This window comes from Sciurus carolinensis, chromosome 3, assembly GCF_902686445.1.
Source record: "Sciurus carolinensis chromosome 3, mSciCar1.2, whole genome shotgun sequence".
Lineage (NCBI taxonomy): Eukaryota > Metazoa > Chordata > Mammalia > Rodentia > Sciuridae > Sciurus > Sciurus carolinensis.
Window position 1 is genome coordinate 31993254 of NC_062215.1, and position 142897 is coordinate 32136150.

The 142897-nt window shown below is 46.2% G+C and overlaps 1 protein-coding gene and 1 pseudogene across 1 annotated transcript; one reads left to right on the top strand and one right to left on the bottom strand.

Moving 5' to 3' along the window:
- Positions 1–38757: 38757 nt before the first annotated feature.
- LOC124979287 (RNA-binding protein Musashi homolog 2-like) lies at positions 38758–98720 on the top strand. The gene is made up of 6 exons (XM_047543797.1): positions 38758–38877; positions 39167–39207; positions 39538–39619; positions 40314–40398; positions 44293–44379; positions 98652–98720. The coding sequence occupies exons 1-6, from the start codon at positions 38816–38818 to the stop codon at positions 98718–98720; spliced, it is 426 nt and encodes a 141-aa protein (XP_047399753.1). The 5' UTR covers positions 38758–38815.
- A 36354-nt stretch (positions 98721–135074) lies between these two features.
- Positions 135075–136228, bottom strand: LOC124979000 (N-acetyllactosaminide beta-1,3-N-acetylglucosaminyltransferase 2-like; annotated as a pseudogene).
- Positions 136229–142897: the final 6669 nt, after the last annotated feature.

Genomic DNA, 142897 nt, shown 5'->3' on the forward strand with positions numbered 1-142897 from the left:
GCTTGCCGAGCCTGCTAGGTTCAAGCCCCAGCCCTGCAAAAAATAAATAAGAGATAATTTAGGTTAATTTTATTTTATTGTTTTGAAATATGTCTGTAGATGAATGAATAAATATGTAACTACATCTTAAAGAATAATAATGAGGTGAGACCCAAGGGACCACCAACCAGGTCAGACAGGAAAATGTGTGCCCCTTCTAGCTGTGTTCCCCTCTCCCCCAACTCCCCCCGCCCACCTCTGCAGCCCCCGTGTGAACGGACACTTGGCTGTCCCCAACAACACTACTCGGACCTTCCTTACCTTTCTCCTGATACATGGGCTGAAGAGCTTCACCAGAATTTCCTCCTGAGAGTGGAATTACTGGGTTGGAAGGTATGTGGACATTCAAGTTGACTTGATAATGAATCCTTTCCTAAGTTGTTCCACCTCCTTCATGGTTGTTATCCTCAGAATTAATTTCTTCCAGTTATAGTGATGTAATGAGATCTTGTTATGACTTTAATCCAAGATTGAGCCTCTTTTCAAAGGTGGATTGGTCATTCAGGTTTTTTCTTCTGTAAAGTGATCATTTAAGTCTTTCGCTCATTTAAATTTGGGTTTTGTTTTGTTTTGTTTTTTTGGTCTTTTTCTTATAAATTCATAGCAGTCATTTATACACCCATAAGATATATATAGAGAGACATATATCTATAAGTATATATATATATATATATATATATATATATATATATAGAGAGAGAGAGAGAGAGAGAGAGAGAGAGAGAGAGAGAGAGAGATCCTGGATATTTGCCCTTTAACAATGATATATGTTGGAAACATGTTCTCCCAATTTTAGCTTTTTAGTTCTCCTCATGGTGACTTTTGATTTCTTAATTATAACAAAGACTAATATAACAATCGTTTCATTTATGTTTGGTGCTTTCTTTGGTCCTATTTAAGAACACTTCCCTACCCCTAAAGACCTTTGTTATCTTCAAAGAGCTTTATGATTCTGCCTTTCACGGTAGTTGTTAATCCAACTGGAGTTGATGTCTGGTTTTGGTGTGAGGTAGGGGCAAAGTGTTATGAATGAGAGAGACCCAATTATCCCAGCACCTTATTCAAAGGTCCAATGTTTCCCTGCTATGCCTGGATCACAGCTCTGACATACATTAAATGTTCACATTGGTGTGAAGTTTCTTTTAGAAAGGAGTTTCTCTATTTTTTTTTTTCTAGTCTGTTTTTCTAACTCTGTGACACTATCGTGATCTCTTAACTAAAATAGCTTTATAATAATTGTTGCTATCTGATAGGGCAAGTCACCCAAACATGTTCTACTTTCTAAGTCATTTTATGCTTTCATATAGATTTATTTTATTTTAAAAATGTTTTATTAAGTTTATATACACATAAAAATGCACATACCTTAAAAGCAAAGTTCAATGAATGATTGATTGCAAAGTGAACAAATCTATAAAACTACCAACCTGGTCAAGAAGTAGTAACTGAATCCCATGAAACTACTGATACTGTTAAGACAAAAAAAAAAAAAAAAAAGGTTCAATATTGTTAAAGGCTTTAGCAATAATCTCCCACTATACTCAACTAGAAAACTTGATGAAATATATTGAACAACTCTTTTCATGCATTGAACTACCACAGGCCACATAGGACAGATCCCTGAGAGAAAAGAAATCCATGAGGTGAACCCCATGATGGCCCCAGCTTACACCCCACGGGCAGTTTCCAGCTGAAGTTCAAGGATGGGGAACACAGAGCCCAGCATTTTTACCAGATTTATGGAAGAGATATGTAGCTTGGGGAAACTGAGACACCCAGCATTTATAAGGCAAAGTACTGGAGAGGAGGAGGAGAAAGAGAGAGAATCAGAGGTTTTCAGAAATCTTCCCAAGGCAGGGCGAAGATTATCAACACTGAACAGGGTAGAGTTCCACAAGGCTGGGGAAAGCAGTAAGTCAAATAATTCTGGAAGTTCATACACAGCTGGAAATAGTTCATGTTTCTACCAGCCAGAGTGGAGATGCCCATGATACATTGTGATTAGATATATACAGCTATAGATATAGATGGATAGAGAGTAGACAGACAGACAGGTAGGTAGATAGATAGGGATTCTATTGATTTTATTTCTCTGGAGAGGCCCTACATACCTGGAGTTCTCAGAAACTCATTGTCTTAGAAGCAGGAATAAATCAACCTCACACTGAAGGCTGTTCAGGAGGCACCTTAACAAAAGGTAAAAGCAAGACTCAAAAGGATTCTACTAGAACAAAGGACCAAGGCAACAAACAGGAAACAGTAACAAATATGAGAGATACTAATGCAACTGTGTCAATGGTGGCATTAAATATCCATGGTCTAAATATGCCAATGAAAAGACAGCTATTATCAGAACGGATTTTTTTTAAAGACCCAAGTAAATGTTGTCTGTAAGAAACCTACTCTAAGTATAAACAACTTATCAATTAAAAGTAGAGGGATGGTAGGGACTGGGATTTAGCTCATTAGTAGAACATGTGTTTAGCATGCATGAGGCCTGGGTTTCATCCCCAATGACAAAAAAAAAAAAAAAAAAAAATGTGGGGGGTAGGATAGAAAATATACCATGCTAACTGTAATCAAAAGAAAGTGAGCTGGGCGCGGTGGCACACGTCTGTAATCCTAGTGGCTTGGGAGGCTGAGGCAGGAGGATCTCAAGTTCAAAGCCAGCCTCAGCAAAAGCGAGGCCCTAAGCAACTCAATGAGACCCTGTCTCTAAATAAAATATGAAAAGCGGTTGGGAATGTGGCTCAGTGGTTGAGTGCCCCTGAGTTCAATCCCCAGTACCTGCCCTGATACACACACACACAAAAGAAAGAAAGTAGGAGTAACTATATTGATTTCAGACAGAACAGCCTTCAGAGTGAGTAAAGTTACGGGGCAAAGAGTAACATTCTACAACAATAAAGGGGTCATAACTCTAAGAAGATGTGACAGTCCTAAAGGTGTATGTGTCTAAAAACAGAATGTCAAAATACAAAAGGCAAAAAGTGATAGGATTGAAAAACAACAAAAGCACATCTATTATGGTCAGAGACTTTAACACCCCTCTATCAGAAATACAAATCCAATAGGCGGAAAATTCAAAAAAGGAACTAAACGGCACCATCCATCAGCTGGATATAATTGACACCTATTGATTCCTTCATCCAACAACAGCAGGTTGCGCATTCTTCTCACACTCACTTGAAACATCCACCAAGAGATACTACATTTCAGTCCATAAGATAGACACACCTTAGCCAGACAGGTGGTCACATGCTTGAAATTCCAGCTACTCAAGAGGCTGAATCAGGAGGATCACAAATTTGAGGTCAACCCAAGGGAATGGGTTGGGAACATAGCTGGGGACATCGCTCAGTGGTAGAGCACTAGCCTAGCATGTGCTAGGTCATTGATTCAATCCCCAGTACCACAAACACACACGGCACATGCACATATTCACACACACACACACACACACACACACACACACAAATACACACAAGCACACACCTTAGCCATTTTAAAAGAACAGAACTCAGAACAGGTGTAGTAGCTCATACCTCTGATCCCAGAAACTTGAAAGACTGGGGCAGGAGCATCACAAGTTCAAGTCCACCCTTAGCAACTGAGTGAGACCCTCAGCAACTTAGCAAGACCCAGTATCAAAATAAAAATTAAAAAGACTGGAGATGTAGCTCAGTGGTAAAGAACCCCTAGGTTCAATCCTTAACACCAAAAAAATTAAAAGGAATAATAGAAAAGGATAGAAACCAGACAGCATCTGTCAGAACACAATGGAATTGAACTAGAAATAAATAACAGAGAGACAACTATTATTTGTATAGTTAATAACATGCCTCTAAATAATACATGGGTTAAAGACGAAATCTCAAGAGAAAATTTAAAATACTTTTGATTATATCAAATTGAAAATACAACTTATCAAAATATGTGGGATGCAGCAACAACAATGCTTAGAGGAAATTATAATTTTTCATGCCTATATTTGAGAAGAAGTGAGAACTAAATCAATAAGCTGAGCTTCCACTTTGGGAAGCTAGGAAAAAAAGAAGAGTAAATTAGATTCAAAGTAAGCAGAAGAAAAGAAATAGTACAAATTATAACAGAAGTCAATGCAATTAAAAACAGGAAACCAATAGAGAAAAAAAATCAATAAAACCAAAAGCAAGATAAATAAAATCAATCTAAAAAAAGGTAGAAGACATAAATTATTAACATCAGAAAAGAAAGAGGAGAATATCACTACAGATCCCATGGATCTTTACAAAATTGAAAAGAAATATTGTGAACAACTCAACATCTCCAAATCTGATAACCTAGATGAAATGGACCAGTCCCCTAAAACACAATCTGCCAAAACTCACACAGAAGAAATGGAAAATGTAAATAGGCCTATCCAGATTAAAACAAAACAAAACCCCAAAACTAAACTAACAAAACCACTCAAAATGGATCATAGATCTAGATGTAAAATGGTAAACTTCCTACAGGATAACACAGGAGAAAATTAAGATGACCTTGGGTATGGCAATGACTTATATAAAACACCAAGGGCACAATCCATGAAAGAATGAATAAGTTGGATAGCATTAAAGCCAAAAACTTCTGCTCTGCCAAAGGGAAATTCTAAGAGGTGGGTATGGTGGTGCATACCTGTAATCCCAACAATTCAGGAGGCTGAGGCTGGAGGATTTCAAGTTCCAGGCCAGTCTTAGCAAATTAGGAGACTGTCCTCAACTTATCAAGACCCTTAGCTTAGTAAGATCCTGTATCAAAATAAAAAATAAAGGACTAGGGATGTATCTCAGTGGTAAAGAACCCCTGGGTTCAATCCCCCATACCAAGTTGCAGCGGGGTAGAGGACCTGGGGGTGGGGGGAGGATGTCAAGAGAATGAAAAGACAAGCCACAGAATGTGAGAAAATATTTACAAAAGACACATCTGGTAAAGGGTTGTTATTAAAAATATATGAAACACTTTTAAAACTAAATGAAAGAAAATGAAAAACCCAGTTAAAAATGGGTCAACAACCTTAAGAGATACCTCTCGGAAGAAGATATATAGATGATAAGCAAGCACATGAAAAGATGTTCAACATCATATGTCATTAGGACATTGAAAATGAAAACAGCATTGAAATACCATGACACACTCATTGGAATGACCAAAATCCAAAACTTAAAACTGTTGACAAGGACATGGATCAGTAGGAACTCTTGTTCATTGCTGGTGGGAATAAAAAGTGGTACAACCTCTTTGGAGGATGGCTTGGCAGTTTCTTACAAAACTAAGCATACTCTTACCATGTAATCCAGCAATCACATGCCTTGGGTTGTACTCAAAGGAAATGAAAATGTATGTCCACACAAAAACCTGCACAAAAATGTTCACAGCAGTTCTGTTCATACTTGCTCAAACTTGGAAGCAACCAAGATGTCCTCTGGTAGGCTAATGGATCAGTAAACTGTGGCACATCTAGACCATGGAATATTACTCAACACTAAGAAGAAATGAGCTATCAAGCCATGAAATTTGAAATGCTTCTTATTAAGCAAAAGGAGCTGATCTGAAAGCCTACATATGATTCCAACTAATAAGATATTCTGGAAAAAGAGAAATTATGGAGATGATATTAAGATTAGTGGTTGCCAAAGGGACAGAGGGAAGGAGGGTAAATTGGCAGAGCACAGAGGACTTTCAGAACAGTTAAACCATTCTGTATGCCAGTACAGTTGTGTGTCCTGGTTATTATACATTAGTCCAAATCCACAGAATAAACACTAAGAATGAACCATGATGTAACCTATACATGCTAATGAGGGGCCAAATGATTGTAGCAAATATACCTCTTTATTATCGAATGTTGATATGGAGGTTGTGCATGTGTACAGGCAGAGAACTCTCTGTACTTTTTCCTCAGTTTTGCTGCAAAACTAAACATGATCTAAAAAAATACATTTTATTAATTAAAAATAGACCAATAAAAGTTATAGCAGATCAAAGCCTGCAGAATGAAAGATCAATAAACTTGAAGACAAGATAATGGAAAGATTCAAAATAAAGCATGCAGAGAAAAAAGATTGGAAAAAATATGAACAAATTATCAGAGAACAATGGAACAATATTAAAAAGCATAGCATACATGCAACTGAAGTCCCTGGAAGAGAAGACAAGTGGAGGAAAATATTTGAATAAATGATGAATAAATTTCTTTCCAAATTTGAAGAAAACTATAAATCCAGGGGTTCGATAAGGTCCACAAACTCCATACAGAATAAACAACCAAATCTTGGCACCATATACTAATCAGTGAAAGTAGCGATAAAGAGAAGAATCTTAAAAACAGCTGCTGGGGTGAGGGAAGATACTTTATATGCAGAGGAACTAAGATAAGAGGTCAGAAGACTTCTCTCCCGGAGCTATGCATGCCAGAAGTCAATGGAGCAACATCTATACATTAATGAAGAAAAAGACAACTGTCAACCTAAAATCCTATAACCAGCAGAAAAACCTTTCAAAACAGAATAAAAAGGCTTCCTTTAATGATATCCAAAGGAAGGCAACCCAAGCAAACCTGTATTACAAGAAATATTAAGAGGAATTCTTCAGGCAGAAGAAAATGATGCTACATGAAAATTAGGATCTGTGGAATGAAGAATGAAAAGTGACAGAAATGGCAAATACATAGAAATATATAACAGACTTTTTGCTTATAATTGATTGTTTAAAGCAAAAAAGAAAGAAAGGAAGGAAGGGAGGAAGGAAGGAAGGAAGGAAGGGAGGGAGGGAGGGAGGGAGGGAGGGAAAGAAAAAAAGAAATAATATGGGATCTATAGTCCTTGTAGAAGTAAACAGTATGACAAAAATAACACAGAATGAAAAGAGGGATATGAAAGTATCTTATACTAAATTCAAAGTGAATTAATATTAAAACACAGATTACACAGTGAAGAGGTATAACGAGAACTCCAGAAGAAACAACTAAAACTATCAGTTAATTAGCAGGTCTGGGTAAGAAGATGATAGTGAAGGTTAAAATGGAATCAGAAAAAATATTTAAACAATTCAAAAGCAGGTAGAAGAGCATCAAAAGGACAAAAAAAAAGATGGACAAATAGCATGATGAGTATGATATAAGTCTATGTATTTAGATATTCTTTAATATTTACCAGTAACTTTTATAATTCTGTGTAGAAATAAGTTCCACATCCAATGGAGAGTTGTTCTTCATTTTTTTATGTGTTTGATGCAATTGTAAATTATATATATTTTTTTCTTTTTTGGGAACCGGGAGATTGAACTCAGGGGCACTCAAACCCTCAGTAACATCCCCAGACCTATGTTCTATTTTATTTAGAGACAAGTTCTCACTGAGTTGCTTAGCACCTCGCTTTTGCTGAGGCTGGCTTTGAACTTGCGATCCTCCTGCCTCAGCCTTCCAAGCCGCTGGGATTACAGATGTGTGCCACTGTGCCTGGCTTAAATTATATTTTTTTAAAATTCTGTTTTCTTTCTATTTTTTTTTCATACTGAGGATAGAACCCAGGGTTTTCCACATACTAGGCAAGTGCTCTACCACTGTGCCTTTTTTTTTTTTTTTTTTTTTTTCTGGTGCTAGGGATTGAACCCAGAGTCACTTTACCACTGAGCTACATCCCCAGTTCTTTTCATTTTTTAAAAAATATTTTTTATTAGTTGTTGAGGGACATTTATCTTATTCATTTATTTATATGCTGAGACTTGAACCCAGTGCCTCACACCTGCTAGGCAAGTGCTCTACCATGAGCCACAACCCCAGCCCCTTCATTTTTTATTTTGAAACAGAGTCTCACAGAGACTGACCTTCAATTTACAATCTTCCTGCCTCAGTCTCCCAACTCTCTGGGATTACAGGTATGCGCCACCATGCCTGACTAAAATTGAATTTCAATTTGTTCACAGATTATAGAAATTCACTTGTTCTTTGTAATATTTACTTTACCTATAACTTTGTTACATTGATGTTTTAAATTTCTAACGGTCTGCTCATATTTCTTTGGATTATCTACATATATAACCATATTATCTGCAAGTATTGATTGTTTCTTCCTTTATGATACTTATTTATCTCTTTTTCTTTCCTTTTTTTTGTATTGATTAGGACCACCAATATATGTATTTGGTAGTCAACTTTTGTTGGGTTTAGGAAATTTTTTTTCTGTTCCTTGTTTTCTAACATTTTTTTTTAATCAAGAATGGACATTGAGTTTTATCAAATCCTTTTTGTGTGTTATAGTTAATGACCATATGACTTTTCTCCTTTATTATTAAAGTGAAAAGTTTACATTGACTGATTTTCAAATAGTGAGCTAATTTTTCTTTACTCAAAATGTATTATCCTTTTCCTATATGGTAATTAAGAATGCTAACATTTTATTCACCATGTTTGAATCTGTGTTCTGAGGTGACATTTACCCAAAATTTTCATGTCTTATACTTTCAGGTTAATACTTGAGTCATAAAATGGGTTTAGAGGACCAGGTCTTTTTGTTCACTCTCTGAAATAGTTAGTAGATGATTATAATTGTTTATTCTTTGAATGTCTGGAACTTGCTGGTGATGCCAACAGAGGCTGGCATGTGATACATGGGAGAGTTTTAATTTACAAGTTCAGTTTTGTTCATGATTATAGAATTATTCAGGATCTCTATTTCAATATGATTTTCCTGAGAGAGTCTATTTCTTATGAAGTCTATTTCCAATTTAGTGACATGAAAAATTTCAATAGTTGGGTGCAGTGGTGCACACCTTAATCCCTGCCACTCAGGAGGCTGAGGCAGGAGGATTGCAAGTTTGAGGCCAGCCTGAGCAACTTAGTGAGACCCTATCTCAAAAAAAAATAAAATAAAATAAAAAAATAAAAGGCTGAGGATGTAGCTCAGTGGGATAGTGTTCAATTCCCAGTACAAAAAAAAAAAAAAAAAATTCAGCAGTACCCTTTTATTATTTTGTTTCGATATCTGTAACTGTTGTATTTGGTCAGTATTTCATTCTTTACTTCTTGGTCAGTCTCACCAGAGTTTTGTCATTTTTACTAGTCTTTTCAAAGGACCAGCATTTGACTTTGTTAATCTTCTCTAACTGTGTTTATTTCCTATTCCAGTAATTCCTACTCATATCTTAATTATTTCCTTTTCTAACTCTCTTTAGTTTATTTCGCCGATGTGTTTCTAAGTTCATAAAATGGATATTTAGCTCCCTAGTGTTTATTTTTTCTGTTTTTTTTCAGCACAGCATTTCAGTCACAGATTTTTCTAGCATTGTTTAACTCTACCCCAATCTATACACGTTGAAATATTTTTCAGATATTGATGGACCTTTACTTTATTCATTTATTTATATGCAGTGCTGAGAATTGAACCCCATGCCGCACACATGTGAGTCAAGGAATCTGCCACTGAGCCACAACCCCAGCCCCAGCATTTTTATTATAGCACCATTCTTAATATTTTATCATTTCTACTCTGTTTTCTTTGACTTCCTGGTTATTTAAATATGAATTTCTTACTTTCTAAGTTCATAGTGGTTTTCTATTCACTATTTGTTCTTGATTTCTAGTTTCATTTCATTGTTGTTAGAATATATTCTGTCTGATTTCAGCCCTTAAGAAATACAGTGAGGAGTCAGGCGCAGTGGCACATGCCTATAATCCCAGTAGCCCGGGAGGCTGAGGCAGGAGGATCATGAGTTCAAGGCCAGCCTCAGCAAAAGTGAGGCCCTAAGCAACTCAGCGAGATTCTGTCTCCAAATAAAACACCAAGTAGGGCTGAGGATGTGGCTCACCTGAGTTCAATCCCCCGTACCAAAAAATAAAAAAATAAAAAAATAAAAAATAAATGCATTGAGGACTGGAGATGTAGCTTGGCTAACAGGTGCAAGGCCCTGGGTTCTATCACCAGCACTGAAAAAAAAAAAAAGAAAGCATAGAGCTTTATGACCCTGTGTATAGTCAGATTTTGCAAACACTGAATAGGTGCTTGAAAAGAAGATGACTCTGCAGTTGCTGGGTAAGGTGCCCTAACTACATCTGGGGTGACAATGAAAACGGTGCACTCAGCTCTCCTGCGTCTGTCTCCGGTGGTCACCAACCAGTGCAACTCAGCTCTACCTGCTGGGATCCGCCATCATATTCCTGCTGGGATCCCCCTTCCCCTGGGCTGCTCCCGGCCAGTAACTGAGCTCATCAGGCATGCTAGCACAGGCCCATTCTTTAGGATGTGAGACTCCTTTGAACCAAAATAAAGTTCGAAGGGCCCTTCTGCCTGGCTATGCCAGCGTGGTACTGCGCTTAGACTGAAACTCTTGCTTTCCGATTCTCTGTGCCTATCCCACTCCTTTCAGATTGGCATTGTGGTAATAAGGCTCTCTCTGCCCACTCCTGCTTCCTCCAGAGGTAGTTTCCCCAATAAACCTCTGGTATGTCTAGTCCTATCTTGGCATGCTTCCTGAATTGACATAATATCCACTTAGGTCAATTGTATTAAAGGTATTGTTTAAATCTTCTAAGTCGTTACTGATGATTGTTTTCCCTGTCTATTCTGTTTGTTCTACCAGTTACCGGAAAAGGCTTGTTAAATGTCCCATTATGATTGCCGATTTTTTTTTTTCTCAGTGTCTTGATCCATTTTTGCAGCTATTAACAGAATACCCAGAGGCTGAATGTTTACAATTAACAGAAATTTATTGGTACAAGCTGGGTAAAGTGGCACGAGCCTGTAATCCCAGCAACTCTGGAGACGGAGGCAGGAGGATCCTAAGTGCAAAGCCAGCCTCAGCAATTTAGGAGGCCCTAAGCAAATCAGTGAGACCCTGTCCCAAAATAAATAAATAAATAAATAAATAGGTCTGGGCATGTGGTTCAGTGGTTAAATGCCCGTGGGTTCAATCCCTGGAGAAAGAAAGAAAGAAAAGAAAGAAAAGAAAGAAAGAAAGAAAGAAAGAAAGAAAGAAAAGAAAGAAAGAAAGAAAGAAAGAAAAGAAAGAAAGAAAGAAAGAAAGAAAGAAAGAAAGGAAGATAGAGAAAGAGAGAGAGAGGAGGGGGAAAGGAGGGAGAGAGAGAGAAAGAGAGAGAGGAGAGGGAAAGGGAGGGAGAGAGAAAAAGAAAAGAAAGAAAGAAAGAAAAAAAGAAAAAAAGAAAGAAAGAAAGAAAGAAAGAAAGAAAGAAAGAAAGAAAGAAAGAAAGAAAGAAAGGGAAGAGGGAGGAAGGAAGGGAGGAAGGAAGGAAGGAAGGAAGGAATGTATTGGCTTAACATTCTGAAGGTAGGAAAGTCCAAGATCCAGGGGCCAACATCTGGCAAGGGTTTCTTTCCTTGTTGCAACATCCCAGGGCAGAAAGTGGAAGGGCAAAAGAACACACACGAGAAGGAAAAAAAGCAAGAGAAACAGAAGGGGACCGAATTTGTCGGGAACCCTCCCCAACAGTAATAGCATCACTCCCTCATGAACTAATCACCTCTTAGAGGTCCCACCCCTCAACATGTTTGCATGGGGGCCAGCAAGGTGGCACACACCTGTAATGGCAACTGTTGGGAGGTTGAGACAGGAGGATTGAAAATTCAAGGCCAGCTTGGGCAATTGAGTAGAGACCCTTTCTCAAAATTGAAAAAGTTTTAAATGACTAGGGGTGCAGCTGAGGGGTAAAGTGCTTGCCTAATCAGAGCGAGGCCCTAGGTTTAATCCCCAGTAGTGAAAAAAAAAAAAAATTGCACGAACAAATCTTAAGTTTCCAACACATGGACTTCAGAGGACACATTCAGACTGTAGCACTTGGTAATCGTCAATTTTTTGTTGAATATATTTTGAAAGCTACTGAGTGTATAAGTTTATAATCAGCTGTCTTGGTGAATTAACATTTCAGAGTGACCCTCTATGTCTCCAGTATCGCTTCTTGTCTTAAGGCTAGTTTGCTTAATATTAGCATAACTAAACCCAGTACCTCATTTCTTAGTACATCTTTTTTCATCCCTCACTTTCAGACTCTATATGTTCTTGTTTTCAATGTGTTTCTTGCTGGCCAGGGTGGCGCATGCCTGTAATCCCAGCAACTCTGGAAGCTGAGGCAGGAGCGTTGCAAGATCAAGGTCAGCCTCAGCAATTTAGGGAGACCCTATCTCAAAATAAAAATAAAAAGGGCTGAAGTGTAGCTCAGTGAAAGAGAGCCCCTGGATTCAAACCCCAGTACTGCAAAATTAAAAATTTTTTAAAAAGATATATTTCTTGTGAGCAGTGCCCAATTGAATTTTTTTTAAATTTCATTCTCACCAGCTTTATATTTTAGCTAGAAGATTTAGTTGATTTATATTTGTCATGATCATTAATATTTCTGAGTTTATACCTTTTGTGTTTTTGTTTTAACTTTCCCATAAGTTCCATTCCATTTCTATATTTCTTCCCTTCTTTTAAGTTGATTTGTTGTTTTTCCCATTTCCATTCTTTTTCCTCCACTGGCTTAAGAACTGGTTCTATTCTATAAGTGATTTTTCTAGAAACAGCAGCAGCAAATAACTCACCAAAATAAAAGTAACTTAATAATTTTACCCTTCTTTTGAAAAATACAATAACCTTACAACTTTCATTTTTATCTTCGTTATGTGCATGCTGGAACTGTTGTGCATTTGAGTCTCTCATTTTTTTTTTAAATCTCACGAGTCTATTATTATAGTTGCTCTGTACACTCAATATTTCACCAATTTTTCACTTTTTGTGTGCTTTATTTCCTCTCTCTCTCTCTCTCTTCTCACATCTTCCATCTGGGCTAATTTTTCTTCTGCCCACATTGAAGGTTTATTAGTTCCAAATTCTCTCTTAATTTTTGTTTACTTGAAAATGGCTCCCACCTTAGTTATTAATATAGAATTAAAAATGACAATCATCTTCTCCGTGCATATTGAAGATATATTGTCTTTTGATTTTGGTTGTTGCTAAGGAGTAGTGAGTTGTCTGTCTTCTCTCTCTCACCATTCTTAAAATATTCTCTTTGTCTTTGGTGTTGTGCAATTTCATTGTGATAGAGATGGATCTCAATTTATCTTCACAGGCTATTATTTGAGTACCTTTGACCTCTGTATTCTTTTCTTCCTCTAAGTCTTTTGGTTCTTTTTCAAAATCGCTTAATTATGTTTTACAGTTTCTTTCTTTCTTGTATTTTCACAAATGGATTTTATTTTTATTAAACATTGGAAGCATGGTTACTTTATTATTATTATTTTTGCTGCAGGGTCTGCAGTCTTGCAGGTTTGCTCTGCTCTCTGCTTCTCCTTCCTAGCTCTGAAGTGCCTTAGTCCACTGTGTGGTTAGTTAATTTTTCTTTCTTGCACTGCCATTTAACTTTAGGCTGATCATTTTCCTTGATATATTATATGTGGGATATTTTGAGGTCTGGGATAAATTTGGCTTCCTATAAAGAGGATCCACTTGCTCCTGCCAGGTCCTGAAGGCATTGCTATTCCTGGGATCGCTACAGTCACATTCTCCATTTGGGGTATCCAAACCACCCAGGGGGTGACTTTTTTTTTTTTTTTTTTTTGCCATAAGCCACGTTATGGACAACTTGTGGTTTGAACATTTGATGATAATTTCTAGCACATATGTTTACACACACACACACACACACCTTATGCTCTTTAGTGCAAATTCAAGGGAGATTTTCCTTGAAATCTCCAGGCCAGTATGGGACATCCTTCTAGATTCATCCTCACACTGAGGACACAACCTTCAGAGGTAGTCCATCTTTGTGCTGGAAGGTCACTTATTGAGTCTCCCATTTGAGCAGACCTTGGGTTTGTCTCCACTTTTACAAGTGCCACGGTGCCAAGATTACCAAAGTTCCAGTTTGCCAGGTTCAGCAACTGCTCTTAAACCACAGGGCTCCATATGTGTCTGCACCATCCTAAGAATGCTTACCTCAACTGCTTATTTATGGAGGCTGTTAGAAATTTTTTCCCCCTGGTACTGGGGATTGGACTCAGGGGTACTTAAACACTGAGCCACATTACCTTGTTATATTTTGTTTAGAGACAGGGTCTCGTTGAATTGCTTAGGGCTTTGCTAAGTTGCCGAGGCTGACTTTGAACTCACGATCCTCCTACCTCAGCCTCCCGTGCGGCTGGGATTACAGGTGTGCGCCACCACATCCATTTTTTTTTTTTAATTGGGGCCGAAAATCAAACCCAGTGCCTCACACGTGCCAGGCAAGTGCTCCACCACTAAGCTACAGCCCTAGCCCCAAGAAATTATTCTTAATACAGAATTTTTAGTTACTGTCAATAAGTTTATTGATTTGCTTGCCATTTTACCAGAAATTGGAATTGGTTTTATAAAAAAACAACAACAACAAAAAAAAAAAACGCAGAGGCTGGGGTTGTGGCTCAGTGGTAGAGCGCTTACCTAGCATGTATGAGGTGCTGGGTTCAATTCTCAGCACCACATATAAATAAATAAAAATAAAATGTCTATTGACAACTAAAAATTATATAATAAAACCCTCATGTTTTATAATTCAACAGTCTTCATTTAAATAATACCAATACACAGTATCCCCTGAAAATCACTGGAGTTTTTGTAAATTAATTGCACCGTGTATTTTAAGAGTGCTTTTAACTTTTCAAATTGCTTTCACATGTATCTGTGGTTCTCCAGAGGCAGTTGGGACTGCACTTTAGGGTGTTTTAAAAATTCAAAGGAATTGTTTGGGTTGTCATTCCGGATGGGGCCATTATTGGCATCCAGTGGAGAGTCAGGGATGCTAGTCTCCCACATGCTAGGAAACCCCCACCCAAAGAATAGCTGTCCTGTCTCATATGACTTTTGAATGCCCCTTGGGACATTCAGAGACTGGATACCATGCCTTGTCATGTGACATAGCATAGGGGGCTGCTTTAATGCTTCACTACTTAGGATGGCCTAGTTTACTTGGGGGAATACTTTCTTCATTTTCTCCATTTTTGTTGTCTTTAATTCATCTTGATATATGATTCTTACTTCAGGTAAGATGATATCCCTTGTCTCCCCCCCTCCATTTTTCTTTCTTTCTTTCTTTCTTTCTTTCTTTCTTTCTTTCTTTCTTTCTTTCTTTCTTTCAGTACTGGAGAGGGGACCCAGGGGTGCTCTGCCACTGAGCCACACCCCCAGCCTTGATTTTTTAATTTTAAGACAGGATCTCACTAAGATACAGAGGCTGGCCTCAAGCTTGCGATCCTCCTGCCTCAGCCTCCCAAGTAGCTGATTACAGATGTGCACCATCTCACCTGCCCATTTCTTATCATATGTAACATATCCATGCAGAGTCCTGTTTGTTATCATTTGTCCTAACTAGTTTCATTGTGGTGAGCCCCTGTGTCTCTGTTCTTACACTCTGATACATTCTGTACACCTCATTATTGCCATTTCACTCATTACTTGTGTCTTCTGGTGGAATTTATGTCAGGGTATTCACAGATTAAAATCCAAATTTGTATATACATATTTATCCTTTATGTTTATACCTTGGGTGTCATTGTATTTTTTTTCCTCCAGGAATTATGTTTATATTATTCATGAATTTCATTTTAGTAGAGTGAAAGAGGCCATTATGAAATATTTGTTCAGAAATTAGGTCTCAGAGGTTTTGATAGATGCACAGACATATGTTTTGTTTTATCTTTAAAAACGATCAGATAGATGGGGTTTGTTTGTTTTTGTTTTGGACGCATAGCTGGGGGTCAAACCCAGGACCTCATGCATGCTAGACAGTCACTCTACCACTGAACCACACCTCCAGCACCAATATTTGTGGGTTTTTTGTTTTTATACAGTAGGAGACTGAGGCTAAGAAAGGTACAATGACTTTCCCAAGGTCACCCAGCTCTTTGTATAGGCTCCATCACTAAGTAACTTGACATACCTCCCTCACCACTGACTTCTCACACGTGTCCATTTAAGCCAGGTGTGGTAATGCTATAATCCCAGCTACTCCAAACGCTGAGGCGGGACGATCCAAAGTTCAAGTCCAGCCTGGGCAATTTAGTCAGAACCTGTCTCAAAATAAAATTTAAAAAAGGTCTGCAGGTTGGTTCATTGGTAAGGAGCCCGCCTAGCACATGTCAGGTCCTTCATTCCATACGCAGCACTGAGGGGGTGGGGGAGTGCTTTGCAGTATTGTTTACGTGAGAGAAGCATTAAAATCCACAGAAACATCCAGAAATAAGGAAATAGGTGCACAAATATGATACATTCCGCTATATAATATACTATTGTTTTAAGCTGGTCTCCTTAACAAGTCAAGGTTACACACTTAAAGAAAATGGGGGTGGGAGTGGTTCTGGGGGCTGGGGTAACATCCTGCTGTAGTCTCTAAGGGACGTAAGAGACACAGAAATGCAATGCAAGGCTCTCGATTGGATCTGGTTTGAGGAAATCACCTGTAAAGGAAACCTGGGCCGGGAGGGGTGGCGCACGCCTGCATTCCCAGCAACGGGAGACGGAGGCAGGAGGAATGAAAGTTCAAGGCCAGCTTGGGAAATTTAGCAAGAGCCTGCCTCAAGTAAAATATAAAAGGAGTCGGAAAGCCGGGGTGGGGGCGCACGCCTGTAATCCCAGTCACTTAGAAGACTGAGGCAGGAGGATAGCAAGTTCAAGGCCAGCTCGGGCAATTTAGCAAGACCCTCGATGAGTGAGCAAGTGCCTATCGCAAAATAAAAACATGAAAATACGACCGGGGATGTAGCTTAGTGGTACAGCAACCTTGGATTCAATCCCTAGTACCACAAAACAACAACAACCACAAATGATAGGTCAGATTTCATCTGGGCCCAGAGTTTGCCCACTCCTGGTCCACATGATGCTGTCCTGTGTCCAGACAGACACAAGCCAACACAGAGACCCGGTGGGGGGCAGGGGTTCCTGCTTCAGTGGGATCTTCTCCTTCATTGTTTTTGGTATCTTCCTCAGTTCTCTGATGTGTCCTGTTACTTTTATGTATTACTTTTATATGTGTGTATTTATTTTTACAACTCCTTTTATGTACTCTCTGGGGGAGGAATATTCCATTACGCATGGACACAGTCCAAAGTAAGAGGACACCAAGGGCTGGGGTTGTGGCTTCGTGGTAGAGTGCTTGCCTGGCACGTGTGAGGCCCTGGGTTCAATCCTCAGCACCGCATAAAAATAAATAAAATAAAAGATCCATTGACCACTAAACATATATACTAAAAAAAAGAGGACACCAAACTGTACTATGCACAGTCTCCTTCTCACCTGTGTTCCAAGCCACCTACATCCCTTCCCCACAGGCAAGGTGTTATCTCATTCTCCTTATTCTTCCAAGGACATGTTATCCTCACGCAGCCATGTCAGCAGGGCTACCATGATGCACGACTCCCAGGGACGCCATTTGTATGGAGCTCCTCAGATGCCATTGACATAGACTACAATGGGATTTTGCCCCTTGGAGTTGTTCAGTGACACATTCTGGCCAAAGATGTTTAGTGTGTATGCCTGAGAGACAGAGTGACTATACACTCTTGCAAATATAAGTAGGTACACGTGCATATGAGTGCACCCTTGCAAATAAAAGTGGATAGATATGTACATTTTTCTTACTGTCTCCTTTTTTAAACCAAGGATAGCATATTGTACACCTTGCTCTGCATTTTGCTTTTTTTTTTTTTTTTTTTCACTTAGTATCTTGATACTTTTCCCACCTCAGTTTGAACAGTGTCCTCCTCTTTGATGAGGTGATGGTGGTCTTGGTAAGGTAGTGTTTACTTGCTGAGTCCTTTGTGTGCGCCAGGCATTGTCCTAAGCCCTTGGCACATATCAGTTCCTACCAGGCTCACCCCGCCCCTCTGACACAGGCACGGGGAAGGTAGGGGACCGTGTGATGTCACAGCTAAACGCACACTCTCTGAGATTGCAAGACTCCCTCTAGCACTCGCAGGGTTATGTTTTGCACTGAAATCTTCTCTGCATTTGAGTTCTTCCTGCTGTAAGTATGAGATAAGAATCCAACATTGTTCTTTCTGGATGGCTCCTGTTATTCCCAGCGCCAGCTCCCAGATGACACTGTTCCCATGTACGCAGGTCTCTAGGGGTGTGGGCCTGCCTCTGGACTGTGCTTCTGTCTCATTGCTGTGACTGTGTCACCAGGTGCCAGGGCCACACTCTCTTAATTCTTTTTTTTTTTTTTTTCTCTTTTTTTTTTTCTCTTAATTCTTGAGTTTTTATTACCTATGTTAATGTCTGGAAGTGTTCAGTCTCTTCTTTCCTTTTTTAGAAATATCTTGGATATTCTTGGCCTGTTTATTTTTCCACATTAACTTGTTTTTATTGTGGCAAAATCCACATTGCAAAAACTATCACTTAAAAAAATATAGAGAGGGGCTGGGGAGATAGCTCAGTTGGTAAAGTGCTTGCCTTATAAGCACAGGGCCCTGGGTTCGATCCCCAGCACCACAAAAAAAAAAAAAAAAAAAAAAAGAAAGAAAAAAAATTATATAGAGATATATATATAGATATAGATATAGATATTTTGATCCTGGGGATCAAACCCAGAGGCACTTTACCACCGAGTGACATTCTGGATCCTTTTTTAATTTTTAATTTTGAATCAGAATCGAGAATCAAGTCTAGCCTTGAACTTGGGATCTTCCTGAGATGTGCCAATGCGTCTGGCAACGTACTATTTTAATATTCACTGGTATACCATGCAGTGATAGTAAGAAAATTCATATTATTGTACCACCATTACCACTATTTCCACACTTTTTTATTTTTAGGCTGTGCTGGGGATTGAACCCAGGGCCTTGTGCATGCGAGGCAAGCACTCTACCAACTGAGCTATCTCCCCAGCCTATTTCCACACTTTTAAATCTGTTTCCAAAAACATTTTTTTAAATCTCAAACTAAACCCCATACCCGTTAAACAGGGATTCCTGTCCCCTTCCACAAGTCTTGGTGACGTCCATTCCACTGTCTGTCCATATGAACTTGAATACTCTAGGTACCTAGGATTTATTAGGGGAATTGTCTCACGTGATGACCATGACAGGCCATCTGCAGGCTGAAGTGCACGTAGTGTGGCTCAGTCCAAGTCTGGAGGCCTCAAACCAGGGAAGTCAATGGTGAGACTCTCCGGCTGAGGCCCAAGCCTGAGAACTCAAGGGACAATGGGGATTCTAATGCAAGAGATGGAGTCCAAAGGTCGGATGGCCTGGAGTTCTGACGTCCAAAGGAGTAGAAAAAAGTCTATCCCAACTCTCTGCCTTCTGAGCTGTCCTGTCCTGGCCCCTTGGATGTGGACGGCGTCCATCCACACCGAAGGCGAGTCCTCCCACTCCATCCACTCTGACACACAGAGTGGATGCTCCTCCAGGTTTCTGGGGATTCCTTAAACCGATCAAGTTGACACCTCCAATTAACTACCACAAGGACCAAGCAAAAAAATTCTTCTACTTGCCGCTCCTCCACACCTACACTCACCAGGGATCATTAATTATTTTGCTCCATTGCCACATGCCCAAATCCTTTTCTGGACTTCTTTTCCATTTCTGTGGTTCCGCCTTGGCTCTGTCTGCCTAGTTTTACTCCCCTGTTGGTAAAGCTGTGCCATCGCTCTCCAGCTGCTCCATTAGAAAGCCACCTCACTTTTGCTCTCATCCATGACTCCAGCTACTGGCTTCAGGTATCTTTTCTGAGGGATTTTACTGGAACTTTTAGTAATAAATTGCTCTTCTTGCAACCACCTGTAGACTCTGCCCACTTTCAGACCAGCAGGGCTCTCTGGGGTCCCCAAGCCACCCTGGGGATACCTCCAGCACTGGCTCTCTGCTTTCCTTGTCCGTCACTTCAGGCTGCTGTCTCCCTGTCCCTTGTCACCTGGTCCCACCATCCTGTTTGATAGCCATCTTTGCTCTCCCCTGATCCACCTGCAGGGAACAGTCTTCAGCCTGGGGACAGGTGACACACCTCTCACCTCTCTACTGTACCAACCCCTGCAGCTAGCTCAGTGTTTCCCCAGAGTGAGTGCAGGCTGGAACCAAGGTAAGTCAAGATCATCTTAGGAGCAAGAAAAGCAACCAGATCCTCCCATGCTAGGCACAGGGCGATCCCAACTGCCCCTGGGTGTTCACTGTAGACCTCAGGGAACTGCTGATGTCTTGCGACATGGGGCACAGCCCGCTGTCCCCACAGGTCCAGCCTTGCGCGCTGATGCAGGGAAAATGGCTCCCGTGTGCCCCACTGTCCTGTCAGCTCTGGGAAGGCCCTGACAATGGGAAGGAATAGGTTGCAAATCAGACGGAATTCATGCCCTGCTCCCTGAGTGGCAGCTGGCTCTCCACCCTTCGGGTCACGACTCTCTTGCTCAAGAGTTCTCTGCAGCCTGTTCTTCCACGAACATGTTCATGTTTGTATATTTCACTGCATTTCCTGCTCATCCTACCTGGTTCTCTTTAGGTCTAAGTGTTTAATACTCACTTATTCAACAACTGTGTCTGCACACCTACTTTGGGTCATGCATGTGCAGGAACTAGACAGGCCAGGTCTGTGCCCATGTGGATGGGGCGGGAAGCTGGCAATTAGCAAGGAAACATAAATTAACACAATAATTTCAGAGAGTGAAAAGTGCTAGGAAGAAGAAAAAATAGGATAATGTGATAGGAAATGATGTGGGGTGAGCTGAGAATATGCTAGGTTTCTGTGTTGCCCTTCCCTTCCCCCTAGCCTTTATGGACAGTTGTTAAAAAGACAGGAAGAAACTTTCCTACGTCAAGGAGTCCACCTTGTAATTTAAATAATCACCTCTTTAGCATGTCCCTTTCCTCGGTTGATATTTTAATGTTGGGTTTTCTTAAAATAGAGCTGCCCTTTGGAAGAGGATTATAGAAATTTAGGATTCATTCATTCGACAAATACTTGTTGATCTCCTACCCCCCGGTACATTTGTTCCAGGTGCCAGAGGCTCAGCACCAACAGCACAGATGAGGCCTGCCTGTAATGGAGTTTCCAGATCATTCTCTAGTAATGGAATAAATAAAGATAACTTCAGATGGAGTTGAGCGCCAGGCAGGAAATAAAGGAGGAAATGAACTGGGAAGCAGTGGATGAAGAGGCAACTTCAGAGGGGTGGGTCAGAAAAGGACTTGAGAGGAGGTTGTAGTTAAACTAAGAGTTGGGGAAGGAAAAAGAGATGCCAATGCGGTGCCTAGAGGAAAGCTAGATAATCCAGGAAAAGGACTAAGCCTGACGCAGTGGTGCACACCTATAATCACAGCTACTTGGGAGGCTGAAGTACCTGAAGTAGGAGGTGAAAGTTCAAGGCCCCCTGGGCAATTTAGTAAGACCTTGTCTCAAAATCAAAACAACAACAATAACAACAACAAAACAAGTTAAAAAGTTACAAAGGGTTGAAGATGTAGCTTAGTCGTAGAGCCCCCTGGGTTCAATCCCCAGTACCAGGAAGAAAAAACAAAAAGTGAACATATAGGCAGAGACTGGAAGGAAGAAGGAAAGAGCTCATTTTTTTTTTTTTTTTTTTTTTTTTTTTTTTTTTTTTTTTGAGAAAGGAAAGGGGACAGCTTGGGTTTGGAAAAACAGACCAAGATCACATCATGCAGAATTTTTCAGGTCCCAGCAAAGGTGTTCCATGCAGCAGGAAATCACCAGAGGGATCTGATGTCTAAAGTCCTCTCTGACTGTGATGGAATTAGATATTCTGGGGAAATTGAGAAGGCAAATTAGAAAATTAGAAGAAAAGCCAGCCTACGGGATCGACCCCTCTTTGTGAAAAATTCAACCAATGAAAGAAGCCAACATTAAAAGATACATTGGACTGACATAGTTGGGGAAACTCAGGTCCAGAGATTGGACAGGACGGTGGCCCTTGGTGCAGATCCAGGAGTGAGGAGAGGGGTATTTGTCTGACTTCCCCATTTTGTGTCAGCTACCAGTTGGGTAAGGGGAGAGTTTCAACCATCTGCAAGTAATCCAAATGCCTTCACTAACCTGCCGGCCCACCCCCCACCCGCAGAAAAAGAAGAAAGAAAAGAAAAAAGGAAGCCACCCCAGAGCTTGTATGCCTGCCTTCGCCACAATCATTTCTCTGTATTACAGCTCTTGTCATCTTACATTATACATGAATAACTAATCAACCAAACACAAACCCACTGATGAAAAAACGCGCCTTGGATCTGGAATGTGAGCAGGGTAAAGAGTAATATTAATTCCACCGGTAAATAACAAAATGGGAGCAAACATGAGAGGTGTTGACAGGAATCGTGCTTGGGAAGACTTCTGGGAAAGGAACCCCACCCAGGAACCAAGGGGAACGGAGAGAAGAGGATGAGGCTGGCCGTATTTGGAGTACACGGGCATGATTCTTTTTAGTTCTGGCCCTTGTATGTGAACATCATCGTGGGTCAGACCAACTGGCCATTGAAGCCACCTTTTTGTCTGCCTCACTTGGCTGTCTGTCTTCCGCTATTCCCTAGTGGACATAGAGGGGTGAACCATAAGTCACCCACCTGTGTTGAGATGGGATTTGACACAATCTTTTACTTTTTGACTTTCCATAACATGTGACATCATGCTAGGTATGTAGAGGGTACCCATTAAATGCATCCTTCCACCAACTCCCTAAACGAAGGCCATCTTTTTCCTGAGAGAACTTTCTTGACCACTAAGGACGGATTCCTAATCTCCATATCCACAATCTAGAAATGTCCCAGCCTCCTCCTTCCTCCTCCTTGACATCTCGATGGCATCTGACACTATCGAGACCTTTTGGTTGTCTTTTGTGGCCCTGAGCTTTCCTGGCTCACAGCCTCTCTTCCCTGATGTCTGATGATTTCTTTTCTTTCTGCACTTGGCTGTACAAAGTCCACAGGGACTCAGTTTTTCTCTCCTGTCACTCTTTCCTTAGAAGAAATTAACTGCATCTCATTGCAAAGCAATGCATGTATCTATCATCATCTGTCACATTGTATACAAAGTACCTGCTTATGGGCTCGTCGGTCCTACTAGACCTCAGGCTTTTCAAAGACACGCAGGCTGTGTTCCTGTTTGTGACCCTTCGGCCTGGCATATGGCTGGGCCCTCCATAGATGCTCAGTACATACTGGCCCAACTGAGCAGACTCTATCCTTCCAACGATGCTTGGAAGCAGAGTGGGTAGTCTTATCCCTTGCTATGGAGAGGGGACCCCAAAGCTCAAAGAGGTTAAGTAAACACTGCAACATGATTCCTGGAACTGGCTCTGGAGATTCCGAGGCTTTAGTACAATAATCATTCCGATATTGCCAATTGTAAAAGGATTGTAAAACTCATGGCGATGCTGTCTAAATACCCACGTCCAATCCTTTTCATGCTCGTTCGAACAGGCTTGAATTTGCCAGTGTCTTTCTTAAAATATAGCCCGCAGGACAGAGCATAAAACTGCATGTGGCCTGACCCGCCGGCTTGCGCTGGGATTATTGCTTCCCTCCTTCCACACTCTGCTGTGCTATTAATAGAGCCTAAGATTGCATTAGGGTTCTCAACAGCCTCCTCTCGCTGTGGGTTCACATCAGGCTTGTGACCAGCGTCCCCCTCCCCCAGGTCTTCCTCACGATCGCCTTCTCTCAGGCCAAGGCCTCACCGTCACACACTCGGGCAGTTGATTTCTTTGAATGCTTATGATTTTCTGTGCCCCACACTACTAGATCTAAAACCAGGTCTTGCCCTCCTTCCTCCTGTGGCATTTGCTGAGTGGGTTCCCATGTCTTGGGCACCTGTTCAGAACCCAGAGGCACGGCCAGTCACTGTGGAGGGGGTCTCTAGCATCATCAGACCCACGGAAGTAAGAGGATGGTGATGAAATTAATTTTGTTTCATTTTAAATTATTTTCATGCTCCTTCCTATCCTCCCCCCACCTTAGACGATGGTGCTCCTTTGATCTTGTTCTCCTTCTGGGTGTTGCTCCCCACAGCCCCTCTTCCTCCCACCCTGGACACAGCCACACTTCTCTTTCTTATGCCCTCTCCAAGCAGTATTATTTTTAGAATGAATGTCTTGCTCAGCAATTTGCACTGGAGTCTATCCTTTGTCGTCCTAGTACTTCTTTTTTCTTTTTTTGTCCCCCGCTCTGTCCCTCCATGTGTGTTAATACTGTGTTTGGCTAAATAGATCTGATTTCAACCTATTTGAATTCCCTCTTCAGCGCTTTCTGCCTCTCCTTCCTTTCATTAGTTTTTTTCAGCCACTTGGAATTAGCTGATTGGTGATTACAGAAACTGCGCATGGGCTACGGTGGTGGGTCTTGGCATCAACTCCAGGAAACCTCTAGAGTTCTGAGCCTGTGGCCTCAGAATTTGGTAGCAGGGCCCTGAATCTGGAACTGGAGGAAGTGAAGCTAGACCCTGCTTCCCTGCTCTGCCTTTAGAGGGAACTCAAATGCAAGAAGGTGTTTCCTCTGCTCACCAGAAGAGGGCGCACACACCCATGGTCCTCCAAAGTGGGACTTGGTCACACACAAACAGATCTTCTGGGATTGGCCTCCTGAAGCCCCAAGCGTGTGATGGGATGACACTATAGTCATGCTACTTATTGCTACTTTGGCCACCCCTTACTTTGTAAATGGTAAAAAGCAAATGATTTTTTAAAAACAGGCCCAGTGTTGGCCCACAAGTACATGTCGTTTGTGGGTCTGTGAGCTAATTATGGGCAAACCACAAGGTGATGGGGCCCTGAGGTTGGCGGGGTGGAGGTGGAAATGACTACAGGAATGTTGGAAGGTCACAGCCATAACGTGTACAGAGTGTGAGGGGGGCCGAGCGTGGAGACCCTGTGTATTTCCAGCTGTGATATTTAGATTTCTGTTTGGCAAGGTAGGTCTCGGAGACGGGGTAAGTTCCTCTCGGTGGAGAGGTGTAAGGGAAGGTGACGGTGGCACCGTGTCAACCGTTACCAGCTGGAGTTAAAAGGCACAGCGATTTTCTTCTGAGGACCCAGCACCTTTCATCAAGACGAAGTTGGTGATTGATTAAAAAAAGAAGAAATGGAAGATTAAACTCGAGAGGCCACAGGAGAAAATAGTTTCCAGGTGGAGAGAACTGGGCAGAAGGGTGGGTCTTGAGCTGTTACTCTGTCGAGTGTTGGAGCCGCCCACCGTTCTCTTACCCTCCGGGGCAGTGCTGGGCCACGGCCAGGTTGAGGCGGTAAAGGGCTCCCTAACTGCCAAGCAGTGAGGATGTTTAATAAAATATTTACCTCCATATATAAGAATAATGATGACAGAATGGCAAACAGAAGTTAAACCGTTTTAAGGGACATGGGAGAGCAGCCCTGGGATATTTTAATGAGGAAGGCAACTTCCTGTTTAGTTCCTGAGGCTTGTCTCTTGCACCTACCAGCGCTGATACCATGAGAGTCATGGGGGAGGGGGCTCACCAGAGGGGCAGAGCAGGTCCCCCCCAGGAAGCCGCCCCTTGGAGGGGCAGAGCCAGTCTCGCTCCCAGCCCCCCTTTTGCAGCTCCTAAAGGTGGGAGCTTCCTGATCTCTGCCCTCCCTGCACCTAGGAGGGTCCTCTGTGGTCATTCACTGGGATGTTCCTTTGCAGGAGCCCCGCCCTTCCCTATTCAGCTGCCCTGGCGGGCCCCACGCGCCTAGGTTGGGTGGGATAATTTTGAGTTGTAGACAAGGAAACAGGAAGGCGGCGGGGGATGAAAGGGAGTGAAACTCTTCAGATTCCTAGCCATGCCCAATGGGAAAATGGAAAGGAAAAAAAGAAAAATGTTGGTTAAACACATTTTAGATTTGTTTCCCCCCCCACCCCCCCACCCCCGCCATTAGGGAAGATTTTGCATTTTCCTCCCTGGTTTGGAAAAGAAAGAAATACCAAACAACTTCTCTCGTTGAAACAAAATAGACCTTGGTGTCTCTAAATACTTCAAACAATGTTAGGAGAAAATACATGATGCCTGGAGATATTTATATGTTAGATCAGTAAAAGGTATTTGAAAAATATAGTTTCACTTTCCCTCGGCCTCACACCTTCCACCTTTTTTGTGTTTTTAGATTTTCCAGATATTTTATACCTCCAGTTATTACTTTATTAGAAAGATAACATCTTGGCTTTCCATATTACACAGAACCGGAGGAAGGACCAACTTAGGATCTCTATGCACACGCTTATATTCTATTTCTTGGACGAAAACAAATGAGCCCTGAATTTAAGAGCATGCTCAGAAGTCATAATTCTTGAGGAAAAGAGTTATTTATTTATTTAAGGGAAATACAAAGGGCCCATTACTTTTCGGCGCGGAATTTATACTTGGTGAAATTTTCATGAATAAAAACTCATCCCACTAAATATTTTCTAGTAAAAATATGGCTTGCTTTCCTGGTGCAGAGTCTTGGTGTGTCTGTTTTTAAAAGTAAGGCTTGGGAGGGATAAATGAACAGGCTCTTTAATAAGAGAGGCGCCCGGCGTGGCAGTGAAATGCAATACCGAAAAGTAAACAAAGAGCATTGTGTGAAAAAGAGCAAGTTGAAATTAATCTTGCTTTTCCAATTTGAAAACATGCTCATGGTTGTTAGTAACTGAGTCAAGACATTTAAATCATATATATACTTTTATATCTTGACAGTGACCTTTTCTAAGTATGCAGTGGGGATAAGAAGATGAGCAAAGCCAGGCTCCAGAAAGAGCATTTCAGCTAATTGAACATGAAATGTGTTGCAATCTGATAACATTAATAATACACGATCACTACTCTATATCTAATATGCAGTTCATTTAGTCTGAGTTAACTAAAGTGTTCTACAAATGTTAGCATGTGAATCCTCGTGCATTTAAAGGATCTGTGTATGAGTTACCTGGGCTGTGTAACAAAGTACCCCCAAACTTAAGTCATTTCAAACAAGTACATATTATCTCACACATATCGGAGAGTCAGGAATCAGAAATGGTTTAAGCTGGGAGGTTCTGGCTCAAGATCTGTCATGAAGTTATAGTCAAGACTTTGATGGGGAACTGGGGATATACCTTGGTAGTAGAACAAGTGTATAAGGCTCTGGGTTCAATTCCAGCACCAAACAACATCAACAAAAGACAATGGCAAGAGTAGCGATCAACTGAAGACTGAATCAGGGCTAGCAGAGCCACTTGTAAGGTGTCTAACTCAGAATTCCTGCAAGGTAGTTTGTTGACAGGAAACCTCAATTATTCTCCAGGTGGGCCTCTCTGTAGGGCTGCTTGAGCCTCCTCTTGACATGGCAACTGGCTTCTCCCAGATCAAGTGATTCAAGAGAAAAAGCAAGGAGGAAGCCACCTTGTCTCTTGTGACCCAGCCTCAGACCCACCCACCATCACTTCCTCCACATTCTGCTCATTAGAATACAATTTCTAAGTACAGCTGATACTGAAGGGGAAAGACACCCCCCCCCCATCTCTTGGAGAATTAAAGAATTTGTGGACGTATTTTAAAACCACCATGATCTTCTATGACAGATGGGGCAGTGGACACTGATAGTGGCTTACCTGCTCAAGGTTGCTGAGATGCTAGTAAGACCTTTTTATGGAATGTAGCAGACCTTTTTATGTCTCCTCTGCTCTGCTGTCCACATACAAAGTCAAACAGAAAACCTCACATTCCTGAAATCACTGCACACAAATTTAAGATCTGCCTCCTCTTGAAAATGTCCAAGATCTTTTCAAAACAGCAGGAAAGACCTTCTGTTTGGAAATGGATGAAAAGAACAGTGAATTGAGGGTAGGAGTTAGCTTTTTTTTCTTTTTTTAAAAAATTTTTCAGTGCTGCCATGGAATCCAGGGCCTCATGCATGCTAGGCAAGTGCTCTACCACTGAGCTACATACTCAGTCTTCAGCTGTCCTCTTAATCAGCTCCAAGATCCTGAGAAAAATGCATTCTATCACGTATGGTTTCCCCCTTAGTAAAACAAGATGAGTTAGCTGAAGGGTTTCCAAACTTGGTGGCCTTTACAATTCGCTGAGGAATTAAAGACTCTCCAGCCCTGCACTAAATCTGTAAGATGGCAATCTCCAGGAATCTGTATCATTAAAAAGTCCCTCAGGGGTCTGGTGGACTGTTTCATAGACTGTAGAAAGCACTGGACTAGATTTCTTTTTGGTTCGTTGTTGTGCTGGGGATTGAAACCAAGGCTTTGTGCATGCAAGGCAAGCACTCTACCAACTGAGCTATATTCCCCTGCAGCGGATTCTTTTGCTTCCAGTTCTGAATTATTTTCACTCTTCTCCCTGAGCATGAGCGTCTTCATGTATCATTGACTCTTCACCTTGAGGATTCACAGCAGGGAACTTTTAGGAAATGCGATGCCAGGAACCACCCCACATCCTGACAAAATAATTCACATTTGGGGGTGGAGCCCAAGTATTGTTATTATGTGGCTGTTTTCATCAGTGTTGTCCAACCTGGGTTGCACATTACAATCATTTGAAGAGCATTTAAAAAGCCCTCCATCCAGGCTGTTCCCCAGGCCAATTAAAGCAGAATAAGGAGTGAAAGCCAGCATTAGTATTTTTAAAAATTCCCCCAGGTGATTAGAAGGGACACCCAAGGCCAGGTGAGGTGGTGTACATGTGTAATCCCAGCAATTTGGGAGGCTGAAGCAGGAAGATTGCAAGTTTGAGGCCAGTTTGGTCACCTGAGTGAGACCTTATCTCAAAATAAAAAGTATTTTATTGTGAGCATGTAGCTCAGTGGTTGAGCAACCCTGGGTTCAATCCCCAGTCTTGCAATTAATTAATTAATTAAATTAAAATGTGCAGCTAAACTAGCCTGTGTTTGCCTCATTTGGGGACAACTGCAGTGCTAACTCACCCATGAGGGATAATCCAGAAGAAAAACCAAAATTTAGACGTAGTAATTTAAGGGGGGAAAAGTGTATTTATAAAGAAAGTTATTAATATTTTGAAATGGAAAAAAATATTTTAAAAGTAATGAAATGAATTCCATGTCCGGCAATATGGTAGACTAGTTATCTGGAAAATTCTCCTATGAATACCGGTCAAAATGCAATGAACACCCATTGAAGTGAACTCACCAGACAGTAGGAAAGGCTCACTCCAAGGTCATAAGGAAAGGGGAGATGACACAGGGGTGTGCAGGTAAGCTGAGGGGGAGCTGTTATGGGGCAGGTTCCGGGCCTCAGGTGCCTGAGAACTGAGCATCAAAACAGAAAGGAAACTACGCTTTGGACCCATTAAGTGTGAGGAGATGGAACTGAGAACCCCCAGGAAAGCTAGAACCTCGAAAGGCTGAATCATCAGAGAAATAATTAAAAAAAAAAAAAAAGAGATGCATCTCTCCAAAGGCATAAGAAGACAAGAAAATGTGCTTGTCAACCTGGGTTGAGGGTGGAAGAAAAAGGCTTCCCTGGGAATTGGGGACTTCCACTCAGTCACTGATGTGAGTCTGGAGCTAGAATTTATAATACCTGTATGGTCTAGGAATCTCAAAGCTGAGAATTAATAAAAAAGTACAGCCCCAAAGTCAAGCTCCGCAATATACACAGATACGATCTTCTACAAGCAAGGTGCAGCAGATACAAGAGTCCCAAGAGCCTCAGATAACAGAACTACCAGACAGACTATAAAATAAGTAAGTTCAAAATTATTAAAGACATACGGGAATTTGTGAAACCAGGAGAAAAATAACCGAATGCTATTTTAAAAGGTAGATTTGAAATAAAATTTCTAGAAATGACACACACAGTCATTGAAAGAAAAAATTCAGTGGTAAGTTAAATACAGTGTGATTAGATATCATGGAAGAAAGAACTGGGGATGGATCTGAGGCAACTGCCCAGGAAGTCCCAAGGAGATGCAAAGTGAAGGAAAATCTAAGAGACTGAGTATGCTAGATAGAAAGAGAAGATGTGGGGGCTGGGGATATAGATTGGTTGGTAGAGTGCTTGCCTAGCATGCACAAGCCTTGGGTTCAATCTCCAGCACCACCAAAAAAAAAAAAGAAAGAGAAGATGCATCATCTAATACCAGAAGAGGAGAGGAGACTTCATTTACATAATGGCTGAACATTTTCCAGACCTGATGGAAAATATGAATTCGAAGAATATGGATGTACAATGGTAAATAAAAACAAGTTCACATTGGAACACAGCATAGTAAAAATGGAGCAAACCAAAGACAAGGAGAAAAAATTTTAAACCAGTGAGAAAAGACAGATTACCTACAAAGGATTGACAGACTAATAGCAACTGTCTCAACAGTAAGTAGAAACAAGACGTGGTAAAATATGGTCCAAAAAAAAAAAAAAAATGCTGAAGTAAAGCAACTGTCAATCTAGAGTACTGCCCTAGAGAAATCATCGTTCAAGAATGAGAGTCAAAAATGACATTTTTATTTTAGTGTAAAGAGCATATCACTTACATAACTTTCTGGAAAGAACTACTAAAGGGTATGTTTCAAGTTTTTTAAAAGGGCTGGTACCTAGAAAGAGCATGTTAAAAGAAAAGGTGAACAAATTGGTAAATATGAATAATCTTTTTTATTTTATTTTATTTGGTACCAGGGATTGAACCCAGGGGTGCTTTGCCACTACATCCCAAGCCCTTTTTATTTTGAGACAGGGTCTCACTAAGTTTCTAAGTCTGGCCTCAAACTTGTGATCCTCCTACCTCAGCCTCCCATCTCTGGGAATACAGGTGTGCACCACTGTGTGCAGCTAAACATGGATAAATCTAAACAATAAATTGACCGTACAAAAAGTTACAGTAGGGATTAAATAGAGGCCTATAAACCAGGACGATCTAAAATAACCACCCATGGGCTGGGAATACAGCTTGGTGGTAGAGTACTTGCTTAGCATGTTCCAGGCCCTGGGTTCAATCTGCAGCAGAGAATTAGTTAATCAACTAATTAATTAACAAATTAAAATAACAAGCAACAATAGCATGTAAAGCGAGAGGTTGTAATTGAAGTTGAATCATTGTAAAGATTATTGTAGGGAATTTGATTTACTTTAGATCAATTGTACATGTTAAAAATTAAAATCACCAAAAGAGTAGAGATAAAATTTACAACTTCTAAATTAGTAAAAAAGGAAAGGGAAATGAAGACTTCTCAATCATTTCAACAGAAGAAAAGAACAATGGCAAACAGAAAGTTTAGGGAAAAAACGAAGTAATTAAAAGATGCAAAACAAGACTCAGAAATTCCAGAATGTCAGAAATCAGTAGATTGATAGCTCTCTCATACATTGTTAGTAGGAATATGTACTGGAATATCATTTGGGAAAACAGCTTCATGTCAGCTAGTAAAGGTATGTTACATTCACACACCTGTGACCCAGCAATCACTCCAAAGAGCAATTCTGGCCCACAGACACAACAAGATGAAAATGCTCATCACAGTAATATTTATAAAGCAAAAAACTGGAAACAAAGGGCCACTGAGAAGAGAAGGGACAAACTAAACTATGCCAGCATCACATAATGCAATCTACAACTATAAGAAACACTGAACTACAACCTGATGCAACAATCTAGATGATTATTAGAATTCTGTAGCAAGTAAAAACAATCAGCCTCAGAAAAAGGAAAACCAAAACATTATATTACTCAGTCATTGATATGTGTGTGATTCCCCCCACCATCAGAATTGGGGATCAAACCCAGGCGTGTTCTACCACTGAGCTATCTCCCAGCCCTTTTGTATTATTTTGAGATAGGATCTCACTAGGTTGCCCACACTGACCTTGAACTTTTGATCATCCTGCCCTGGACTCCCAAATTGCTGGGATTACAGGAGTGCACCACTGTGTCCAGTTCATAAAACCTTTTTTCAAAAAAAAAAAAAAATAGACTCAGGTTTGGTGGGTACTTCAGTTGGAGAAATGGGGTAGGGAAGAACACATAGGTAGATAGTCATCATTTCTTTTTTTAGTTCTCTGTTTGAATAGTAGGTTTACAGGTATTTATAATATCAACATATAAAATAAAAAGGTGCCACAAGCGTACCCAATGATAAATGTTTGTTATAAAAGAGGTGGTGTTGAGCTGGAGTTGTGGCTCAGTGGTACAGCACTTGCCTGGCATGGGTGAGGCCCTGGGTTCGATCCTCAGCACTGTATATAAATAAATAAATAAAATAAAGAGATTCATTGACAACTAAATATATATAAAAAATGGAGATGGTGACTAATATATTTTTGTGCTCCTGAGATCTATTTAAAAATATCATGGGGCTGGGGAGATAGCTCAGGTGGTGGAGTGCTTGCCTCTCAAGCACAAAGCCCTGGGTTCAATCCCCAGCACTGCAAAAAAAAAAAAAAAAAAACAAACCAGCAGTCACAATAAATGTAAATGAACTGGACATACCAGCTTAGAGAATAAATAATGCCTAAAGACCAGCTATATGCTGTTTACAAGAAACTTAACTAAAACACAAGGACGCCGAAAGAACATAAAAGGATGGAAAAAGATGTCAGGCAAGGCTGAGTAAAAGAGTAATTATGTTTATCACAAAGTAGACTGGAAAGGAGAGCCAGACATGGAGGTTAATGCCTGTAATCTCAGCCACTCTGGAGGTCGAAGCAGGAGACTTGTTCAAGGCCAGCCTTGGCAACTTACTGAGACTCTGTCTCAAAATAAAAAATAAAATGTACTGGGTTTGCTGGACATGGTGGCACACCTGTAATTCCAGTAGTTCTGGAAGCCAAGGCAGGAAGATCAAGAGTTCAAAGCCAGCCTCAGTAACTTAGAGAGATCCTGTCTCTAAATAAAATATATAAAGGTCTGGGTATGTGGCTCAGAGGTTAAGTGCCCCTGGGTCAATCCCTAGTAGTGAAGGGAAAGAAAAAAGCAAAGATAAAGATCAATTGTGTCAATATTAAAGGAATAATTCACAAGGAAAACAGTAAATCTAAACTTATATGCACCCAATAATATTATCTCAAAATTCACAAAGCAAAAAGAGGAAAAAAATAAGTTGAAAATGCAGTTATAGTGGAAGATTTTAACAGTTCTTTTTGATATGCCTGATAACATACTTTTAAAAACAAACAGTGAAATCTGAGAAAATTTTAGGAGAAACTGACAAACCTAGTCATATAAAAAAATTTAATGTATATCTATAAAAAGTGACAGATCCAGAATATTAATGACATAGAAATTCAGGAAAACGCAATTAATAAGCTTGATTTAATTAGATCCATATAGAATGTCACACTTAAAAATTAAGTCGGGGCTGGAGTCGTGGCTCAGTGGTAGAGCGTTTGTGTGCCTAGCATGCATGCGGCACTAGGTTTGATTCTCAGCACCACATACAAATAAATAAAATAAAGGTCCATTGACAACTAAAAAAATTTAAAAAAAATTAAGTCGTATGCATGCTTTTCAAAATCACAGGAAATATTTATAAAAATTGAATATGTGCCATAGGAAGTTTAAATAAATCACAAAGTATCTGCTTCATATAGACTACCTTCTCTGACTCAGATTCAGTTAAATTAGAAACAGTTCATAACAAAAGAACTTCAAGTACCTTTCATGTTTAAAAATTCTAATATATACCTATACTGAGCCATGGGTCAAAGAAAAAATCATATTGGAAATCTAAAGATTTTTAAAAACTAGATAATAAAAAGTCTATATATTTTGTGATAGGTAGTGTGAATGGTACCCAGAGTGAAATCTGTAGACTTAAATATTAAAATCAGAAAAGAGAAAATGAAAATTAATCACCTATGCCACCAATTCAAAAAATTTTAAAAAGAAGGCTGAGGCAAGAGGAGAGCAAGTTCAAGGCCAGCTTCAGCAACTTAGTGAGACTCTATCTCAAAATAAAAAATAAAAAGGACTGGGGATGTAGCCCAGTGGTAGGGTGCTCCTGGGTTCAATCCTCAGTACCAAAAAAAAAAAAAAGAAACCCAAACAAAACTCACACAACAACAAAACCAACAGAAAAAAACCTGAGGAGAGAAGGAGGAAAGGAATAATATCATATATATATATGGTATACATATTAATATTATGATATATTCTTATTCACATAGTAAGAATTTAAGATATGTAACATATAATAATACATATAAGTACAAAAATTAATGAACCAAGGAACCAAGGACTAGGAATGTGGCTCAGTGGTAGAGCACTTACCTGGCAAGTGTGAAGTTCTGGGTTCAATCCTCAGTACTGCCACCCACAAAAAAATTAACGAACCAGAAAAACAGTATTAGCAAAACTAAAATCTGATTCTTTGAAAACGCTAGTAGAAAGTGAAAAGAAAACACTAACAAAAGAAGTAGATCTCTGGCAAAATTAATCCAGATAAGGGAAGATACATATAAAATAATATTTGGAATTAATAAAATGGATATTATGGATAGATACAGCAGATCAAAAGATACTAAGAGAAAATCATGTATTGCATTCTGTCAGTACATTTGAAAACCTAGATGGTATGGATAAGTCCCTTGAAAAACACAGTGTGTAAAAATGGATTCAAAAAGAAAACAGAAAACTTGAGCAGATCTGTAACCATTAAGGAATGAAATCAGTAGTTAAAAATCAACCTAGGTCATGGCTCTTCCAGACCCATTTTTACTGGCAAGTTTAGGAATCATTCAAGGAACACATAATTCCAATCTTAAACATACTGTTCCAGAAAATGGAAAAAGAAGGAACATTAACCAGTTCATTTTGGGAGACCAGTATAACTAGAGAAAGGGAATATGGAAAGGGGAAATTGCAGCCAATTTGCTTCTGAACATGGATACAAATTAGATGTTGACTTTCATTCATTCATTCGTTCCTCCCTTCACTCATTCACTCACTTAGAAATGATTCCTTGTCAGTCATGTACCAGCAGCCACTGTTCTGGTACAAGGAGAGTAAAAATGGACAGGAGACTGTGGCTTGGTGGAGGAGATGGGCAATAAAGCAAATGATCACACAGGTACACAGAGGACGTTCTGGCAGGTTAATGGTGTACCTCCAAGGGCATGACTGGTCAAAGAGGTCTGGGAGGGCTTTCAGACACATAAGTGGACTAACAGAGGTTGTGAGACGACTGTTTCAAAGGCTGTTGCAGGGCCTCAGGTGGGGGGTTGGGGATGCAGTAGTGAGAAAGACAGATTTGAGAGAGATTTAGGAGGTGAAACCCATGGGCCCTCCTGATATGAGGGAGGGGTGTTGTTTTCAGAATGACTGGGGTCTGTTTTAGGGAACCCTAAAAGAGGTTCAGATCTAGGGGAAAACAGCACACAAGTGGTTTTTGACACATCAAGTTAAGGTTCAGTGGGGATGTGGAATAAGAAATTGACCAGAGCCTGAACTCTTTGGGAAGGTCATGGCTGGAGATTTTGAGTGACAGCTGCATGTAGGTGATATTTAAACCCATCCCACTGAGAAGTCACTCAGGAAGGGTGTGTAACTGGAGGTGAGAATAGGGGGGCAGAAAAGGAAGAGTCAGGACCAAGATAGATAAGGAAAGGCACCCGTGAGGGAAAACAGAACATGGGCATTAGGAGAGCTGGGGAAGACAGAGTTCAAGCAGGATACCCAACAGTATTGGGCATCCAATACTTTTTATTAGAATAAAATACTTTTTATTTTTTTTAGTGGTGCTGGGGATTAGAACCCAGGGCCTTATGCATGCAAGGCAAGCACTCTACCAACTAAGCTACATCCTCAGCCTAGCATTGAGGCTTTTAAGAGGAATGAGTTCTGACACTGTGCTAGTGGAATTTTCCCAATGCAGGGGCTACCTTGAGTGAGCTGGAGAAGAAATACATAATAATTATAAATAATGTGGTACAAAAGGGCAGCAGGAGGGTGTTCCTTGGGACAATGAAACTGTTCCATATTTTGACACTCCTGTTGGTTACCTGATTCTGCATTTGTCAAGTCTTGGAATTACAAAGCAATGTTACTGTAGCAGCTAGGGAGCCTGAGGCAGGAGTATCCTGAGTTCAAAGTCAGTCTCTACAACTTAGCGAGGCCCTCAGCAACTCAAGACCTGACTTCTAATAAAATACATAAAGGGGCTGGGGAATGTGGTTCATTGGTTATGTGCCCCTGGGTTCAATTCCCAGTACCAAAAAAAAAAAAAAAAAAAAAAAAAAAAAATCACTAAGAAAAAACAAGGTAGTGATGGAGACTTAAAATCTAGTCCTTTCTGGGTCACTTGACTTGGTCACTGTAGTGCAGGTCTCTCTCAGGGTTTTCCTACAGTTCACTAAGTATCAGCTTGTGTAGGTATACACCAGTAAGAACAGAACACATTTTCATCTTTAAAAAAAAATTTTTTTTAGATGTTGATGGACTTTTTATTTTATTCACTTATTTTTATGTGGTGCTGAGAATTGAACCCAGTGTCTCACACATGCTAGGCAAGCGCTCTACCACTGAGCCACAACCCCAGCCCCCCATTCTCACCTTGTAGAGGAGAAAATAAATAAATAGAGCCAAAGGGTACTGAACTGATGACAAGGCCCCTTCTTGGTAACTTGTAAGGGTAAGGATGGAGCCTGACAGGTTGACATCTCTGAGACCCTCCTATAAAATGAGGGGGTTGGATTAGGAAAGGCCTTTCTAGCTCAGATAGAGTATGGTGGTTGCAAAAATCCAAAATTCAATCCAATTAGCTCTGTTGTCCACATTTTGTTATTGGGAATAATAAAAAACAGTTATCATCAAAACTGGCTCTTCAACACATGAGACCCCAGATTATTTGAGAATCGGCTTGGAGCGATGGCTAATAGAGGGTTTGTGGTTTAAAGCCTTAAAGTGCCGTCTAAAATCGGATTAAGTAATGACTGGTTATGATCGTGACCTACACCGGTTTGCAAGGAAAAAGAGTTCTACAACTTTGTTCACGTCAAACACTTTGCCCCCAGCCCATCAATCCTGTCAAGGGGGAATTATCCCAGTTTAGAGGACAGGGAGATTGAGAGTCCGGTCACCCAAGGCTTTGGCTGGTGTTGAGATTTTCCAAATGTTCCACATTTTCAAGACCCACAGTAGATTTGGTACAGTTTTGGTGTTGAGTTGTATTCCATTGTCTCCTAATCCTAATGAAAATTAACAGAAGAGTGTTAATTGAACATCAATTCATACTTAACGTTAATCTGAATATTTGATGAACCGCAACTTTATGTTGCCCCTCATGCCATATTAACTTAGTTTATTGTAATAATATAAAACAATAAGTATAATTGTATCCTTATTGTTTTAAATACCCCATAAATTGAATCCAGCCTGAATTTGGCCAGCTTTAAATGGAATCTGCTGGAGAAATGTGCGATGCCTTTGGGAAGCTACAAACATCGTCTTTTTGAGGTTTTTCATTGCGCAAAGGGGGGAAACTAGCATTTATTAGGTACCTATTGTATGCCTGGCCTTGTGCCATAATGCTCCTGCGGTGGTAGTGGGGTGTGTGTGTGTGTGTGTCTGAAGCCTTCTGCTACCCCAACGACCTGCCCAGGTCATAAGGTCTTGGGCTATTTCAATTCCATGCACTTTACTATCTCAGCATATAAAGCCTGGGTAACTTGAGAAACAAAAAATATATATAACGAACGGGTTGGAGAGGAGTTTCCTGCAACGACCACCTTCCTAGCCGTCCTACAGAGGCTCCCAAACTACTTCTCACTATGTACAAACATTTGCTCTGAATCCCGATCATTTGACCTTGACCCCTATAAACCTATTTTATTATTATTTTTTAAAACGCTGTATGATTAACGCGGAAACTTATTTTCTTCGGCACTTTCTCGCCATTGGAATCGCGTCAGTTTCTCAAAGTTCCAAAATAACCTTTCCCGGGTACGGATTCGTACCTCTGCCGGGGAAGGGCGGGGAGCCGCACAAGACGTGCCGGTGTGGAGTGAGAGCCAGAGAACTTGCAGCGCGAAGGGAAAATAAAACTTGTGGCTGGTGTTTGTGCGGGAGGGTCTCCGCCATCCAGGAGTCCTCCGAATCTGGGGGGTCTCGGGAGCCTCCCGAGGAGCGCCAGGGTGTGGGCTTGCTCTCGACGTCCTTGACCTAAATTTTTGAGCGGTGGCTTGAAACTGGGCGCAGAGCAGGGCGGGCGGCTGCTGCCATCCCCAGGTCCCGGCGGCAGGCAGGGGACGGCGAACTTGAATGGAGAGGCCGAACTGAGGTGGGGGGGCGTCTTCTCCGCGGCCCGGGTGAGGAGCCGCGGCGAGCTCCCCGCGCCTCCCCCTCCCCGGCTCCTCCCGCCCCCCGCGGCCCATGTGATCCAGGGAAGTCGGGGTGCGCTCCCCCTCTTTGGGCGCCCGTCCGGCCCGAGGCGGGGCCCCCTCGGGCCGCGGGGTTGGCCCGCCGACCCCCAGGGTCCGGCAGCCGGGGGCCGAGCGAGCGCGCGCGGGCAGGCGGGGGCCGCACCGGGGTGCGTGACGTCACCGCATTGGTTACACGACGTTCTAGAACTCCGCCCCACGTGCGCCGGGGAGGAGGGGGAGGAGGAGGAGGAGATGGGGGTGGGGAGGAGGAGGGGGAGAGGTGGGGATGGGCCGGGGGGGCGGGGACGGGGGGTGTGCGAGGCGGCGGGGCTGAGCTAAGCCGAGCCCACGTGTGACGGCTCTCGCCGCTGCCCCGGCTCCGCCGCTCGCAGAGAGATTCGGAGGAGCCCGGGCGGGGGGGAGGAGGCGGGGGAGGAGGGAGCGGAGATCTCGGGGCTCGGAGCCGGCCGCCGCTCCGCTCCGATCGCTGTGGGGCTCGGTGTTTCGGGGGTGGGGGGGCGGGGGGGCTCCGATATGGAGGCAAATGGGAGCCAAGGCACCTCGGGCAGCGCCAACGACTCCCAGCACGACCCCGGGTAAGTTTCCAGCCGCTGCCCACCGCGCCGCCGCGGGCTCGCTCTCCTTGCCGCGGCGGGGACGGCGGTGCGCGGAGCCGGGCATCCGCGCGCCCCCCCGCCCTCCGGCGCCCCCCCCGTGGAAGTTACACACCTTTGGGTTGCGTTTCGCCGCCACCTTCTCCCCCACCCCACCTCCCGGCTCGCGCTCGCCCGCTCCCCCCCGCTTTCCTTTTAGCTTTTGTAAGTTACACGTCAAAATGGCCGATCTGACATCGGTGCTCACTTCTGTTATGTTTTCTCCCTCTAGTAAAATGTTTATCGGTGGACTGAGCTGGCAGACCTCACCAGGTAAGGGAGGGAGGGGGGGACGCCTGGGTCCCCCCCTTCTTGGCTTCTTTATTGCTCTTTGTTATCCCGGTGTAGGAGCCCCCCCCCCATTGGCTCCCCACTTCTCCTGTGCAAGGTTATTTTTTTAAATAGCAAATCCTTTCCGAGCCCTCTACACGACCTCTGTTGCCGAATTTTCCCCGCGTGTGCAAAAAATGCAAAAACAAAACAGAATAACAACAGAAAACTACTTTTGGTTTTTGTCCTTGATCAAAATTTGCATTGCTCTTTTTTTTTTTTTTTTCTCCACACCTTCTCTTCCCCCCCATCTCTCTCTTTCTCTCTCTACAGATAGCCTTAGAGACTATTTTAGCAAATTTGGAGAAATTAGAGAATGTATGGTCATGAGAGATCCCACTACGAAACGCTCCAGGTAAACCATTCCCTTCTGGATTTTGTTTTTATTTTAGAACAAAGTTTAAGTTTTATTTTTGGAGGTGTCTTCGGAAGTAGCTAAGCGGATTTAGAATGGGGCTCAGGCGCGTGGCTGGTCTGGAACGTCACTCCCCCCCCATAACCCCAAAGGTTATTGTTAATTAGGGCTGAACTCTGAATACAGAGATGCCCATCTCTTCGCTTGAAGTCATTTTCCCGTTGCTTCTTTTTCTCTTGTTTAAAATGACATTCAGCTTCATTCACTTTCCACATAGTTTTTTTTCCCCCCATGTATGCCTTCCTCACTATCCCAGCTCCCCAAACTCTGAAGTCCCCTGCTAGGAAGGTGGATGAATCTCTTCTGAGTGCCGGGCCTCCTTCGGAACACAACAAAGCCTTAAGAAAGGGAAGAGGAGAGGAAACTGAGGTGGCCAGGGTGGAGGCACCAGCCTTTTCCAAGTTACCTCCAGCCGCCCTGCCCCCCGTTCCACTTCCCCCATTAACCTTGATTTTTTTTTTTTTTTTTCTGGAGGTGGAGGGCTGTAGGCAGGAGAGGACTTAGGGGAGGGACGTGGGAATGGGGGTGTGTGGGGGCAACTTTTGCTCCCCTTCTGCATTAGGTCTTACTCCTTGTTGCTTTCAATGGTGTCACATTTTCTTGTTTGTTTTTCTCCCTCTTTGTCTCCTTTCAGAGGCTTCGGTTTCGTCACGTTCGCAGACCCAGCAAGTGTAGATAAAGTATTAGGTCAGCCCCACCATGAGTTAGATTCCAAGACGGTAGGTTGCTTTTTGTTGTTGTTGTTGTTGTTCGCCCCTTTTCAGGAACGATCTGGGCATTGACAGCCCTATTTAAAGGGACAGCGCCTTCTTTTGCTTCTGTGCTAGAAATGGGTACTTTTAAACAGATCTAGCGAGTTGGCTCAGAAGTTTGCTGCGCTGGCTGGGTTTGGGGTTTTCTTATAGAGCCGGTCCCATTGCAGCTTCACAGGCAAGGAGGAGGGGGTTGGAATCCCGGAGAGGCTATCCTCCCGGCCAGGGGACCATGCAGAGAAACTACCGGAGAGCAAAGGGAACTTTGTCAGCCAGCACTGCCCGAGTTACCAACTGTGGCTGTGGGAATGGCTTGTAGGAGGCACAGCCTGCTTCCCGGCTGAGGGGAGCAGGGGTGGCGGGGGAGGGGTGCTCATCCTAGGTCCAGGCAACAGGTTTCTCTTAGTGCACTTGGGATTTGGAATGCGGTTTGAGGAGAGAAGGAGCCGCTAGCAGAGCCAAGCTGGGCATCCAGTGTGGTGACTCCAGATGGCGTGAAACCATAGCCTGATAAGGCCTTGGGTTTCAAATGATTTTTTTCTTTCTTTTCTTTCTCGGATCCTTTCATTTGGGGGTGGGTACTTTTATAGCATTAGAAGTTTTTAAAATCTGGAGTGGAGAGAGGAAAAGTTGGGTAGGGTGAGGTCAGAGAGAAAGAGAATAAAGAATTGTCAGTCTATAATAATAAATTTAATGTTAGGGGAGGCTGGGGAGTTCACAGTGTTTTATTTAGCCCCTGTGTTGGCTTCCTGCCTCTCCTCCCTTCCCTGTATGTCTACTGTAATTTCTCCACGATTTTTTATGTATCTGCCTAAAGCAGAGGCCTCAAGGTGACGTTGGGATGTAGTGGTGGGCAGCATGGGGCTCCAGTTGTTTATGGTGGGTTCCAGGGATGGAGTAAGAGATGGGGGTTCTCCTTATGATGGTTCATCATGAACTTGGGCAAGTTATTTCCTGCCTCTGGACTCAGTTTCCTCTTCTGCAAAACAAACAGAATGAGGTGATCTTCCAGGTTCTTTTGGCTTTCACATTGGAAGCCAATGGAATGGAACATTGAATAGAAGAAAAGAAAAAAAAAACCTGACAACCTTTGATGCACCTTTATTGATTTTGCAAATTCACCTTCTTTCTCTGATCAAAGAGGTCAGGTGCTGCCCTTTCTCCCCAGGAAAAGACCTTATATACTTAGTAGCTTTATTAATTGTCTTGGAAGTAGTTTAGCTTATGGCTCAGACATTTTGTACTTTTAGAGAATTTAATAGAAGGAAAAATCATTTGTAGGGTGATAACGGATGTCTGAGGATTTTTTTTTTTCTCCTTGACTTCTTGACTAGATATTTCGAAAAACTAGTAAAATTAATGAGGAAAATCATTTTAAGGCAAATTCTTGAATTTCTTATCCACCCCCTCTCCCCACCTGGGTGGGAGCACTAGAATTTGGTTTCTGTGGTGGCTGGTGGGTCGGATCCTTCAGGGTCAAGGGTGTAGCGTCCAGTTTTCCCTCCCTAATTGTATGTAGACGTGTTGTGGTAGCTATTATTTAGTATAACCTAGCTTTTGACTTTGTTTCAACGTTCAGTGCAGGAGGCAGAAGGCGGTTGGTTTATTGACATGGAAACGAGGATCTTGTTTACTCTTACCTTAAAAGCTTTGTTTAGGTAACTGGCCATTCGCATCCAAAATAGTACCCTAGTGTTTCCTAGAGGACTGTAGATCCAGTAAGTAGAGTTGTACCTAACTAACTAATGTTTTAATTTTTGGTAGTTTTCTATTTTGTTCATCTTTAAAAACTAGTTGACAGGGATGTGCAAAAGGTTGGGATTTGCCATCTTGCCTTGACCCCCCTCCTCTCCTTTAGAGATCTCTGTGTGTAAACTTTGCACACTGATCTCGGTGCAATGGGCTGCTGTCACCACAGCCAGTATAGTTCCGAATTGGCTTTTGGTTTTGTAATTTTAGAGGGTTTTTTTTTTTTTTTTTTTTTTTACGTTGATCTCGTTTTTCCTTGTGCTGTTCCCTGCTCACCTCCTGACCGCTCCCTTGATGTGTGCCCTTCACCTTCTATCCCACCAACACGATGACTTCTCTTATAATTGTGTGCCGGTCAGCTAAAAAAAAAAAAAAAAAAAAAAACAGGAAAAAAGAAAAAAATCCTTTGGGAGAGTGTTTATGAACAGATGCGTCTGTCCTTGGTTTGGTCAACAGAATGGAAAATCCACACCTGTTGTATTTCTCTCGTAGATGAGCCCTAGTCAGTGCTGGACACACCTGTAGATACAGTAATGTTAATCTTTATGAAAGGGTAGTTTCTAGATCAGAGCTTTTTTTTTTTTTTTTTTTGTCTCTTTTAGTGTTTAAAAAGTAATCTCTCATTTCTCAGGTGATGCTTAAAGGTAGGAAACACGAAACAGACTTTTATTAGGTCTTTAAACTACCTTAATAAAAGCGATCAATCCTCGTGCGTCTCACTGCCTAGGGTCCTAGGGGATAAGTCAGGGAACAGAGAAGCTATCAACGGTAAGCTTTTCATTCCCTGCACTTTTTCCCAAAGCAGTATATTTTTCCCCCATGGCAGAACTGAAAACAAATTCAGATTTACTTTTTAGAAGGGAAGAATTTTAATGCAGAAACCAAAGCCTTTAAATAAATAACTTGCAGCAACGTTCATGCCCTGAGTTGGTTTTTACCCAAAGATTTTATGACATTTAGAATTTTGATGAAAACCAACAATGGAAAACAAGTTTTTTCTTCTTATCTGTCCCTAACTTTTTTCTCCTCACATTAGCCTGTTGGATTCAGATACTTCTGTGGGAATTGTTCCGAGTTGTAGAACTAGTCCCTGATTGAGAATCATGTGCTCTGCAGGCTTCTGATTTGAAGTGGAGAAGTTTTTACATTCAGGTTGAGGTGGGGGTGGGGATACCCTAATTCTCAGACTAGATTTTGAAAAAAATTTTTTTTAAATGGTACTGGGGATTGAACCCAGAGTTGCTTTATCACTGAGCCTCATCCCCAGCCCTTTTTATTTTTTATCTTGAGAAAGGGCATTAATAAGTTGCTGAGGCTGGCCTCATACTTGTGATCCTTCTGCCTCAACCTCCCAAGTTGGGGGGATCACAGGGGTGAACCACCACTAATTGCTACTTCTTTGATTCAGTCATTTTATTTTTTACTGTCCCCAGGTACCTTTCTTATTAAATTTGAACTCAGGTCACTCATAGATTTTTATCCTATGTGGTTTTAAAAATCCAGTTGGATTTAGTTCCTGCGCATCTTTTCCCTTTCTTTTTAAATTATTTTAAGAACCAAGTCCGGCTCCGAAGATTTGGACACCTGCTTTCTTTTGAGATATAACTACCAAACAGATGATCTTTTTGATCGATCCTGGGTCACTTGATTTTGCCAAAATTCAAGCAGAGCATTGTGTTGGATCTGATTGCCTGGTGCGAGAGGGTGCTTATGTTGAGTTTTCAGGTTATGATTTTTTTCAGTGATGACCTTGCTCCCGTCTTTTCTCCTAGACTCACGTTGCAAATTAGCTGTGGGTACCTTTTATTAGGCAGTGTGGATGGAAGAGAAGCCCTTGTCTAAATAAGTGTACCTGATTCCTGGTTTATGAAGAGCCTCACACACTGAGATGCATCATGAGACATTTCATAAAGGCCGACGCTGGTCCCATTTTGGAGGGATGGTGAAAGCTGAGCTCAGCATTGAAGGGACTTTTAAGTTGCCCAAGAAGTTAATAAATGCTAAGATATAAGCCTGAGAAATGAGCGATTAATAATTAGGTGATTGATCCTATTTTTTTTCCCTCCTCAGTATTTCACTGACTCCTACTTTTCCATTTTTTTTTCCCTCCAGATTGACCCCAAAGTTGCATTTCCTCGTCGAGCGCAACCCAAGGTAAGTAGGAGAACCAATGATAGGATTTTAGGAATTGAGATGGTTGTAAGGATTTCAAGTTCCAACGGAGTTTTGACCACGAGCTGTTGAAACCTGGTGTTCTCTGTGCCTTCAGGGTGTCAGCTTGGGCGGTGAGTCCAGACCAGCGGTTCAGTGAGACAACCCTACGGGTAGTGCGACTCTCAGTTTGCTGTCCCCAGGTGGATTCTGAGCATCCAGCTGGGGAGAGGGACAAGTCTGATCCTCAGTGGGAGGACTTGGCTCCGTCTGTTGCAATATTTGTGCAAGTGTTCTGTTTATTTTTTAAGCATTGCCGAGATCCTATTGGGAAAAATGGAACATTTCATTTTGTTGTGACTTCCTTTGGAGGGTACTCTTTTGAGTTGGAGTTTTTGGAGAGGAGTAAGGTGAATTTAGCTTGGAAAACAACTTCCTAGACCCCTAAAACCGGAAGTCTGAGAGTGGAAGCAGGGATGCTAGTGGTTTCAGGTCGTTTGGATAAATCAGGGCACACTTGAAACCAATAGTCCTGCTTATTTTGTGCAAGTGCTGATGCCTGTGCGGAGAAGTTCTGAAAATGTTGTAACCCTGGAGGAGTGCTACTATAAGACTTGCTCAGAGGATCGAGATAGGGCTGCGCTTTCTTAGAAGTGTGTAGTTAACATAGTTCTCCCTGAGCCTGCCAGGTGGCCACGAGAACACAGCTGCAGGAAGCCTACAGTGAGGTTGGAAAGGCTCAGTCAGGGTATGCGTGCTCAGTTGACACTTTTTAGGTATGCGTTTTTCTTCTAACCTGGGAAGAAATACTTTTCTGCATCTGTGGCCTTGACACTCTCAGGTGAAAGGGGAAGAGTTGAAGCTGCAGATTCTAAGACATAAAGGAAAAGGGTTATATGGCTCTTTGCAAATTCAGTTTATTTCTTTAAGCATAGTCCCCCGGAGAGGAACGTTCTCACTGTAAAGGGGAAAATGGTTTTGTACATTAGTACAGAAAAAGTTGGCCGCTGTGGATGATATGTTGAGAATTTCCACCTCTGGATCCTGCCCTCATGAGTGAGTGATTCTTTCTCTTCCTTTTTAAAGATGGAACCAGAATTCCTTAGGTAAATATACTGACATATTTTCTTAAGGCATTTTTCCCCCCAGTGCTTAAGTAGACACTAGGAATTGATGAGCAGAAGAGGTTAGGTTACTTTTGTATGTAGCACAGCCTTTGGGATCGTCTTAATGGTGGTAGTTGCTTTCCAAACTGTGTGATCCTTCACATTTAAGACTTCCCAGACTTAGCAGTATTTCCTGGGTTTGGAAGAACTGCTGTTTCTTCCATAAGTGTGAATCTTCAAATTTCCAGGTTAGTCATTTGATCACTCAGAACTTGGATCAGATTACCCTAGAGGGAAACTGGAAAAATCCCTGACTTGGTTAAACCATGGGTTTGACCTGTTTTCCCTTCCCCTTTGTCATTCCTACCTCTCCCCCCATTTTTTTTTTTTTAAACTAGGAAGGCAGTATTTCACTTTAATGTATTCTCTCATTTGGTTTTTTCAGTGATACATTCAACTTGAAAACTAGATACACTATTTCTCCAACTTGTCAAATCCTACATCTCCCAGGGGCTCCCTGGGCTGTTTATAGGTGACTGTCCAGTGTGCATTAATGTCAAACCAGTTGTGGGGAATGTGGAATTCTGGGGAATTAGTACTAATGACACATCACCTAACAGAGGGCTTCGCGCTCTGTTATCTCCATCGGAATACCAGCTCTCTGTTTCAGTTTCCTCATCTGTAAAATGGGAGTGGTGACAATAGCTCCTTCCTCATGCCAGGGCTTTGTAGCTCCTAATTACCATTATGATTGTCGGTTTAATCCTGAGGATGGTAATTGTTTGCAAGCTCCACAGCCTGGCTGCAGAGGCCGCTGTGCAACTCGTTAGCTGTGTGAACTTGGACAAATTTTCTAACTTCCCTGCACCTCAATTTCCCCTTCTGACGTGGTTTTTCTGCAGATTAAATAAAGGTAATGTTCTTCGTAGAAGGCCTGGTGCATTGGCAAGACCACGTGTAGCACCCAACATTTTTATTGTTATTTTTGTTAGCTCCTCACATCAGCCCTCGAGAGGTCAAGTAATAATAATGATACTAAGTGAACGTGCGTGCCAGGCACCGTTGTCGGCACTTGGTGTGTGTTCACCCATTTAGTCCCCACCACAGCTCTGTAGGGTGGGTAATAGTATCATCTCCAGTGTATAGATGAGGAAACTGAGGCACTGATGGCTTGAGAAGTGGTACAGGGGCTGGGGAGATAACTCAGTTGGTAGAGTGCTTGCCCTGCAAGCACAAGGCCCTGGGTTCAATCCCGAGCACCGCAAAAAAAAAAAAAAAAAAAAAAGAGAAGTGGTACAGGAGATTCATCAGGCAGCTATGCTCCAGAACTGGACCTTTGACCATGTGCTCTCCTGTGGGGGTATTGCTGGGCTTCATTGCCCTGTGGTGGAGGAGGAGACAGGCTCCATGAGGCCAGCTGGCTGCAGGAGCAGAGCCACAAGCCAGACGCTTCAGAGTGTGACGTTCTGTGGTGTGGGATTAGGCTGATTCTCCTCCTGCTGAGGTATCATCCTGCTTTGTGGCCCTGTCATGTACTCCTGCTCCATCTGACCACTCAGGACATCCCTTTAGACCCCTGTGGGTTTGCTTCACCCCAGTGAGGCACCCAGAGAACCTTCGAGATACTTGGTGGTGGGGATTCGGAGCTGGTGGGGAGAAAGGGCCTTCCCTGTCTGCTGCTGTTTTCTAACAGAATTTGGGTTTGGCCACCAGCGTTTCAGACTGAAGTTACTTTGGGGGACCACTGCTGGGCTGCCAGCAATAGAGAACTTTCAAAGAATCCTATTAATTGATTGTTTCTCTCCCTTCAATGTAACTTCTGCGAGTCTGTGTGAAAGGTCGCAGTGGCATGGTGAACTGAACCCCTCCGTGTGGACTGGCTGAGGCGCCAGTAGATGATAAGTCAGTTTGCATGTCAGTTAAAACTCATCTTTTGACTTTCAAGCTGTCCCAGAGAAATATTCCATGGAGGTGTTAAAACAAGGCTAGTGGAAAGAAACTGCAACTTAAGATGAAGGAAAATCTGTGGCAGCGGAGAACAGATTTTGTATTAGTACTGTTATAATATTCTTTAATGTATCATAAATAAAAATCTGTTTTGACCAGAATTTTAATGAGGGACTGAAGGAAGGGTTTGGAATCCTGCAGTTCAGTCGTCACCCCTTGCGACATAAATGTTCACATCTCAAGTGAGGTATAATGAGCTTTATTAACCAGTCCAGGGATAACTCCTCGGAGACCAGTGACCGTTAATTAGTGAAGTACATTTTGATCAGGAGAAGAAGAGGGTCCATTCAATATCTTTCTATTTTTCTGGATGATTATTTCATTTTGTAAAATATGTAAGAGTCTCCTCCTTCGTCTTTTTAAAAATTAAAATGATCATGCTACTCTAAAAAAGATGACTTAATTTGAAGCCGTTGGAGAAATGAGGATGATGGGGATCAATCATGCCATGTCCTTCCTTTGTCCCCTTTGGGCTGAAGTGTTGGAAGAGTTTCGCTGGAGCCTGTGGCTGCTTTTTCTTGTGCGGAGGAACCAAGAGACTCCTTAGCATCTATCGGCAGGAGCGGAGTCTGGGTTGTACTTGCCATCTGTTCTAATTATCCTTGTGTATAGAAACACATTCCCCACCCCTCCCAATTGCCATTCCCTTCAAGTTCTATTTTTGTTTTTTACATTTAAATTAAATTATTTTTTAAAAACTGATACATAAAAACATAAACATCGTGCATATTAACGGGGTGCCATGTGTCGTTTTGGTTCTTGTGTATCTTGAGCCTTCTTAAGGTTTTGGAGACCAGAACCTTAGCTGTTGATCCCGAGGGATGATTTCTTCAGCCTGTTTCCAGTTGCTTTCCATTGCAGCTGGGTGACTATGGGTGAGCCCCTTGAGCCCCTCCAAGTCTCAGTTTCTGCCTCAGTGAAAAAATCAGTACTCATCACATGGAGCTGTTTAGAAGATGAATACAAAATTCTTTGCTGGGAGCCATGTAGAAAGTTGCACCCAGCAAATGTCTGCTGATATTATCATTATAAAACCATTAATGTTTGTGATACTAGGGATTGAACCCAGGGGGTGCTCTGCCACTGAGCGACATCCCCAGACCTATTCATTTATTTATTAATTATTTTGAGATAGGGTCTTGCTAAAAATTGCTGAGGTTGGCCTCTGATTTACAATCTTCCTGCCTTAGCCTCCTGAGTAGCTGGGATGACAGGCCTGTCCCACTGTGGCCATCTTGTTAGAGAATTACTTTAATAGAACAACAACAACAACAACTTGACAATACTGGAATGACCTCAGAAAAATCTTAATTGGAGTGTAAGCTCCCTGGTGGCAGGGAGCTGCTGACAGTCAGTGCTCAAAAATTCAGTGAATGATTTGAGTCAAGCCTGCTCTTCTCCTAGGGGAGGCATCTGCCACCCAGTCTCGTTATATTGGTTGCTTCAGGTCCCCACCACAGTTAAGGTACGGAAGGGGTGAGCGAGAAGCCTGGTTTTCCTGTTCCTTGTCTTGTCCTCTGATATGGCTTCAGGGCCCTGGAAGGTTCTCTGAAGCACACATCCAGATGGGTGCTATGGCAGCAGGGGCGATTTCTCGCCTACCTCCCGTTCCGGGGAATGGTTTCTTGGCAGCTTCTCAAGGGCGAAGGGCGAGTTTCCTGCATCTGGCTTTCCCTTGCCGCGGCAGGTCGGGTCACTCTAACATCTTGCCATCTTGGGTGATCTGCAGCTGTCATTTCGGCAGCCACGGTTAACCGACCTGCCTGGTGGCTTTTCTCGTTCTTGCAAGGATGTGGTGGCGTGTCCGCGGCCCTTTTCCACACCAGCGAGGACCTCGGAGGATTAGTGGCTTAGCTTCCTGCTTGTCGAGAGCGCTGCTCCTTCCTGCGTTCCAAGTCGGTAGCAGGTGTCGGCTTGAGGAGGAGGGGCACCTTGTCCTACAAATGTCCTCTCCCAGGATTTTGCCTCTCCTCCCATGCTGGCGTTCCTTTGCTAAGGTCAGTCAGCAGAGATGACGAAGCTCCTGTGCTCCGTGTCAGGTGCTTTTAGACACACAGGTGAGCCTCCTTTTTCTCCTGGGAAAGCAGGAAGAGGCAGGCAGCCTCTGAGGCGCCAGCTGACCATCCTGTGTGCCCCTCTAGGCAGCTTGCTTTCTCATGTCCTATTTTGGATTTTTAAACCTGGACATTCTTTGCTGGAAAGCCCAGGGAACACACCAGGGGATACTGCTTCTCATCTCGTTCCTCTTCTTGGATTCTGTCTTATTTAGCAGGAGCTTGTGTAATGGTTCCCTCTGTCTGTGACCTCAGTTTGCGGGGATTTGGGAAGCCCTCAGTGCTTCCTGGTGCCCACCGAACACAGGCTAAATGTCTTAGCCTCGTGCTTAAGGACCGTCAAGATCTGTGTGAGGGACTCTCTTGCCTCCCACCGCCTTGAATCTACGGTGCTGTGTGGATCCGTCTCCTCACGCTCTTCCCTCGCCCTGGGGTACACAACAGATCCCTATTTGACAAAGCCCAGCTCAAACTGTCCCCACTCCGTCTTGGAAGCACAGTCCTGTGTCGCTTAAGGACGGGGCCACTTGCTGAGAAATGAGTCATTAGGTGATTTCGTCATGCGAACCTCAGAAAGTGTACTGCGCGTACACAAACAAAAATGGCCAGGATGTCACCAGGCATCCTAATCGAATGGGGACCACTGTTGTGTATGTGGTGCCACTGCTGACAAAAAGGTCACATGGTGCGTGACTGCGGTGCTGCTTCCTCTGGCTTTCCACAGCACTTCACCTTTTCTTTGGTTATGGCTCTTTGAACAACAGTAAGTTAGCAAAACTTACAAAGCACCTCTGTCTGTTAGGGGGTGTGCTAGGCATTTGCTCGCTATTCATTTTCCTAATACTTTTGAGCACTGACTCTCCGTGCCAGACCTGCATGAGGCTTTGGGGGTAGTGTGCAGAGGACAAAACCCCTGCCCTCATGGGGCTTTCCCTCTAGTGGGGCAGTAATCTCGGAGCAGACAGGTAAGTGTAGCGCATGCTGTCAGGTGTCAACCCCAGAGCCGATCAGCCACATGGTGGGGATGGGAGGGACCTAGCTCTTAATACTTTCTGTTGCCCCTTTGAGTAGTTCAGTAATTATTTACCACGTTCTTTCTCAGCACCAGGGTCTGTGTTAGGCACACTGTTCTGAGTTTTAGAGTATTTAGGCTCATGGATGATTGCCTCCACTGGACACAAATGTATCTTGCTAGTTCTTAGGTCCTATGTCTGCACTTGTGTACATTGTAGATTTTCCATTTAGACTGAAGGAATGCAGAATGGCAAAGGAGATGCAGTTGTTGAGCCCAAGGATGTTTGTTACAGATTGGGAGGAGGTGGGGTACTAGCTGAGCTTGGGCTAGCACTTAGAGGAAAGGAGATCTGAGTTTCCTGGAGGAGGTGGTCTTTGCCCCAGATGCTGAGCAGCAGGTAGCAAGCAAGAATGGCAGGAATGCAGTCCTTCCTTGCAGCAGGAACCAGCAGCCATCAGGCAGGGTGTGTGTGCTGCAGGGCCATCTGGGGTGAGGCTTGGGAATAGGTGGGCCAGGCAGAGCACATGGGTTTGTGCTGTTTGACAGGAGCTGGGAGCCTGTTGTACGTGTGCAGGCTCTTGAGGATCCTCGGTAGGATGCTCTGAGCACTTTTGGATCCTTAGAGAAGCTGGGGTCACTGATGCAGTTTCATGGAGAGCTTCCCCCCCTAGACTTGGGACTTAAGTGTAATTCAGACTTTTCCTCCCTGGCAAGATTCTTCTTTAGGAGTGATGCTCTTACCTGCCCTAATCTTTTGGGGGGATGGCAGCTTACAAAGAGCTCTGCTTTTTTGTTTCTGTCTTCTGTCTTCCTCTCTTCCTCACAGGAACCACTTGTAGATAGAATTCCAGTGTTCTCTTGTTTGTCCTTGTCTAAACTGTGATGGTAACCTCACCATGTACAACCAGTGAGATGCTGTTGATCAATACAGAGATCACAGATTCCTCGTATGACACTCATGTCCCGTTGTTCCAAGCAGCCTGACCCATGACTGCTTGGGGTAGCATATGCTTGGGGTCTCCTTTGCCTGGTGGCTGCTTGATGTGAGTTGCATGCATTTTTGGAATCAGAGCTTTTGTTTTCTGTGAGCGGTGAGTAGGTGTGTTCTTGGGGCCAAGCACCGTGGTACATTGGAGCAGCTGCTTAGGATGGGTGGTATATCTGGGGCAGGTGCCCCTCTCCATTCTCAGTACAACAAAATATCCCCCATTCTCCCTGTCTTTTGAGGTTAGGTAGCACCAAGCTTCCAACCCTTTGAAAGTTATAGGTTGGGTAACTGGCTGCTGTGCTGCTTTTAGCTCTACAACTTTGAAAAATCAAAAAGATAAGTCCTAATTCAAAATAGTATTACGCCTTTATATTCCCCCCCCCCCCCCCCCAGTACTGGAGATTCAACACAGTAGCACTTTTACCATTGAGCTATAGCCCTAGCCCTTAAAAAAATTGTTTTTTTTTTTTTAAATTGGAGACATGGTCTTGCCAAGTTGCCTGAACTTCCCTCAAACTCATGATCTTCTTGCCTCAGCCTCCCAAGTTGCTGGAATTACAGGTGTATGCTAGGGCATCAGCTGTGTATTCTTAATCTTCTTTAGTTTAATCTTTACAATGATCTCTTGTAGTTGTTGGTATGATCTCCACTTGACAGATGGGTAAACTGAGGCCTGGGAAGGCGAACAGCTTTCCTGGGACCTTAGAACTAGTAAAGGGTTGGCCTTTGGACCAAAGTCTGTCTGGATCCAGCCAGACAACTGGATCCCTCACAACTGAGTCCCACTGCATGCAACACAAGTAGGTAGAGTTTTGGTTCTTCTACTTTGCCTGACCAATGTGAAGTGCTCAGGCTGAGGAATAGAATTTGTTTTCTAGTTCAGCCAGGAAGCTTCAGGTTATTTTTCCATTGCCTGTTTTCTAAGAGCCTGTTTAGCATAGGGAAGTGGCACTTGCCCAGCCTAGAATATTGGACAGATCACTTACTGTCTTTGTGCTTCCATTTTTACCTGTTACCTAGGGGATCAGTAGCACCTACATGGTGGAATTGTTAGGGGGTGGAATGAGGCAGTGCCTCTGAGTGGCTGCACATTGGTGCAGTGTTAGCATTACTATCCCCCAGGATGCCCGTTACTGTCCCCCACGATGGCACAGCTCAGGTTATACCAGGACCTTACCTGGCAGCCCCTGGGTTGACCCCTTCCTTTCTTGATGGATGAAACGGCACTCTGAGATCGGGAGCATTCCGTGTCAGTGACTTGGCCTGCTCCTGGGGTCCTGGCTCTCGGGGCGAGGTAGCAGGCACCCTTTATCTCGGGCATGCTCCTCGGGCTTTAGGATTTCATTTCCTTTTCTGTATGGATGCCTGTGAGAGTAAAGTCCTGGGAAGCAGCTAGGGAAGAGCTGAGATCCTGCTGTGTGAGAGGTCTCCCTGAGAGCCTTCTCTCTCCCAGTCCTGGTCTTTATCTGCCTGGGGGTAGTTCCACCAATGAGTGATCTGAAAGCATCACATTCATTTATTTGTCACTGGCTGTGACAGGCAAGTTAATGCTAATGGATTCTTTTTTTAGCCTGTTGTCTGGGATGAGTTTCTCCCAAATGTCCTGAAATCTAAGGCATTAGGGGAATGTGTAACTTTTATGGCAGGGGAGGATTTAAAAGATAAATAGGGTTTTGTGCACAAGGGCCTTAAATTTAGGTTAGGGGCAAGAATGGCCAAGGGGCGGGTGCTGGGCAAGCACAGAGTCTTCTTTTTAAGAAATCCATTCAGAGCTCTAAATTGCTGTTTCTGTTTCAATTATGTGACAATTTCAAGGGTTTAGAAAAATCTAATAAAATGGTCTTGATGATGCATTCTGGGGAGGAGTGCTTCAGAAGATCCAGGAGAATAAATTCCTTGGGGGTCAAGAGATTCTCGTTCCTGCCACCTCGGGCCTTCTTTCCTCTGGGTTTTTACATTTTTATTGTTTTGAAGGGCAGGAAATGGTGTAGGAATGTATTCAGGGCTTCATCCATATCCTCCACTGAAATGAATTATTCTCTTTGGGCAATTGCGAATAGACGGGCCACTGCAATCTTTTTTTTTTTTTTTTTTCCTTTTCCCTTTTTTAAGCTGACATATTGTAAACGACTTTCAGAGTGTGATTTGTGTGAGTAGTGATGTTGAATAAAGCACCAAAGAGAAGCCACTGGAGGAGGGGGAGAATGAGAAGGGAGGCCCTGGAAGAGTTTTTTCTTTTCACCAATCAAAGCTTTTGATAGTTTCCCAGAGAACAGAAGTTTACAATGGAAGCCGGCTCTTGGGCTGCCCACGGGAACAGAGTGCAGAAAGACCTAGTATAGCAAAATGTGATGCTGAGTGACATTAATGAGGTGACCGCTCTGGTGGGAGGGAGGCAAGGAACCAGCCAGTCGTAGTTCCCATGACGCTTCCGGCAGCGTGTTCCCTCCCGCACGCCTGTGTGGGCGCCCGCGTGTGTTGGTGCAGGCACATGCTTTGTTCCCTGCATCTCCCAGTGAAAGTTTTCACGTCAGACCCTGATGGGTGTTGTGCGGTGTCCTCCACCTAGACTCCTGTGTGTGACGTGTATGTCCTCTATTTCCACCTGCTGGAGAGTCGAGTTTTATTAAACCGGGAGGCATTTTGCTGGAATCAGGGTGGGGGGCACGTGAGGCCAGCATCATTGTGGGAACACTCAGGCGAGAGTGTGAAAAGCCAATATTCTCGATTCTAAAATGGATTCCATGGAGAGAAGAAGAGAAACCTGTTGGTGTACAGCTTTTAAAAAAAAAAAAAAAATTTTTTTTTCCCCCCCAAATCCCCCAGAGGTTCTAGACTGATAGCACTTCATGGTGGTGGTATAAATGGATCATTGCTACAACGTCTTAAATATTTTAGCATCTTGGAGAGTATTCTGTGTTTCCATGTTCCTCTTGTGCAAGATTTTCTAGTTACTCAAGAACAGCTGCACCATTTCAAGTCACTTACCTGGCTAAGGAGGTGGGAAACCTGGGCATTGCTGGCTTCCTGAACAGGCCCTCGGGAGTTCTGGCTTTGATGACAGCCTGTTTTAGGAAGGCAGTGGTACTCCTCTGCCCTTCCCGCTCATGGGTTGGCCCAGCATTCTGCCCGGCAGTGGGCAAGTGACTGAAAACCTGCCGGGAGGTCTTAAGACACAGGCTAGCCGGGCCTAGCCGGGTGGAAGCTGCACGTGCTGATGCCACCCCTTATTGTAGCTCTCCATGTTGTTCCCTCTGGGATAGCTCTCGAATTTGTCATTCTCGTAGCTGGAGGCAAACACACGCGCACGAATGTTTCAGCTTACATGCACACTGCTCTGCGAAACCCAACCGGTAGGTTCCCTGTCTCATCCACCTGGGGAGAACAGATCCAATTAGGATGCTGGAACCCGGGAAGAAATGGGGATGTGAACTTCCACCAACTGCTGCATGTATATATGTTTCCTCTTCTGTTTTCAAAGCAGATAATTGGTTTTAGTAAGAACTTCTGACTTGATTAGGGGGCCCTTAGGAAATTAAAGTGTGTTTGAATTTCACAAGTATAATTTTAATTATACAAATTTTGCATTTTTCACTAGGGAGCCAGGTTCAGAACTTGTTTTCCTGTACTAATAGGGGTAGTAAAGCTGATTATGGCAGAGTGCCTTACTCAAATCGCTTTGAAAATAAAAATCCTTGGATCTGATCATTGTTTTCCCCTGCAGTACACGATGTTCAGGTTAACGTTCATACGCGTCCCATGTCCTTGTTAAAAATGCTTTTTCGTGGATCTTCACAACTGTGGAGCAGACCGACATGGCGGGGGTGGTGGTGGGGAACCTCATTATGAATTTTTCTGCTGCACTTGCTGAAAGAATTCAATTAAAGTTCTTGTGAGCACAAGTCCTGCCTGGGCAGCTTGGTTTGGCACACTGCCACTTAGCCTGTCGTGATCGCCTTTATCGCCACGTCATCCTGTTTGCCCAAAGCCTGAGTGTTCCCAGCATCGGCTCTGCCGCGGCCCCTCTCCCGTGTGACCCCAGTGGGCTAGAGGGCAAGGGACGGCAGAGAGTCGCCTGAGCCCTTCCCCATGCTGTAAAGAGATGGTGGAGTGAGGGTGTGCGGACCTCCTGGGCCTGCCAAGAGAAGGACTGATGGTGCTAATGGGAATGACCGTGTGTGCAGGGCCATCCCCACACAACCCCCGAGTGTCAGGGAAGGGCTTTGTGGGTTGCAGCTCAGGCATCCTCAGACATCTCCCCCTGTGCAGGGGCTTTAAAGAGCTGCCTAGAGACAACTCCTTGGGCCTTCTGGGCTTCGCCTGAGATGGACAAGAGAGACTGAAAGGAACAATTGTTCATGACAGAGATCCCGAAGCCAGCTCGGGAATGACTTCGTTTCAGACAGGTTGGGGCCTGAGAATATGGGAAAACAAAGCTCCGCACACAGGCCCCGGTGCCACCCCCGGCTCCTCACCCTGCATTTTAATGGTGGCCTCAGCAGTGTATGACTTTCTGTGGAGGTGGTATGGCTTGGTGAGACTCCTCAACAGGCTTCCTGGGGTGAGTCCTTGCTCTGCCACGTACCAGCTCTGTGGCCTCGGGCAGGTCATCTTAAGTGTTCGGTACCTTAGTTTTATCATCTGTGAAATGGGTAGAATGAGAGCGTCTCCTTCCCAGGTGAAAGTGCTTAGAATGGCATCTGCTATGCAGGACGCTCTGTCTGTGCATGGGTGGCCGACATGGCGAGTGCTGCAGTCTGTTGCCTCACCTGTTTTTTCCTTAGGTAATATTTAAGAAATACAGATGATTTTTATGCACTTGTGTGTGTTGTATGCCCATACAACCGCTCGGGCAGAATTGCAGTGCAGTTTGGATTCAGACAAGAGCGTCGCTGTGACAGATAAAGCAAGTGGTTTGTTTGTAGGGAGCCCAGGCTTTGGGCTCAGAGGGACTTAGTTTGGAACGTGGTACTGCCATTAACTGTGACTTCAGGAAGGTCTCTAAACCTCTCTCAACTTCCATTCTGCCCCTAAAAAAATGAGGATAATAGAGTTGGGTGGGTCAGGTGAGATAATATAAATAAGGTACGTAGTATATAGTTGACAGACAGTGTTCATTCCTTGCCCCCAAACCAGAAGAAAAATAATTAAAGCCATCTTGAAAATGGGAAAGACACAAAATGTTCTTGATGGTGATGAGAATATCTGAAGTGAGTTGGTAAGTCCTTGGAGGACTAAGTAGAGAAACAGACCATGGGAGGGTGCTAGTCATTTTTTTTCCTCCTCCAGTACTGGGGATTGAACCCAAGGGGCACTCTCCCACTGAGTTACATCCCCAGTCTTTTTTATTTTTTATTTTGAGACAGTGTCTTGATAAGTTGACCAGGTTGGCTTTGAGCTTGTGATTCTCCTGCCTCAGCCTCCCAAGTCACTGGGATTACGATCATGTGTTACTGCACTTAGTTGTGTTATTCTTATGTACACACAAAGGGACTGCCTCAGGAGGTTCATTTCACCAAATCTGTGCTTTCTGAGTAGGGAAATAATTTCATTTAGTCAGGAACTGTAGATGTGCACACAGCTTTTGAGGATGTTCTGGTTCCATTGACACTTGGTGGAAACTGGAAGCTCGGGGCTGGATGTGAGAGGTCAGGGATGCTGGGAAGGAAGGAGTAACTTCAAGAAAATGAAAGATTGTGGCTGTGAATGAGAACAGGTAAGAGGAAGGGAGGGAGAGAGTGGGGATGAGGGTCGGAGTTTCCTTTTAACAGAACCTGGGCTGGGGAGGTAGCTCAGCTGGTAGAGTGCTTGCCTCACAAGCACAAGGCCCTGAGTTCGATTCCCAGTACCACCAAAACAAAACAAAAACAACAACAAAAAAACCAGAACCTTCTGGTCCTGGGAGCTATGGAACTGTAGGCTTTGATCTGCAAACCCCTGCACCCCATTGTGTGAGTGGGAATAAGTTTGGCAGAGTTCTGGGGACTCACCACAGTGCCCAGCCATGGGTCCAGGAGATACTGACCCTCGGACCATGATGGGGATGGTCTCCCACACCCTTGGGTGACCTAGGACACCTTTAGGGTGTGGGTCCACGTCTCTGCTCTTTTTCTCATGAGGCCCCTCCACTTGATAGCCTCAGGTTGGAATTCTCCAGGTGTTTCTGGGAATGGGGGTCAAGATTAGAATTGCAGTGGCCCCCATGGCAGGGAGTGGGGCATGCCTGGGTGTTAGCGTGTGGAGGGTGGGAGGGGAAGGAGAGTAGGGGTGGTCAGGAGGAGGGAACTAGCAGCAGATTACATTGACTAATTATAGGGAAAAAGCCATATTTGCTGCTCCATTAAGTGGTCGCCAGGCTATGAAGCAGTTTATTGTAATTAATGCCGAAACAGGAAATAAGTGTTGGGCTTGGAGTGGAGGGTCTCCCGGAGCCCCTCCCTCTCTCTGGCTCTCTGTGTGCAGTGCTCCCTTGATTGTCCTTCGAGGGAGTCTTGCGGATGGGCTTCCTTTTGGGAAGTCTGTGGCCAGTTTTCTCCTGGTATATTTTGACGATCGAGGAAGCTCTCATGCCTGATCTCCTTCCCAGTCTTCTGTGGGGGCTTTTATGTTTTCTAAGGACGAAGGAGGCGAGACAAACCCATGCCATCATTGCTATTCTCGCCACAGCCATTTTAATTTCGGTGCATGGAAGTGGCAGGTTCCACGTCCAAGTCCGGGGAGTTCTGGGCCTCGTGGAGTTGTGATTGCTTTCCTTGATTTCTTGTTCAAATCAGCGGTGCTCTTAATTTTCCAGATGAAGTAAAAAGAAAATTGGAGACTCCCCTCCCGCCCTGTGTCTCTTCATCCAAGATTTTCTAACCATGACTCTGATTTGGAGGGTTAATATTAATTAGGAGCCGGGTTAGACCTCGGTTGCTTGATGAGGTAGCTTCAACTGTTGTGACAAATGTGGTTCCTTTTTTTGCATGTCCCTGCTTCTTTTGGTGAAAAGTTCAGGGTTTAGAAGCCAAAGGAATAATCATGCATGGAGAGGGGAGATGAGGGGCTTAAAAACAGATCCCCTGGGTCTGGAGAGAGGATCGAGGCCACAGAGCAGGGGCGGGGCTGGCTTCCGAGCCGCTGCCTACCCGGCTGGCCACTGCTGTGCTTTGCCTCAGTTTCCTTTGCTGTAAGTGGAGGTCATCTCTCTGGCTTCCTGAAAGAGCCATGACTCATTTCCGTAGTTTCCAAATTGGGTGGTGCTTGAATTTCTCTGAGGCAAGTCCCCTGTGAGTGCCAGGTAACAGGGAGGCGCCTCATTTTGTGCTGAGGCTCAAGGTCCTTGCTTCCAAGCCTTCCCAGTGCTGACTCGGTCTTTCAGGGGAGCGTGGCAGGAAGGACAAGGGCGGAGAGGGCCAGCGGGCCCCACTGCACAGTGAGGGGAAGGGAGACCGGGAGGGCAGGTCCCTGGCTCTCCTCAGGTGGGGGATCACTTTCCTGTGGCCTGTGGGATTGGAGTGATTTTCTTTTTTGGGGGGGTGGTTCGGGGCGGGAGCGGGAAGCCTCTGCTGACCATGGGTGACTGTTTCAGTCACGCAGGAGGGACTGACTCCTAGTTCCTAACTCCCTGCAGATTAGCTGAACGTGACCTCAGGCGAGCTGCCTTGCAGCTGATGCCTTGGTTTCCCCACCTAGAGACGGAGGAAGGATGAGGACAGGAAGTGGCAGGAAGCAGCTGTGCTTGGGGATTGGGGGAATAGGCTTAGGAGGCAGGCAGTCTTGGGGTTTCTTTTGGGCCTAAGAATTCTGTTGCTATGTGACCTTGGGAAGTTCGCCTAATTTTTGCCAATTTTCCCAATCTATAAAGTGGGATGATGTAATCTGGCATTTATGGTAGGTACAGGACTGTGGTAAGGTATCCACGGAACAGTGTCAGTGAAGTGCTTACCACAGTCCTGGGAGGTGGTTCACCTTAGACGTGGGCTGCTTTTGTTGTTGACAGCAACATAGTGATGTGACTGAAGTTCTGAGACTTAGCCAAGGCTTGAACTGGATGAGGCCATATCAAGAAAGCATCTGAGCCCTGCAGGCTGCCGTCTGATTTGGGCAGATCCTCCTATGGAGGCAGATTCGTGGTTAAGGAGGCAAGGCCTGCCTTCAACAGGGCCTGGAACTTTGCCGAGGGAGAGCGCTGGGCTGGGACTGGGGCTGCTGACGGGAGGATCTTTGTGTTTCTTCGCCTCTCTGCTCTGGTACGGGGAGGCTGGGGCTGGGCTGTCCGTGAGGCTGCCGTTGCCCTGGTACCACCTGGCTCCCAGGGGCAGGGGCAGAGGGTCTCCTTGCAGAAGATCTCCAGATCGCTGTGGGAGGAGGCAGAAGAGGAGGTCCAATCCCCACGTGACCTGGAGACCCGTGTTGGTTTCTGGAACCCACATCTGGTACTATCTGACGTTCGGAAGCCTTGCTTGACTGCGGCAGAGCTGATCAAAGGCCGTTTGCTGTTTCATAGTGTTCCTGAGTGTGCTTGGTGGACAGAGTTCTGCTTTTGCTTTTTTTTTTTTTTTTTTTTGGGTACTAGGGATTGAACCCAGGGGCACTTTACCACTCAACCACATCTCCAGCGCTTCTCATTTTTTCTTTTGAGACAGGGTCTCGCTAAATTGTTGAGGCTGGCTTCGAACTTGCGATCTTCATGCCTCAGCCTCTGCATCGCTGGAATTAAGGCGTGCACCACGTTTTTATTGCTTTCTCCCCAAGTCCTCCTCCTCCCTGTTGGTGAACTGGAAGTGAGGTGGCTACCAGTCGTCTGAACTGGGGCAGGGCCACACCCTTGGTGCCCCTTCCCCTGCAGGGCCGTGGACACCGGTGCCCGGGTGGGTAGAGGCTTGCCTCAGTTGAACTTAGCTTCTGGTTCAGGGACAGGCCTGAGTTAGTGTCCTAGGGGGGACAGACTCTGAGCACTCATTGTCATACTGTAATTGTCACTCCCTTGAAGGGACTGTAGAAAGTAGTGTGATGGAAAACTGTTGGGAGGGGAGGAAGGGCCATATGTAAATGAGTGCAGCGCAGGCCAGGCAGGTGGGCCCTCTGGATCCACAGCTTTGTATCTGAGAGGCCAAACAAACACAGGAAGAAAGTGTTTTGTAAAAAGTTGTGTCTGAGCCAGGCTTGGTGGTGCACGTCTGTAATCTCAGGGACTCAGGAGTCGGAAGCAGGAGGATCGCAAGTCTTAGCAATTTAGTGAGGCCGTGGTGCCCCTGGGTTCAATCCCCAGGACCAAAAAAGAAAAAAAAAAATGTGTCTGCACTGATCATGTGTCCACTTTTGTTTCCTTGTCAGTGTTCCCTGAATGATATAGTGTAACAACTATTTATGTAGCATCTACATTGTATTAGGTGTTATAAGTAATCTAAAAATGACTTAGAGTGTACAGGAGAATGTGTGTAGGTTCTTCCTAAGTACTGTACCATTTTGTATAAGGAATTGAACATCCTGGGGTTTTGATGTCTTGCTGGGTTCCTGGGACCAATCCCCCCTGAAGAATGAGGGGTGGCTGTATTGGACAAACATAAAGTTGCTTTGGGCACCCTTAAGCTCTGAAGGGACACAGAATTGACACTGACTTGACCTCTGGCTGCTCCCAGGCTAGCAGGGAGGCCGGTGTGTAAACCAGGAAGTACACCATGTGCAGAAGGGGGTGCAGGTGACCAGCAGAGTAGAGCAGATCCTGTGAGCTGCATCTCGAGAGGGGAGACAACAAAGTGTGGCAGGAGCAGGTAGGCAGTGTGGCTGTAGGGGAGCATGGCACATTTCCCTCATGGGCTGGACGGTGGCATATAAAGGAGGGTGGGGGGAAGATTGATTTGCTCATTATGAAGCAAATCTGCAGCTCCTGTCCTGAGCCAGGCCCAAACCTTGGGAATGGCCGTACAGCTGTGATAAGGACCCAGTCTCTGCCCTTTGGAGTTTGCATCTGGCAGAGGTGCATTCATTAAACAACTTACTGCACGATTTGTTCCTGAAGTACAATGGCCATAAATGCTACAAAGATATGTGGGTGTCTTTACAACAGGGAAGCCAAGTCTCCTGTAGGGGTCGGGAAGGCACGTGGAGAAATAATGTTGAAGTTGAGCTGAAAGGGTGCGTGCAAGAGTCATCTTGGGGAGGGACAGATCAGGGTGCATTCCGTGTGCTGCGGGAAGCCAGGGGTCTGGAATGCAGAGGGTGAGGGGGCGAGAGGTGAGCGGGAGACTGGAAGATGGACAGAGGCTGGGCTAGGGCTGGGGATCCCATTTAAGGGCTTAAGAGGGGGCAGGAAACGATCACTTTGGAGTATTAAAAGGATAACGTGCATGGAAAATGAAGTCATCTGAATGAGGGCAGATGGAAGATGGTGGTTGGCTGAGGATTGATCCAGGGAGCACTTAACCACTGAGCCACATCTGCAGCCCTTTTTTATATTTTATTTAGAGAAGGTCTCTCTGAGTTACTTAGGACCTCACTGAGTTGTTGAAGCTGGCTTTAAGCTCGCGATGCTCCTGCCTCAGCCTCCCCAGCCCCTGGGATTTTAGGCATGTGCCATTGTGCCCAGCCTGGCTGAATTCTTGAGGGTGGAGATGGAGACCAGTAGATGGATGTGAGATGCATTTGAGGGTTGGAGCTGGGGGCTGGTGGTTTGGTTAGCTGAGGAGTAAGAGACATTTGACTTGTTGTCTTTGTGGGTAGATTCCCCAACCCCCACCTCCAGGAGGCTCAGAGGGGTGGATGGAACCCCTCAGCTGGACACTTGCATAGTCTTAATGAGGTATCCCATCAGTAATCTTTTCAAGCACGTACCATATCCTTATCTATTTACAGATGACATACATGTACTTCTGTACTAAAACAGTATATGCTGAATAAATCAAACAATTAAAAATGAAATAGGAGAGGAGAAAAGTAAACATAAATAAATCCTTCTTTGGGCACCATAGCTTTGGACCTGGGAGAAACGTTTTAGGATGGAGGTGGTCAGAGGATCGGTGTCAGATCGGTGTTGGGGAAGGGGAATTCTGCAATCCAGGGGCCCTAGGGTCAGTTCTCCTGGGTCAGGCCCAAGGGAGGTCTGCACATGACCTGGTGGCCCTGTGTCCTGGCGAGTTGAGCCAGGGTGATACTGCAGTGTCATTTCCATCCCCCAGAGGGGTCTTGGCTGTACACCCCAGGTGTGTGAGGGCTCCTTGGAGCTTGACGTCCGCTAGTCTGTGTGTGCTTGTCCTCTGGGACTGTGTGGGCAGGCTCACTCCCTTATGGTCTGCTGGCTGCCTGTCCGGGGGCACCATACTTGTCCTTTGGTAAGCGAGGTCTTGATGTGAGGAATATATAGAATCTGCCCTTGGCACCTCTGTCATTGGCAATGCCTCTGTTGCCCAATTCTGAGCCCTTCTGGACCACTCTTCCCGGGGTTGACAATACTCTTCCCTTGGCAAACTCCAGACTGCCGCTGCTCTGAACAGGATGCAGAGTGAACTGTGTCCGCCTTTGCAACCCAGCTGCTGCTCCTGGTTTGCTCTCCAGCAGAGTGGTATTGCCACCCTCACTATGTCCCTGAGTTCTCAGAGGCCAGCTGCATCCCAGCCCACTCCATTGAGCTCTGCCTTTGAGCAGAACCTGAGTAAGGATCTGGCCTTCTGGAGAGTGCTTTACAAAGTCCTGTTTCCAGTGCACTCCACCCCCGTCTTCCCGCGAGTGAGTGGCGCTTGCTGGAGGCACGCAAGCCACTTTCACATGTGAGAGGCAAGGCGAGCCCATCAAGCCCATCGGAGGTGATGTCCTCGGCCAGGCATTGTGTGTGAAAAGCTCCTTCTGCAGTAAAGTAGTCACGTTGACCGGTGACTGGCAAATGCCACAGTCCCGCTCTGTAGGATATCTGGGAGAAAAGGCAGAGGGCCAAGCACAGACAAAAGGTTGCCCAGAAACTGGAGGTGCGGAAGCCTGAGTGAGATAAAACAACCTGGAAACACGTCTGCCATCTCTTTAAGTGGAGCGGGCTTGAAGTGGCTGACTGAGGATACCAACGCTTAAAACTTGGCTCTGCTTTTACTTCCCTTGAGAACGGAGCCAGGAGGCTAGGAGCTGTCATTCCTGGGTTCGCTTTCTGACCCTGTTGTTGTACCCTTGCCTTATGACCTTGGAGTTCTGTGTCCTTGCTTGGGGCCACGGGTTCAGTTCAAACATAAAGTGAGCAGTGTGCCGTAGCCATGTGGCAACACCCAGAAAGAGCTTTGAAGGGCCTCCAGAAGCAGCCTGGAGGGCCAGAGCTGAATTTTCCAAGAATTCTGGGATATCAGGGGTTCGGAAGTTTCTGTGTGTGGGTCTTACTGCTGCTTGTCCTCCGAGCCATCAGGGAGGGGGTTTAGTCCTTTACATAGAGTCGGGATGGGCCTGAAGAATTCCTGCCCCCAGATGCATAATAAATCTGATACTAAAATTAGTGCCCATCTCCCGAGCTGTAATTCTTGCTGAGACGATAAAGAAGTGCGTGTGGCTGGCTTGTCTCTTAGGATTGTAGGATGTTGCTTTATGTCAGATGAGTGTCCCTGTCTCAGAATTGATGTTTTTAATGACAGCCTCTCGCCCGTTTTCCTGCTTCCTCTTTCTCCTCTTCTGTTTCGTGGGGGCAGTAGTACATAGAGGGTGGATGCAGGGGAAATGTTTGAGCTTATCATTTGGGTGTGTGTAAGTCTCTGTCACCGCAGGTAGATGTTCCTTGAGAATTTTCCAGAATTGAGCTTTTTACTTGAGTGACAAGACATTACTCATGGCCTCTGAAGTCTTTTCTTTGTGCTAGGGGGTGGGGTGAGACTTTTTTTTCCCCCTCAGGGTACTGTGTCTATGGAAAGGACCCAAGGTTTGGGGCAATTGGGTGGCCAGCTAACAACTTTAATAATTAAGGAGGCCTCTGGTCCCTCAGCGCACGGCAGCCCTTCTGGTGGGGATGCTTCTGCTTTTAAAATAACATGTTCATCTTTAACTGCAAACGGATGTGACGGGAGTTGTATTTAATTTTAAATTGCCCATGTCCAGCAACCCTCTGTTACTCTTTAAACAATAAAATGTTTTTAATCTTCCTGCAGCTGTGTTCTCTGTGTGAGGGCTTGCCATTTTGGGGGGTTGGAATGGGCTTATGTGCCCCCGCCTTACTCCCCTTCTTTTCTCTTTCAAACTCTCCAGGACTTCTAGAAAGCACTGCTTGGCTAGAGGTGGAATCCCCTCCTGTAAACCCTCTGGAGTGGTTGGGAAGTTTATAAGCAGAGGCTGCACAGGGTCAGTCTGTAATGTCAGCCCCTGGGGCTGAAATGCTTCCTTTGTGGGCAGACCTCAGAAGTCTCTTCGTGTATCCCAGACCCTTTAAAGAGTCCATAACTTTTACTCCCCTCCTCCCCCTGCCCCCTACTTCAGGGGGGCTTGATTTGTCTGTTATAATCAGAAACAGATTTGGGGCTTCTGATCCATTATAGATGTGTTTGAGACAAATGCCAAGCCTGAAGCCTCTTAAAGAGCTTGTGAAAACACATTTAAATACAAAGGAAGGAAAGGGGGTGGGGGAGAGAAAGAGAAATCGCCTCTTCCCAATCCCCCAAGCCAGAAGCAGTTGGAAGCCCTTCTAGCCTGCAAGGGTTGGCAAGGGGAGAAAGGGGTCTCGCACTCATGGGAAGGGGAGGAACTGACCAGTAAGGGATGTCTAAAGGGCCAAGGACACAGTGCCCTTCCCGGAAGTGGTGTCTTGGGGTGGTGCCTCCCCAGAGTCCAGGGTCAGGCGTGTCCCGGCTCCCAGGGGAGGATGGCAGAATGGTGGCGATGTGTGGGGAGATCCACGTTGTGCCCAGCAGGACTGTGCTTCTCTTTGGGACACCCTGAGTTAGGAGCCATCGATTGCTTGGTATTTGTACACAATCTTTAAAGGGACCCAGTGCCAACAAAAACAGCTGGCTTCTGACAAATAGTGTGTCCGAGAACTAGGCTCAGTAGGGATGCCCATTACTCTGACTTTCTGAATCCACCCAGTCCAAAATTTATTTCCCTTTTTAATTCTGCAAAGGAGCCTGCTGAATTGAGCTGTATCCTGGTTTGGGTTCCTTTTCTTCCCTGTTGAATTTTCCCCTTCTTTAACCAAAGAGTCCTCTGAGTTGGCCTCTGAGTTGGCTGTGGGGGCCTCCACCCCGAGGTTGTCCTGCTGACTCTGGCTGAGGTTTCCAAGGTGGCCCTCTGCTCACCTGTCCTTGAGACTCTTGCCTGTGTTTGTCCCCACTCCCTCCTACGTTCGCAGTGCAGCTGCTGGCCCAGAATCCGTTCAAACTGATGTGTCTCTCACTCCAAACAAAAAATAAACCTGTGCGCCCTTTGTATGTGTTTTGGAGGTGTGTGTGTGTGTGTGTGTATTTTTTCTCTTGACAAGTTTGTTCCCTACAGCTGTGCAGTCACAGCCTGCTTTGAAATCTGGAAAATCTATATTTTAAGTGACTGGGGTAAGTAGGTGGAGATGAGGAGGTGTGGTTTAACTGTAAATCAAATATAAAACACTCTAACCCCAATTTTTAAATTTTTTTTGAAAAGCCTTTCACTGGAATATTGTAAGAGAGAGTTATTGAGAAGAAGAAAGTTTTCCTGTTTCTGTGACTGTAGGATTTTTTTTTTTTTTTGGTTGCCATGGAGATGAGAAGCTTGGGGTTTAATGATGTCATCATCTTACTCACAGGGAGGGTGGGGGAGGCCTGTTGCCCTTCTCTGAATTGACCTTAGTCCACTCTGTTGCTGGTGGAGAAGTTCAGTTTTTAACCAAAAGGTCTGCCCTGTGCCCTCCGTCAGCTAGAATTAAAACTGACTATTTTTGCCGTGGGAAGGCACGGCGGTGACAATTTATTGAGACTATGATTCCTTTTTGGATTCACTCATTCTTCAACCCCTCCCTCCCCTTTCTGGAAACTTGTAGGAGGAAAGGGGAAAAGTTCTCTGTGTATAGTCTGGCGTTAGTTCTTCAGAAGTTTCTTTTTAACTTAAACATTTCTTTTTTTTTTTTTTCCAGATAAGGATTCATCAGCATGGTTGCTAGCGCCCAGGGCAGTGGGTGCTCCTGGGGCTGGCCTGAGCTTGACTTTCAGGGTGAGATAGCACAGCCCAGTTTCAGAGTAGCCAGAGTATCCACCAGGGAGAGAGTTCAAGGTTACCCACTTTCCCCCCCTCTCCCGGGAAGAAAGTCTTCCTTTTTGTTTTCTTGTGCCGCCGTCTTTCAGCAGCTTAGCGCAAATAGATTAGCAGCCTGGCGAAAACCAAACCAACTGAACCGATGCAGAGGGAGTTCGCAGTGGGCACAGACAAGGTGCCCTTTAGGAGGCTGGTTTGCATTGTTACATTTTCACATTAAACCGCATTATCTCTGCTTCTCCTGGTACTCACAGAATGGGGCGGGCCAGGGAGGTGGCGGTGGGACTGTGGAGGGAGACCAGGGGAAAGCATGCGTCGCTGTGTGTCATTAGCAGCTTGTGAATAAAGTTTATGGGAGCTCCGGGCACCCGCTGTTGTGTCTGGGAAGCTTCTGTGTTTTTAGTAGCTGTTTTGAATTCTGTGGTCTAGAATTGGATGTTTAAAAGCAGTTACAGGAACATCTTCCCAAAGAGGTGTTCCTGTGAATTTCTGTGTCACTGGAACCCTGTTTTCCCAGCAAGCATTATTGTATTTTTAGAAATGTTTTGATTTCTCACTGCCCGTCCGTTAGCAAAAGCTCTTAGTACTTTCTGTCATGAAGTTCTGATTGCCTGAACAGGTGTTTAGATGGGTAAAGGGTTATATTTAAAAAAAAAAAAAAAAAAAAAATTCTGAAGGGTACCCCTTGTCGTGTGAATCGATACCTTTTGGTCCAGTGTGGATAAAGCTGGGGTGGGGACCTGATCTGTTTTATATCCTCGCCTCTCTGAGGAGGGCAGGGAAGGGCCATGCTGTTTAGATTAGCTGCCTGTCCCCTCTGGCTTGCACTTTGGTCCTCCCTCTCTCCTCCTCCCTTCCCCTCCCCTCTCTTTCATTTCTTCCTTTTAACTGTTGCCGAATTCCTCATCCCATTTCTGGAACGGTGAGAGAATAATTTCCTCTGTGCCAACAGAACTGGTATCTAGTTTCATGTGTGTTTTCGGTGTTAAGGAAGCCACTTACAAATGAATTTTTGAATTTTCAGACTTACGTACAAATTGCAAGTGTTTTTTGGGGGGGAATTCCGAAGGTGGTTTGTAACAAGGACTATATATCTCGTGTGTGTGTCTGTGTCTCTACACATACCTATATCTCTTAGCTTTACCCTCCCCTGGAAGCTGTGTGTCCTTGTGGTTTCTTGGGGGTGGCGGGGGCGGTCACTAATAAGAGCTGCTGGTCTGAATCAGTGTCTCTGAGAATGGTTGATTCACTAATTGCTCCTGAGTGAGTCCTGGTTTCCCCCTCCTGCTGAGAGCGCTTTTATTTTCCGCTCTTCTGCTAGGAATTGGACTGATTTCTGGAGTGTTTAAGAGGTAACCAATAAAAGAGTTTGGCATGCCACTGTTGCTAATTGTCCTCCTCGGAGGTGACCACGTCATTGGTATCCGGGCACCATAAAGAAGGGACCCCACCATGCCCATGACCTTTCCCGCCTAAAACTGAAGGGCCCAAGGTCACCGATCTGATGGAGAGCCCTGTGTGGGCCTCAGCTTAATTTGTTCCTTTCCTAAGGCAAAGTGACCTCCCAGTAAACCTGCCCCCCTCCTTTTAAAAATGTGAACGGGGAGAATGAGGAAAGGTGTGTTTTTCTGGTGGAGCGGGTGGCCTGGAGAGGGGCACCCGTAGTGCTCATTAAAATGCCCACGCAGGGCTGGGCTTGTTACAAAGCATGGCCCCGCAGATTAGAGGACAGGCCGGGCTTGGGGACCAAGTGGGGGCCGCAGGAGGGGCCCGCCTGCCCAGAAGGGGCTCCCGTTGCAGAGGTGTTTGAAGCAACGTTTCTCTTGGTGTTGGACATTTTAAAAAAGCATCCCTAAGTATGTTCAAGAAAGGGGAAAGAAAAAAATCCCCTCTTGCTCCTCATGCATGATCTCTGTAGCGCTCTGCGTGTAAGTGGTCTTGTAAATCTCCTTTCCTTCTCTGCCCTGCCTGCCCTTCCCTTTTCTTTCTTTTTTCACTAAACTTGCATCCGTCAGGAGCCCAGGAGTGCCTTGTTGCAGTGTTGGTGTGGAAATTCATGCAGCCAGAGAACAGGAAGCCCAGAACTGCTTCCTCAGTGAACACGCGGCCCAGCCGGGCTGCCCCGTGTGTCTTGGTGCGCTGCAGCTGCCTTTGGGAACCAGGTGATTTGTTAGCCTACTGGCCCTGGCCCAGGGTTGCTGGGGGCGTGGGAGAGCATGTATCAGGGCGCTTTGCAGATGACTGACAGCCAGGGTATGTGATCCTAACTCCGTCTCTCAGCCCCAGAGTCTGCTTATGGGACTGTGTTGGGGTTTGGGGCTCTGGTTTGCTTCTGGTGTCTAGTCAGGTTGGGAGCTGGGGCTGTTGCTCAAATAGGTGCTTCTCCACCTTTCTGCTCTTCACTGGGGCAGTGGGAAGCCCGTACCTGGCCTTGATTAAGCCTTTGCGAGAGCTGGGCCTGTTCCTAGCCTGCCCTGTGTGGCTGATGAGCGGTCAGGTGGGTCCTGCCTTGAGGGGAGGCAGGGTGCATGTCAGCAGGTTATGAATGGAGTCAGCGCTCCGCACTCTTACTTGGATGTGGCAGGTGCGGGTCAGAAACCGTGGACAGCTTGGTGGAATGTGCTGGACCATCTTCTCGAAGCGACCCTGCGGATGAGACAGGGTGGTCAGGTTTTTCTTTAGAGCTGAATGTGGGAATGCAGGCCAGGCTGCTGATAAAGAGAAACAACAGAAAGAGCCCTCGGTGAATTTCGGGCATCCTTCTTCTTTGTTCTCCCTTCCTGTCTATGATGTGATGTTTGGGAAAAGAGAGGTAGTGTAGTATGTTGGATAGAGCCTGTTCTTTGGAGTCAGTTCTGGGATTGAATCCTGACTGTGTGACCTAACCAAGTTACATAACCTCTCTGGGCCTTGTGTGTGTGTGTTGTATAAAACAAGGATAGCGACACTTGCTGAGTGGCTGTTGGACATGAAAGGACTTCCGTAGTGCATCTAGCACAATACCAGTAGGTGCTTAGTGCCGCTTGTTCACCCTGTCTGGATTTGCTGTGGTTGGCGCAGGGAGGAGGTTGTACCATTACCAGACCTTACATCAGAACTTTACTTCCACCCACAGTATGCCATTAGGCTTCTCGACCCTGAAAGGTTGGTGTACCCTCTTCTCTTTCTAGAATCCCTCCCCACCACCTGCATTTCCACTGAATTGAGGGCTGGCCTCTTAGAGCCCAGCTGCTCCTGGGGAGCTCTCCTTTTCTGGGGTTCCAAGTGAGAGCCTCATGCACCGGAGGTGGAGGGCTGTTGGTGCCAGTCAGTACAGACCCGTAGCTCTCTGCTGAGGAGGGATCTGGGTCCCCACTGTAGGCCACATTGTGTGGTTTCTGATTCTTGCTTGACTTAGTGGCGTGGTGGTGGTAATGCTGGTAGTAGAAGGAACAGAGGTGTTAATATTTAAGTGTTTTCAGCCAGGCACCTTGGTGCACACCTGTAATCCCAGGTATTCAAGAGGCTGAGGCAGGAGGATCTACAAGTTTGAGGCTAGCCGGGGCAACTTGGGGAGACCTTGTATCTAAGTAAATAATAAAAAGATCTGGGGATGTAGCTTGTGGTAGGGTGCCCCTGGGTTTAATCCCCAGGTCTGCAACAACAACAATAAAAAAATCTCTTTTGTTGTGTGCGGTAGCACATGTTTGTAATCCCAGGGACTCGGGAGGCTGAGGCCAAGGAGCCCAAGTTCAAGGCCAGCCTCAGCAATTTATTGAGGCCCTAACAACTTAGTGAGCCCTGTGTTCAAGCCCTAGTACCCACCCCCCAAAAAAAAAAAAATTAATTACTTTCAGTGCTCTAGTCCAGGATTTCTCAACCTTGGTGCGGTTGACACTTTGGCTCAGATGGTTCTGGGTGTGCTGTGGTGGGGTGGAGGTCAGGGTGCATTGGGCTGCATTGTTGCGGCACATAGTTAAGCAGCATCCTGGCCTTTACCCACTAGCTGCCATTAACAGTGTCCCCCCCAGTTGTGACTAGTGGTGTCTCCTTGGGGGCAGAATCAGCCCTGGTTGAGAATCATTGGCTCAGCCCCAGCAGTGGGTTCTGCTGGAGAAGGGGAAAGGTTTGTGTGTTTGGAGGTTCTGTTCTGCATGGATTGGCGCCGGGAACAATGAAACATTCATGGAATTCAGGAGCAGGAAGGTGCCTGGAAAAGTCGCCTGGTCCTGGTCCAGGCTCCCTTGGGCGACTAGCTGAATGCACTGGGTGTGACGTCGCTGGCCCTGACGGTCCTCTCTGTTGGTTAAGTGAAAGGGCAGGAAGAGGGACATTTCCACCTGGGCCACCATCTCCATGGAGCCTCACTGAGTGGGAACTTCTTCTCACGGAGCGACGGGGTGCTCAGGCGCCCGGGGCAGTCCCGCGTCTGGGCCTCCAGGAGTCTGGTTACAAGATCCCGAGTGTGATCGGCCTTCTCATCCTTGGCGCACACGGATTCGTCCCTCAGGGGAACTGGCTTTTCTGCATGCACTGAATGGACTTTTATTTGAAATGAGTTCATTTCGAAAAACCAAAAGTTGCACTTGCCCAGAGCCTGCCATCGACTTTCCCGGTCCTGCCCCTCAGTTGTCTGTCGGTCGCGCCTTGAAGGAGCAGCCTGGAGGGGTTGGTTGGCCAGGGCTTTTCCTAGGCCCTGATTAAAGGTGAATTATCCAGTGAAAGTTGAATGTTGCTGCCGTGCTTGTAAAAAAGTCAGTTGTGTGCCCTGAAATCCATCCCAGCTCCCGAGGCTGGGAGGAGGAGCACCGTGAAACACCCAGTGATGTAGCCTCATTCCCAGTGATTTGGCTGCACCGCCACAGGAATGCAGCCGGGCAGGCCGGCGTACCACGCTCTTGTTCTCTGGCTTTTTGTGAGTTAGCGAGCGAGAAGCTTCCGAGTGGGCTTGGTGGGAAGCTCAGAGGGAGGACTCGGGTGTACCAGCCGCTTGCAGCTTTAGATGTTGAACCTGGGGTAGCTGGACGGCCATAATGGATGAACGTGTGACCACGAAGTCCTGGTGATTGTGCCTCCCTTTTATTTAGGTAAAAGGCTTGTCCTGCTGGAGCAGGTGTGAGTAGTCTGGCTGGGGAAAGGCAGGAGAGGCTAGTGGTTGAGCACAGACACGGGAACCAGACTGCCCCGTGAGTTGCAAAGACGGGATGCAGGGGCCAGTTATTCAGTCCTTCTGTGCCTCAGTTTTCTGGTCTGTAAAACGGGGATGAGAGTAATGGTACCTGTTACGACTGGTGGTTGTGGGAAGTTAATGGGAGTTGTTAAGGGCTGAGCCTACAGGTTGGCAGGGGGCAAGGAAGTCCCTTTCAGTTACATCATCATCAGTATTATTGTAGTGCACGGTTAGCTTTGCTCCCAAGGTTTTAGGACCAGAGATTCTCAGACTTCACCATGCAGAAAATTCACGTGAGCTCTTCCCTGGATATGTCAGATGGGAGTCTTTGTGGCATGGTCTAGGAATATGTGCTTAACATCTCAGGTGGCACTGATACAGGGGGGTCTGCAGATGAGTTGGTGACTTTTTTCTGGTGCAGTGCTGGAGCCTCACACATGCTAGGCGAGTGCTCCACCACGGAGCTACATCCCGGCCCTTCTCCTTCATGGCAGCCTTTTCAGACTAAGAATGAGGCGTTCCTGTGTCAGGAGAGGGGTCTGTCCTTTTCCACATCCACTTATCTGGGAGACACTTCAGCCCGTTCTACGGGCCCATTGGGGCCTGGGTCACATGCTGGGTTTGGACTAGCTACAGACTGGCTCCTCACTACCCCCGGGTCAGGTCCTGGCTGCATCCTGTTGGGGTGCACACGGGGCCAGGGAAGAGCGGTCTCCTCTGGCCTGTAGAGTGTGCCTGCTTTCTGTCCAAGCCCCGTTCACCAGCTCTTGCTTTGCAGGCAGTATCCGTGGGCCTGTTTTACAGGTTGTGTTGTTTCAGTGGGTAACTGGTATGTGTGTGCATGTGTGCAAAAGAAAACATCACAATGTTTGGGGAGTGTTTTAGGAAAACAGCAAGGAGCAGATTGCCAAGATTCGCTTATATGTTTCTTTCTTTTCTTTTTCTTTTCCTTCTTTTTTCTGTGTACATGTGTGATCAGCATCGTGGAGTGTTGGGAAATCTGGCTTTGGATTTTCTTACCTGAACTGTTCTCCCTTACAGTGGAGAGGATACAATTCAGCACCAATAACACTGAGCAATAAATAACCCAGAGAAGATGAATAGCCTTGTGTGGTGGTAAATTAAAGTTGATTTATTGCACATAATATATACAGGTGCTCCTAATGTAATTAAGCAGCGAGGCTTTTAATGCTGCAGAATCTGAAAGAAGACCCAAGAAAATTGGGTCTTAATAAGGCTTATTGAAATAACAGCTAAACATGCTGCTTGGTACTATTAGGGGGTACTGAAAGATGGATCTGCTCCGCTGCGTCTTCCTATGTGTGGAATGACATACCTGCCCCCTTGTCAGTAGGGCCACACTTGAATTGTTTTCCCTGTGGGGGAACTGGATTGTGCTGAGCTGTGTGTGCACTCTGGCCTTGTCCCTCCTGTGACTGGCCGTCGGTTGAGTGGCTGGCGGTTGAACAGGTTCTTCCCCAGAGCAGGGTAAGGGAGTCCAGGAGCATGGCCCTCCTGCGCTGGCCTCATGAGCAGGCCAGTCTAACTCAGGCCCAGGTGAGAGACGATTTTAGGCCATTCTAACTCACAGGCCCAGGCGAGAGAGGATTCTCTAAGACTCATTGAGCCCCCAGCACAGGTGGGGGGCTGTACTGGAATTGGGGAGGTGGGAAGAAAACAAAAACCAAAGCAGCCTCCTTCTCAAGGGGGAAGCGGGTGAGGTGAGGCGGGTGTGTTGGTGTGCCGCCGTAAAGTGACAGAGAACAGAGGACAGCTGGAGAGATGCACAGAGGATGTGCTTCCCGGAGAATGAGGGAGAGCCCGCTGCACCCGAGGCTGGGAAGGCCCTGTGGAACTGGGCAGTGGGATGGCATCCTGGGGAAGGAGTTACCAAGACCAGGAGGCTGGACAGGAGGTGTGGGGCAAGAACAGGAGAAATTTTACATTTGAAACCCAACATAGGAAGACCTCCCTGGAAACCGTGGAGGCAGGTGAGCAAGGGCAGGACCACATTCATACATCAGAAAGAAAACTCTTTGTAGCATCATGGGTCTTGGAATCAGGGAGACCAGGGCCTGCACAGGAGTGGAAGCGCTAAGATCCCTGTGCGCCTCAGGCCTGGTAACTCCAGGGGTAGGCAGGGGACCGAGAGGGAGGGTCGATGAGTGCGGAGCCAGCGCTAGTGTAGCAACTCTTTTGGGCTGCTTGTTAGGAATGGAGTTGGGGGGGGGTCCTCCAGGACACGATCTCCAGCTGCTGGGGTGCCCGGCCATCTGTGGCTATAACCAGGTTCTCCAGGGATGCTGCAGCCTGTGGGCCTCTGGCTCTTGTGGAAAGGTGGCTCTGAGGTTCCCTTGGGAGCGAGTGGAGTATTCCACAAAGTGATAGGAGGGCGGGGGCTGGTTTGGGGCCAGTGTGGTGGAAGACCCTGTAGCCTTTGGTGAGTTCCCTTCAGGCCATAAGACTTGAGGAGCTGAAGGAAGTTCCAGCGTGTACATCAGCCCGCAAGAAATGGAACCTTCCTGTCCCCGCTGTATCCCCATTTTAAGAAAAACCCCTAGAGAGAACTCTGACATCTGGATCAAGAAGTCAAGGAAAGATAACTCCTCTCCTATCCAGAGGTTTCAGAGTAAGGTCTTCTCCAGCAGCCATCCCAGCAGGCGGGCAGGCTGCCTCCTGGCTTGGGGCTGTTGGGCGGAGGCCTGCCATGAGCTCCTGGGTGCCACGAGCCGTGGAGGCGTCCTTCCTTCTGTCACCACCTCCTCCTGAGGCTGGAGCAGCCCTCGGCTCTGCCGTGCCAGTACTTGATTATTTGCAGAATTAGAAAGGGCTTCAGTATCTGATCAGAATTTTTTCCCTGGACACATAGCACATCCTCTGAATATATAATCAGGGCTTTTATTATTATTATTTTTAAAGGAATATGGCCTGTTAGATGTAGTTACTTTTTCTGAGGCCTATCCAAAGAAACTGAAAAGGTTCCTGTGTCACCTTCAAGTGTGTTCGCCTCTGTGTTTATCTCTGTGGTCTCTTTCTCCTCTGGGGTGTGGGACTGGGAGAACGGGTGGCGGGGCCCCTGCAGATGACCCTAGGGGTGCCTTCTGGGGGTGAGCTTGTTTATTTTTGACAGATAGAATGACTTCTAGACAGGGGAGTATCCAGCTCTCACCAGCAACAAATCGAATATTCGCTTGACCTTTGGATTCCAGCAAGTGGGGAGAGATGCAGCCTCCTCCGGTCTTGCCTCGTTGTTTGCTCTGGCGCAGCACTTCAGTGGGTGCCCATGGAGCATCTGGCTCTGGGTTTTAAGTGCTGGCAGGTGCAGGGGCAGGCACCTCTCCGGGGCTGCGGCAGCTGAGTGAGTGAGAGGTGGCCCCGTCGGCGTGGTGTGATGGGGAGGGAAGGAGGGGGAGGCGCTTGTCCTTGGGCAGCTCTTCACTGTGTGCCCCCCGATCAGCTCTAGGGAGCTAGTTGCCGTGGGGAAGGCGAAGAAGTGAGTCCATCCGTCCAGAAGTGGATGGTAGTGCCCCAGGCCTCTGCCAGCTGCGGGACCCATCCTGGTTCCCCGCCTCTTGCACACCCTTCAAGACGAGTCGTCTCGCCTTTGAACCATCCTGCCACAGCCACAAGTCAGTTGATCCCTTCTTTGTGCTCCCAAAGGACTTGGCCACTCGGCCAACAAGGAGGCATTTGTTAGTTCTCTTCTTCATGCATTATTCATGCAGCTAGTGGTCATTAGCATGTAGTAGTGTGGTTTCTGGGTAGTTGGGTTGTGCTCATTCATTGAACAAACATTTGTTGCTCCCCTGCTCCGGGCGGGGTGAGGGCACAGCACTGAGTTACAGAGGTGAGGCCCGGGCCTCCCTTGCGTTTCAAGGTCCAGTCTGTCTGGGAAGGTGCAGAAGCAACAGGTGAAGGAGGCAGAAGGTGTGAAGGGCCACCAAGGGGAGTCAGTGCTGGAGAGAGCTGGGTTCTTCGTAGAGGAAGTGACATTGGACCCCGGCCTGCTGGGTTGGGAAAGAACTGGGCTGGGAGACCGGGAGAAGTGCTCATTTTCTAGACCAAAGAGTTCTTTCCGTGCTGTCCCGTGTCTTCCCGTCCCCCTACCCTACCCTGCTTGTCACTCAGGAGAATGAAGGCACCTTCTGCTCAGCACCTGGTGGCCCTGCCACCCTGCTGCCTGGGGGAGACTCAGAGTTGGCAGTGAAGGGAGGGAGAAGGGTGCCATTGAGGGGCAGGCGAGTCAGGACCCAGGGCGGGTCAGAGGTGGCCTGCTCACCTCCCAGCGTTTCCTCCAATAAGAACTCACTTTCTGGGTCTCTAGCAGAAAGTTGCTCAGCTCCAGGGAGTTTTTTTTCCTCTTTCTTTTACAAGTGGGGTAGGTTGAGAGGGGTCACCTAGAGACACAGGCGAAGGTGGTGCTCAGGTGGTGGCGTGTGCTCTTGCTGCGTCTCTCTGGCTTTTAAACTCCATTTTCCTTTGTTCTAGCCAGTGTTTTATTACTGATATGAATCGCTGAGGGGCTTGGAGGGAGAGAGGAAAAGGTTTCTGTATAAACAGCTGTCTTGCTGATTCAATCTACAAAGTGGATTTTATAGCTAAAGTATTTGTTCTTGCTTTAAAATGCCAAAACAGCACTGTCAATTCCTCGGCCAAGAGAAGGGTCTTTGAGAGCATGGGGGGCCTTCTTCTTCCATGGCAAACCTTTGTGGGGGAGAGGGGAGGAAGGAATTCCAAAGAACTTTCTTTGAACCAGTCGGTTCTAAAATAATCTCATGCTCTGGGGCGAAGAATTTTCTTTATAAGTCTAGCCTTAACCAGTTCACGCATCTTTCCTCTTGTTTGCTCTACCACGTGTTCTGGCTAAAAAATCGTAATCTTCCCTGGTCACCACAGCTGACTACCTGCTTAATGTTTGCAGATATTTCATTTTCTTTTTTTAATGCAAGATTTCATCATTGCGTGATCTGAGATCGTTGGTTGCCCTGAGATTATTAATAAATTGAGACGGTTAATGGTGTGTGACTCAGAACATATATTTAAAAACAAGTTGGAATAGAAATAGGTCTTTTGCAAAATTAATTTTTTTGTTAGGCTCCTCTCCTGAGCCTTTTTGTTTGAAGCCAGCTTGCTTTGTAGTGTTCATATATGCCTGATTGCAATTAACATAAATTACTTTTAAATACTAGTTAGTTGCTGTGGAAAGAGGCCAGGGTTGTGGCTACTTATGGAGGGTTAAGAGGTTTGGTCATCGTCTGGGTTTTTATCTCACTGTAGATCAAATTCTGTTCCCTTGGAGGCCACCGATCTGTCAAAGATTGCCTTCTTTGATGGCAAGGAGAAGAATTGAGTATCTTCCCTGAGCTCCAGGACATCTTACCAAGGAAGAATAAATAATCGTTAAATATTTGCTTATTTAAAAGCAAGTTATGTTCATTGCAATATGGTATCCTGGATGGGATCCTGGAATGGAAAAAGGACATCAGTGGAAAAATTAGTGAAATCCAAATAAAATCTGTAGTTTAGTTTAATAGCTTTGAGCCAATGTTAATTTCTTGGTTTGATCAATGGACTGGGGTCACGTGAGGTAGGAAGGTGAGGGGAAGCCGTGCGAAAGGTACCAAGGACTGTCCAAATGGCATTTCTTCTGTCGTCCCCAAATTATTTCTAAATTTAAAAATTCTTTTAAATTAAAAGGTATGTCTGAGATTTTTGTCTTGGCTTGGTTTAGATTGTAATCTAGTTTGTACACATTTGAAGTGATCAGCCTGTGGGGAAGATGCTTTGGAGACCAGGAGAGTAAGGCCTAGGGGCCTGGGGAGCTCATCCAGTGCCCACAAACACAGCAGACCTTCCCTGCCCACTCACCTTCTGAACACTGGTCGCAACCAATCTCCTAATTCCACTGGCACTCCTTGATGGAGATGGACAGCTGGCATCTTGTGATATCTTATGATATAATCTGATTTCCCTGTAAGGACTAGATAATTGGATCTCCCCCCACCCCCTCAGGATTGAACCCACTGAACTACACCTGGTCCTTCTTTTTTTTATTTTTCTTTTGAGACAAGGTCTCGCTAAGTTGTCTAGGGCTGGCCTTGAATCTTTGGTCCTCCTGTCTCAGCCTCTTGAGTAGCTGGTATTAGAGGTGTGCGCCACCACGCCTGGGCAGATAATTGAACTTTTAAATGCTGTCTCGCTTACTCCCAATCCATGTGTGTGAAGTTTTACACACATATAAGTTTTCCAGAGTAGAAGCTTCCCAAGAGTTGAATTTTGTCCTACTCTTTCTTTTATTTAAAGAATATTTCCCCACTCCATAAATAATACATGTTCATAATTAAAAAGTTAAACATTAGAGAATTTATAGCATTATAAGTAAAGGTTCCCTCAGGGCTACCACCTCCCTCCCACTACTGCTGTCGATGAATTAGAATATATTACTCCCTATTTTTTCTGTATATTTTATGATTTACAAATATGAGGTCCCATTATACATATCATTTTACAGTGCGCTTTTTTCAGTTAGCGAAATACCTTTGTCTGGCTGTGCTTACGGGGACTGGCGCTCTCTGCGTGTTCCCGCGTTGACCCGCGCAGTGCTGGGCGCATTGTCCATTTGCAGTAAGTATGTATGATCACTGTTTATATTATTACATTAGACCAGGCGACCTGTTTGAGAACACATCCGACTCAAGAGAGACGACTCTAGAAAATGCATGGGTGGTTTACCCGACAGCTTTGCCTTGCTGGGAGGGAAGGGGGCGTTTTTCTCTGCTGAATACCTGCGATTGGCTTCCTGGAACAGACGCAGCATTAGTATTTTGGGGATAGCGTCGTGACATGTGGTGAAGAGGGATTTGGGAGAGGGCCGGGTGGAAATGGAATCCCAGGTCAGTTCACGTGGGTGGAGGCAGGAATGGCAGCGCAGGGTTGATTGTTGGGGGTTGAAGATGATTTGAGGTCTTGTGGTGTCCCCAGGTGGGGCAGGAATGAGTTAAACCACATGGGTGGAGGGAAGGGGGTAGGGGCAGGGGCGAGGGGAGCAGTGTTAGTAGGGGCTAGACAACATTTGGCCCCCAGTAACATTTAGGCTTTCTGAAGTGGAAGAAGAAACACTCACACAGGACATGTTGCTGGGTAGAAGAATGAGTTTAGTAGAAAGGACTAGGAATTTGTGGGGTGAAGCCTTTTGAAGAATTTCTTTAGCAGGGACCTGTGTGAGCCCGTTTTCCATCACTATATAACCAGCTTCTAAAGAGAAGAGTGTTTCTTTGGCTCCCAGGGTGGAGATGGTGGCGAGGCAGCTCATCCTGGCGGGAGCACTTGGTGGACCGGAACTGCTCCTCTCATGACCAGGAAGTGAGAACCAGAAGGAGGAAGAGGCTGAGGTCCCATAGCTCCCCTTTAGGGCAGTAACCTAAAGACCTTCCTCGAGGCACCCTCTCCCAGTGCTGGGGACTATTGGCCTTTGGGGGACATCCCAAATCCACACTCTAGCAGAACCCAGGTCCACTGGGGACACTCCATGACAGAGGCTTCTCAAAGATGATTCTGAACACGTCCTTCAAAAGGATGTGCTTATGGGTGGGCACAGTGTCTGTTTCTCTGACTTGGTTGTTTTTAGGAAGCCACTGGAAGCCCCCATTTCTTCTGTGGGGGAGGTGTGGCCATGTGGGGTGCTCACATGTGGAGGCCTTCCTTATTAGGGAAAGTGCCCCAGAAGCATTATCTGTGTTGTCATAACCCCAGTTAGCAGTGTGGTGTGGATGCAGTTTGTAGACTACCTCCTTGGTGATATGAACAGATTTATTTCCCTTTTGGTTTGGCATTTCCTTGGTAGGAGTTTGACTTCACTCAAGGGATAAAGGTGGTGGTCGGAGAGCCCTTAACAAGTGGATTTCTTGAGAGGGAGTGAGAGGTCCCAGAGGAGGAAGATGGTCCTGAGAGGAGCAAAGTGTGGCTTGAGTTCAGTATTTCTTCCCCACCTAGAAAGCATTGCATTTGTACAATATTTGAAGTGAGGTATGAACAGCAATCAGGTGGACACCTACCTCTTTGCCACATGGCTTAGAAATAGAGTCCCAGTACCCTTTCCCTATGTTTAGATTTGCCTGCATCTCACCCTTATATAAGGAGACTTTCTCACTAGCTTGATGTTTGGGCATCCATTCATGTGGACACGCAACTTCTGGTGCATCAGTTTTCAGTGCTGTATAGTGTTCCTTGTATGACTGGGCCACTGGGTACCTTCTCTCCTTTTAATGGACTTTTGAGTTGTTGAGTTTAATTATTTTGGCTCACTCAAACAGAGCTGCTGTGTGCATATCCTTGTACATATCAGAATATACATGTAGGGGTGGAACGGCAGAGTTACAGGTGGACACAGCCTCAGGTCGACTGGACATGGTGTTCTGAAGATGCCCGTCTTGTAGTGGTGCTGCCTGAGTGGCTTGTCGTTGTCTTCATTGTTCAGTAATTGGTATTATCAGCCTTGTGTATTTTTGCCCATCTTGTGGTTTTAATTTGCATTTCCCTAATCACTAATGAGGTTGAGCATCATGCTTATTTTTTAGGAAAAGGAGTCCAGACACTAAAACACACATTGAATGACACAAAAATGACTGCTTTGGTAGGCCGCGTTCTCAGTGCTGTTTTCTTGCCTCAGGACAGAAACAGTTTTTTTTTTTTTTTCCTTATTGTGAGAATTTGGGAGCGTCTGTTACCTCGCATCACTTCTCCTGGGTTCTCTGTGTTCTGTTTTGAGAACCTTGTTGATGTTCCCGTTGACCCTTTATTTTATGAAAAGCCCCTGGATGACAGCAAACCGGCATCATCTTCTTTTGATGGGCGCATGTTGTTCCTTTTAATGTAAATAGACAAATCAGTTCAGGCAGGGTCCCCAGGGGTTTGGTGGCAGTGGATCCTAGCCCAGAGAGTGACTTTGGGGAGGCAGTGGGGACAGCCCCAGGCAAACATCAGTGCCCCAGGGTGGCTGGCTGGCTCTGTGACTGTGGGGGGGCGGAATTAGTACAGAGAGGAGGAAACAGGGACCCGGCTCCAGGGGGTGGCCAGGGGCCTGGGAAGAGTCGGACAGGTTCGCCGAGCCCTCGAGTCCCACTGAGTGTTCATGGGTCGGGTCTCAAATCTGAACAGGGACCCAGTGGCCGGTGAGGATCCTGCCAAGCTTGAAGCTCGGCGGGGAGGGCAGTCTGTTTTACTACATGTTCAGCTGAGTGCTTTCATGTGAGAACAGACCTTTGATGTGCTGGAAAATGAGAAGGAAAATCTGCTTTAACACCTGGGGAAGAGAAGCTGCCTATGGGGGAAAAAAAAAGGTTCTGTCACAACAGAGTGGAATCACACCACACTGGTCGGCTGTGCGGTGGTTGTAGTAGGGCCCCCCCCCCACGAGGACACTGCAGGACAGCCCCACACAGAAGCACGCTTGGAAACGCCGGCCAAGGGGAGACTGTCAGAGGTAGCGTTGTCCTTGGGTGAGGAATAGAGCCACCCTCCTACCTGTGCTCACGGACAAGGGCAAAGTATCCACCGCTGGTTTTGTTTGTGGGGTGGGATGGTGGATGTTTAAAAGGAATCCTTACATTATTTTGGTATAAGGAAGATTCTTTATGAATAAGCCTGGGCTTGTTAATAAGCCTGTTACTTTGTCAGACAACTCTGAAGGCCTGTCCACATGCTTCTTTACTGTCCCCCTAGGGTGCCGGGAACTTTGGTGAAGAAGACTCTGGTCCCTGCCCTCAGGAAGCTTGTGCTCTGTTGTGGGATACTAGTAGGCAAGCACCTGTAGAGTCACGGGGTCATGTGAGGTGGCACCTGGATAATGGCCTCAGGAAGTGGACAGGAGTATGGGCTCCCCTGGAGGCTCTCGGGAGTAACTGTGCATTGCTCACCACCTGTCAGGAGTCCTGAGCCGGTTTAGGTCAGGTCTCTTGGAGCGGATGGCGAAGCCCGTGACAGTCTCCTTAGGAGAATGGTCACATACACAGCGCTTAGACTCACACGAAACCCTCCCAAGGAGGGTTTTGCATGTGGTTTAAAAGGAGTCCATGCAACCCATCCTTGGGGATCCCAGCTGAGTGAAACAATGTGTACTGAGCACCTCCTGCATACCAGGAGCCTGGGGGATATAGCAGAAATAGGGCAAGCCGAGTCTTTGCCCTCAGGGAGCTTAGAGTCTTATGAGGACAGACACAGGAGGCAGAGGCTGGGGAGTGCTGTTAGGAGGTAGACCAGATGCTTGGGGAGAGAGTGGTCAGCAGCCTGGGCCTTTAGTAAAGTCTCTCAGGTGGGATTCCTGTGTAGGAATGTGGGGGGATGCAGAATCCCACAGTGGGAGCCCCAGCAGGGACCCTGTGTCTGTCTAGAGCTCAGACAAGGTGTGGGTGGGCTTGTCGGCCAAGGGCTCTTAAAAGGCAGGATTTCCCTGGGGTCTTGGCATTGAGGGTGAGGGTAAGAGAAGTGTTGTGTTCTGGGCCCTTTTCCCCTTAGCAAAACACGCTCACCTGGAGCCAGTTGTATGTTCTTTTTCCAAACAAACAGCTTTCAGGAAGAGGTAATAAATTAATCTTCTGGGAAAAGAGTCTGCCACAGCGCCAGTGAGGCCTCCAGCAGCCGGGTCAGAGATGTGGCTAATGCAGTCAGAACACAAGTAGATCGTGAGGCTTTATTGCTGACGAGGTTTTGGGCAGCCAACTGCTCGCCTTAGACACCGGCCCTGCTCGTTGTTGACGGGCTGTGCCCATCAGGAAGGGAAAAGAAGCCAGAGTGTTGAGTGGAGCCCTCAACTGTGGCTCTGGAGGGTGTGCTCCCATTTTACAGATGGGAATTTGACATGTCGGTTAAAAGTAACTTGCTTGAGGTCAGAGGTACCATTCCACAAGGCTAGGGTTGTGGATTCTGTTCCTTCTCGACCATTTAGTTGGCTCCTCCTCTTCTGGCTGTTCATAACAGGTAGTGTGGTCCATGGGGTAGTGTGAAAGGCCCTGTGTACGCCATCGCTTTTGACCGGAAAGTGTTTCAACCATTGTTCCGTCTGTGGCTAAAGGGGATGTGAGCCTGACCCCGTAGTGAGCTCTGGATACACTCATTCATTCCACAGGTATTTATTGGACACCTGCTACGTGCCCTGGGACATGTCTGGGAGCAAAAGTGACAAGGATCCCTGACCTGTGGACTTTCCTTCTTGCAGTCAATGCAGGGCAAAGAGAAGTCTGGCTCCTTCCTCTGCAGGGGTGCTGGGGGAGCAACACTGGCCCCTGGGTACACAGGATTAGGTCTGGTAGGAAGAGCCCATCTGGCTGCCTCTTGCCTCTTCCCTCTGCCTGTCCCTTACCACCCCTGGGCCTTCTGGGGCTCAGAGTTCACTGCTGCCTGTAGAGAAGAACCCTTCCCGCCTACTAATGAGAGGGGTGTGGGGAGAGGTAGAGAGAGATAGTTGAATTCCACTGAGACCTGCTGGTTAAAAAGAGCCATCTGCAATTTCACCAAGCACATGACCTTATGGTGACTGAGTAACAAAATGGAGCTCCATCTAGCTCTTTGTGTAGGTGAAGTGACCTTCGCAGATACCTCCACTCACCTCCAGTGGTGGATCCTGAAGTTCTGGCCTGGGTTCCACACCTATCTCGAAGGAAGCTGAGCTGGCAAGAGTCAAGGGTGATACTGTCATTTGTCCTAGGTGGATGCCGGGAAGGAGATCCTGCCCGCCTCTGCTCTTCCCAGGAACCGGGGCAGCCTCCTTTTGTGCTCATCACCCTTCAGGTGCTCTGCTGCTAGCGGGGATGTTCTGCAGTGTGTCTCACCTTACGAAAAGGTGATGTGAGAATACCAGATCGGACCAAAAGCAAATGGACAGGCCAAGCAGTTACTTGGTTCTCCAAAGGTTTCACCCAAACTCCTCTATCCAGGGAACCCCCCAGTGTGTTTCGATGAAGGCTTGGTCTCTGAACATAAATTTGTAGTTCCGAAGAACGCTTGGAGCTTCGGATGCCTGCTTACTTGCTTCCTCCTTGGGCCTTCCCAGACTTCTGTGTTTCCTAAGACTCCACACAGCCCCCTGTTAATTGTATGTGTCAGCCTGGCATGGCCTATGGTGCCCAGTTGTTGGGTGGAGCCCTAGTCTAGATGTCACTGTGAAGGCATTTGGAGATGGGGTTAACATTTGCCATCAGCTAGCTCTAAGTAAAGCAGATAACCCTCCATAATGTGGTGGACCTCATCCAGTCCGTCAGAGGTCTCCACAGAGCGAAGACAGAGGCTTCCCAAGGAAAGAACAGTTCGCCTCTGGACTGTGACATAGCAGCTTTGAGTTCAGGCTGCTGGCCTACCCTGCAGAAGGGGGACTCAAGGTTGCAACATTGTGGCTTACCTGGATATCTGGCCTGGGTCCTGCTCTAGGAATTTCAGACTTGTCGGCTCCCACAATCACAAGCCAATTCCTTAAAATCAGTCAGTCTGTCTCTGTCTCTCCTGTTGGTCTGGTTTCTCTGGAGAACCCTGGCTAATTCTCCCCTGTCATAGCAGATGCTTATTTGGTTGCCTGTCTCTCGCCGTTGGACCATAACCTGTTTGAGAGCAGGACAGTGTCTGTCTAGTTCCCTGCTGTATTCCGAGTGTCTTCCATGGAGCCAGACGCACAGAAGATGCTAGGTAAATGCGTGACAAATGAATGAAGGCATTATGTTCCCTGAGAGGCACTGGGATTTTGCTTCCTTGGGGTCAGGTCAACCTGAATGGAGTCCTGGCTCACTGTTGATAGGCTGTTGGATCACAGTTTCCTCATTTGTAACAGAGGAGAAATATCTGCCTTCCACCCGGTTGTAAGGACTAAATGAGCTGAGGTTCTGGCACGTAGTGAGTTGTGTGGTGTAAATAAAACATCAGGGAGGCTGCAGCTTGCGCATCCATAATCCGAAAATCCAAAACTCAGAATACTCCCCAAATCTGAAACTTTGTTGAGCGCTGACAGGACACTGCAGGTGAAAGCTTCCACCCCTGACCTCATGCGATGTGTCACAGTCAGATCTCAGGTGAAGTAAAAATATTACCTGGAATTGCCTGCAGGCTGGGCGTGTGAGGTGTATTTGAAGCATAAATGAAGTCTTTTGTGTCTTTAGACTTGGGCCTCCTCCCCCACATCCCTCATTTTGTGTGTGCAGTCTTCCCAAATTGTAAAAATAGGAAATCTGGAATGCTGGTAGCCCCAAGCATTTTGGATAAAGGATGCTTAACCTGTCCTGCCAGCCTCTACCCTTGCCGCCACCACCACCATTTGGCAGGATCATTTCAAGGACTAAGTGAGAACAAATAGAACACCATAGAGCATTGTACGTGCCAATTCCCTTCTCAGTACCAGGTTCTTTCATGTGTCTGTTTTTGTTAAATTTAATGTTAATTTAAATCTCGTGAAACAGCTTTCGTTGCCTCCTATCAGTGACGAGGAAACCAAGACCTAGAGCCCGTGGCTTACCCCAGATCCAACAGGCAGATCTCTGTTACGTGCCTCTGTGACCTCCAGGGCCAACTCCTCTTACCTCTGGCATGCGCTTTGGAGGCCTGCGTGACTGGCCCTGGGTTTCCTGGTCATTTCATCGCCGGCAGCTTTCCCTGGTGTGGGGAGCCGTGCGCTTACCTACAGCTCTGTGAGTGTCTGCTTGACTTCTCATTCATCCTCAAACTGAAAAGTGTGAATCTGGTTTTTTTCCAAGAGATTTTTTTAATAAGTTGGTTGTGGGGAGGTGGTAATGACCATTTCCATGGAAACAATACAAAAAATAATGCTTCAGTTCTTGGGGCTGCCCATGAGAGCTGGAAGGGAGTTCTCTTGAGGCCCAAGTCTCCCTCACCCTTCAGCTGCTGTGAAGTAGGAATTGGACTCCAGTTGGTTTCACCGGGTGGGTGGCAGGGTGGGTAATGGAGGGATGAAAGGCCATTTCCAATTAACTGCAGCTTTGTCAGATGTGGGAGAGGTTGGTCATTCCAATTTGGGGAGTTCTGTGGGTTTTCCTAAGGATGAGGCCTTGGGCTTCTTAGCAGGCTCTCCTTGTCTTCCTTGATGTGGCTGCGAGGATGCAGGCTGCTCCCCACTCTTTGAGCACCCCCATTGCCCACTTCAGCCCTGGGGAGGTTTTCTTTAAGACTGATTCATGAGGAGGGGACCCCACCCCCCAGTTCCCGCCTCCACATTGCCCTTTTTTCCTGGTGGGTTTTAGTGTTAATCATTGAAAGGGGAAACTTCAGCGATGACCGGCATTTGGATTGCTGTATTTTTCCGTGGTACCATTGGGAAACTGAAGTCTGGAACCGAGTTACTTGTCTCAGGTCACAGCTGTCCCCGGGCAGGTCTCCCAGGTGAGGGCTGCCTGTGTTTTTCATCACGGGAGTAGGGAGTACCGCCTCCTCAGCTATTAGCCTGTGAGATTCCGCCGGCTGGACTGCGTCGTCTTGGGAATATCAAGGCAGGTTTTAGGCAGACCGGAGGAAGGCTTTGAAAAGAAATGTTAATATTCTTTAATAAGTCAAAAGGCGCTGCACAGAGTCCCTTTGAACATAAGCAGTTCTATAGATCATCTGTTCTGGGCTTAATCATCATAGGAAATTTTAGCCTCGAGTTTGGGGCTAAGGAACTTTCAAGTGCTTCTGTCTTACCCACAAGCTGGAAGGACGTGTTCAGAGCCGCTCTTGTTACTTGGATCATGCCCCCTGGTGCCAGTTTTATTCTGAAATGGCTTTGGGCTTTCTGACAGCTCACATTCCCCCCTCTGCCACCAGTCAGCTTCCAAAATGGGCTTACAGAGGAAGTGACTTAAACCTGTCGCTTGTTATCTCTCCCTACCGCAGGACAAGTGTACATAACGAGGCGTGAGTGTCTGTAGGGGGATCTGTCCATGTTCTACCTGTTGGGTAGGCGTGTGGGGCTGGAAAAACAAATAGGCTTGGATTCTGTCTTCGTGACTTGATTGTTCTCGAGGGGAATTCCAGATGGTCACATGGCAGTTCCCCAAACAGTTGGGGAAGGAGGTGTGTGTGTCGGGGGAGCCCTGCTTGGGAGTGCCAATGAATGACAGCCAGAGCAGAGGAGAGAGGAGTCACGACTTGGTGGCAAAAGGCTTCTTGAGGCCAAACGAAGTGCTATTAGTAATCAGTAGATTGAGAAGCAGCGTGGGCCTGCTTCAGGATGTGGGCAGAACTGGGTGCTGTCCACTGGGCTTCTGCTTCCCCCCGATGATGATGGGGTGTGGGGTGGTGGGGTTGTTAGAAGGTTTGGGCTCTGGCAGGTGAAGACCTCGCTGACCTAGCAGCTGGTATAGGAGAGGGTGAACCAGGCCCCTCCCAGGGCTGTTTCCTTCCTTCCTTTCTGACCCCCAGGCCCGTCTGGACCTGCATCTGTTCTTACATCCTGGCTAGGAATCACAAGGAGATGCTCCTGGGGTGGGCCTGGGGGCACTTGGCGTGTTGTCGGCCTTGCTGGTTGGAGCAGGGCACCTGGGGATGTCAGCAGGCTCGAGAGCAGAGCTTGGTGAAGACTGGGTCTTTGAAGACAGTGTCAACTTGCATTTGTAGCAGAGGAAGGAACTTGTCTTTCCTTCCCAAGAGAAGGGGTCAGGGCGCTCTGTTCTTCACTAGGCCACAGTTTATCTACCAGGCAACGGGGATATTAACGAGTGCACCCCCTGCATCATCTCCACCCTACACGAAGCTCTGCAGTTGGAGGTTGGACAGGGACAGGTGGAGAGCCCCTGTAGTCTCTTGATGCTCCTGAAGACCCTTGGAGCCATTTAGACCTGAGTTCAAATCCATTTTGCCTCTTGCTCTCTGAGGCCCTGGGCAAGGAGCTTGTCCCTTCTCAACTACCCCCGCCCCGCCTTTTTCTCATCAGTATGTCAGGAAAGATGGAATATTTTGAGTGGAATGACTGCACTGTTGTGAGGATGCCCATGCGCTTCTGTGTAACACAGATCAGATTCCGGTAGCATCTAGAACAAGTAGATGCTCAAAATATGGTGGCTCTTGTTACTCTCATTGTTTTCTATAGAAATAGGGTTGCCGGCTGGTCTGCCCGAAGCCTGTGCTTGGGGACCTTGGACCCTCTGTGCAACTTCAGGATGTTCGCTACAGAAACCAAGTGTCAGGTCTTTTCAGCCGAGGGTAAAGGGGTCCTGGGTCTTTCTTGAACAGCTTGGGGACAGGTGCTTCTCTGCCAGAAGCAGGATTCCTGGAATTTGAAATTTCATTTGATAAAGGGTAACTGATGCAAGAATTCACAGCAGCTCTGCGTACAGAAGAGATTCATTGCCGTTCCAGAAGGTTCTTGAGGAGGTCTCTGAAAGGGACCCGGGATGCTGAGGGTTGTTGGTGCTGTGATGCCTTTTGCTCCAGGGAGGCGGGAAGCTGGGGGAGGGCAGGAAAGCTGTGGTGTCCCTGACCCCTGCCTCAGGAGACAGGCTCCTACTAGACTAGCAACCAGGCCCTGGGCCAGGGAGCGGGGGCTGCAGGAGAGGCTGGCCCTGCTCTCGGAGGGTCAGGAGAGCAGATGTCTCCCTAGAACCACACGGTTTTGAAGTTTCTTGGTGCCTCAAGGCAACTTTGAAGGGAGCAAAGAGCCTGAAACCCGCAGCCTGTGCGGGATTGTGTAGTCCCTGCCTGCCTTCTCCACTCCCTCCCTAGGTTTTATTTTTCAAAATTGCCAGCGGAGGAGGAAGCCTGGTGTAGCTGCCCCTGAGAGGCCCAGGGTGGGTGCGGAGCTCTGGATTCAAGGCCAGCGGCCAGGAGGGAAGGGGAGGGGAGGATCTCCAGGGAGGTGCCTGAGGAGAGATAAAACGAGGTTCAAGGCTGGGCAGCCTCATAACCTTCAAAAGAGCAGACGTGTCGTCTTCGGAGTAGAAATCGACCCCAAAGAGAAAGTGACCCTTTCATATTTCATATTTCAGGTTCTGTGTGAAAAGGAAAAAAAAAATTCTATGAAGATGCCCGGGCTGTTCTTTACTGGCACGGAGGGCACCCTAACTTTTAACTTGGCTCTTCTCTCTACTCTTTGAACATGAAGGATTTCGGGATTTTGTATGCGTAGGAATTAATGAACCCGCTTTGGATCCTTCTTCCTAAATGCTCTTTTCCAGGGCACCATCTTAATTCCAAGGAGGGTCAAGATTTCTCCTTACAAAGGTGACGTTCTTTTCTTACCATCTCACTTATGCCGTCAGCCCTCCCCAGGGCTGCAGCGAAGCTTGAACTCAACTCAGTGACTGCGCAAGTCTTGGCCCCTCGAGTGCCGGTCAGATGTGTCCTCTGACTCACTCTGGTCTCCTCTTCCGGCATAACATAGGCCCACACCCGGGGATGGGATGGGAGAGCAGCGGTCTGAATCTACTTTCACTCCCTGGCCAGTGTTTAGTTACCGCTGCCTTTTGACAAAAGAATTCTGCTCTCTTCCTGGTTTCGCATGGAAGACCTTTTGTGTATTTACTGCAAATGTGATAAATACTAGTCTGCAGAAACCAGCTGCCCCTTATGACTGGGGGCAGCATTTTTAACACCTGGCAGTTTGCATTTCAATATGGTGGCTTAAAGAAAACTCACACACACAATAAAAACAAAACCCAGCTCTAAACAGTGATCCTTCTTGGCTGCCTAGAGAGAAACAAGAGTAGGGGAGGTGGCAGCACTGGGCAGGCAGGGGGGTGGGGTGGGGGATTAGCTGGGAAGTTACTGTTGGCCCGGGGAGGGCTGCTTTCTGCTGCTGTAGCAGGTCCACATGATACGGGACCTTGCAGGTACCTGTCACCCTGCAAGGTGCTGGGCGCTGGCACAGGGGGCACAGCGGGGACAGGGCCGGTGTTTGCCTCCAGGAGCTCATAAGTAGTGTAGAATCAGATGAGCAGATCAGGCAGCCCTGGAGACTCAAAGGATGTGAAGGGAGATGGGCCTGTGTGGCAGGTCAGGGCAGCCTCCTAGAGGAGGCCAAGGCTGGGCTGGGTCTTGAAAAAGGGGCTCTAGTTTCTTAGGACTGCAGTTAGTACCAGAGGCTAGTGACTTCCACTGCAGGAATATGTTGCCTCGAATTTGCGGAGGCTGGGAAGTCCAAGGTCAAGGTTTCAGTAGGATTGGTTTGTTCTAGGAACCAGGAGGGAAGGATCTGTTCCAGACCTCTCTCCTTGGCTTGAGGGCCGGTTTTCTCCCTGTGTCTCCATGTGGTCTTCCCTCTGTATGTGCAGATGTGTGTACGGAAACATGTGTCCTCATCTACATTTCCTCTTCTTATAAGGACAACTCTCATATCAGAGAGGTCCCACCCTACTGGCCCTATTTGAATGTATGCATTTGTTCCACTGAGGAACTAGTAGGGTGTATTTGGGGAGCTGCACCTATCACGGGGTGTGTCAGTGGGGCAGTGATGAGAGATGGAAGAAAGAAAATAGATTGCACATGCCTTGAGCAACCAGCTGAGGAGTTGGGGTTTTTATTCTAGAACCTTACAGCTCTGAGTGTGGTCAGCCTGGAGCTGTCTGAGATGCAGAACCTCAGGCCCCATCCCAGCTGCTCAGTCAGGGTCTGTATTTTAACAGGATCCCCCGACTGTATCAGGGCGCACGGCAGCTCGGGAAGCGCTGATCTGGAGCTGTGGCTCCTGGCCTTGGCTGCGGGTTGGCATTATCTGGGGAAGGTGCATCTTCGTCTGGGTGTGGACGGGGCCTTAGAAAGTTTTGAAAGGTTTTGAAAGCTCCCTGGGTGATTCTCAGCAGCAGCCAGGATTGAGGACCATTGTGGGCTGACGGGGAAGGGAAGAGTTTAAAATAGGGGTGGGTAGAAGGAATGGAAACTGGTTTCTGCCCTCTCTTTACCAAGAGCTCATTGACTTTGGAGCCCAAAGCCACTGTGCCCCACCTCAGTGCCTGCTGTCCTCTGCCTGTGGGAGGTCAGGGTGGGAGGGACAAATGCAGAGGCTCATCTTTTCATGAGGGGAGGCTTTGGCTTCACTGTGTCTGTCATTTCAAGGGCTACCTGACCCCACTGGTTGGCAGCGTTTCCTGGGTGATGGTGGTCGGGTGGAGGTGAGCCTGGGTTGGTGGGAGGAGGGGCTTTGGGGAGGGGGGACAGATGTGCAGGAGTAAGGAGAGGCGTTCCCAGCTGGGTTTTCTGGAAACAGTGTTCTTATTTCCCATGGCTTGGAAGGTTCTTGAAGGCTGGGCCCACTCCTCGGGAAGGATGCTTTTCATGGCTGTTGCATGCACCAGATAAGCTCTCTAAAGCCCACTGGTGATAAAGGTGATCTAGAGAAAACAAACATCAGTGAAAAGGCAAACAAACCCAAACACCCAAACAGCGTTTATCCCAGTTTAGCGCCGAGACTTGGATTAGGCAGGTCACGTGGCCCACAACTTTCCTTCAATCCTTGGGAGACTTCTTCCGTGGAAATCTTTTTCGGCAGCTTTGCAATTTTGATTTTCAGTTAATTAGATTTGTGCTGTTTGGGAGACTTGGTTAATGCATTTCACCCCACAGAGCTAATTTGCCTCTGTCTAAATTAGGTCTTTGCTATGGCGGAGGGTGTACACGGGATGCGTGAATATAGACTCACACGGGGTATAGAGAGGCTGCGAGACAGTAAACAGGAGAGGGCTCTGAAACCACCACTTGTTCTCATCATTATCGTGGAATATCTGAGGTCCCACTGAGTGAGCAGAGGCGCTCTTCAGAGAAAGGGCGTCACGTGACTGCAGGGCGGTCTTCTTACATGCCTCTTGAAGCCCAGCCGTGGGTCCTGCTGTGTTGTCCACCTGGGGTTACAGCATCAATGCAAAGGGAAATCTCTTTGGAGGGGACAGCACAGTAGATAGGGCAGAGTCATAAATTTACAATTTATAAACCTCTTAGAGCTGGGAGAACCTCAGGAGCTGTCTTAGCCAGCCCTCATCGTACAAACCCAGGAAGCTGAGGCCTAGGGTCGTTCCTGAAAGCGTATGCTTTCCACGTGTACTTGTCTGGCACTTTGGATGGACATGAAGGGGCAGGTGGAGGTTAATCTGATTGCAGGGATACTTGAGAGGTGACCCTAGGAAGTGAGTGAAGGCGTGGGGTCCAGTTTAACGGATTCATCACAAATTCTGTCCTTTGTTCCCCTTCTCCAGTGTCAGAGATTATAGGCTGCATGTTAGTGATATGACACCAGGACTCATAATTTAATAATTTACATCCTGCTGATCTTCTCAAAAGGCTTTGAGGCAGCAAAAAGAAAGGGTGCAGGGCTGGACCTAAAGAGATAGGATCAGACTGTCTCCACTGCTCCCAGAAGTGCCCAGAAGCCATCTGTGTAGGTGGGTGGTGTTTGCAGAGCACCTTTCAGTGGTTAGCCTGTACCTGGTCAAGATCGCGCTCACTGCCTGACCTCGGTTTGGGGTGAACTGTCTTTGCCTCCTTGGCCACCTCTGATCTGTTGGAAGTGTCTGGCCTACTGGAGTACCGGTGATCAGTGGGCACAGTGTGCACTCGATTAGCCATGTCTGTTCTGGCCAGGAGAGGTGCTGGCGCCATGCTTGGTCTGTTGCCATCTCTTCAGCCTACACCACCAACTGAGATGATGTGTGGAGAGTCCTATTTTAGGCATTTTGAAAAAAAGAAAGAGACATAACCTCTGTCCTGGGGAAAATTATAGTCCCATCAGAAAGGCAGAATATATGCACAAAGACGACTTAATGCCTTAAGAGTCTCAACATTCTCAATTAGCATTATTAGCATAATTCAGTAATAACTGCCCTACTCCACTGTATTCCATTTTATAGTTTTGACACACGGAGTAGATAGCATAGAAATGAACATATGTGGCAGATAAAGAAGTCAAGATTGAGATAGGGATGCTTCCTGAGGCCATGCAGCTGGCAGACACAGCCCAGGCCAGTGTGCTTTCCGGGTGGAAGAGCCTTGACCTTGGACTGTGCCTCGGGAAAGATGCTCTGAGGAGGGGTTTAAAGCAGGATGGGGAAGGTGGGCCATGGGGAAGGACCTTAAACATGAGGTAGGCGATCCAGTGAGGTTTTCACTGCTGCTGGGTGGCCATATCCTTCAGACCTTCTTTAATTGGGGTTTTCCCCCATTTCAGACTCTTTTCTGTTTTTGTTTTTTCTTTTTTTTTCTGGGTCTCCCTCATGCAACAGTGTTCTGAATGTTGATCAGGACTCTTGCCTTAGTTTGGGGCCCTGGCCAGTTTCCCTTTTCTCATGAGGAATCAGAATGGGCCAGTGACATTGCAGGGTGTGTTGGTGGGGGCTGTGCTGCTGTTCATAAGGACCTTGAAGGGATAGGGTGTGGGGGCCTTCTGTCTGAAACACAGTCTGAAAAGGGGCTGGGGCGGGGTGTCAGGGAGAAACAGGGCAGCCATCCGTGAGCACCTACAGTGCGCCCCGAGCCCAGGTCCTAAATGGAGTGGAGCAGCTAAGCAGCAAGTTCCTCTTTTCTATTTCCTTGTGCTGTTTCGCCTGTTAAGTGCAAAGAAGATGCGGCCCTGCAGGAACATCTGTGCTCCTCAGGATGCCGTGGCTGGTTTGTTAGATGTAAATTTCCTAATGTAGGCTGCCGAGCTGCTGTTGTGTTGGGGGTGTTGGGGGGCTGCAGGCAGCTGGCTGGGGAGGTGTCCTTCTCCACTTAGCTTTGGAGCGGTGCTGGTGGCTGGCCTTGGCCCTCTACCGTGGAGTGTGTGGGCCCTAAGACACTGTGCCCCTGGCAAAGAGGGCAAGGGGACCTGTGGCATTGACCTTGTGGCCTTGTGAGCTTGTAAGACTGGGGGCACCTGGTGATCATGCACATCAGGGTCTTCTGACCCGTCGTGAGTGAGACAGTGCTCAGATGATTGTGAGGAGGTATTGGGGAAGGACGTAACCCGTGCTGTCACTGGTCACTGGGGGCTCTTGTTAGCATTTTTCCAGGGCCGAATGATCATCAGGTCCCTTCCTTTACTTCATGCCAGGGAAGCCCAGACGCTGAGAAGCAACATGTCCTTCTCAAGGATCACACAAGTGGTTTGGTGTCACACCCAGGGCAGGCACGTGACTGTTCCGATTCCCACTGGAAATAACAAATTTCCTCAATTCTAGATGCATTCTCATTCACGTTTGCACTTGAGCATCAGGATACATCTTACCAGTGGGCAGCTTTGGGTCACAGCAATGACTCTTAAAATCCACAAGGCCTTAGATTCAATCAAATATGGTAGAGACTGTTGATCGAGAGCTTGCATCCTGTCTGATTTTTGCAAATTGCTTTGAATACGTTTGCTCAGTTTAATCCCCAACAAAATAATATCCTTTGAGTGGGTGTTTTTTAAACATCCACGTCTGATGGGAAAGCACGCTCAGCCCCCCTCTTCTAGCCCCCTGGTCAGTGGCAGAGTTGTCCCTCTTCTCGGCGCCTCCTTTCACAGGGAGGGGGCTTGCTGCTGCTGACCTCAGGATTGTTCCTCCGCGTGAGTCTCAAGTGAGATGATGGTGAGTCCTCCCGCCCTTCCCCGCCAGGCCTTCTCCATGCATCGTCTCACTGTCTGCTTCTCTGGAAGGACAATGCCTCCTTCCTTTGAGTGGTCACCGGGCTGCCACCTGCGAGTTTTCTGGACGCTTGCTACTGAACTGTGTTCTGATCGAAAGCAACACAATTACTCTCCGAGACTCGAGGGCAATTGTGAACACTTGCAGTCTGCCTTCTTGTTCAATACCAGCTCGGAGTGTCTCTGAGAGGGTTGGAAAGGCATCTCGGGCAGAGGATGAACTCTGTGGTTGGCTGTCGCTGGGGTGGGGATGGTCTGTGTTTTGCCTCTCTGGGTGGAGGGGGGAGGAAAGGTGTTTTTTATTTAGACCGTCATGCGGAGGCTTGAATTGGGGCATAGGTGACGTCTGGCCTCTTTCAGGTACAAGCCAATTTGTAGGAGGATAATGGAGAGGATGGTTAGGTATGCTGGGCTGTTTGGAGCGTCCTCTGGGAGAAGACCCAAGGGGACGGTGCTGTCAGATGCTCCCTGCCAGTTTGCACAACGCTTGGAGGTAATAATTTTAAGACAGTTGGGGAGGGTCAGAGGTTCCTGTCCTTAGAGTTTCATCAAAGAGCTAAGTGATGCCCAAAGGGGATGAATAATTCTTCCAGATTCTGAGTCCTAAGTTTTCAGCTCTGCCTTCTTCTCCTTGAAATAGGCAGCTGGCTGAGGGATGCCTCCAACCCCTAGCTTAAGGTACAGTGGGAAGGAAACACTAAACAGCCCCTCGCTGTCTTTGCAGCCGGTGAGGGAGTCCTGCAGGGAGGCAGAGGATAGAAGTGTGGGTGGGGGGCTTAGGCAGCTGTCTGAGACATCTAGTCATTTTCTAGGGATGGAAGTAGACATGAAAGCTTCCCTTAGCCCCTCCCCTGCTATACTGCCTCTCCCACTTCATCTGGGTCTCCTTGTCCTTAGTTCCTGGCACCCCTCATCCAGCCCATCTGCCTGGAGGGCTCTAGCAACTTCCCTTGGATTCTGAGTACCCCTGGGCCCTCTGTCTGTGGGTGGGTCAGATGGGCTGGGGAAAGTGACCAGGGAGGGGTCTCTTCTTTCAACTTGGGAGGCTGCTGTGTTCTTATTGCACCTCTAACCTCAGCTCCCAGGCCTGGTCTCTCACTGCTGTGCACCACCAAGTATAAACACTTTGGGAGCCACTATTTGCCCCCGCTTCGCAGAGTGACTCAGAACATTAGATCAAAATTAGAGAAGAGGAAAAGATCACCGGAAGCCCCCGCTCCGTCCAGCCCGTGCCATCCCAGCGCCCTAGCATTCCATGTAAATGTTAGTTCTGGAAATACCCCAGGCTCTCTGGAGACAGCTCGGTTACACTGGAGGCATGCTGAGCTTTCTCCTGGTTGGGGCCAGAGAGTTCCCTGCAGGAAGGGAGGTCCAGAGGGTGGAGCAGACCAGGAGGGAGACTGACTCTTTTGACTTGCTTCTGCTCACCTGGGGAGCCATTTCGCTTGTGCTGACAAGGTGCCTGGGGAGGGGGTGAGCTGGGGAAGGAGGTGTGGTCTGATGGGGAAGGGCTGTCCTGCGCAGTATTCTTTTTTTCAGTCTAGGGAAACCCTCTAAAGGAAACCTTCGTGTTGGGCTGAGCAGCTCACCCTGTGTTTCAGATTGCCGCTCTGAGGTGGGGGCAGGTCTCTTTCCAGCCGTACCTACACCGTGAGATCGAGGGAGCCCGCTGCTTTGACCCCAAGGACAAGGAGGCAGGTGTCCCTGGTCTATTTGGGTGTCCTGTGCACTTTTTGGTCGCAGTTTGGCCCTGAGAGTCTGATTAGAAGAACCTGAATGGAAAAATTTATTCCCGTTTCAGGAAAAGGCAAGAAAAATATTTGTTCCCATCATCAAAGTGGAAATTTAAGTCAATGACAATGGAAACTATTTCTGGCCATTCTCAGGCTAGAGAGAGGAGGGGGTGGGTTGATTCCAACAGGCCGGAAGAATTCAGGCACTGTAAATTTTAGGGGTGAAATAACGGCATAGAAATAAAATCTCCTCAAGGAAACATAAACCAGCCTTTAATCAGACATAAACAACAAAGCACGTATGTTCCCTCGCAGGACCGGCGGCTCCACCGCCTCCCGTTGGGTTTGTGATTGGTGTTGGAGCAGAAGGCGCAGCTGCAGGCGTTTGCTGTCCAGGGAGGATCCCGGGGGCCATAGCTCAGCAGTGGAGCGCTTGGGTCCTGGGTTCCCCCCCCCAGAACCACCAAAAATGTTGCTGGTGGCAGAACAAGTCCAAGGAGCACTCATGCCCAGTCCATGCCTCCCGCCTTCTCTACCCACTGTTTTCCAGCCGGAAAACCCGGTTGTGGCAGTTGCAGGTCTCTGGACACCTAGAGGACTTCCAGGGGAAAACAAGGCGCTAGGCAGGGGCACTCTGTGACTTGTGTGTCAGGTTGATTGTGAAAACCCACCTGGTGAGTGGAATAGTACAGCGCGGGTGTGTGTATGGGCAGCATCAGGTGGACCGTGGGTTGTAGGGAGTGACACTGAGTGAGCGATGGGCACAGGGGCTTCCTTGTAGAAATCTCTTTTCTTTGGTGCAAGTTTGCAAATACCCATAATTAGAAGTTAAAAAGTAAAAGAAGCAGGTGACCCCAAGATGGACCCTCTTGTATCAGGTGTAGGTCTGTTCCTGCCTCTGATCTCCACACTGATTCGGTGGAGCTCCAGGTCCTGAGTCCTGTAGGAAAGTGGAAGAGAAAAATGTGGGAAGGACTTTTTTCAGAGTTTTGACCATGCGTGTTGCTTTTCCCATGGACTTCTGGAAATTTGTGCCTGAGAAGCAGTTTGGGTTTTCCCTGCTTTGAAGTGTGACTGAGCTCAGTGACTGTCCAGGGACATGCAGAGGCCAGCTGTACACTTGGAGGGGGCTCCCTAAGACCCAAGTTGGCCACGCCAGTGGAGGTCTTTGCTGCTGTCCCTGCCGCCTCCTTGTGGGGTGCTTCCTGCTTGTGACAGGTGTGCCTGCTTCCATTGCAATGCCAGATTTTGGTTTCCAGATTGGCTTTGCTGCCCAGCTGCGTGGAGGGACAGTGGCTCAAGCTAGTGCTCTGTGGCCTCACTGGGAGGCCTTCTCCCCAGTCACCAGGACAGGTGGAGCCAGGGGGCACACAAGCCATCTGCCCACATTTTGGGGGGCTATTTGCAACAGAAATGCTTGCTAATGGGGAAGGGCTTGTAGGTTTTGAATTCTTGCAGGAACCTATCATTTCCTTTCCACCATCATTTGTTCCTTCTCTATGAGAACTCTGAGTTCTTAAGAGATGGTTTTCTTTTTGGTGGTGGCTCAGTTCGCCAGGTAATTATTTCACAGCTGTTACGTTCAGGATATTGTTAGATGATGATAAGAAGGGGAGCAGGCCATCGCTCGTCTGTCCTTAAGGATCATGAGATTTTGTGGGAAGAGTGAGGTCTGGGAACTGAGGTGTCTTTGAGTCACTAAATGGCCCTACCAGTCATGTGCCACCCCAGTCAGTTATGGTCCCCTCTGTCCTCTGGCAGTCCAGCTGTGCATTGGTCCATACATTCTTAGCCCTTGGCTCTTCCTGGAGGAACTGGCAGATGACATGGCTGAAGCAGCTGCCACAGTCTCCCAAGTGGCCACTCCTCCTGGCCCTGTCTCTGTCTTGCCACCTAAAACAAAACTCGTGTTTTGTTATAGTTTATCTTTGTTTTTCTGTGCTGCTGGGGATGGAAGCCAGGGCATTGTATATGTAAAGCAGTCACTCTACCATGAGCTACGCCCCCAACCCCAGTCATTTCAGAGAAGATGGTTGTAGACTCCCCCTCATGAATTGTGGAGTTCATTTCCATTCCAGCCTGGGTCTTCTTCTCCTTCTTTGGTTTCTCCCAGGTATCCTTCTTGGCCCTAGCCCTAGCCCTAGCCCTAGCCCTAGCCCTAACCCTAACCCTAACCCTAACCCTAGCCCTAGCCCTAACCCTAACCCTAACCTAACCCTGTGGCTGTTCTCCTGCTGTTAAAATAGTCACTGTGTCATTTGCTGCACTAGACCTCCCAAAAAGTCTTCTAGAAAAGGGGCCCTCAAACCCTGGGCTGTGGTGCATGTGGGCAGCTTTCTGACTGTCCCCCTCAGCATCTTTACGGGTTGCATTGACCTGGTGGCTGTCCCTAAATCAGCATCTCCATCATCTTTTCCCTGGCCATTGGGCTAGTCTTCCACCTGGATGTCTCTTCTCTCTCTTCCTGTCCTCCCTCTGGGCAGTTACCTGATGCTGTGGAAATGCCAGCCTGGTCATCTTCCTCTCCCCTTGCCTGCTTTCTGTTCCTCAGGAGCTGGTGGTGGCTTACGGTACCACGTGGAAGTTCTTCAGCGTGTTTTCCATGCTCTACTACCTGTGATTGTTCCAGAACATTCTTTACTGCTTACTACCTCCCTGCCTTTCCATCTGCTGGTCCCTTTGCTGGGATTGTTCCCCTGCCTAGTTCATGAGGCTTCTCTTTCAGGGGCCAGCCTAGACGATGCCTGTTTTGTGAAACCTTCCATGTCACCCCGCTTGCTTGCTGCTGCTGCTTTTTGTAGTTCCTCTCACCCTGTTCCTGTGTGGTGCAGGCCCACAGACCTTTAACTGCAATTCTAATATCCACACAATTCTGAACCAAAAGTGTGTTGTTGGTGGTGTTTTTCTTTTTCTTTCTTTCTTTCTTCTTCTTCTTCTTCTTTTTTTTTTTTTTTAAGTGATTCACTTGGCTGCAAAATCTGACCTGCACTGTCTTGATTGGTTTTGTTTTTTGGTACTGGGGATTGAACCTAGGGGCACTTCCTCCCTGAGTTCTTTTTATTTTTTTAGTTTAAGACAGAGTCTCACTAAGTTGCCAAGGTTGGCCTCAAACTTGTGATCCTCCTGCCTCAGCCTTCCAGGTCACTGAACTGCAGGCGTGTGTTCCTGAGCCCAACTGTCTTGAGACGCTTCCTTGTTTCTCGATCCCACTCAGGGTGCCTGTGCGTGGCTTCTGCTGGAGAAACCCCTGCGTGTTTGATCCCAGGCGCTCTTCCAGGCCCGGGGTAGTGGTGGGAGGCAGGTGCTATATGATAGACCCACTTATTACCTGTCCGAAGTCCAGGAACTCTCAATCCATGCCTGTTGGTTCGGAGGACTTTGGATAGGGATCCCGGAGGGCTTTGGTTCACCTTGGCTTCTTCCCTCTAGACAGTGAAGGCCTTGGACTATGTCCTAGGCAATATTTTTATGTTTCCTTAGAGTCTTGGAGAGTAACTGGCACTGTGAGAATAAATACTTGGTAAGAGTTCGCTGGCTACGTGGGTTTCAATAGCTGACGTTCATCATTTATTAAGTGCTCTCTGTGTACTAGGCTCTATTCTGAATGTTTTCTCTTTTTTTTTTATGGTTTGGATGTGAGGTGTCCCCCAAAAACTCACATGTGAGACAGTTAGGATGTTCAGAGGAGAAACGATTGGGTTGGTGAGAGTCTTAACCCAGCAGTGAATTAATCCCCTGACAGGGATTCACTGAGTGGTGACTGAAGTGGTGGGGTGTGGCTGGAGGAGGTGGGAATTGGGGCGAGGCTTTGGGTGTATATTCGTGTCTGACAAGTGGAGACCTCTCTCTGCTTCCCTCCGCCACGATGTTCTGCCTCAGCTGGAGCCCCGCGGAACGGAGCCTGCCGCTGAGGATTGACGCCTCGGAAACCGTGAGCCGCCAGTAAACCTTTCCTCCTTTACAGTTGTGCTGGTTGGGTCCTGTAGTCACAGCAGCGAAATAAATAGCTGACGAAAACACTTTTCATTCATTTCATCTTTACAACCGTCCTGTAAAAAGGTGCTCGTCTTATCCCTATTTTGTGTATGATGGGCAGTACCAGGTGACTGCCCCTTCAGTCGCTTTCCCAGTGACTGGGAAAAGTGAGGTAAGATTTGAATTCAGGAAAACGAGTTTTAACCACCGACTGTCTTGGAGGAGGAAGGAGCGCAGTGCGGAAGCGTTGGGAACGCCCTGCGGCATTCGAGCGCTTGCTGTCCTGGAGTGCTCCTCGCTGGAGAGTGATTTTGGTAAAGTGATAAAATGATTGGATGTGGGAGTTCAAAGGAAAAAATCGAGTGTTTTCTGGAGTGCCAAGTGGAACTCCATACTTATGAGAAACAGACCATCCAATAGAAGTAATAACTGTCCTTATGATCATCTTGCCTGCCATCTAGGATGATGTCAAACCTGCGGCCCAGAGGGGTAAAGTAGCTTGCCTGAGGTCACACAGCCAGTGTACGTTGCAGGCACTCAAATCTGATGCTCCTCTGTGTGTCTCTTCTCTTCTCCAAAGAGCTGTCTGGAATGAGGGCAGCGTGGTTCTGTGGTTGTCAGCCCATAACTGTGGAAACTTGACCTTGCTCGGTTGGTGAGCTCGCTGGCTGACCATCTGACTTGTGATTTGCTGTCCGACACCACAGTGTCATATTCAACTTGTGCCTCCTCCTTGGCATCACGGGCAGTGCCCTGGGGGGATCCCTGTCCTTTGCTCCTATGCTCTGAGCTTCGTGTAGACAAACCGAAGCTTCACTGTGTCTATTTCACCATTAGTGTGGTGGCTGCTTTTACGATCTTGTTACAAGAACTGAGCCACTCTGAGATGCCCCTGAGGTTATTGGCTAGTGGGGTTGCATTGGGGGTGGGGGGTGGGCACATTGGAGTAGGGCCGGGGTGCAGGGGACAGGCCCTTGACTGCTCGTGTGCCTGGGAGTCCATGCCAGGCCTCACACCCCTCTAAGCCGAGAGTTCTTTCCACTTCGGGCTGGGATCTGCCTTTCCAGGGCCAGGTGTCTCTTCTCTGCCCCTCAGAATTCAGTATGTGCAAGGGTGCTGCTCTGCAGGGGGAGGGGGCAGGGGCCACAGATGATTTTTTTTTCCTTTTTATTAATTTAACTGTTTTCCTCAGTAGGTCTATGTTCCAAAAGCAAAAGACAATGATCTCAAAAGCAATACACCTACTTCTTGCTGATAAATCTTCCTAAACATCAATATTGACTCCTCTATCATCCATCCGTCTGTCTGTCCGTCCGTCCGTTCATCCATCCATCCATCCATCCATCCATCCATCCAGCACAACAGCGAGTTCTTTCTCTCCTAGGCTTTCCAATGCAAATCTAGTTATAACTTTGCATACTTCTGTTTCAGAAAATTAGAACACATTAAACATTGATATGATGTCACAAAATTAGGCCCCGCTGTAGAAAACACAATTTCTAACTTACCCCAGCCTGGTTTTCACCTGGGGAGCACTCCACACACACCTCCGTGCCAGCGTTTCCAGTTGGGGCAGACCGCTCCCTTGTGTGGATGGAACCTCATTTACCTAATCCTCTGTGGTTGGGCAGCTGGGTGGCTCAGCTCTGCCTGTATAAACAGCGTGACAGTAAATATCCTTTTTTTTTTTTAAGTGATGCTGGGCAAGGGCTGTACCACTGGGCTACATACACCCCCAGCCCAATGAACATCTATGAATAGCCCTTAAAAAAAATAACCCACTTGTTTGGTCTTTGCCTATAAAGACATTTCTGTTTGGAATTGCTGGATTAAAACTTCTGTGTTTGGTTTTTGAAGAGGGAGAGGGACAGAAAGGGGGCTTTTATACATCTTTCCAGATTATGTGGCCGGACTTTAGTTGTCTTGTGGAATCTTCCATCATTAGGCCTGGGGGTCCCCCTGGTAGGACTGTAAACACATTGTCATTAAAATTCATTTGAACAGTTAAGGAAGTAGATCTCTCGTAGGGCTGCTGCGGGGAAGAGGCCTGAGCTGGTGTCACTCCTGTGACAAAATTCCTGGACACCCCACAGGGTTACTTGGCCTCCCAAGAACGCATTCCAGGCCTATTTGAATTTCTTTCTGCAAAACAGCTCTACATTTTGCAGAAATAGGATTATTAGAGGAGGTTTTCAGCACCTCCAACTACATTTTGGAAAAAGGCATATTTCCTTTGGCTTGATTGTAAAAGACAAGCAAAAAAGAAATTTTTTTTAAAAAGGTAAATGGTAATATTTTGCATTCCCAAGCGTGTGCTCTGTCCTTTAAACTCAGAGTGTTCCACAGTAAATGATTTGATTCCTTCTAACAATACCCCTGTGTGGGAGGCATGTGTAAACTTCCATTAAGGGCAAACATCATGGCAAACCCAAGCTCAGAGATGTGTAATTTCTCACCCATCTGGGTGGGCCACAGTCCGATGTGGGATTTTACTGGGGGCAGTGGCGAGGGTGGTCACTGGGGGTGTAAGGAGGTTTTCTCAAAGGCTTCTTTACACGAGTTCCTGAACACCAGTCTGTCTGGCCTCCTCTGCCTTCTCCTGTGTCCCCTGTTCAGAGACGATGGGCACAGTGAATTGGTCTCACCAGCAGGCTGTTGGGAGCATAATCAAATCAGAACTCTCATTTTCTGAGTTACGTAATTTTGCAGAATGGACACAGAGGCTCCTGGGAAAAACGGTCTGTCCTCCTGTTAATTTTAAGGTCCATTTATAAAATTATAAGCTGTGTTGAACAGATGAATACAAAATGGAACTTGTCTGTTAAAGGGTTTTTTTTGGGTCTGATAACCTTATTTAACCTTTCTGCGTCTCAGAGGTTGGTGGCCTTTGCCTATGGCGCCTTCATGGAAACAGTTCTAAATATAGCTCCTGTTTGTTGTTGAATAATGACTCGGGAGGGTGATGGTAGGGTTTCCAACTTCTTTCAGTCAGCAAACTGGACGGGAGGAGTCGGGTCCAGAGGGGACCTGTGGGGCTGAGTGTTCCGATGGCTGCTGCCCTTTACTGTGGCTCTGGGTTCAGGGGATGTTAAATACAGAGTGCCCGTCTCTCTTGACTGCCCTTGTCCCTCCCGCTTTGAACCCGGGAGCCTCTGACTCATCGCTAACGTGTAAACAGGTAAAGGACACCTGTGTGATTCAGATCCAGTTAGGACTTCTGTCTCTCGGGTGATCCTCATCCCCAGGCCTTCGCAGTATTCAGGGGGCTGGATAGTTTCCAAAAGCACACTTGTGTCTGGTTCTGTCCATTTCAAGATCATCCTAGTGTGGTGTGGCAGAAGGAGCGTGGCCTGGGGATCAGGTTTCTAGGGCGTGTGACCTTGAGCAAGGCTTTGATCTCTGTTTTTGGTAAAATGAGGGATTGGATTGGATTCCTTTCCTTGCCCAAAGAGTATTGTTCTGTTGTGTTCCAAAGCAGTGCAAACTAAATAACGAGATGTTTTTCTTTTTCTTTTTTTTCTCCTAGTATTAGTACATTAAACTTAGGACTGCACATATTTGAAGTAAGCGCTCTACCTCTGAGCTGCCTCCCTAGCCCTTTCCATTTTTTATTTTGAGACAAGGGTCTTGCTAGGTTGTGGAGGCTGGCCCCCAACTTGCCATCCTCCTGCCTCAGCCTCCCAGGTAGCTGGGTTTACAGGTTTGTGGCACCATACCTGGCAATGGTGACCCAGGACTTGCTGTGAGGCCACCTTGTGTGTCTCCACGTAGTCACTTGATGAACCCTGGGGCATGTGCGGACCGTTTCTTTGAGGCTGAGGGGGTGGAAACTCGGGCCCCTTTAAAAGCCAAGTAAATGCAGTGGAGTGAGATGTCAAGAGAGAGGAGCCCATGAGGTGAGCGGGGCCTGTCCTTGGAGTGCTGTGCAGTGGCTCTTCTTCCTGCCAACTCAAGATGAGACCTGAACGCCCCTAGAGACCCCAGCAGGGAGGGGCGGGGCACGGAAGCCCCAGGATTCCTCGAGTTCATTTGGTGTGACCGGGGCACTGTGGGGTGCAGCACACTTTGTACTCACTGCATTGATGTCCTAGGTTTCTCAGGTGCTGTCCTCCAGCTGCGAAGGCCTGTGGGCCACCAGGGCTCTGTCTCTTATGGAGAGCAAGGACATTTTATCCATTTGATAACTTTGTGTCAGTAAAGCAGCATCTCCGTGGAAGGCTAGTTCCTGGACAGCATTAGCCCAGATGGTGTGGAGTTGCATTCTCTGGAGTTGCTTTTAATGTTACATCTTAATTTTAAAATTGTACTCAGAACATGTCGGCAGGGACATTTGCCCCACCTGTCTATATTCTTATACAAAATGAGAGCATTCTGTGGACAGTCAGTAATGGAGAATGGTTGCTTCTCTCTGGAACTGAAAGGTTTGCTCCTTTTGATAAAGAAATATTTTTTAATTGATGGAGTCCCCCTTTTCACTGGGGCTGCTAGGAAGCATAGAGTCCAGTGTGGAGAGGAGTCCACATTCTGTTGGTTTTGTTATATCCCCTTTCCACAACATGATTCTTAAAAAAATTTTAATTTTACTGTCAGTTTTATGCCACTTGTTGGTTGTCTCAGAATCTTCACAGAATAGGGGTTAAAGACCCCTATTTAAAAACAAATTCACAACAATTGCAAGGGGAAGTTTTAGGAAAACTCTAGAACAGAAAAACTTTGAGAGTGAGAGACTGACTTAGTAGCATGATATTTAAGGGCATGGATCCGGGAGCTGCCAAGGCTGAAATTCTGGTTCTATTTATTGGCTGTGTGATCTGGGCAAGTACAAATTATTTAACCTCTCCGTTACTCAGTCTCCATATCTGTAAAATGGGAATCTCCCCTTCCTTAAAGAGTTGCTGCGAGGATTAGATGTATTAGTACATAAGACCCGAAGAAATGCGTCTGGCTCGTATGAACAGTCTGTGGGCTTTACCTGCTACCGGCAGATTGCTTTCTGGCATCACTTATTCCAGGCCTCTGGAAATTTCACGGAGCTGTTTGAGCTCTGCCGGGCCAATTCCCCTCCCCGCCCCGCCCGGGGGATATAATTAGCAAAGGTGTGGTTTGTACCTTTAAAAAATTTTTTTTGTTTTAATGAGAAAGAAAAAAAGATTTGCCCCCTAGGTTTGGCAAGCCTTCTCAGAAGATCAAGGAATAGATGGATTACTTTCTCTGGTCTCCAGCTCGCCCTGTGGCTTGCCCAGCCCAAATGACCCATGTGGTGTGGTGGTGAGGACTTCACCCTGATCTGTCACCTTGGAAGGCCACTTTGCCTAGGTTTCCCTGCAGCACCACAGGGGTCTGTTCCTCTCTGTGGTTGCTTCCAGGGATGCCAGGATGCCACCCCACCCCCAGGTGGATGGAGGGTTAGGTCTTGGCTCTGCTGCTTTTTGCAGTTCTTCTGAGTTGGAAATAAGATAACCAAAGCCATGATTAGGTTCAGAAAGTTGAAAGTACCCTTGTTTGTTTTTTGGTACTGGGGATTGAACCCAGGGGGTGCTCAACCAGTGACCCACACTCCCAGCACCCCCTACCCCAAACTTTTAAAAATTGTTTTATTTAGGGACAGGGTCTCACTGAGTTGCTTAGGGCCTCACTAAATTGCTGAGGCTGGCTTTGAACTTGCGATCCTCCTGCCTCAGCCTCCCAAGTCAGTGGGATTACAGACGTGCTGGGATTAGATGTGCGCCACCACGCCTGGCTGAAAGTACTCTTGAGTGGAAGGGTCTTGGCTCCTTTTTCCTCTGTTCTCCTCTTTTTTTTTTTTTTTTTTTTTGCCTGGGAATTGAACCCAGGAGCATTCTCAGGGAGCTACATCCCCAGCCATTTTTATTTTTAGTTTGAGGTAGGATCTTGCTGAATTGCCCAGGCTGGCTTCAAACTTGAGATCCTCCTGCCTCAGCCTCCCAAATCAGTGGGATTACAGACGTGCACCCAGCCTTTTCCCTGCTCTTTGATGGTGACAAAGTACTGATAAACTTGAAGGGTCGACAGGCAGCCCATCAGGGTTGACACCTGCCCTCTGGGTAGGTGGTGAATTAAAAATGCCAGCTTCCCTAAAGGGCTGTCTGTGGCGGCTGTCCATGGTGGGTGGGTGAGGGGCTTGGTGCTAGGGACCAGGGGGGCCAGGCAGGGCAGCTGGGGAATGCAGGCCTTGGAGAGCAGCACTTCCCACCATCTTGTTAAAATGCTTCCTCGAGTGGATGGAGTGGGGACAGAGCAGGGTTTGGAAGTGAAGCAGGCCGCTGGGGTGGGAGACCCTGAGCTATGAACCAAGTGGCAATTAAAGCAGAAAGACTTGAACGAGTGAATTTTTTTTTTTTAATAGTGCCCTGTAGTTATCCTTTGTTCTTGGTAGTTAATTTAAAATAAGCGTAGTCTTTGTCTCCCAGCTGGCTGCCTTGCTGGAGTTGGTATTTGTTTTCACGACTCTCCTTCTGCATTGCACAGGAATCCATCAGCGCCCGGACGTTTTCCTCTGGACATATTTCGGCTTTGTTCTTGTCCCTCGCCCTCCTCCACTCCAGTCTGCTGTTTCCTTAAGAATTCAGTCAGTGCGTAGGATTTGCTACCTTTTCCTCTGCGGTGGCTAAAGTCATGGCGGGGCGATGTCATTCTAACAGTGGGGGACATGCTGGCATCCTAGACCCATATGCCCAGGACTCTGATGGAAGTGGGCAGGCCCACCCCGTCCCGACACACCAGCTAGCTCGTCACCCCATGAGAGCGTCATCTCTGTGCAGGAAGCCCAGCCACCTGTGGGACAGCCCAGGGTCAGTGGGTTTTCATCAGCCATTTCACCGTCAGAACTTCTTGCTGCCTTCTTGCTGCCCAGAGCCCTCAGAGGTGCGTTGTCAACCACTCTCCGTTTTGTCCAGCTTGGAGATGGAAAACTGAGCATGTGGGCACGTGTATGTATACAGAGGGGTAGCTTATTTTGAGAAGCAAATTCATATTTTATATTTATCTTACAGTGTCTTACAGGGGCAGCCTGTGTTTTTGTGTTTATCTTATATTTGAGAGACAAATGCATCCTTTTGATGAATTAATCAAACAACGGAGTACCGTAGCAGAGCTGAGGGGTCGTGAGGGAGCGAACGGGGCACGGAGCCGAGTGTTTCCCACTTGGCCCTTCTTACAGGAAGCCTGCTGCCTCCTGACACCAAGGGCCTGCCCCGCGCCAGGCCTTGCTGTAGGCCCTGCGGAGGCTGCCGGCCCTGCTCAAAGCTCTGGCGGTGGAACATGGACAGAGGTGGGCGAGACGTGCCAGTGAGCTGTATGAAAAAGAAAGCGGAACAAGGCCGGGGCTGAAGCGGGGTGGGAAGCGTGCTCTTCTAGGTAGAATGTCAGGCCAGGCCCGTGCATGCTGTCCTGCGAGGATGCTCCAGGCAGAAGGCAAAGACCTGGAGGCGGAAGCTTGCTGTGTAAACAGGTAGGGGCTGAGGTAGGGGCTGAGGTAGGGGCTCATGGAAGGAGCCACAGTTGGACAGGCAGGGGGCCGAGTCACATCAGACCCTAGTAAAGACGTGGCCTCTATCTGTGTGCAAGGGAATGAGACTTACATCTCAGAAGGGCCTCCTGTTGCTGTGTGCCATCAAGATTCAGAAAGGGCACAGGAGCTGCAGGCCTTGTCCAGGGACGGAGTGAAGCGACTGGATTCCAACTCTGTGCTGCAGGTTGAGGCTGTGGGATATGCTTGGAGACTGGGATGTGGCAGTGCAGGGAGGGGGAATCAGGAGGGAGTTCAAGGCTTGTGACCTGAGCCTCCCGAGGCCTTTTCCTTCAATGGGGGCCTCTGGGAGATCAGCTTTGGAGGCTTTTGCGACCCTTTCTCCTTTCTGTTCTCTCTTCTCCCACCTGTCTGCTGCTTCTGCTTATTTTCTTTGGGAAGGAGGTGGAGGACTCACTCCACCTCCTTCCGTGACCTTTTTTGAGGTGACACAGGATCTGGGCACTGTAGTCTGTCAGTTCTCCCGGGTTACAAATAGGAAATGTTGAACCAAAGCTGCATTCGTTCTCAGGAAATACCTACAGGTACTGCATTTCCTGTGTTCCAAGGCATATTTCTTGTTCCTATTTAAAGAAAATTTTAAATTAAAATTTGTAAACTGATACATAAAAACATAAGCATTGTACATATTTATAGAGTACCTTGTGATGTTTTGATATATGTATATGCTGAGTAATGATCAAATCAGGGTAAACATATCTATCTCCTCATACATTTATCATTTCCTTACTGTGAAAACATTCAAAATTTTTCCTTCCATCATTGAAATATATAGTACCTCATCATTATCCTATAGTGGTTTGTATTACAACATTTATAAAATCTGGATGCATTTAATTAGTGTATATATTTAATGTGGTGGGATTTCATTTTTTTTTTCTTAAAAATGCTCTTATTAATCAGGGTCATATCTTCTGGTAGTTTTAACATATAGGAATCAAGGAAATATTATAAGAACTCTTATGTGCCAGGAGCCAGAATCTGCATTAGTTATCTACTGCTGTGTAACAAATCACCCAGAATTCAGCAACTTGAAATAGCAAACATGTATTATCGTACAGAGCCCCTGGGGGGCAGGAGTCTGGAGTGGGCTTGTCAGCAGGGTGGTTCTGGCTCAGGGGCTCTCACAAGGCTGAGGTCAAGTGGAAGATGGGACGGCAGTCATCTGCAGGCTCCCCTGGAGCTGGAGGCTCCGCTTCCCAGTCACCCATAGGGCTGAGGGTTCCTTCCCATGAGGACTTCTCCAGGGGCTGCCTGTGTGTCCTCTTGGCACTGCAGCTGGCTTTTCCCAGAGCCGAACAACCACAGTTTCTTTCAGCTCTTAATTCTCTTCTAGGATTGGCATTTAGCCTAGATTTCCAGGTGAGGAAACAGGCCCAGAGAGATTGCCTAACTCGTCCCAGAGTGACACAGAAGCCAGCCACGAGGCTCCGGCAGGTCCCTGATAAGCAGACTCCATCCTTGGTTTCTTTCTTCGTGTTGTGGGGGCTTGCCAGGCCAGGGCTCTGCACCAGGACACACCTCCAGCCCCATCCTGTATTTTCCTGGGGCTCTGTGGTATTGGGGGCCTCGCTGGGAACTCCTTTGGGGGTAGGTGCGTTTCGCTTCAGCTGTCTGATGGCGCTGGGGTGTTCATCACCCCTGTAACATCACCCCAGGCCTCGAGGCCCAGGTCTTCAGCCTCCCTCCCTGCTCTGCCCTTGGTGCTCTTTCTTCTCGGCCTCTGGGCCCCGTACTGGGCGTCCTCAAGGTTGGGTCCTCCCCTCTGGAAAGACCTTCCCTCTGTGCTGCAGGCTGGTTGTAGGGCTCCGTGACAGGCTCGGTGACAGCAGGGATCCCTGGCAGCTGTTGCCGTTGTGTTTACTACCTTGGCAACCAGCGGCTGGCGTTGGCACCATGGGTGTGTCCTTGGCTAGGCCGCGACTTGGGTCCGGGGCCCCTGCTTCGTGTTCTGAGTTGCTTTTTTGCCAAACTAGAACAGTGGCTCTTTTTCATAAGGAAAGTTTATTAATATCTTTGTCTAAACTAGAAAAGGAATGCCTGTTCCTTATAGATGATTCAAAACATAGAAAAATGCAAAAAAAAATGTGATGTTTTGGTGTCCTAATTTTTGTGTGTATATGCATATACATACACAATATATATGTATTTATATTTATTTATATATAAATATATTTATATATATATTTAAAAGTATATTTATTTGTATATATATATATATATATATATATACATTTAAAAACCAAATTGGAAAAAAAACCCAGAATTGGAATCATACGGTAGGGTGTGTGAGTGTCTGGCTGTTCAGCTTCTTCGTTCAACAATACTCTGTAATAATTTTCACGTCACTAGATGATTACAACAGCATGATTTTTAATCGCTGCATAACATCCCATCATCTTAATGTAAAATGTAGATACACTTTAAATACACCTTGCTGCCAAGGACAAGACGTGTAAGGATTTAATTTCCTACCATGCCAGAGAGCGTAGGGGAGAGGAAGAGGGGTGCATATTAAAGCTAGAGGCTCCCATTTGAGGTCCACTTTTGCCACTTGGACAAATCATTTAAGTTCTGAGCCTCAGTTTCCTTACCTGGGACGTTCGAATAATACTAGGTACATTGCAGTTGGAGAGTTGAGAAGAGAAATAATGTACCGATAGTTTGTAAACTGGAAGTTAGGTCATTTTTGTCAAAGGCCCTGGTTTCGTCGCTTCACGTCAGTCTTCCGGTCGCTCCGCTCTTGCTCTTTGGAATCCTGGTATTTGTGTGTTTGCCCTGTGCATTGTCCTCAGAAGGCCCTTTAAAGGACGTTGTGTTAAAGTTGGAGAGGTGGTCAGGGAGACAGCCTTGTTGGATTGGGTGGCTGTCCCTCTGAGGGCAGGGCATGGTGGAGGGACTCCCAGGAAGTTCTGGTGGAGGAGGAGGCCGGAGCAGGGGCCAAGCCTGGGCAGTGGCTGTGGTGTGGGCCGCGGGCGCCAGCACTCGTGCTGAGACTGAACTTTACGTGACCAGGGTTTTTGAGGTATTGTTGGCTCCAGGAACCAGAGGGACAAAGGCCTTCCCAGGACACATGTGTGGCGGGAAGGGAGCGAGGCTAGATGGCGGGTCTGTCCTTGCAGGACTTCAGGGCTCAGGCAGTGACTGTGGCCTGGCCGCGTCCTGCTGCTGTCCTCCATCCTGTTCTTGTGGCAGGTCTTCTCTAGGAGGAAAAGCAGGGCGCACATGACCATCTTGAGTTAAGAGACAAGAGGGTGATGCTGAGTGGTGGCATGGAAGCAGTCGTGTCTCTTGATACTCGTGGCCACCTTACCTGTCTTGCTTATGTTGTCTTCTCAGTATCCAGAGTACTGTTCGATATGTAGTAAGTGCTCAATAAATGAGTGTTGGGTGAATGACTAAGGAAAGAAAAATGGCCAAAGAGAACAGTGAACAGTTTGATCTGAGGCTTTTATAGTGATACAGAAAGAAAGTTCAGAGCAGGCACAACTGCTGGGTAGATGCAGGCATTGGGAAGAGCTGGGTGGAATCTGGGTTCCAGCCCTTACTTCCCCCATGCCCCTGGTCTCATTTTGCTCCTGCAGCAAGCAGGGATGGTATACCCACCCTTCAGGGGCTGGGAGACCTGGTGGTGACAGCTGTGCAGTGTGCTGTCCCCAAGGAGGCACACAGTCACGGGAGCCATTATCATTTGGCAAACAGGAGCCTGCGTGGAAGACCGAGAAGAGGTGTCTCTTCACCTCCCTGGTAGTGAAATATGGGGTGCACGGCTATTGTATGCCCGTATTTCTATTCAGGTGTCTGAGAGAGCATAAATAAAGAATAAGTAGCTTGGCGGGGCTTCATTTATAGTGGTTGTGTCCCAGTTCCTGGGGGACCCTGTAGGCTGTATAACTCACAGGTGCTTTGAGGACCTAGCAGGCATTAATTTTTGTACTGGGGCAGTGGGCCCTGCCTGTGGGCCTCTTGGTGCTGGTGCTGAAACCTCTCTTTCTCATTTGGGCTCCCGTGATGGCTTTTCAGTGAAGGCTGTGGTGGCAGACACAAAGCAGATAGTGTGGGCCGAGCAGAGCAGTTGGTGTAGCTCTGGGGGTGACTACTCTCTTCCGCCCTCCCGGCTACCTTCACCTCCAGGGGCTGCTGAGATGGTGAGAGGACCTGCCCTTGAGCTCCCCTTTGTCTTTATTGTCTCCTCTGCCAGGAAAGTCCTTTATTTGTTCTTTAATATAACTGGCCTCTGAAGATCTTTCCAGATCAATTTGGCTTGTCAGGGGTGCCAGGCTTAAGTTTTCAGGCTTCTAAAGAAGAGGAGGGGAGGAGTGGGTTGGGGATCAGACTTACTTTCTCTTTTTGGCTTTTAGAAGAAAAATCCCGCATGTTAAAATAAATGATGCAAATATCTGTATTTGATGTATCAAAGAGACAAATAGCGTAAATGCAGATTATAGGGTATTTCTTAGATCTGTCCATCACACAAGGTCTCCCGGGAAAGGCAGGCGGCAAGCCAAGCACCAGTGGCCTCGCTTTTGGGGGCAGCCTCCAGGGGGTCGGCATATTTAGGTCATTGTCTCTTGGATTGATTCAGGATTGTCTTAAAAGCCAACGAGTTTCCCACCTGTCTCATCTTACGCACACTTAAAAAGCAAGAGCCATTTCCATTTTCTTGTATTTGACACTGACCAGCCCTCAGCGTCTGTCTCCATGTGCCGTTCCTTCTCTGCTGTCTCAAGGTTCCCTGTGCTCTGCGCCCCCTCCCTTTGCCGCCCTGGGTGTTTGATGCTGATTGGGACCCGATCTGCTGTCGCCTGGTGGTGATGTATGCTGGAGAGGGTGGAGTAGGGTCCCTGCCCCTCGTGTTGCCTTTCCTTGACACCCCGCCACATGCCTGCGGGTCCGTTTTTCCCTCTTGAGGATTTTCTCTGCGAGAAAAGGTGGTAGGTGTGAGTGAGCTGCTGGCTTCCTGTGCCTGGAGCAGTCAGTGGGGCTGCTTCAGCTCACCAGTGACCCCACTGCCACTTGAGGCCCTGTGGACCTGGGACTCCTTCCTGGTAACGTTTCCAGATTCCCATGGTCAGCACTCAGTGTTTATTCCGGGCTGTGGGCTCCTGGAAAGTGGTTTCCCCAGCTGAGGTTGAGTCCCCAAGGCCACCTGTGCTTGTGTGCTGGTCCTCTACGAGTCCCTCAGCAGATGGGAGTGAAGTTAACCGCTTTAAAGTTGCGAGCCTGCCCCGGAAGGTGCAGCCCCAGCCCCAGCCCATCTCCCTTCAAGTGTGGGTCCAGCGCCTTCCAGCTTGTTGACATTGAGTGATGACACAACATGGCCATAGTCTGGCTCACCTTAACTCCAGGATGTCCCCGTCAGTCCTCACAGCAACCCTGCGAGAACGCCATCCTTCTTACCCTTTTTACGAGGCTTAAAGGGGCGCATATTTGTGCAGCTGGTAAGCGTTGGCCCACTCTGGGAGCCTGTGGAGTCTGCCCCCAGATCCACCCTACCAGCCACCACAGTGCCGCCTTTATGGCCACGCCATCGTTGCCAGCACTACCAGAGGGTCGCCTCTTGGACTCGCTAACTGTAGGGAGTGTCAACACTGCAGGGCCCTCTGGAGGCCCAGATGAAACGGAATGTAGTGGATCAGTCCCGGCACACCAGGGATCCCAGCAAATGTGAGTGTCTTCATTTTCTTATCCTGGGGCAGGGGTGGGTCATTAGAAACAGAGGGACATTCGTGGCCTGATTGGCAGCCCAGATGTAAGGAGGGCAGGTCCAGAAAGGGGAAATGTGGGGGGTCCCCTCCCCGTGGTTGGTCATTTCACCATGTAGTCTTTCCAGCCAGGCTGGCAGCTGGGGGATAGGGCGGGGGGTGGAGGGAACTGCTGCTTGGAGGGGGACGTTCGGTGGGAAGTGTTGTCGGGTAGACACGCGCGTCCTGAGTGCAGTGGAGGGGGGCGCTTGTCCCTCCCTCTCCGGTGGTGTGGGACTGGGCGCTGGAGGCTGACGCTGTACCGAGTGCCCACGTGCTGCATGTTCTTCGCAGTGTGCCCGAGTCCACCAGCAGGGAAGCCCTGTTTCTGGTTACTGCTCATCTCGGCTGCCCTTCCTTGACTGAAGACCTGGGCCAGCTGTCTCTGGGGGGACCCTCAGCAGGAATATGGGCTCACCTCTGGCCCTGGGCTGGCATTCCTCCCTAAAGCCCCTTCTGAGCCGAGTGTGCTCACTTGGGTACACTGTAGAGAAACTCAGTGGTTCCTGGGGCAGTGTGACCGTCCACGCCTAGCGTGAGGGAGCTGTTGGATTTTTTAGGGCCCCTCACTTAGACTGGGGTGTGGTAGGTGAGGGAAGAAGGTCAAGTAGGACAAAAATGTGGAAAGACACAGAAGTGAGAGGCCGAAGTAGGGAAGGTAACACTGGCAGCTCAGAGTGGTCTCAGCATCAGCTGGGAGCTTGTTGGAAATGCAGAAGCTCAGACCGCAGCCAGACCCCAGAGTCAGGGGTGCATCTCCTCCAGCTCTCCTGGGTGGTGGGTGTATGGCACGGACTGAGAAGTACTGCACTGGCTTCCTTGGGAGCTGAGAGAACCTGGGATATACCTTCTGCATACCCACCTGCCTTGAGCGGGGGAGTAATCGTGTGTAGAAGATTGAAATTTCAAAGTTAAACTCAGTAAACCAAACCCAGCACACCAGTGCCTGAGCCTGAGCCAGAGGTGGAACTTAATGCTTCCTGGGTTGGTCCTCACACTGCCGCCTGCCTGGGGACCCTTCACCGTCAGGGCTTGTGGGACTCGTGGGTTCCTCCTCCTTCCCCTGCTCTGGTATGTGACGCCAGCAACATTGCTTTTTTGGAGGGCGTTTGTAGCAAGTGGGAGCTGTGGGTAAATAGCTTTGTTGGCTACTTTTGCTTTTCTTGCTTATATTGTACACTTTAATGTGCTTTTTCTTTTCTCGCTTTATTTTTTTGGATAATGGCAAAATCACCGCTTGTGGGCACCGGCACAGATAATACAAAAAAGCTTTTTGAAAAGAGCTTTATCTGAGCACAAAGTACTTGGAATTGAAGACCCCCAGGGATTTGCCTCTATCGCTCATCTTTCCTTTCTCCTCTCCCTCTTCTTTCCTCTCCCCTTTCTTTTCACCCTCTCCCTCTCCCTCCCTGTCCTCTTTCTCTTTTCTTCATTCAAACTTGCAGTGGAACTGGAGTGAGCTACATATTGCCCTATTTTCAACTGATTTGCATGTTAGAGAGAGCAGAGTAATTGGTGTTTAACCAGAACAAAAGAGGATCTGTTTTCTAAAAGAAAAAGAATTTTTGAAGTAGACCCTATTGCATCCACTGCTTTGTCTCTCCTCTCATTAGGAATTGAATAGTGTGGCCCATAATGAGAGTGTGGAGATGCTGCTTGCTCCTGATGCTGTTGGAGCTAATTGGTTTGAATATTATATTTGATGTGGATCTGAGAGATGTTGGCAAAACACCTCCTTGGGACATGGACATCCTGTCCCCACATCGGCAGGAAGATGGGCAGTGTGGAAACTGGGCCTGTCTCCTAGTTGAATGCACCAAGGGACCATGCTGAGGTTCTGGTCTTTCTCCAAGCCTTCAGGTTGGTCTGCTGCTATGAAGGAAGTTTGGGGTATTTTCAGGAGCCCCAAGGGCCAAGTTCAGTAGAAACTTCAGTGGCTGCTGATTTGACTTCTCTTGAAGGAATGTGTAGTCATTAATTTGTGGTATTTTAGTGAGGACTTGAAGTTGAAAATAATTTTTTCCCTTGGTCAGAGGGAGCAGGTCTAAATCTGGACCAGGAAGTGGGCAGGGTGTCCCTTGAAAACCTCCAGGACGGCCCATTCTTCATTTTATATGCAGAAATTGCTTGGTCAACTCATGCACGTGCCCTGTCTTCCTTCTGGGGTTGACTTCCATCTGAGGGTAAGATGAGGGCTTGTGAAGGTGGAAAGAAGTTCTGAAGACTTTTTTCAGGAATGTTTCCCATAACCACAGAACTGTCTTGACAAATTAGAAAGTAAAAAAACCCCACTGTATAAACTTTGGAAAGCAGAAGAGGAAAATGAGTTGTGCTCAATCACTCTAAACAACTGTGGTTAATTTTAGTGTATTATCCCATCTTTGGCCATTGTAATTCTTGCTTCCAAACACACACATTTCGAAATGATTGTAGAATATATCGATTACTTTGGGGATTGTATTTAAGCAAATATTAATCTGACAACACCCAGTTAAAGAGTTCTGTGACCTTGGCTCCTTTTTTGAAGTCATCCAAATTTGCCAGCATTCAGTTTTATCTTGCAAAATCTGATACTCAATGAAACAGCGCATGATAACTGCCCTCAGAAAATGTGATTAAAATCAGTTTTACTGCCTTTGCATGCTTGTTTGTTACTTTATCTTTCTGCAGAACCTGTGAGGCAGGCAGCAGCTGAGCCAGCTGACCCATTTTACAGATGGGGAAACAGCGAAGCTTGGAGTGTGTGAGCTGAGCCGAGCCACGTGCTGAGCCAGTGGACACGTCCCCCACTTTGTATACCAAACTGCTGCCTTTCCTTCTCCCTTCTTCTTTCTACGTTGTATTTGGAAATAATTTAAGACTTACAGGAACATCTTAAAGAATAAGTACATGGAACCCATGGCCTTCACTCACCTGGTGTCTAAGAATGGCGATATTCCCTGACCTAACTACAGGACAGTTAGAAACTTCAGAAACTTAATGTCGATACGGGGCTTTTACGTAATCCACCATCTGCATTCCAGTTTTATCAGTCAACCCGGTATGTCCTTTGTGGAATTCTTTCTCTCTCCAGTACAGGATGTAATAGAGGAACAGTATGGCATTTAGTTTTTTTTAATGTCTTTTTAGTGTACTTTAATCTGGAATGTTTCTGCAGCCTTTCTTTGCCTTCTGTGACATTGCCATTTAAAAAGAATATACATCCCCCCCCCCGCTTTTTTTTCCATGAGAACATTCTTGTCCAATATTTCCTCATGATTAAATTCAAGTTATGCATTCCTGGCAGAATATGATGTTAAGCGTTTTTCATGTCCTTCTCAGGCTATCACGTCTGGAGGCACTTGATGTCCATCTGCCTCTCTTTGATGACCTGGCCAAGGTGCTGTTTGATTTCTCCACTGTATGGTAATTAGGTTTTCTCTTGCAGCGAACACGCAGTCTTTGGGTGGACACTGTAAGATGGTGCTCCCTGTCCAAGTTTCCCCTCTGCTTAGCCTCCACCCATGCTTCTTGCCTGATCTGGTCTTGACTGGTGGTTACAAGGTGACCGTCCTGCTCCTGGCCTCTCGCCTTGTCTTCCGGTTGGTGGTCAGCATTCGTCTGTGAACGACCCTTCCTTCTTGGCTATCGTAGATGTGGACTCATGGAGTCCTATTATTTCAGTGGCTTATAATCATTACTATAGTTAATTATTTTGGTGCCTAAATTGGACTAGTGGGAGGCCTTTATTCTGATTTCTTCCGACGTTTTAAAGTGCTTCCTAGCTTTCTGGCACACCACATTGTTCCAGGTTCCTCTTGTGTCTGCCCTGCCCAGACCTGGAGTTGGTCATTTCTCTAAGGAGCCAGTTTCTTTCGGTGAGGAATGGATTTAGAGACCAAGATAAATCAGTGTTAGTCGATCACCTTTGCTCGTTATTGCTGGGGTGTTTTGCTTCTAGGCCGTTGCAGTGGTGGTCTGGGAAACATCTGTGTGTAAATGGGCACATGCACACCCGTGGATGTATGCATGTGTGAAACACATTCGTATTTTAGAACTCAGGCATTCACACCACACGCCCAGTCCCAGCTCTTCTGACAGCGTGCTTTGGTGCCTCCACTGTCTGTCTCTGTGAGGTCCTTGTCTGTCACACTCAGCGCTTTACTAGCTTGCGCAGTCCCATGGCACATCTGAGACAGGACCAGCACGGCGTGCCCAGGCTGCTGTGGAAGACTGACCTGCCATGAGGCGTTCGGGGCTTGTGCACTCGGCCCGCTGTCCCAGCTAGACGCCAGGTGCCCAGTCGGGTCCCGTGGGCATGAGCTCCTGGGCTTGCTGTCCCCACACCCTTCGCTGTGGGTGTGGCTTGCTTCCAGCCTCAGGGTTTCTCCCTCTTGCCGTCCTGCTCCTTGTTCATCCAGCCTTATCCTGAGAGGAGTGCTGCTCCCCGCGGCCGCCCTCCAACCCTGGCCCCCTCCCCGAGAGGCAGCTGACCTCAGTGTGTAGAAAGCACCGTCCTTGCTTTTCCTTCTATAAAGACAAGCGGTGTGTGTCTCTTCCTCATTTCCCCTTCTTTCTTGTACAGAAGGTAGCATAGCGCCTGCTCTCGAAGGCATCTTCGCATTTTTCAGACTGAGCTCACGCCCGAACCGAATGTGTTTTCCTTACTGCCCTTTCCCTCTTGCGGGTCCCCTGCAGAGCGCACAGGGCGCTCAGTAGTCCCGCCTTGGTGGGCTCCCTTGGTTGTGATAGGTGCGTCTTACCCGTTGAAGTAGAGAAATGGGTGGTAGATGGAGGATGAAGAAAAAAAGGAAATTCAGAGGAGATGAGTTAGGTCTGTACCCCCCAAATATTGCTTTTCATCAAATCTTTTTTTTTTAAACCATATTCTCAAGTGATTGGTTTTAGAATTACTTAATATATTTTTAATATTGATTCACTTTATAACTACTATAAAGGAGAAACCACTATTGTCTATGTGCTTTTCTCTTTTTCATTTTTAAAATGGGTGCATTATAATTATACGTAACAGTAGTGTTTGTTGTTACATGTTCGTATGTGCACATGACACAATTTGGTCAGTTTCACCCCCCAGTACTTGGCCTTCCCTCCCGACGTCACTCTCTCTGGGCCCCTTCCTCTAGTCTGCTGGTCTCCCTTGTAGTTTTGCCAGATTCCCTCCACTTGCATTTCTTGAGAGTTGCATAAAAATTGCAACCGTTTGGAATTTAAGAAGTGTATCAGTGAAATAACCCCTTTTAATATTTATTTGTAACAGGAATTGAAACATGAAAATCATACCTACTTTTTAAATTTTAAGTATTTCTTAATGAAGATGTAAACTCATTGAATTCATTGATCTCATCCATTGATTTAATGTGTGCCATAAACTACAACAGGGCCTCTCAGGGGATTTGAGAGAGGAATAAAATAAAAATGTGGATATGGTAACTATAGTCCAAACTGGATGAGTTTAAATGCTTTTAGGACCAAAAGATAATCTTTGTTGTTGTTGTTTGACTTATTGATAGGACATTTTACCAAGGGTCTTATTTATAGTGTTCAAACAGAATATAAAGAGTGGTACCAGGTGTGTGTGTGTTTATTTTGAATTTACCCTGGTTATCTTTAAAATGATGCCTTAAGGATTCAGGCCACATCTTAGCCATATCAACACGTACCAGTTATGCCTCTGCCATGGAGTTCCATATAGACAATTTACCAGCATCCTGCCGAGGCCGGCTTCTCAATTAAGCAGCCCGTAGCCAGTGCTCCTGTTCACCATTGTTCCTGGAAATGAGTTATGGCAGTCCTGGCCCTTCCCCTTGCTCATCCATTGCCATGGATAATAAGGATGTGGTGTGTCCTGGACTAGGATGCTAGAAAAAGAAGTGGGAATTATTAACCAAGCACTCTAGAGTGTATCGTTATCAAAATTTGAATTATGAGACCTGTGTTCCAAAATAGCTCTTTAAAAATATCTGAAACATTGTTTTTAAATAACGAATGCGACATTACAGCAGCAATTTTCAAATTCTAAGCAAAGAAAAGGAACACGTCCACCCACCATCCTGCCTGCGGGTCACGTTGCTTGCCAGGCCCGTCCCCGGGCGTGCAGGCCCTCTGGTGTAGGCGTTTCTGAAGAGCAGATGTCCGCGCTTCTCTTGCTCTTCCCACTTCGCGTGGTGTGGCCCGTGGCTCTTTTATTGGGGTTGTCTGTCTTCATCATCGTGACTGGAGTGTTCAGTGAGGTACCTCCCTGGGGTCTCTACCCACAGCGGCCCTGGAAGCAGAGAGGTAGAATTTGGCCCTGGGGTTTCTCCCTTGGCAGAGTGGGTCGTCTCTGGTTTGCCCACAGTTCCTGCCCAGTGGACTTAGCTGGAGTGGGTGTTGTCCGCCCTCCTCAGGTCACCTCAGCAAGCTGTCAGGCTCTCAGGATGTTGGCCTTCCACCTGTCTGACCATTCTTTCCTTCTCTCGTTCACTGAGCCAGCACTACTAGCCTTGCTCTCTGCTAGGCCCCGGGCTGGCTGTGAGGAGACAGCTGGGAGCAAGATGAGTGCATTGGGTCCCTGCCTTCCTGGGTCTCACGGTTCATTTGCACGGTTCCTCTGTGCTTCACTGCATGTTCAGCCCGTCCTGGTCGACTCCTGGGTGCGTGCCTTGCAGCAGGCAGAGAAGGTGACATTGCTGTAGGAAACATCTGGGACCTCCTCTGCCTTCTTCTGAGTTCTTCGCCTGCTTTGGTTCTTTCCTCGGGGCACAGGTTGCTTGCAGTGCCCCTCACCGCGGCTCCAATGTGTACCTGTGGTGCTGTGTGAGGACCGGTAGAGCGGGGAGCTGAGATGGGGTCCCTGCGATAGTGACAGGTGCCTGGGCTGCCCCCAGGACTAGCGACCACTGCTCAGACTCAGGCACTCTCAGGTTCAGGTCACTCTTGGAGTGAGGGAAGATGCCCTTTTGGGGAACGGTGGTGTTTATGAGGTGGTGTCCCTTTCTTCCCCAAGTCACAGCCCCTCTCAGTGTCCTGATGTCTTAGCTTCTGTTTGAGTTAGGAAAGGTCTGATGATGTTTGTACCCTCCTAGGTGCCAGGGTGCTGCCTGTAAGCCGCCTTTTTCAAATTATGACTGAAGAGCTTCACCTCTGGTTCAGGGCTTCACGTCCTGGCTAGCAGACCAAGGAGATATTTGGGGATACAGAGAAGGTTTCTCACAGCTTCCGGAAAACAGCAGTCTCTGGCTGGCCCTCCATCGTGCTTCCTGGCTGATTACTCCTTTGTTCTGTTCCAGGGTCAGAGGTCTGAGGGTCCCGGCTGCTGCCCTCGGGCAGCCCTCTGTCCTATCATTAGGATCCTCCTCTGCCCACCTGCTTCTCCCTTTTAGTGATGAATACTGTTTGACTCCTGACTCAGCAGCCGGGGGTTTGCAGAGTGTGAATGTGTGTGTGTGCGTGCACGTGCGCTCTCCTGTGCACGTGTGCATGTGCCCCTGAGTTCATTGGAAGGGTGTTGGAGAGCAGCCCCGGAGAATGAAAACTTAACAGAAGAGTACAGGAAACTCAGAGGTTCTCCATTAGCACAGGTGGGGAATAGCATTTAACTCTTCTTCATAATTAACATTTATGAGTGATTCTGACAGTGATTAAAGAAATAGGGGAAAGCTGTCAACATATGTGGCCATTATACATACTGGGGGAAGAACAAAGAGGACAATGAAATGCTGCGATGATTGGCCTTAGGAAGGTGAATTGTGTTCGTCTATGTCTCGGTACTGTGTGGTGACTAACGGTGATACAAACACTTCAGCAGACCAGTAGATCACCTTGTATCAGGTTAATTACAGTCGTCAAGTTGGTAAACATGCATTTTGTGTTCCAACCTGTCTGCTTGCAACCAGGAACAATATAAAGGAGTTAACTGTGGTCTTGGTGGGCTTATCAAGCAGAGGAATGTTAGAAATTATTTAACTTGAAGCCTTTTTAATCCGGTTTCAGGAGTATACACACACACACACACACACACACACACACACACACACACATCTGAAAACCCAAATGAGGGTAGGAAACCAAGAATTTAATTTTTTTTAATTAAAATATTTCTTATTTTTACAGATACATTTTGATTCATTGTATACAAATGGGGTACAACTTTTCATTTCTATGGTTGTACACAATGTAGATTCACACCATTCATGTGATCATACATATATATAGGGTAATACTGTTTCGTTCTACTGTTTTTCCATCCCCATCCCCTCCCACCCCTTTTTCCTCTACACCATCCAAAGATCCTTCATTCTTCTCTTCCCCCCATCATTCCCCCTCTTTATTTATTGTCATGCATTTATCAGAGAAAACATTTGGCCTTTGTTTTTTGGGCTTGGCCTATTTCACTTAGCATAATATTTTCCAACTTCATCCATTTACGAGCAAATGCCATAATTTATTCTTCTTTATGACTGAGTAATATTCCATTGTGTGTATATACCACAGTTTCTTTATCCATTCATCAACTGAAGGGCATCTAGGTTGGTTCCACAATCTAGCTATTGTGAATTGAGCTGCTATGAACACTGATGTGGCTGTATCTCTGTAGTATGTTGATTTTAAGTCCTTTGGGTATAAACCAAGGAGTGGGAAAGCTGAGTCAAATGGTGGGTCCATTCCAAGCTTTCTGAGGAATCTCCATACTGCTTTCCAGAGTGGCTGCACCAATTTGCAACTCCACCAGCAAAGTATGCCAACACTTATTATTGCTTGTGTTCTTGATAATAGCCATTCTCATTGGAGTTAGATGAAATCTTAGGGTCGTTTTCATTTGCATTTCTCTAGTTACTAGGAACGATGAGCACTTTTTCATATATTTGTTGATCACCTGTATATCTTCTTCTGTGAAGTGTCTGCCCATTTCCTTAGCCCATTTATTGATTTGGTTATTTGTATTTTGGGTGAAAAGTTTTTTAAGTTCTTTATAAACTTTGGAGATGAGTGCTCTGTCTGAAGTGTGTGTGGAAAAGATTTTCTCCCACTCTGTAGGATCTCTTTTCACATTATTGATTGTTTCCTTTGCTGAGAAAAAAATGTTTTAGTTTGAATCTATCCCATGTATTGATTCTTGCTTTTATTTCTTGCACTATGAGGGTCTTGTTAAGGAAGTTTCGTCCTAAGCCAACATGATGGAGATTCGGGCCTACTTTTTCTTCTGTTTGGTGAAGGGTTTCAGGTCTAATTCCTAGATCCTTAATCCATTTTGAGTTTTGTACAGGGTGAGAGATAGGGGTTTAATTTCATTTTACTGCATATGGATTTCCAGTTTTGCCAGCACCATTTGTTGAAGAGGCTATCTTTTCTCCATTGTAAGTTTTTGGCACCCTTGTCTAGTATGAGATAACTGTACTTATGTGGGTATGTCTCTGTGTCTTCTATCTTGTACCATTGATCTACCTGTCTATTTTGGTGCCAGTACCATGCTGTTTTTATTACTATTGCTCTATAGTAGAATTTAAGTTCTGGTATTGTGATACCTCCTGTATCACTCTTCCTGCCCAGGATTGCTTTGGCTTTTCTGGGTCTTTGGTTCTTCCAGATGAATTTCATGATTGCTTTTTCTGTTTCTATGAGAAATGTCATAGGGATTTTAATTGGAATTGTGTTAAATCGTATAGTGCCTTTGGAAGTATGGCCATTTTGATAATATTAATTCTGCCTATCCAAGAACATGGGAGATCTTTCCATCTTCTAAGAACTTCCTCAATTTCTTTCTTCAATGTTTTGTAGTTTTCATTGTAGAGATCTTTTACCTCTTTGGTTAGATCGATTCCCAAGTATTTTAATTTTTTTGAGGCTATTGCGAATGGAGTTGTTTTCCTCTTTTCCCTTTCAGATGTTTCATCACTTATGTATAAAAATGCTTTAGATTTATGTGTGTTGATTTTATATCTAGCCATTTTGCTGAATTCATTTATGAGGTCTAGAAGTTGTCTGGAGGAATTTTTAGGATCCTGTAAATAGAGAATCATGTCATCAGCAAATAGTGACATCTTGAATTCCTCTTTTCCTATTCGTATCCCTTTAATATGTTTAGTCTGTGTTAATTGCTCTGGCTATTATTCAAGGACAGTGTTGAATAGAAGTAGTGAAAGAGGGCATCTGTGTCTTGTTCCAGTTTTTAAAGGGAATGCTTTCAGTTTTTCTCCATTAAGAATGATGTTGACCGTGAGCTTAGCATAAATAGCCTTTACAATGTTCAGGTATGTTCCTACTGTCCCTATTTTTTCTAGTGTTTTGAGCATGAAGGGGTGTTGTATTTTGTTGAATGCTTTTTCTGCATCAGTTGAAATAACCATATAATTCTTATCCTTAAGCTGTTGACATGATGGATTATTGATTTACGGATATTGAACCAACCTTGCATTCCCTGGATGAACCTCACTTGATCGTGGTGCACTATCTTCTTAATATGCTTTTGGATACAGTTTGCCGGTATTTTGTTAAGCATCTTTGAGTCTATATTCATCAAGGGTATTGGTCTAAAATTTTCTTTCCTTGATGTGTCTTTGCCTGGTTTGGGTATGCGGGTATCAATTAGCTTCATAGAATGAGTTTGGTAGGGTTCCCTCCTTTTCTGTTTCCTGGAATACTTTGAGAAGTATTGGAATGAGTTCTTCTTTGAAGGTCTTGTAGAACTCGGCTGAGAATCCATCTGGTCCTGGGCTTTTCTTGGTTGGTAGGTTTTTGATGCCTTCTTCTATTTCATTGCTTGATATTGATCTGTTTAAATTGTGTATGTCCTCCTGGTTCAGTTTGGGAGGAGCATATATCTCTAGAAATTTGTAGATGTCTTCGGTATTTTCTATTTTGTTGGAATATAGATTTTCAAAGTAGCTTCTCATTATGTTATGTATTTCAGTGGTGTCTGTCATGATATTTCTTTTTTTATCATGAATTTATTAATTTGAGTTTTCTCTCTCCTCTTTGTTAGTGTGGCTAAGGGTTTGTCTATTTGTTTACTTTTCAAAGAACCAACTTTTTGTTTTGTCAATTTTTTGAATTGTTTCTTTTGTTTCAATTTTATTGATTTCAGCTCTGATTTTAATTATTTCCTGTCTTCTACTACTTTTGGTGGTGCTCTTTTTCTAGGGCTTTGAGCTATAATGTTAGGTCAGTTAGTTGTTGACTTTCTATTCTTTTCTTGAATGCACTCCATGCAATGAATTTTCCTCTTAGTACTGCTTTCATAGTGTCCCAGAGATTTTGATACCTTGTATCGTCATTCTCATTTACCTCTTAAGAATTTTTTAATCTCCTCCCTGATGTTTTCTGTTATCCATGCTTCATTCAGTAGCATATTATTTAGTCTCCAGGTGTTGTAGTAATTTCTGTTTTTAATTTTGTCATTGATTTCTAATTTCATTCCATTATTGTCTGATGGAACACAAGGCAGTATCTCTATTTTTTTGCATTTACTAAGGACTGCTTTGTAGCATAACATATGGTTTGTATTCTAGTAGGTTCCTTGTGCTGCTGAGAAGAAAGTGAATTCACTTGTTGATGGATGGAATATTCTATATATGTCTGTTAAATCTAAGTTATTGATTGTGTTATTGAGTTCTATGGTTTCTTTTTTTGGTTGTTGTTTGGAAGATCTATCCAGTGTTGATAATGTTGTGTTAAAAGTCACCCAGAATTATTGTGTTGTGTTCTGTTTGATTCCTGGAATTGAGAAGGATTTGTTTGATGTACATGGATGCACAGTTGTTTGGGGCATAAATATTTATGATCTTTATGTCTCCCTGATTTATAGTTCCCTTAAGCAGTATGAAATGTCCTTCTTTATCCCTTCTGACTAACTTTGGCTTAAAGTCCACTTTATCTGAAATAAGGATGGAAACCCCCACTTTTTTTACTGTGTCTGTGTGTGTGGTAGGTTTTTTCCCATCCTTTCACCTTTAGTTTGTGGATGTCTTTTTCTATGAGATGAGTCTCTTGAAGGCAGCATATTTTTGGGTCTTTCTTTTTAATCCAATCTGCCAGTCTATATGTTTTCATTGATGAGTTTAGACCATGAACATTCAGGGTTATTATTGAGACATGATTTATATTCCCAGTCATTTGGGCTTATTTTTGGTTTTTAACTTGACTTGGTTCCTCCTTTGAATGGATTTGCCTTTAAGGTAGTTCCTCCCTTTGCTGACCTACATTGTTGTTTTTCATTTCCTCCTCATGGAATATTTTGTTGAGAATATTCTGTAGCGCAGGCTTTCTATTTGTAAATTCTTTTAACTTTTGTTTATCATGGAAGGATTTTATTTCATCTTCAAATCTGAAGGTTAGTTTTGTTGGGTATAGGATTCTTGGTTGGCAACCATGTTCTTTCAGAGCTTGAAATATGTTGTTCCAGGCCCTTCTAGCTTTTAGAGTCTGGGCTGAGAAATCTGCTGATATCCATATTGGTTTCCCACTATATATAATCTGATGCTTTCCTCTCCCAGCCTTTAAAATCCTATCTTTATTTTGAATGTTAGGCATTTTCATTACAATGTGCCTTGGTGTGCTCTCATGTAATTTTGTGTATTTGGTGTTCTTGTAAGCCTCTTGTATTTAATTTTCCATTTCATTCTTCAGGTTTGGGAAATTTTCTGATATTGTTTCATTGAATAGGTTGTTCATTCCTTTGGTTTGTATGTGTGCCTTCCTCAATCCCAATAATTCTTAAATTTGGTCTTTTCATGATGTCCCATAATTCTTGAAGATTCTGTTCGTGATTTCTTACCATCTTCTTCTCTGTTTGGGCAACTTTATTTTCAAGACTAAATATTTTGTCTTCATTGTCTGAGATTCTGTCTTCCAAGTGGTCTAGTCTGTTGGTGATGCTTTCCATTGAGTTTTTTATTTGGTTTATTGTTTCCTTCATTTCAAGGATTTCCGTTTGGGTTTTTTTTTTTTTTTTTGAGAATCTGTGTCTCTTTGTTGAAATGATCTTTTGCTTCCTGTAGTTGTTCTTTCAACTGCTTATTGGTATGATTATTCATTGCTTTGCATTTGCTCTCTTATCTCATCCTTTGCTTCATGAATCATCTTAATCATGTATAATCTGAAGTCCTTTTCTGAGATTTCTTCTACCATAATGTCACTGGATTCTATTAATATAGAATCTAGGTTTGTTTGGATCATTTTCTTCCCTTGTTTTTTAATGTTGTTCATGTATCTTCCCCTCTAGCAGTGCAGATCTGGGGTTCTGTAGTTTCTCCCCTATAGGCTTATAGTGACCCTATAGGTTTCCAAAACCTTTTCTTTAAGGGGGAGATCAATATTAGCAGTGCCCATTTCAGACAGTATGCAACCCAAAACCAAATAGCCCCTATGAGGATGTTAACAACATTGTCATAATAAACAGAATGAGTTCAATTGTTATCTTCAGTATAACAAACAGATTTGCAATAAGGTCTACAGTTTCTAATGGAGGACAAAGAGGATGTGGAGGGGTGTAGGATGTAGCTCTTAATGGGATAAGAAAAGAATATATAGAAGTTCTAGATCACAGAGTGAGAGAGAGTGTAATCAAAAGAAGTTGGTTGTTAGTGACAAGGGAGAAAGAGACTCTGAGGGAACAGGTAAACAAAAGGAAAAGAGAGCGAGAAAAGTAAAGAAATAAAAACTTAAAATTTTTCAATAAGGAGAAAAAAAGAAAATCTACACCACAACAGTCATATAGTATTCAAACCTCCCAGTCTTCAGTAGCCTGATGTATGAGAGGTACCTGACAATGAGCTTCCAGTCTCCAGCAGGTGACTCAGGATGGGATTTACCCCACCTAAAGATGGGAGCTACGGCTTCCAGGATTATCCAAGATGGCCGCTCTGGCTTCCAAATGTGTTGGCAAATGGGGAGCTGCAGCTGGGGGTGTGGGCATGGTCCGGCAGGGGTCCTGGAGGTGGTGTGTTGTCGGTCTGGTTGCGGGATCCTGGAGGCGGGGTACAATCAGTTGGTCTGGGGGGCCTGGTGGTAGCGCACAGTCAGTTGGTCTGGGGGTCCTAGGAGCAGTCAGTTGACTGAGGGCCCTGGAGGCAGGGAGTGATTGATCAGGCTGAGGGATCCTGGAGACGGGGCTCAAGAATTTAATTTTTAAATCCAAGAGTATTGTAGAATCCAGTAGTACCTGAACATCTCCTAAACATACCCTTGTTTGCTGCCTTTGTAGAAGAATTAAAGTCATCTAGTGACTCTAGTGATGTCACCTCAGTGGATTCTTGCTGACTGATGCTGTGTGAATTATAAATGAACCATATGGAACCGCTTTATATTAAGTAACGTATGTGTTCCAGTAATAGTTATTTAGGTTGTAATCTTTTCAAAATCTGTTGTTAGTGATTGGAGAGTTTTCACCTGAGGTTGTTAATGCTTTAGTGCCTGTTGTTAATAGTGCCAGAGATAGGTGTGTGTGTGTGTGTGTGTGTGTGTTCATGGGAGGATATTACTGTGAACCATATTTCATGGTCTGATAGCTATTATTTTTTCGCCTTTGATTCCAGACATAGTGCTCTGGAATAGCCGTTTTAGGGATTATGTTTATTTGTCCTAAGTGAATGCCAGTTTCCAGTTTGTCCAAGGAAGGGATGTGTCTGGAAATACATGGAGTGCTGGATGGAATCGCCATGTGATTGGCCTTCAGAGCTTGCCCCTTGCTTAGGGTCAAGTCCCCATGCCTCAGCACTGCCTGTAAGGCCAGCCATTGTGCAGGTCTCCTCCTCTCAGGCCCTGTCACACCTCCTGTCCAGAGGCCACCACTCTGTGCTGTGTGTGGTTCCTGCTCCTGCTGGCTGTTGATGCCTCTCTGCCCTTGCTAATGGGGCTACCTGGCTTGGGGTGCACTTCCCTCCATTTTGTTTAGCCAGCTGGCTGACACCTCACTGGCCTCTGAACTGCTGCTGGTCCACGCTGTCTTCTCCTGTGCTTCGTCAGTGCCCATGATACTTTTTAGACTTTTGTTCATCTACTGTTTCACATGAGCCAGGGTCCTGTGGGGAACAGAATACCATGGGAGAGGGTAATGAAAAGCGTAAACATGGGCGAGGCGTAAACAGAGGTGAAGGCTCAAGAAGGGATGGCAAAGCAGGGGGCAATGCTCTGCAGCCCCCCGACCCCACTCCAGGTCCCGACGAGCAGGGAGGGGAACCTTCACTGGAATTCAGCTGCGGGGAGGGCATCTCTGCAGGGATGTGGGTGCAGAGAAGAGGAACATGACTCAGCAAGCAGGGACTGAGCCCAGGCGCCCCTCTTCTTCTTTCCACCTTCTCCTGATATTGACTCATGTGGGCGAGACCCCGCCTGAAGGTAGAAAGTGAGGGAGCCCTGAGAACATTCTGTGGAGGTTCTTCCTGCAAGGCCCAGAGCAGTGAGGGAAGAGAGCAGGTAATGATTCTGGAGGCCAAACAGAAAGAGCAGCATCCCCCACACCTTCCCTGTGGGAAAGTCATCTCGGGAAGGGCATTGGCCTGGCCTTGCTGGCCCTGAATTCGGGGGCCTGTTGTGGGGCTGCTGTCACTGCGGCTTAGCCCCCTCCCTCATCTCCATCGTCCTTCCCAGCCACCACAAGTCAACGCACCCTCCCCGCTACAGCTTAGGAGTTGGCCAGTCCTTGGCCTCTTGTATGTAAATTCTGGAGCCCCCCACAACCAGTCCCAGAGCTTGATCCAAGTTTGTGCTGGAGGAATGAGCGGCCAACAAGACGACCAGCGAAGGTGTGACAGGGTGCTGAAATGAAGGTGTCTTGCGGGTCCAGTTTCTGGCTCATCTTGTCCCTTTCAGACCCCAAAGGTGCAGGAGGCATCTCACGTGAGGTTCAGGAGGGCAGGGATTTTACCTGCTTTGTTTGCTATTGTGTTCCCGGCACAGTGCCCGCACACAGTGTGCACCCAGCAGATATCTGTCAAGTGAATGACTCTGAATGTTAAGTCACGAGCCGGCAAAGTTCTTCTTTAACCAGCTGCCTTCTGGGATTCACCGGTGCGTGATGTTTGGGCCATCATCTCTCTTTTGGAACCTAGGGTCACTTTGGTATTTTTCCCCAAGTAGAGAAATCCATAGCCTAGAGTTCTGTTTGTCATAGTCCACCCTTATCTGTGAAGTTTAAGGATCCTTGGGTGCCTGAAATGGCAAAAATGGAACCGAACCCTATGTGTTTTTGATTTTATATATATGTAGATGTATATCTATATCTAGGTAGTTTACTTTACAAATCAGGAATAGTAAGACTAATAATAATAACTAATATAATGGAACCATTTTAACAGTGTACTAAAATAAAATTATTTAAAATGTACAACTTGTTTATTTCTGGAATTTTCCATGTAATATTTTTGGACCACAGTTGACTGTGGGTAACTGAAACCGTAGGAAGTGAAATTCAGATAAGGAGAACTACTGTGTTCTTTGATTTCTGGAATTTAGAAGCCTGGACAGAAGACTTTGAATTTGCTCCTCTGATTTTAGACAGAAGGAGGAGAGAAAACAGGATGTAAGGACTTCGGTGAAAGGGAAGGGGAGCAGATAAAGGGGCTCCCAGGAGGCAGGTGGCAGGGACCCTCATTTCGAAGGGGACTGTATGTGGTTGGCCTTGCCCACGGGCAGCATGGGGCCTGTCCTTACTCTTCCACTTGGGTCTGTGATTCCAGCAGGAGGATTGAGGTACCCTGAATGGGAGACAAAGGGCAAGATCAGCAGAATAAATGTCAGCTAATCCCTGAGTGATTGTGACTTTGAGAAGGCTATGCCTGGGCAGGGTTCTAGGCCTCAAAGGAATCATTTTGGTGTGCGCAGGCTTCTCTGTCTCTTCCTGGTCTGGGTTAACTTGGATGGGGCCCCTTAGGCCAGCAGGGCTTCTCCTGGGCCTCCTCTTGGGCTGCTTCAGCCCTCCTGCACTCAGTAATTTCACAGGGCGGTGCAAGGATCAGGGTGTGGAAGCAGGAAATTAGTAATGACTGGACTGGGTGAGGGTGACTCTTGTAATTTTAAAGAAAAGCTTAAAAATTAATTGGTTCTCTGCTTTGCAGCTTTATTCTGCTGAAGCCAGAAAGAAAAGTCAAGATGGAGCATTTCCCACTGTGACGCCTTTTATTTCTGGAAAGTTGAGTCATTTAATGATGATTTGAATATCAACAGCCCACTGGCCCATCCTTCCCCACACAGCTCCTGAAAATGTGCTCTCTTCCAGAGAAGGACATACTTGGTTCCTTTAGTGTCTTGGCAGCTCAAGTAGAACTTGGGCTCTCCTGTGTTTCCCAGACCATCATTGGACTCTTGCTGGCTGAGGTGGGGTGAGTTTTAGCCTTGGCCCACTGCTGCCATGGAAGTCATCCTTGGGCCAGCTGTGGGTAGAGCTGGAGCGGTGGGCTTTCCCTATTGGATGGAGGCCTGTTGATTGATTTGACAAGGTTTCAAAGAGAGGCTGGTGTTTTTTGTTGTTGTTGTTGTTGTTGTATTAAGGACCTCTGTGTCCTGGAGGAGGACACTTGAGGAGCATGTGGCTAATGAAAGCCTTGGTGCGCTGATGTGTACGGTCCTAACTGAATGAACAGAAAAGTCCCTAAGAGAGTGGAAGGTAAAATGTGGGCAGTATGTCTTTAGTTGTTTATTTAAGGAGTGGGTGCAGATGGAGGCTTGTGTTAGTAATGTCATTTCACCTGCAGGGATACTTGCTGAGTCACAAATACCTATTTCCTCTGCAGGGTTTCATCCCAGTGCATTCAGTAGATTGAAGACTTAAACTTAATCACCCTTCAGGTCCCAGGGCATGAAGATCATCTTAGGACCTGGCCATCATCTTGTTTCCTTGCTAACAATTAGCCCTGGATAGTGCCAGGTTGAACTGGCCTATTAAGTCTCCTTTCCCACTTTAATGAATAGTAAGTCTGTAGCCAGGGTTGACAAACTCCTTTTCTTTTTGTAAAGGGGCCAAATAGTAAATATTTTAGTCTTTGCAGGCCAAGAAGCAATATTGAGGATATTATGTAGATACTTATACCATAACAAGAGAGAAAACAAATTGACACAAACTTCTTTCACTGATGAAATTCAAAGTACAATAACAGTAATTGAGTACAGCTTTTTTGTAATACCAGTTTGTTGTTGGGAAGAATGGATATTATTTTCGGGGAGTAATGATTTCCCTAACTGCAAGTCAGAGTTGTCATTTTGTATTATCGAGTCAGTTACAGGTATTCATGGGTAAGACCATTCTTAGTTTGCAGGTCATATAAAGACAGACAACAGACCAGATCTGGCCTCTAGACTGCAGCTTGCCAGCCCCTGGGGAGCAACATAACCAGGAATCCTAGTTGTGGGGCCGAGAGCCTATGGGTGTAGAAAGTCCCCGGTCCTAGGCTGTGCTTTGTTGGAGTGACTGGGAGGTGTTGCTTGGATGCCACGATACTGGAGTTGTGTTTATTTAATAAATGGTGGCAGAGGCCAGGCGCTGGGTATACAGAAGTGAAAGGGATGGTCAAGGTCCTCGCCCTTACCTTCAAAGTTGGAGCAATGTTAAGTAAATATAAAATATGATTCCCTAGTGATAAATGTTGTTGAAGAGTTGGATGAAGGGATATAAGCAATGTTAGAAGAGTTGTTTTATGGAGCACCTCTGTAGGAAGTCGTGATTTGAATGTGTCCCCCCCCAAATTTCACTTGGTAGGTACTTAATTCCCACATTCATAGGTTAATAGCATTTGGAGTTGGGGACTTTGCAAGGCAATTAGGATTAGATGAGGTTATGAGGATGGAGCCCCCATGATGGCATTAGGGGTTTTGTAAGATGGCAAAGGAACCTTGCGTGGTGGTGCACACCTGTAATCCCTGCCACTCAGGAAACTGAGGCAGGAGGACTGCTAGTTCAAGGTCAGCCTCAGCAACTTGTGAGACCCTGTCTCAAAATTAAAAATAGAAAGGTCTGGGGATTGTAAGAAGAAGAGGATGGGGGAGACAGAAGCGGGCACACTGCGCTGTCTGGCTAAGGGATGCTTTCTGCCATCTTAAGAGGGAGCAAGAAGACCGTCACCAAGTAAGTGCCCCACAGATGCCAGTGGCACACTTTTGGATTCATAGCCTCCGGAACCGTGAGCTAAATGAACCATTCTTTATAAATGAAGAGGTCTCAGATACTTTGTTAAAGAAACAGAAAGTAGACTAAGGCAGAGACATCGGGAGAGAGATGGGAGTTAAGGGGAGGAAGGCACCACCGAAGTTTTGGGTGAGGCAACAAAAAAAGATGGTTTTGGGCAGGAAGAAGCTTGGTGCCTCTGAGACAGCAGGAAGGCAGAGTGGCGGAGTGCAGGGCCCTGAGGAGGAGGGGGCAGAGAGGAGTTAGAGAGGAGGCCGGGGCCAGATAAGAGGAACCTTGAAGCTCATACAAAGGAGCTTGTGATGGGACATGGAGGGAAGGCGTGGAGCCAGTGAGTGATGCAATATGATTAACTGTTGAAGAAGATCACTCCAGCTGCTGGCTAGAGAGAGGACTGGAGAGGGCAGGGGTGGGAGTGGCTTTTTGGGGCCACAGAATTTAGTGTTGGAAATAGAGATAGTCTGACAACCGTGGAGTCTGTGGTCAGCATGCATTCAGTGTAGTCTTCTGGGTCATATATAAGTCCCAATGCTTTTTGGTTTCAAATGACCAAAGTCAAAGTGAGCTCAAGGAGAAAAGGGAATATATTGACCCATGTAACTGTTAAGTCCAAGGGTTTTCCTGGCTTTGTCACAGCTGGTTCCAGGGGCACAAATGATGTCATTGTGGCTCTCTCTGTTCCTCTCTTTCCCCTCTCCTCCTCTCTGTGGGTTGGCCCCTTTCCTGCTTTTTTGCAGATAAATGTTTTCCATGAGTTGTTGAAGATGGCCATCGGGATCCTGGGTTCACACAGTTTGGCAACTCCAGTGGAAGCTCCCTGTTTGCTTTCAGCATCTGAGTAGCCTTTGCAGGGAAGTTCACTGATTGACTGCTGAGGTCACAGACCCAGATCTTAGACCAGGCTCCACTGATAGCCCCATGAGAACTGTGTTGCTTCCCAAGGTCAGGGATGTCCAGTGCTCTGTCCTCTTTGGTCTTCCTCATTTTTCTCTTCCTTCTCCCCTGGGGACTTTCCAGGGAATATGCTACTTGACCTTTTTGAGACTTAGTTTCTTTTTTGTCAAGTCATTGAGTTGCTAGGTACATGGACCAAGATAGCCAAATACTTGGGAAAATGCAGAGTGTCTTGCAGGGGATATCTGTGAATTGGTCTTTTTAAAGGCTTTTGCTCAGGGAGGAGAGATGAGGAGCAAGGAAGATGTTGTGTTTTCATTCTGGACCTTTCTACTTGTATATACCAGCTCTCCCCTCTTTGCATACCTTCTTTCAGGGCAAGCATGTTTCTTCATTTTTATCTTGATAATGTTACGCCCTGTTTGGATATTTTTAATTCAAAAAATAACCATTAGCTTTATTTAACATGTTACATGTTAGAATTTAAAGTACCATGCTCTAGTTAAATATTTCATCAACAACACTGTATAGAAATAAAATAATACACAAAATATATTCAAGAAAATGTTTTGATCTTTGATTTGAACAATAAATAAAAACACAGGCACTTCTCTACTGAGACAGGGAAGCAATCACTACTCAGAATGATAATTTTGTATAAGCAACATGTGAAAAGATGTCAAGAATAGAATCCTGGAGTTTTAAACTGATGGACCATGTAAGAAAAGGTCTGCAACTTCAGACCTTTCACTTCAAGTTCAAAAGTCACATTTTTTTTTTTTTTCTTGGTCCACAGTGAAAATTCATAAACCCATATGGTTGTCAGGGGCAGTGCGATTTCCAGTTAGCCATTATGGAGTCATCATCATTATTTTAAAAAATATCAAAATCAGATCATTATGATGATACCACCCAGCAAACCAAACACAAGAAAAATTAAACTGTTTCTTTATCATGACCATAAGAGCACAACAAGGTAGAACGGAATGTGTCATACAGTTCTTATCTTGCAAAATTAATTAATTAAATGGATTCAAGAAAATACTATGGGGTGACAGGAAATTTTGAGTGACATCCATTTGGTAGATAATATAGAAAAATTCATCCAAATCTCATGAAAATAAATGTAATTCCATTTCACAAAAACATCTGGGTCATGCATAGCAAAGTCTTCGCAGCCATGAGATTCATAAACACCTGAATTAGATAAATCAGTCATGAAAATGGAAGTAGGAATATTATATCATGTAGAAAAGCAAAACAAAAATAACTTCTCATGATCACATTCTAGGAACTTAAGAGTTCAGATGAGAAGGGAGGACAACTTAGAAAATAATAGCCACAAGCCAGTAGAAAAGATCAGAACCAGTCATTCCACCATATCATCCATAAAAATTATTAGCTTCTGCTTTCCCGTTGTCAGGAAAGGACCAAATTGAAGGGCTTGGAGGCCCTCAAATGGTTACTACTTATAAAGGTAATTCTGATGATTTAACATAGAAATTACCTAAATGTGAGCAAACAACATGAGAACAAGGCAAGATATGTCTTTTAGTGTAAAATTTAACCTGTATGTATTCCAGCATTTTATCTTATTTTATTAATTGTAGATGGACACAATATTTTATTTGTTCATTTTTGTGTGGTGCTTCACACACCACGTGCTTCACACTTGCCAGGCAAGCACTCTACCACTGAGCCACAACCCCAGCCCCTATTTCAGCATCTTAAATGAGCATTTTACAACCGAGACCAAATCATCTCTTGAGGTTTTTTACTAACATCAGATCTACGTAAGAACAGATGTCATTCTTGTTTTTCTTCTTGACATCCAATATCTTGAAGCCCTTGTGCTTTTTTGGAATAAGGCCGAGTTTTAGAAGGCACCTTTTAGTATAAATGCCATCAGTGGGGTAGAGAAGGACCTGGTCAGTTTTGTTGTACAGCCTTAGGGCTAGGTGGCCCCAGTAGAGGAATCCATCTTCCCCTGCATAAGGTGGGTAGACCCCAGAGAAAATATCCTCTTGGATGTAGTGCTTCAGTTTCTTGACTCAGTGAGGGCCAGCATTGTAGAACAAATCTTTGGCTTCGTGCTTGGGTAAGCAATTCAGGTAATTGAGAATGTGAGGAGTGTTCACAGAAACATCATCATTGCCCTTGTAAAGGAACTCGGTGTCTGGGCAGGGAGTACTCACCCACCTGAGAAACAGCACTTCCTTCAGAGACAAGTTGAACAAAGTGTCTCCGTAGTTCCACACAAGAATGTCCTGGTGCTTCTCACTCTCAAATTTCAGCATGTTTGAAAGGTCAGGGTGGTTGGCCTCTGTGGGGGTATAGCCCATCAAGAAGACAGTGTGGTTCCCCACCTTAGTTTCTCTGCCCCAGGACTTGCAGATAGCTTGCTTTCTGGGGAAATGTGGAGTGAGGGACTTAATCACCAGTAATAAGTGTTTCTTTGTGCATTTATTCGGTTGATCTCTAAGCAGTAAATAATTTCTACCTCTCAAATACAGGAGAAAGTCTTTCAGTCTGTAAGGCAAACTCTTAAAAAATCTGTCACAACTGACCTGACTCGGGTCAGGTTCACAATAATTCAGATGGCTTATTTTTGAAGACCAGTGTACATTCCCTCTCTGGTTGGCCAACATGCTCAGAATGGGATTGTACCGCTTGTTCAGCTTTTCTTGTTCTCTGTTCCAGTAAACCTGTGAAGGAGAGCTAAATATCTCCCAGAACCTTTTTAGTGGGTATAACTACTTTCCCCATTCCATTTTTTACTTGGCTGGTGCTTTTGGAGACTTCAATCAGATAAATGACGACATTGCCATCATCAGGATGCCCAACAACCTTATTTTTCGACGTCGAACACGCATTAATAACATCGCGGCCAAGAGCAGCTCCATCTCTGTAGGGCGGGGGTGGGAGATCTCAGCAGCATCCACGGCCTTCACTCTGTGCGGCTCAACCTGGCGACCGCCGCCAATCACGCTCCCTGCACGGCGCCGGATCCCACGGACCGGCGGTGTCTGTGGCGTGCTCAGCACTTGTTGCTGCCGCTGCCGCCACCGTGTCTGACTCCGCGGCGCAGGCAACCCGGCTCTCAGTGCCCCCTCGGGGCTCCCACCGGGCCCCACCCCTACCCTGGTCCCTGCCGGACTCCCTTGGTTGGATCTTAAGTAGAAATCCTTGGGTTCCTGGCATGGGAGAACCACCCCAGAATAAGACAGGTCGGGTTTTGTCTGTCAGCCACACTTTAGCAATTTGACATAGACATTATTTTAGATTTGCAGGGAGGAAAGGACAACACGTTCTGTATTGATAAGATTTCAGCAAGACTCAAAAAAAAAAAAAAAAAAAAAAAGAAGAAAACCAAAACTTAATGCATTACCATGTAACGCGCCTTGGTTCCTAGTTCCTTAATTAGGCCCGTGGTTTAGCAGAGTGCACCATCTCAATACACAGATGGTTTTTATGTAAAAAATTTTTTTCAAATGTTAATTTCCAGTGACTGATGTTCTGTGCCTAAATCATTTTCCATTGTTTGTATTTGATAAGAACTGTATTTGAACTGCTCCTTTATAAGTTGGAGTCTTTTGTAATGGGATTTAACTTAGTGGTTTTACAGGTGTATGAAAATGTTAAGCTGTGTATTGTACTCCAGAGTTTGAAAATTCTTAGTTGCAGCTAATTTAAGGGGGAAAAAATTAAAACAGGTGATTAGCAGCTGCTTTCGGTTTTGAATGCCCTCTCTTAGGGGTTTTGTGTTTGCTTATTCGTGTGCAAATTGGTGTGGTTATTTTGGACGGGTTGAGACAAGCCAGCCAGCCAGCATCGCACCTCCCGGCCAGCTGCCTGGAGGCCCATTCAGGGGACCCTTCCCCAGTTCTCCCAGCTGATTTGTTTCTGCCTAGCTGCTGGGCACTTGCCCTCTCCCTACAATTTAGGCTTTCCTGAGAACACAAAGCAGGTCTGGCCCCATACCTCCTCAAGGGCAGCCTTATTCCCTGATACCAAGACGCCCCTTCTCCTAGAGCAGAGGTCTCCCTTTCCAGCCAAGGTCTGCACGTTGGTGTCTACAGCTTCTATCCCCTCCTTTGAGTTCTGAACTTCTGGTCTCCCAAGTGACAGCCCTGAATGACCTTAAGCTCCAGCACGCCCCAGGTCCCAGGAACCTCTGCGGCTGGTGGGGAAAACAAGGTTAGGAAGCAGTGGTCTGGGAGAGAAGGGGCTGGTTAGGGGTTCTCACTTGGGCAGAGCAGAGACCTTCGCTTTCTGCTGCTCTGCCCCAGACCGTGAGCTTTCTTGGCTCCACTGGGTCTCAGCCCTGATCCCTGTGCTTGCCAACGCCAGGAGAGCTTTGTGCAGGCTGCTGCCGCTTACTTATTAACAATGACGCCAGTGGGAGCTCTGTGACCAGCTCCCTTTCCAGGCCTTTGTGGCTGCATCCTGTTCACTTAAAGGTGAAATCACGACCTGCCCGACTTGATTTTTCAGTTGAGGGGCTTTTGTGTGTGTGTCTTTCTTTCCCCAGTAAGAGGATTGTGTTTTCATTCACAGAGATTTCATCAGTAAATACGAAGGGAAAATACTCAAGGGGGAAATGCTTGCTGTTCAGATTACTAACCCCCCCACCCCTTTTGGCGAGCTGAAGTTGCTCTGCCTCGCTCTCCACTGAGTCTTTGCCTGGCTTCACCTTTGACCTTAGTGGATGTGATGGTGCAGCTAGGATTCCAGTACAGCTCATCTCCCCTTCTGGGCTTAGTAGGTCACCCCCTACTGTGTCTTGAATGGTACTCAGTGACCCACCAGAGTACCTTCTGGGGGCTGTTGTTTGGGGGTCACAGGGCTCCCAGTTATAGATCTCGGTGACTGCCCCTGAAGAAAAGCAACAGTGAGGAGTTGAGGGCAAAGAGAAGAAGGGAAAGACCTTTGTGGGGTTGATTTGTTTTTTGTTTTTTCTTTTTTTCCTGGATAGCATTTCGTACCTGTAAAGCCAGAATGACTTCTGCAGGCATCTTTGTCCAGATGGGTCCTAGTCATGGGTCACAGTTGGCTTTTCTGAAGATGGCAAAGATGTTCAAGGTTCAGTGCTTGTCAGTTTAATGACTCAGTCATTAAGAACTCAGGTTCTTCAGGGTTGTTCCGAATACTTTGAAGTTGGTTTTATGGGGGAGCATCCGTATCTGTCCGCGAAGTCTTTCTATGCAGCTGTCTGTCAGAATGTGGTAGGAAAATGGGGACAGCTTTCCTGACCAGTAAGCAGGTGGTCCCCCATCCTTGCCATGGTTGCCCTTCATTTTTCCAGGCATTCCTGGGTAAGTGCTGTAGATCTTCTCCATCTTCTCCAGTTCCTGGAACCAGAACCATTAGATCTCCCTGCTTAAACCAAGGGGTATATGTATGGGGAACCTCTGGGAGAGCCAACCAGTCAAAAGCAGTTTGGGGTCCCCCCTGTGTCTCCCATTCTGTTCTGACTGTGTGGGTATTTTAACCTTATTATGAATCCAGCTGCAAGGGAGATAGAATATATTGATAGCTAAGTGCAGAAAGACCAGGGCTCCAAATTGAGCTCCCAGCTGCTGTGATTGTGGGCAGGAAGGTACCTGTCTAAATCTCATTGCTTCATCTCTAAAATGGACTCCCCAAGGTCATGTGGGTGAGCCCTCCAGGAAAGCTGGTAGTAGTATTGGTAATAGTGTTGAATGGCACGGTAAGTGCTGATCATGGGTGGGGAATCACATCCGCCGTCTAGTGGCTGTGGTCAGCTGGTGACATGGACACTGTAGGGCTCTGGCTGCTGTAGCATGCGCTGCTTCCTGCCCTGGGAAATCCCTGCTGTGGGGTGCGAGCTGAACCCCACTCCCATTTCCTTTACTGTTGGCTCACTCTGCTTTCTTCTGCGTGGAGTGTAGTTTTTAATTTCCTTATGAGTGTTCTCCTGGTTACGCTGCCTTAGCTATGCCTCCACCCCCATCATGTCACTCAGCACCTTTTTTCTGTGACTTGGAGTGTTCTGGGAAACTCCTTGCAGCAACTAAGAGCCTGGCTTCCATCTCACACACTTAAGAAGTCCCCCTGTGTGTCCTGGGCTCAGCTCCTCTATTGACACTGTTTTCCAGAAAGCTCTTTGCCTTCAAGCATGGTGTGAGGAGGGAGTGGAAGTTGGCATTTTGTGTGGTGGGGCTTCTGCAGCCCCTCAGAGCAGGCATGGGACTCCTGGGGGGAGTCTGTGAACTGAGATTTAGGGTGAGGGAAGGTGCTGGGTTGCTGACACATTACTAGCGCATGTACACTTAGTTTGGCTCTGGGTGGAATTTGTACTCTGCCTTGCTGCACAGAAGATGGTGGGTGTAACTCTTGAAACAGTTTCTCTTTAACAGCTTTGCCTTTGCCTACCCGGTGGAGCCTCTCATCTCTGGGAGGAGGCTGCCTTGGCAGTGGCTAAGCGGCCCCCACTGCCTGGATTCTGGCTTCACTGGGAAGCATAACAAGGACTGAGCAGAAGGTGGCTCCGGGCTGGGCGCAGGAGAGGGATACCTGTCCAGGGGCTCTGGCTCCACTCTCCAGCTCCGGAGTCAGCTTGCCCTTGTTCCCGAATGCTCTCCTGGCCCTCGAAAGCCACAGGAGCCCACCTTGTTTGATCTAGTAGCACTGAGGTGGGTGCTGTTTCTGGATGTTTGCACAAACCCATGAGAAGACAGCGTTAGAGCTGGCATTGGCTTCGCTAAGGATGCTGCAGTGCATTCTTCTATTAAAATTTAAAAACCTTCATTGCTTCCACAGAAGAAAAATTTCAGAAAATGGGAAAAGTGAATATAGCATTTTGCTCAATATTAAAAGTTAATTTAAGACAGAACCAGAGGCCAAGACAAGTGTTTTCTCTTTCCTTCATTTGGTGATATAATTGACCCTTTGTATCTTCATAGAGCTTAATATGCGTTCAGCAGAGGCTAACTGTGGGGTGCTTAGGTGCCACACGGGCCAGGGGAAAATGCAGATTCCTGTGTGACCTGCCTTCTTTTGATGGCTCTAATTTGTCCCTAGCATTTGTCACCCATTGTAACATGTGTAATATTAACTCAGAGTGTGGGGGAGGTATTGAGTCTCTCCTGTGTGCTTCCCGAAACAGTGGGCCTGCTTGGGGGAACATATTGTAAACAGTTAACGTGCTTTCTGAACCCTCCCAATTCAGAGTTGCTTGTCTTCATTTTTAGTTGTGGTGGAGATTGAACCCACCGCCTGGACCATGCTAATGCAAACACGTCTTTTTCTTTTTTTTTTTTAAAACCACTGAGCCACATCCCCAGCTGAAGCCCAAATTCAAACAAGTGGCCTACCGTCTGTCTTCTAGGTCAGTTTGGATATGTAGATGTGGTCAGTCTTCCAAAGGTAGCACAATGAAATTCCATTTTCTCATATAGTCTGCAAATTATCTTTGCTAGAAATTAGAAAATACATAAAACTGAGTTCTCCTGGAATAGATGGAATTTATCCCTGGCATTGGAATAATTGACTGTCAGGAAGGGGCTAAGCCCTCCCTGGTGGCCTGTGTTCTTTTCCTTCTGGAAGTGAGCACCCTTTAACTCTGCCTGGGCCAGAACTATGGGGATGACCCATGGAACCATCTGGAACCCAGTAGAGGCAGGATCTTTGTGAACAAATTGAGTCTGACTTCTGCTTGTCATAGAGTGATGATGAACATCAGATGCAGTTTGTAGAAGCAGAGTTGGGCTCAAACACTTAAATTAAATGTAAATTTCCACCTCCATTGAAGTTCTGTGTTGTAGTAGTGCTGGGTGTGAGAAGTCTTTGTGTTGCTTGGTTTGGGAGCACAGCATTAAACCAGGATCCTCTGGTGTTCTTGACGTGAAAGCCCCCTGGATGATCTGAAAGGGGAGATGATGAAGTCACTTGCTTGTGGTCACCTGTCCCACCATAGAAATTAGTATCTGACCCGATTCTGTTTGCCCAGTGAGTTTATGGCTTGCTAAGTGGCTGTTGTAATGATCCATTGACTGTTGCAACTGCATTTCATGAGAATTTTATTTCATAGTTCTGAAGTTTTAGTCCATAAATCTTTTGAACTTGAGGTTTCAAGTTGGAGGAGCCGTGTGGTTCTAGAAAGGAAAAAAGTGCCAAGTTTATTTTTCATGCCTGTGTGCTCTGCCCTTCTGTTCTTTTCTTTCTTTACATACCACCCCTCTAATATTTCCTGCTTGACAGCAATTCATGCTCAAGTGTTTGTCTTGACGTAATACTACTCGCAGAATATTTGTATTAAAAATAGTCTGGAGAGGGCAGTGTTCAACCCAGGTGCATGATTTATAATTGTACAGTTTCCAGTAACAAAATGAAAGCTGTTGGAACCCTTCTGTGTTGCTTGCTGGTGGGAATGTAAAACAGTGCAGCTGTGATGGAAGATGGTATGTCAGTTCCTCAGAAAGTTGCACCTAGAAGCAATGAATGATCCAGTGTTTCCACTTACGGTTCTATACACAAGAGATCGGAAGGCGGGACTTGAATAGAGTTTGTACTCCAGGATGTACTGTAGCATTCTTCGCTATAGCCAAGTTGTGGAAACCACCTAAATGTCCATGGGCAGATCATAGATAAACAAAACGTGGCATATACATGAGCTGGAATATTATTCAGTCTTAAAAAGGAAGGTACAGTACAGATGAATACGCTGCAGTACAGATGAATCTTGAAGACATTATTCTGAGTGGAATAAACCAGTCACAAAAGGAGAAATATTGTGATTCCTCTTTTTTTATTTTTTGGTACTGGGGATTGCCCCCAGTGGCACTTAACCATTGAGACACATCTCCAGACCTTTTTAAATTTTATTTAGAGACAGGATCTCACTGAGTTGTTTAGGACCTCACTGATTTGCTGAGGCTGGCTTTGAACTTGAGATCCTCCTGCCTCAGCCTCCCAAGCTGCTGGGATTACAGGTGTGTGCCACTGCACCTTGCACTTGTGATTCCTCTTAAGTGGTTTCTAAAGAAACCAAATTCATAGAGACAGAAAGTAGAATGGTGATTTGATGTTATATATATTTTGCTACAATAAAAACATATAATGAGTGAAGGTTGGGAGGAAGCTTGTGTGTGTGGGGGGGTCAGGGTTTCTTTTCAACCAGGTAGGTGAGAAGCTGCCCTCCAGATGTGCTTTGAACATATTTGAGCATCTTGAACATCTTTAAACATGGCCCAGGCTGGTCTGTACAGTTGAACTTGCTCACGTGGACCCCGGACCCTAGACCCCAGACCCCAGGCCTCCTGGCTGTGAGGCCCCTGGCTGAGCTGACCTGCATTTTCCTCCTGGGGATTTGGTGGGCAGAAGCAGCTCCCACCTGAAACCTGCACTCTGGGTTATTTTATGTGATAATTATTGTGTTCTATTTTAAGCTGCTTCTCTGCATTTGGTAACTGTCTGGGATTCTGTTTTTGTTAACTCTCTCTGTGAGACACAATAAAAGAACAGAGAGACTTCATGTAGGTGGTGAGGGGCCGGAGCTGGGCCGGCTGGGTTTGGAGACA

What these genes read in the sequence shown, in the direction of transcription:
- LOC124979287 (XM_047543797.1), top strand. Translation starts at nt 38,816, where the DNA reads ATGGAGGCAAATGGGAGCCAAGGCACCTCGGGCAGCGCCAACGACTCC. An exon ending in GACTCCCAGCACGACCCCGG is followed by an intron (nt 38,878 to 39,166) that starts GTAAGTTTCCAG and finishes TTCTCCCTCTAG; the next exon opens with TAAAATGTTTATCGGTGGAC. An exon ending in TTTTAGGAATTGAGATGGTT is followed by an intron (nt 44,380 to 98,651) that starts GTAAGGATTTCA and finishes TCTGTTCCTCAG; the next exon opens with GAGCTGGTGGTGGCTTACGG.